Genomic DNA, 130,830 nt, shown 5'->3' with positions numbered 1-130,830 from the left:
TATGAAAAGTCACACACAATTACGAGATTTTGTGAAGAAATTAATGATTTGTTTTTGGTTTTTTTTTTTAAATTTGTCTGTCACTTATATGTGGCCAACAATTGAAAGTATGAAAGTGTATATATATATATATATATATATATATATATATATATATATATATATATATATATATATATATATATATATATATATATTTATCTTTGCCGTCTCCAAAAATGCCATGTTCAAAATTATTCATATCCCTTACAGTCTTTCAACATAAATGTGCCAAATGTGGTAATTTTGTTGAAAGATTGTCAGTCATTTTTGGGCACACCAGAAATAAATATTTTTTGTCATTCTTTCAATTGTTGGCCACATATAACTGACACACAAATTTGAAAAAAAAAATCACAAGTATTATCAAGGTTATGAATAATTTTGAGGACGAGTGTATATATATATATATATATATATATATATATATATATATATATATATATATATATATATATATATATATATATATATATACTGAGAGCGTTTGCTGTTTTTTCCTGCCAGAATTCGAAATTGCGAGTGCAATGTAATACACACGAACTATCACCAGGAGTCAGTAAAGACAAAGGAAACACAACGTGAACACATCGACCTTGACAATAGTAATTCAGAATCAGCTTTATTGAGGTCAGTGAGGAGCCCACCAACTAGCAAGACATTGTAACCCGCCATTTAAATGTAACAGTTTGAAAATGTCTGTTTCAAAATCACATGTGAATCGGCTGTCCTGTAAATTAAGTAATTTTGAATATAGTGCGGAAAACCAGGAGCCAAATTTGAGATTGTTATTGGACACGTGATGTACAACACCTGGGAATGACTTCCGTTACTGAAATGTCATAATATTACTTCAGCTCGGAGCCGGACTCAATCGCAGGGAGAGGTTTCGACAGGAAGTCATGAAGCACGGTAAAGGCTTCTTTCACGCTTTGTTAGCACCAAAAGAGGGGGAGACATGGAGTAAATAGTTCGATGCTAGAGAGTCAAGTTTTCTCAGACTGGATTCCTAACAGATGTGCGATGAAAAAAGTGAAGTTGGGACCGGTCATTGAAAAGAAACTAATGCTTAGAGGAGTCACAGTCAAACCTGGTCAACACTAAGAGCGACTCGAGTCCACACTGCTGGTTCTCACTCTTTTACAAAGTCACAGTCCAATGACGACTTCTGAAATAAATGAAGAATTGGTTATATTCTGGGAAGGACTCGTGAAATCTAGTCACTGACTCGGTTTTAAACAAACAAATTGGTCATCCTCTGTAAAAAACAGTGAAATATAGTTACAAGAAACAAAGAGATCACAGTCCAGGATGTGGTCTGAGGGAGTATTCACAGGGAAGACATCTAATATAGTCATTGTTATTCAGTCGAAAGCTCAGAACCTGAGCAGAGGGAGGAAGCGGTGGAAGGCAGGATGCACACTTGGCATGATACACCTCACTGGACCACTTTCCCAGGACATCGCCTTCACAAAACACATGTGGACGAGATGGTCCTCGACGTGTAAAGACCTGTTGTATTTACTTCTCACCCAGGTCTTCTCTCTCACCAGCCAGATCACCAGGAAGCAGCAGGTAAACACGCTCAATCACCAGGATTCATGTATGTGTTAATATTCCTCCTGCGCACGACCTGCAGGCGTTACAGTGACGTTCCTGTTTCGGGGATGAAAGTGGCCCAGAATGAAAACCAGTCGTCGGTTTGGGTGGTCCGCGAGTCAGAAAGCAACAGATGCTGTCACAGCAATTTGAAGCAGACGTGGGGAGGCTGAGAAGGCTCAGTGGAGCTGGGTTTGGACAGCTCGTGGGTCCCATCATCTGTTTCTCTGGAGCGTCGGTTAGATTTGTTGTTATTTGCAACTCTGACAAACGCCACTTTATTCCCCCAAAAAGGCCGCCACGGCGCACAGCTGCGTCTCACTTCTGTGATTCCCATCCGACAGGAGAAGAAGCTGAAGCGCAGAGGACGTGATGTCAATATTGCCTTCACTGCTGCACCGCCCAGGGAAGTCCAGACTCACTCATGTTGCTGTCAGAGAGAGTTTTATCGCCGCAACAGCTCCACTTTCTTCTCTTCTCAGATCCAATTTGAGTCTCAACGGCAGCTGACAGATCTGCCTTTAGTTCTCTGACGACTCCAACATCTGAAGTGAAAGTACGTCTTACAATATTTGCAGCTCCGACAGTGAGTCAGAGCTTTTGGTTTTATCAGAGGAGATTGTTACCACTTCTCCTGGTGGATCTGCTGACGTGACCTCACTGCATACTGTGGCTGATGTGAGGAGCCGTCAAGCAAAATAAGTGTTGAAATATAGTGTAATTATTATATGAAAACTGTTGTCGATATAAATGATAAAAGATAATTGTGGAATGACTTTTCTGTTTCAGATTTTTTCACCGGAGAATATCTTGAGAATTGTAAAAATGTTCTTTCACTCTCCAGACAGACTGAAAGTACATAATAAAATTTACCATGAAACATAAATCTGATAAGCTTTGTAGACTGGCCCACAAAATTGAAACTAAAAATAAAATGTATAGTCCGGCATTGAACATTTTCTCTTAAGAAGTGTTGTAGTACAGTGAAAACAGTGAAAAAAAAAACGTGCCTGTGTGTCTGTTTGACCTGAGCCAGATACTTTTGTGTCTCCTTGTCCACATGTGTGTTTTGAGCACATCTGAACTATGTTCATGGGTTACTGTGTGTGAATGCCTGGGAGGTGAGTGACTCCCCATGACTTGTGCTCCACACCGCTTTCCTCGGAAGTCCGAGATGGCAACAGCATCAGAGTCAAGCTCAGTGTGTTCCAGGTCTCAAGGTCGGAAAAGAAGATGGCGAAGTCCACAAAAGCTATTCTCAAGTCCAAATATAAGGAACTTCTTGACACATATTCGGTTTGCAAGAAAACCCACAGGAGCAAGAGGAAATCACATGGTACATGGTAACAACAACAAACAAGGTAACCATGGTATTATGAAATTTTAATCTTCTTCTCAAGGTAAATAAATTTATTTGTCTCTGGTCATCTGATTGATCTCCTTTATGGACTTGCGTGACCTTGCCAAACATTTTATTCCCTGGGTTGAAACTCCGCAGGTGCGAGCCTGTCTCTCAACTTCAGTCTTAATACACGCGTCGTTGCTTGCTTCACATGTTCCTGTCTATAATCCTGCTCAATGCTTCTTCGTTTCGAAGGGCCTCTCCACCCATGTGCCAGTCTTAATCCATATCGCAGTGCGAGCCCAATGCATCATCTCAGGAGATGTTGCATTGGCAAACAGCTGACATCCCAGCATGAATGAGCTCCTGAACTGTTTCATCCCTTGCATCTTCTATTTCCCTGCACACGCCGCGGTGCTCTGTGACGCCTGAACGTCATCACATGGCAGCTCAGATGTTGGTTTGTGGGATTCTACACTGCTTCGTGCTGCATATGTCGGTTACAGAGTTGGCCTCCCATCAGTGACAACACTTGTGTATCTCAAATATTGATGGAGGAGATGAGAAAGACGCTGCACCACCATCCTTCACCTCCAGCCACGAGCACCGTCCCACCGAATTCACACCCTCAGACCAAAACATAAAGGACAGATCATCATTAAGTCTGCACTCGGCCCCCTGGAGCGGATCTGGGCCTGAGTGTGGACCTGGTCGGCGCCCCGCTGCGCCCGCGGCTGTGGCGTGTAGGGTCAGTCCGAGCCTTTGAACTGTGTTAATTGCACACACGTGAGCTGCCAGTGAACATGGGCCACATCGTGTGAAGCTCCATGTGGAAACAGAAAAGAACGTTGCTGGTATTTTCATGATGAGATTTGAATCATTGCAGCTCGATGCAGATGTGTGTGATGTTTCCTCACATCCCTTAGATGCCCAAAGAGCTCAACTTGAAATGTCCACTGACCTTATTTTCAACATCCTACTCCTTCAGGTATTCCAGAAGTTTTTGTTTCATAATCAGTTCCATATTTGAGGTTAAACCTGGTCAACAGTTAGAGCGAGTCATTTCCTTGTCCGTTTCCAAAAAGAGTCTTGGTTCTAGAACTAAAGGGACTCACTTAGATTCCCTCAACTATCTGACTTCACCGACCCTGAACAGTACTGTAACTTTTGAGGTTCTGAAAGACAATTTGTCTCCGTAGATGTCCAGTGAGTTTTTCAAATAGTCGGCTTCTAGATTATTGCAGTGCAGATTAAGGAATATATAAGGAACATTTCTAGTCGGACTGAAACCAACACATGAAACCTGAGGTCTTGACTAGAGAGCTAAGGCAGAGGCGACAAACTTGTTGTTACTACGACTCTACAGTACAATCCCTAAACCTGGCTGGGAACCAACCTACATCCCAGCAAAGTAGCAATACCAGAAGCTAACTTCAGTAAAACCGTTCTATTCATCCAGCTCTTCCGCCAGAGAGTCCAGTCACTCGTAGAATACAACAAACAGCGCCACCTGAACACAGCTGGTGGAGAAGAGGGCATGTTTGATTCTCCACATCCCATTTTTGACATGGGAGAAGGCGAAAGTGAGTCACTGCTGAGGAACAAGACACTGGAAATGGTGATCAGAAGGAGTACGAAAGTGAGACTGGAGAATGTCTTCAGGTTATGAAGAGAAAATCCCTGGCTGTGTCGAAAACATGATCCTTTTAATGACATCATTTTGTCAGCTGTGCTGCTGCCTGACAGGGAGAGGCATCGACGGTGTCACTGCAGACCCACAGCACTCTGCTGTCTGCATCTCGATAAATCTGTGGATGTCTTCCCTGAGTTCTTGCAAGGTTTCTGTGAAATCCTGCAGCAAATGGTGCAAGTGATGACCCCTGTGGTGCCCCGCTTTCTAAATGTAACTTGCATCTCTCCATTTCCCGTACTGAGTGTTGGTCGCCTGTTATCATTTTGCTGCCTCACTCTGTTGAACTTCTCCTTTTGTACTTTGAGCTCTTTCATTTAGAGTTGTTCTGGGAAAAGTGAGCAAAGTTGGCAAACTACATTTCAGTTGACATACTACAGACAGAACAAGCAAAAGAAAGAGATTCTGAAGGAGGCAGAAGCAGCTTCCCCCACCAAACACTGGCAGTTGGCACTGTTACACGGCACACCACATCTGAATATTATATGTGGATGGTGTTAGTTTCGACTGACTCACTCACAGTATTTTGGACAGACCTGTTCTTCAAACATGACCTTTAACTTCAGCCAATTGTTCCGCACCTTGCTGAAAAGCAAGCACGGTTAGTTTTCACACACACAGACATATATATATATATATATATATATATATATATATATATATATATATATATGAAGTGGACCTACCATGTGGATGAGGAGTTTCGTTGGGGCCTTGAGGAGGACGACATCAGACCTCAGATCTGCTTTTCCCATGTTAATAAAAAATCATTTTTTTTACTTTTCCTGAAAATGAAGCGCACCTCCCTAAACGACCCTGGTGTCAGCAGCCATATCGAGCCCGCTCTGACAAAAAGAACCCAGGACAGCAGCAGAATACAATTACCTGAGAAGCCATTTGCTGCAACATCCCTCTGGGACATCCCATTATCTGCTCTGTCAAGATATAGGCAGCTGGGACTGCACCATTACTCTCTCTGCCATGACAGCCACACACAGCAGAAGATCAGTGTGGGAGTTACACTTTAAACCTGCAGTTAGCTCTTTATGTTTGTTCATGATGTCAGTTCTTGTTCAGACAGATTTGTGAAGGTCCCTGTTTGCTTGGGCTAATGGTTGTTGTTTTTTGTGTGTGTTTTTACTGAGATTACTGAAAGGGTCATGAACTCTGTCGATTCAAAATAGGTTATGGCGAATCAGGTGACTGCTAACACCAGGGATCGCTGTCCAAACTGCTGGAATATGGATTTATTGACCAGTCAAAATGTCTCTGTTCTAATTATGTGAGGCTCATTTAAACGTAGAACATCTCTGACACGTAGGCTCCCATCTCTCGTAAAAGTCCCGTCCACCTTGAGTTTCAGAATTCATTGTCCTTATCGATGCCATTTCTAATGTATTTGTTGCACCTCTACTACTTGGCCCAGAAAATGCCATCTCACCCTCAGGGCAGGCTGAAACAGCTATATGAAGAGACTTTTGAGTTTTTATGCTTGTCACTTTGGATGTTCACGAGGTTGGCGGTTCGTGACTGGAGCACGTTTTTTATGCATTGATTTTCAGTTTACATTCATGTGTTATACCGTCAACCATAGGCTAATAAATAAAAGGTCAATTTACAGTGTTTTCAACAATCCAAAAAGATCCACATACTGTGATGTCGACTGCCAGCCGTTCCTCCGTTTTGCTCCGTTTATATGTAAACCCGCCACCAGAGATCTCCACTGTGGCCATAGTTTATGAAAAGCATCTTTTCCAGAGGCAAATTTTCAGTTTGCGTGTTAGCGCAAAGGTGTTTCTTTGTTTCTAAATCTCTAAATATAGGGCGAGTGGAGTCTTTTCTGGCGGAGCTGTTCATTCATCAGCAGAATAACTCAATTTGAAATTGGCTAGGGTTAGGGTCAGGGGAGGAGCGGGATTCTAGCCATTGGAAGCGAGGAAGGTGCTACCTTCCCCTATCATCCTACGTTTTGCAAAGTCTCCCCTAGGGCTTGAGTTTCACACTCTTCTTTTTCACCACTCATACTGCCATGATCTGCTTATATTTTGTCCCACAATTCCTGTTTTGTGTTTCCCACTTTCCTTCCTGTTTTGGGGCACGGCTGGAGTTCATTATCCACTCATCGTCTGAGCATAAAAACACCTGGACTCCAGCAATGTGTGCCCGATCGACTTCAGTTGTATCCTATGGTAAACTGGCTCTCCTCGGATGCCCTTGTTCCTTCGCTCATTTATCCGTTCGTTGACTTACTTTTGATCACTCTTTCTGAAACACTGGTGTTCAGAGTTTGTATTTTGTCGACCACTGTAGTTAAATTTGTGTTTAAGTGTTCATTGTGTTTCTTCTCTCTATTTACAGACTCCACTTTCATTCATTCTCCCGGTTCGGTGACGCTTTTTGTTGGACATTATTCCATTGTGGACTCAGGCCGGTTCACTGACGTTTTGGATTTTGGACTTCAGTTTATTTCTTCTGGTTCGGTGATGCTTTTTGTTGTATTTTTGTATAATTGTAATTACACTATTGTATTCTACCCGCTGTCTGCCTCCTCTGACTCTTTCATCACTGCTCACTGCATCACTTAAACACAACACAAATGGCACAAACTCAAGGTCATTGTAGTATCAATGGCTATATATAAAACAAAAAAACATAACCAAACAGATTTTTCTTTCATGAAATTGACAAGGAAATCGCCGACAGATCTCATCACCGAGCTCCTTCAGTCAGCAACAGCGTCATTTCTCTTCACACCCCCTGCTGGCTGCACACGTCAGACAGATGACTTGTGCGATGTGGATGTCGTGGAGATTGCCTCCATCAGGGTGTAATTGTCGTCTGGCTATTGACTCCTAAGGTGCTGTGATGCGATGTGCGAGAGATCTGACAGCACAACAGCTCCATGACTCAACCGCCCGGCTCTTAACCAAATTGGGACGTGCAGTTTCATAAATTGAAACTGAAATTTAGTCAATTTCCATTACAGTCGGAGTATTTTTGGAAGGATTCTGTGCGTCAGAGTTTAATTGTGGGCTATTGCTGGTCTGGAGGTGTTCTCTGCCACATCCAGGCAGACACCAGCTCCAGCACGGTCCAACTGAAAACGCTTTTTCAACTGTCACAGTACTACCGTCATATCCACGACATGGTGGATTCAAATAAGCAGTGAAGACAAAGGAGATGAGGGAGAAAGAATGAGAGGGAGGAGAAGGAAGAGTGAGGACTTTGAAATGAATGGAGGACAGTCACTGCCATGGTGTGCAGTATGTCTGATGTCATATGTCAGAATGAGAATCAGCTATATTGCCAAGGCCAGTGAGGATCCTACCAACTAGGAAAGTGCTTTGGTACGCCGGGCAATAATGAACAAAACTAAAGAAGGAGAAGAAGAAGAATTAGAAGAATGGAAACTGCAAACAGTCCGACAACAGAGGGAAAAACGCGGGAGGTTCTGGTCTGAAATGACAAACAGTCCATGACCAGGGTGAGAAGGGTCAGCACTGACCTCCACATTTCTGGGTCCTGGAGACATACAGGTCATGAAGAGGTGGTCTGAGTCTCAGGAGTCAGAGATGCGGATGCTGAGGTCGTCATTTGGAGCATATCAGAGTTACAAGCTTGGAGACAAAGTTGGCAAGGCCCGATGGTGTGGATTCATGGAGAGGAGAGACAGTGTTGGACCAAGAATGTTGGACATGGAAGACGTTGAAGGGTGGATATATGGCCGTCGGCGATGGCGATAATTCAAGAGTCTAAAACCCAGAGTGCAGTTCATGGCTGCTCCTCAACATGGACTCTCCTGGGTATGTCTCCCGTGAGTTGGCGACTAATGCAGCCATCACTTTTAATTCTGCCCTTGTTACGTGAGCAATGAGACGAGGAAGTGCTCCTAATGAGATCGACCACAAACACAAGCCGACAGGATCCAAGTTGTTCATTAACTCACTGTCATTCAGATTTCACACAGTGTTTCACAAATCTCTCCTAATGCCTTTCCCAGTCTGGAGCTGTTGGAGCCATTAACAGTTCTGGCTGGTAATCCACCACTGCTCACCTCAGGCGCCCCTGAAGAAGCAACAGGACCCTGCTTTGAAGCCATTTCACTGCGCACTGTAGCAACAAGTTTTCACTGGAGTTGTGGCCTTCAGCTGTGGACATCGATTATCTGGGGTAGCGATCGCCGCCTCCCACTTAACTGAATTGCTTTACAACCCTGGAGTCTTGACGGAAGAGAACCCTTGTGTTGCATCTCCAAAAGGAGACAGTTGACCATAAAACATAGGAGTCATGTTGTCTTCTTTCTTTGTCAACACTCCCTGGCTTGGGCCCCAGTACTACTTTTTCTGTTTTATGGGAAGCTGTCTTGTCTCTCAGTCCTAGTCCAATGATCCAATTCTTTTTTGGGGGCTTCATCTGTCAAGTTCTCCTGTAAGAAAGTCATATTTTCCGCCTACTGGTTTATGACTTTTGTGTGTTTTGCATTCTATCCTGACAAGATGCGCAATGGCTTCAGTCATGAAGAAGAAGAAGCTCCATCGGTGCGATGCTGAGATCGTAGGTTTGATGTGGTCCATTATTTGACTTCAGTGTGGCACATTTTACGGTAGTTTGACCAGTCTTTACTGCTCCTTTGAATGCTGCGAGTCCCAGTCTTTCCTCTTCAGATTCAATCATTGTCCTGGTTAGCGTTGACAAGCTTGCACCCTCAGGAGATTACATGCTTGTTACATGGAGGTGAAGGGTGTTGGAGGTTTGCAGTCAGAGACCTTCATACTCTCCATAAACACGAACATATAAAAGCATTATTGACAAAAAACTGAAGTATTGTGGCATCAAACATAGCAATATTTTAGTGCACCAATATTTTCCTAGACTCCTAGAGGTCCTCAGTTTTCTCTGCCTGGACTCTATCTTGGAGAGAAAAGCTCAGTCATCCAGGAGGAACTATGTGGAGAGCTGCTATTCCTCCTAGGGGAGGCACTCAGATGGAGGGGACCCTAGGGCAGACCCAGTCTCTGTACTATTTTGGGACAAAAACATCGTCCTTGTTGTGCTTTGACTGAAGACCAGTTGACTTGGTTTGTCCTTGTCTTTGTCAAACCACGAGCACAACACAACATGGTGTGTTACGTTCTCCTGTTGTTTATCAGCCCCTGGTTGTTGCTCACTTTATTCCGTGGAAACATAATAGGATATACAAGTGAGCTGGTCTGCGGTCTCTCTCAGTGAACAGCCGAGACGTGGAAGAACCATCAGCAACAGGTCGAGTTGGAAAGTTCAGCTGCTTTAGTAGGTTATTTATTGTAATGTTTGTGTTGTAGTATTAGCTATATAACTATGTATCTGATGCAATCGTGACTCACCATATTGGTCGTAGGAATATTGAAGTTTCAGACCCGATATAATAGACTACTGAGGGTTTCTCGTGATGGTCCCCACCAGACCACTGCTTCCAGTGCCAGGCCAGATCCAGAAGTTTATTTGTGTTAGAAGATTTGATTTGTGTGCAACTGAGCTTCCACTCCAAAGCTTCGCACACCTTCACCACCCACACGCAGGCGTCCCGAAATGCCACCCGACCGACCAACCTCGCACTTGACTGGCTCTCACTTTTATATTTGAGTCTCCACCGCGGCTTCCTCGCCATTGTTCCGACCGATCAGACCTTAAATGTCAGACAAGCGCAGAGCAATCATGTTTTCCATCGCTCCAGAACCATCCACCCCGAATCAGAGCAATGGGAGACGAGTGAAAATCAATTTGGCCGGAACGAAATTAAAAGAATTGGCTGCTGAGGAAAATGGATTATCAATCTAAGATCAATTGTTGGATCGTGGAGGAGGTCATTACATGACTCGTTCTTTCAGTTTTCAGACCTGAACAAACCTTAGTCAGTGGCGATGTTGTGATCGCAACTATCAACACAGTTCCAACCAATCCCTTTGAGTTCGGTGAAGCGCAGGAATGTTCTCCGACTACCACGACTTTCCCGCCAATCCCACCAATCACTTTAGTCTCCTTTCACCTTCCCCTATACGCGGCATGTGCGGCATCATATTCCCTCCCTCCTTGTTGAGATGAAGTCATATGCGACGCTTTGCACACAAATATTGCAGCCAATTGTCGTGACTCGGACGTCAACGATTCTGAATCCATTCATAAATATCCAAATTCTTATGATTTAAATGTAGAATAGATGCAACTAAAAAGCGGAACTGACTAGCAAAGCGTCACCAGAACACTATACGGGGCGCACGTAAACAAACATGGCTGACCGCCAGATCCATCTCCATCGTTTCTGACACTATGGAGGGACTGGTTAGTAATGTCTAAGATGACAGCCACATCAAACTTTGAGCCGCTTGGATGATGATTTTCTCATTTTATGAAGTTAAATATTCATGAAAGAATACACAATAAAAAAACCGCAGTGCAGTCATCCTCAAAATCCGAATTCCGAATTAGTGAAGGCAAATGTCAAAGCTGAAAGCGGACTGGTTTTTCTTCTGCTTCCTCTTGCTGGGTTTAATGATGTGATTTAATCCAGTCTGCCATCATCATGAATAAACAAGTTGTTTGTTCATCCAGTACAAGCACTTATATTTGCTACTCTCAACACTTTCGGTCCCAGTATCCTTGTCGGTCCACTCGCAGACTTTCTAATTTTCCTCTCCGCTACACCCTCCAGAGTCCACTGGCCCTCGGCCTTCAGCGCTCCTCTCCTGCCACTTCTGGATTAAAGTATAATCTCCAGACTCTGGTTTTAATATGTCAGCCTCGACACTGAACCGGTCCAATATCCTCCTTCTTATGCAGCCGTGAAGGTCTCAGCTGCAGTCCGGAGGGAGCTCTTGGTACCTGCTAGGTCATGGTGGTTTTCAGACCGGACCACTGATGTGTGGGTTTCTAATCCAAGCAGTGGCTGGAAGTCGTAAATCAGAATCAGTCCGTCGACGGTGCGGGTGCAAGGTGATCCAGAAATGAGGTGCTCGAGGGCAGCAAGGCTGGCGAGGCCGGGACGTTCTAATTCATACCAGGACCCGGTAGAGTGTTCTCCTCATCACCGCTGAAGCTGAGGTCAAAATGGCTGTTCGGAAACACGATTTTCACTTCGATGAACTGAAGTTGGTTGACAGGTGCAGTTCTCAGATTCATGATTCATTATTGGAGCCTCGGGGGCTGGGTTTGTCCCAGCTACTCAGGGCGAGACGTGGGTACATCACAGCCTCTTAGTAAAAATGGACAACTTTGAACCGTCAGTTAGCATCTGAATGCTTGTTGAATGTGGGAGGAATGTGGATGACAAACGGAATTTATTGAATTTATTTTGTTACCTTTGCTGTCATAAAAAAACAAACAAAAAAAAACCCTCAAACAGTGAAGGCGTTACCTTCTTTGACACTTCAATCTGTTTTTTGTTTTTTTTTTTAACATGAAAACACCTCTGTCAAAATAAATACTGAAATGTTCTGATGATTTGATGTTCTTCAGTCCGTATCCACACATTCATGCCATGAGCTCAGACACGAGGGGCAGAAAATTAGAAGGTACATTTGTGGGTGTCAGCTTTGTTGGTTGCTAACTATTAGCAATTGACGTCACGGGAGATAAAAAAATAAAAAAAATTCTGTAAATTGAACATGAATATGGAACATTTGATCGAGAACATGAACACTGCAGCAACACTGACGGCTAGCGTGACGCGCCAGTGTTAGCGCTTCATGTAAAAGACGCTGTTGAGTAAAGACAAAGCGGTTTAGCGGTTTTAGCACTACCACAATAATGGACCAAAACCTGAAACTCCAACTGTGATGGGAAGCTCTACCTTCTTCGTACCCAGCAGGTGAGGACAATAGCTGGTGTCCAGCGCCGATCTGGACCAGGAGGATAAGACGCACCGGCCTGTCATGCCGGGCGATGACGCCTGTGGAGAATCAATATCTGAGCGGTGATTATCTACAATTAAAATCTACTCACTTTAATCGCCTCCATCCGTCGACGGTATTAGAGCTCTGATGACTGGAACTGTCTTTCAGCTGGAGCAGACGGAGATTAATTAAAAGATTACGAGGAAGACACGTCGTGCGAATTTCCAAATTCTCCAAAGCCTTCTCCATCATTTGACAATGATTCCTTTATTTTAGAGGATCCATTTCCCTTTCAGAGTCCGCTCGCCTGCAGCCGTCGCTTCATTGAAGCTGAGACATACAGTGATCCCTCGACCGCCAGGCTTGGTGCCAGACCTGCGGGGAAATAACCACACCTGCTGGATTCAGCCAGTCAAACGATCTGGCTTAAAACACACAATGAACCTGGCCATTCACTTCAAGTGGTTCATCCATTACTGTGATCTGATATGTATATTATTTATTTATTTTGGTGGAAAAAAAAACAAATAAATAAAAAAACAATTTTCAGTGCTTGTGTCAAATAGCAGTATTTTAGGCAACCCTCACTTTACACGAATAGTCAAAAAGAAAATGTATTACTCATGGATGGATTTATAATAGAAATTATTATTATATTTGATCAATTATTTAACTTTTTTTCTTTGTTGTCTGTTGCATTTCGGTCACTCATATTAAATTGCGTGTATATAACTAATATAAATAATATATGCGTATATATAAATAATAATAAATTTGTATAATCTTTCACAGTCTCCAGAATGAGATGGTTTATATATATATAAATATATATATTTATTCTAAATGTATTTGAATAATTTCTCCCACAGTCTCGATGAAGATATGGTTTTTGACAATGATGTAATTTATGAAAGATGAATATAAATATATATTAAAAATATAAGGCAATTTATTGTAAATAGCTGAATGATCATGTCATTCAAATCATATTACTATCTAATTACGCCATTCTGTACTTTATTCTATTTTCATAGAATATTATGTTATTCCTATTGTTTTGAATGAAATAAAAACCACAAATATTCAATGGTCTGGTGATCATAATGTGTAAGTCCATTTTTTTCAATGCTAATATTTGGTAAAACTTCTCAAATTTCAACACTTATTGCGTTGTTTTCAGGTTGTTTTTCTGATCTCATTTGATAGTTACGAGATGTAGCCGAGATCAAGGTGAAGCTTGTGTGTCCAACCGTGGACGAGAGGATGTTGACCATGAACTGTTAATGATCTCTCCGAATTCCCTTCCTGCACTTTTGCATCAAGTGTCATTTGATTTGGGAGCACCTGATCTGACTCTCCTGGTGTGTTGTGTGTAGCAGACTGTTCCTAAAGCCTGCCGTGAGCTGGAATTCTCCAAACAGACAGAAAGCACTGAAGATCAGAGATGGACGATTGTCTCCGACACGTTTCATCGCCTCATCTGAGCTGGGATCCACCAGCTATCACCAGTTTAATGGGTGCTCTTTCTCGAGTCACTGTGAGGTGCTAATGAATGGCGCGCCACCAGAGCCCAGGCTTTGACTTTCACTATCACTTGATCTGAAGAAAGAGGCTGCTGAATATTCATGTCTCATGTCAACCATGGCCACCAGAGGTTCTGATAGAGCCATTCATCACGCCACGTATGAGGACGATATGGTTCCCCATGAGAGCGCTGGCTTTATCGGAGAGTCGCTAACACTGACCTGTCAACACTCCAGAGGCCATGTGAAAGTTATTGCTCCTGAAAAAGCTTCCGCTGCCATGTTTGTTTTAGAGTTTTAGTGCTGACAGTGCTACGTCTTGCGGAGCATTCGGTCGCCCGGGACAGAATCAGAATCATCTGAGAGCGTCCCGGAATGGACCAACCCAACTTCTCATGCAAAAGTGACCTTAGTTCAGTCATAGGACGGCATCACTCTCAAAAATAAACTCAACACTAACAACCCGTGAGGCTCATGGCCAGTTCTGTTGTGGCAACTGTTTCACATTTTCCAAAGCAGCAATGACGCTTTTGAAAAAAGCCCCCCAAAATTTTTGAAATAACGTAAACCATGTTTATGTGAGGAAAAAGTGTCTTCTTTCTTCACCACTTGGGCCCACTGTGCTGGAGCATTCTCTCGCAAGCTAGTCACTCTACCACGTCCAGATCTCCGTGGAATTGCAGGACAGCAACAGACCTCCTAGCTCTTCCAGATTCCAATTTAAAACCACTGTCATCATCTGTGGTGTTTCTTTGACAACGTGCAGCAGATGAGAGTAAAGATGAGTGTGAAGCGACCTGGTAGCATGCCAGGTGTTGGTGAGTCACCTCAATAAACCCGCCCGCCAGCGTTGCACCGACAGCACTTCCGAGCCACCGCTTCCATGTACACAGCCTTTGTTCAAGATGTTGAAGGTCCATGCTTCTACGCTATTGAACACAAGATTTCATTTCCCTCTGGATGGGGAACGTCTCCGGCCCATTCAGCCGTATGGAGCGCGGGAGGAAGGAGGAGGCTGCACCCAAGGATATAGCTGTTGTTTGGCGAGTGAGCAACATAAGCAGATGCAGCATTTAACTTGGATTAGAACGGAAAAATAAGCATTGCAAATTTGGGAAAATTAGCATCACAAAACAATGTAATCCTCTTGTGAAATTACCCGACGGGTGTTTGTCTTTATCGCGCTTCTTTTGTTTGCTTCATCTCCACGTAATCTTCTCAAGAGACACCGAGTCACCTCCACACGGAGGAGCGAAGCTCAGCGTGGAAGTCGGACGCGCTTGTCCACTCAAAAGAAAGTCAAGAGCAGGATTATCAACGTGATTTTAATGAGCCTTTTTCATCCAAACTGTCACATAGCAACAGAAAACTTACCATGTTTTTCTTTTCTTTTTTTTTTTTTACATGAAAATACCTCTGTCAAAATAAATACTGAAATGTTTTACAAAAGATTTTCTTCAGTCCGTATCTACACATTCAGTCCATGAGCTCAGAAACGAAGTGTTAGCGATCGACGTCTCAGGAGACAGTTTTTTTTGGATTATTTTTCTGTAAATTGAGGACCAAAATATGAAACATTTGATGAACAACGTGAACAACACAGCAACACCGAGGGCCAGCTTTACACTCCAGTGTTAGTGTTTCATGTAGAAGACGCAGTTGAGTAAAGACAACGTGGTTGCTAGCGTTTAGCTAGTGTTCATTTCATCACCGATTTCCGGACTCTCAAATGTTTGATCCCGAGACATTCCCGATCCAGAGTGGAAGCATATTATCGTAAGAGTTGGACAGGTGGATCATCTTCTGATGCTCTACTCCGAGTCTCCAGATGACCAGGGATGAATTTACACCTCAGACAGTTTTGTTTGATGTTGACATTCTTGGTTGAATTTGTCAGCCTAGATGAACAACTTCTCAAAAGTAGCCATTTGTTATTTGTTACAGTTATCTAGTTCCTAAAATCTCAGCTTTGGACCCGTATGGGGTCAGTGAAGAGACTCACCATTTGATTGTTCTGTTCAGCTCCAGGGACTCTGAAGACATCGAGGTGGTTCACCTGAGAGCCTTTTAATGTAATCCACTTAACCTGGATCACAGCCATGAAGGGACGGGAATCTGATTTGGGAGTGTCTGAGGGTGACTCGGCTGCAGGTCACTGATAACCTGGCAACAGATCGGGAGCTACAGACAGAGACGACCATGTGACGGCAGTGAACAAACTGAATCAAACATTTTCAGGAATGAGGTTCACTCAAACGTCAACAGTTTGATCTGCTCTAACACGGAGAGACATGGACTTCAGAGGGAAGATCAGAACGTTGCCGCGAGAGTCGGGTGGCTTTCATCACTACCCGCCGCTAATCTACCTGAAGAAACGCTCAAGCTCTCGGATGACTTCACTTTCCAGCAGATTGATTTCTTTCAGGAACCTTGCGATGCGGCTGGTACGTCTCCAGCTTGGTTCATTAAATTCATGAGGGTTTTTCGGCTTCAATGGTTGCCGTGGTAACGGCAGGCACATATTGACATGAGCAAGAATGGATCCATAACTCCAACAAGCCACGCCCTTATTGATATATTGTTTCCTTATAGAGGAAACTTACACTAAAATTTAAAACATGTTTACTAGCATTACGTTTGGCTATTTTGTATTAAAACTAAAGACACTAAAGACAGGAGCAGTTTGTTGCTGGCCTTCATAACCAACTTCAAATGTTGGATTATTGATCTTGTTTCACTAATTCCTCCTCCAAGTGAAGCAAGTCGAGGCAGCTGAGGCATCTCCTCAGGATGTCAACAGGGGGAGGCAGACATCACTGGTGAGCTGGGAACACCTCACTGCAGGTTCAGGGTCTTTTTAAACTTTCTTATTTGATCATATCATCGTAGCAAGAGCAGTTCTAAACTTCAGAGCTTGATGAAATGGAAGGTGACAAACTACCCCCTACCGCTTGTGGAGGACATTTCTCAACGTCACACCGCAGACAGATGAGGTCAAAAATGAATTTTAATTTCAGGAGTCTTCCCGCAGACGCATCTGCCAAAACACTTTGAGATCAGTTCTGGTGTTTCAGCTTGCATAGCATGATCACCAACAGCCAATAAACACCAGCAGTGGGGTGGAATGTGACTCAAAAGACACACATAAATACAATTTTTGCTTCAGAGCCAATCACCATGGAAACACATATTGCACCAGCATCATCACAATTACCTGCTGAATCATTCATGAGCAGCTTTTTATTCATCGAGGTCCACTTATGCGGCATGCTTATTGCATGGAGTAAACAAAAAAAGAGAACAACAACTCATTCGTAATGCACTTTTTAATGCAGCCTTGTGACCACATTTTAGCTTAGTGGGGATTTGGAAAGCTGGAAGGGTCTGACCCGGGAGACAAACATCCTGCGAGCTCGCGGGCAAATCTTCCCAAAGGCCCAGTTTTTAAATTCATATTTAATCTCTTTAATAAATAAAACCGATGCTCGGGAGTTTGTTTTTTGGCAACCTCGATGTTGCGCCAGACTCGCGCAACACACGCGCAAAACCCTCATGTTTCATGAAATAAAAGTCTTGTTGCCGCTCACGTTGGCAGGACTCTACGTTTCCACAGCTTTGGTCTGCACAGTGGGCAATGCTGCGTTCAAGGCGGCAGGAAAATACTTAGACATTACTCATTTGGGTGTTAGATGGCTATAGAATTGTTCTGTTCCAGAACCATTAAGGATGCTTGATGTTTAGGGGACAGGATTGACTGTCACGCTCCATACTAACCGTGGCTAAATGTCAGTGTTTTGCCCATTAAATTGACCTGAATTAGTCGATTAAACAAACCGGGACTCACACTTTGCTTGTGATGAGGTTTTATATATACAGTGGTACCTCGGTTCTCAACCACAATCCGTTCCAGACGGCCGTTCGAGAAGCGATTTGTTCGAAATCTGAATCGATTTTTCCCATTACAATGAATGGAAAAAGAAATAATGCGTTCCAAGCCTTAAAACAGGCTTTTGTAGGAGTGAATGTAGAGTGTCTGCTGCAGGTGCGCTGTTCCTCTATGTGTGTGGCCGCTGCATGTGGGAGGGGTTGCCGAGTGAGTGACGTCTCTACAGAAGTGAAGAGGTGCCCGGTGCGTGTCCAGCTCTGAATGTGCGCTTCTGTGCAGTTTGGCTGTGACAAAGTCATAAACTAAGTAATGCTCTGTCCCAGACTCGCCTCATCCCTGTCGGAGGTGTGGAGAGCGAGCACCTCCCCTGTGACTCTACCACGGTCCAGTGTGGAGACAGTTTTACACCTCATTATGAAGAAAAATATCAGTCAGTAAATGTAGCTAATGGGACACGTCTGCATACAGAGGCTGCGTTATGCACAATAACAAAGCCTGTCGTGGGTCAGCTGATCGGTCCGCGCATGTTTTTTTTTTTTCCGGCTTTTTACGGGGGTGTCCGAGTTCTGGATTTTCGTTTGAAATCCGAAGCAAAAAAATCTCTTTTTGTTTGTTTTTTGAATTCCGAGACGTTACAAAACCGAGGTACCACTGTCCTCCAGGGAGTGTCTTTCATGCAAACATTCTGATAACCAGATCCACTATTGGAGTCACACCCCTGAGTGAGTCCTTGTCCTCGGACCCCTAACTGCAGGATGGTTTAACTTATCGACAGATTCTGTCCCACACAGGTGAATCAGGTGAATCCTACACATCCGAGTGAGTCATTTTAGGACAGAAGCGAGAAAGCTGCTACCAAACATAGCGTAGGTGACCAAGAGCTAGCTTCAGATTAGCATAGCATTTAGTGTTGAGACATTGGGTGGCACAATTTGGACCCCACGCTGTGAGATTGATGCGTGTGGTTCACACTGACTCTTATGAATGAAACCTATGTCTGATGACTTGGATGAATTCTTTCAGTGCTAAGACTTCCTGTGCCTTGAACGCAGCACGAGCTCATGACCCGGTTCATCCATGAGTGGAAAAAGATCATTTGCGAAAAGAAATTGGGTCAAAAATGTGGGAGCAGATTTAATCAGTTCCACGAGCAGAAACACGTTTGGCACAACGACTCGAGTGAGACACGAGACAGCCGCCCCTGCATGTGATATCGGATAGCTTTGGCAACATAGTTAGCTGCTGAACCTTCCCAAAGCAGTGATAATCCCCCGCCCACAGCGAGTCCCACTTCATGGGGTCGACGCCCTCTCCGGACCAGCACCACGGACATCTGCGAAGGCTTTGAGTGCACCAGTGGAGAGTTGATGTCCCATCTGACCGGGTTGCGCCTCTCCCAGCAGACAGTGGCGCCGAGGCGGCGGGAGCCCGCCGCAGAGTCCACCAAAGAGCCGTCGCCGGTCACAAGCAGGACTCGTGGGACTCTATGTCGGAGTGCAGAGACTTCTTCTCCAGCTCTGCGTGGAGCCCGTTGTGAAGGACTGTGTATCTGCCAGAAGAACAGAGAGACCACCTCAGAATTGTTTTGTTTATTTTCAAGATTAATGTCACATAACGCAACACACACACACACACACACACACACACACACACACACACACACACACACACACAAAAACAGCGAGCTCCAAACTCCAGATCAGAGGTGTAGAAAAACAAATGAACCAGCAGTTGGATCAATGTTATCTCGCCGCAAACCGACGCCTACACTACAAAAAATGGCAGAAATTCCTGCATAAATGATGGAATATTAAGATGTTAAAAACTCCTCAACACCTACAAAAAAATGATCATGTGGGTGTCAGAGAGTTGTAGACAGCAATGTTGAATAATGACCCACAAGAGAAATGTCTTCTCTACTATTATTAAACTGGTCTTACCTTAATAGCAACACAAACAGGTGGAAAATTAGGAACTAGTGTCAGAGTCCACAGCCTCTCCCCCCAAAACACATGGCTCACCTGAACCACTCTGAACCAAACTGGAATCCAGTTATATTGTAGTCTTCATCCTCAAATTCAAGCTAAACCTTGTGTGGTCCAGCCAAATGTCCCCACAAAGTCAAACGGTCCTCACAAGGACAGTGTGTTGACACAAAGTAGGATAAACAAACCCACACAGGCAAACAAAAAAATATAAAAACAACAGGATCACTTATTTTAAAAAATAAAATGGGCAAAAAAAAAGAAAAATGAAGTCACAAAAGTGATCTTTCCTCAGTTTCCCCCTCAGTTTTCTACACAACGTCTACTTTCTCTAAACTTTTAAAACAAAAGTTCCCATTAATGGATTTGCGAGAAGTGAAGACAGGGATGTAAGAAGTTTTCTTTGCCCTGCTCCTCTTCATAGAACGCACATGTGTACAAAGGTCTGAGGTATTAGATGAGATACGTTTTTCTTCATTATTAATGCCATCTTTTTGTGACTAACAGTATTTTTAAAATCATACATGGTCCACGACTGTTTTGTCTAGTAAATTTTAGTAGTTTTTGGATTATTTTCAAAGCATAACTTTTTAAAATATGCTTATTTTCCCATGATCTACTCGACCTCCTCCACACCATCATCATCCTCACACCTCTACACTTCATCACCACATCCATCAACCTTGTCCCCCTCTTCTCTATCTCCACTATTCACAGTCCAACTCTGTCTCTCCTCTCCTCCTGTCTAAACGCTCCATCCTCCCTTTGTCTCCAAACTTCTCCACACGTCCCTCTGATGGACTCATTTCTCGTCGTCTCTCTCAATGACTCAACATTTAAGTACAAAGATAAAAATCCTGACGCACACAGCGCATTTTTATTTGAATGTAAAGATCCTTCATAAAACTACTGAGGACAATATTCCAAGTGAGCCACATGGGCATTACTCCAGTTTGTATTGAGGCGTCAGTGAAGTGTGTTTCCAGCTGGAGCTTTTACTGTCCCATAAAGAAGCCCCTCCACTGTAAACGCTGTCAGCTTCTATCTGCCGCCATCCCTGGCGTTCCGGCCGCACTGGGACTTTTCCAGGAAGCAAAAGAGGTACGTCGTCGAGAAGCGACTTTGGTTTGGTATGAAGAATGTTATGAGCCTATTAGCAAGAGAAACGTCCCCTCCAGAGGTCATAACGCTGAAGCTAGTGGACATGAGGGAGGGAACGGAAGCCTCATGTGTCAATGTGTCCCGGACTTTAGTGACTATCCGTCCTGTTATTACTGGACTAAATAGTCGGTGATGTTCTGATGAGGGAGGAGGCCTCGGGACGGACGCAGGATGCCTCAGTTTTCCACTTACATTGAGGTTGTATTTGACCCGTGTGGGAGCCTCAGATGTCACGTTAGGTCGTGGTGTCTCGCTCATGTGCGTTGGCCACATTGCTGCTCGCATCATGAAGAAATGTTTAGTCTGTGTTTAATCCCAGCCTTCTGTCTCTGTCCTCTGGCCTCATTAAACAAATCTCCATCCTGCGTCCCGCTCTGTGGGCTCAGCTGTGTACAAACAAAGCTCCACATAAACACAGGACGGGTCCAGTCACATGTAGCGCCCCCATTAGCATTCGTGTGATCCAAGTGTGAGGGAGAGAAGGGCTGTGGAAATGAGTCAAACGTCGACGGCTGCAAGAAAATTATTTTGCCGTTTAATCTCCAGTTGACTGAAGAAGAGAAAAAATGGCGTGTCAGCAAATTGGAAGACGACAGCGGCGCTCGGCCAGATGATCAAATGTGGCAGCAATTTGGGTTCCACTCCGGTGGGAATCGAAAGCCTGTTTACTCTTGAAAATCCCTGAAAGTCGGAATGGCCAGAGAGGGGAATTTCACGGGCAGTTTGGCAGCAGGAAGCGACTCATGTCGGGGTGTTGGAGACTTATTTCTGGGGCTGCTTCACTTTGTTTGGGGTCCAGCTTGAAGTTGTTGCCTTTGTTTTGTGAGATGGTGTCCACTAGAGGGCACCTGAGTGGACTGAAGGGTAAAGTAACATATGCTGCGTTACAGTGTCCTCGGAACTGGGACGTCGGAGCTGGGAATGACATCACAGCCCAGTAAGCGCCTCGGTCAAAAGCTGTTCTTTTAGTGTAAATCACTGATTCAAAACACGTACTTCCTGTTTATGTTTGAGGAAGCCTACTGGGATTCAGGCTGGTGAGGACTTTCGGATCTTCCTGGTGACGTCACCAGAGGGTGGAACTGTCTCGCTCATTCATGGAGGTCGACTCAGATGCAGGAGACCAGGTGAAAGCTCAGAGATTTAACAAGAAGAGTTTCGACCAAAGGAATCTTGAGCGATACAAAATACAGTTCAACTAACACACAACACAAAGCATACTGACGATACCAGGGCTTAACTAGACTTGACTTGACTCGGACTAGAAGACGCGTGGCGGCAAACAGAGCTGAGGAACAGACAGGCAGATAAGGGGACCAAAGCAAGGGCCCAACGGCAGTAGGGGGACACGAGAGAGACAAGTGCAGACTGCACCAACCACTATCAAAATAAAACAGGAAGTAACACATGAATATAACTTTAACACAACTTGCGACACGTGGCAGTACCTGGGAATTTCCTTGTTCCAAACACAACTGGCAGGTGCCCAGAATCCTCACCACAACATCATCATTTTGCTGTTGCTAGCTTCAAATCCCTCGCCCGACTGGTTCAGCTTTTGATTCCTTGATAAATCAGGCAGGATGTTCCACCAAAACTTTTTTGCACAAATCAAGTTGATCTGATGTGAGATGTATATTTTTTACATTCTCATTTACATCTGTAATAACTCACATAAATATATATTACTTGACTATTTTTTATTATAATTTGGTTGCTGTAATCTAATCTGTCTTTTCAGTGCCAATAGCAGGATGTAATTCAGAAGTTTTGCAGTTCCCTGAACTTGAAAATAAAAGTTGTCACCGTTGACCATCGATTCTGAAGAGTAACTCCATATGGCACATGATCTGGAGCTGTTGTCTGGACTCATTCAAAACTAGGCATCATGAGTAGCTATCATCTATTGCAGTGATTCTTAGCCATAGGGCCGGGGCCCATGTTTGGGCCGCGTGCGCCCCCCCTCCAGAGGGCTGCTAAAAGTTTGAGTGTGAGGGCCGCAAGACGCTCAGCTTTAATACATTAGCCTCATATGGTGGCTGTAGTGTGTCACTGAATTGACTGGACAGCTGGACAACAGCTGTGATAGTTACCAGATGTTCCTGAAAAGAAAAAAAATGATAACAAAAGTAATCCGGCCCCCAACAGTAAAAACTGTTCGTGAAAGCACCTGTTGAAGCGGTTTTGAAAATTAATCAGAACATTATATGACGATACTTTTATTTGCACTTCATTTATATATTCTTTGGGGTTTAAATAAAATATACTATTTTTAATTTATGATTTTAGACATGGCTTTATTACATTAATTTTGTTCAGAATTGTATTCAGTTTTTCCAACAGTTTGAATCGAGAATATTTTTTTTCTTTAGTAAATTTGATGAATATGACTTTTATGGTTTTGCTGCTGGTTGGACTTTTCAATGACAAATACATATTGTTGCAGTGACCACATGGTCTCATCCAGGGTTTCACAAGGTTTTGGTCTGTTTACGTGTAAGTAGATTAAATATGGTTATTGATAGCGAATAAAATCAAGAGTAATGAATGAGTTCTATAACTTGAATGGGCTCCGGGCCCATTTGTTCTGGGGTTGTTGTGTAGCCTGTTGACTAGCTTACTGTTCTTATAACATGCAGCATAGATATGACGGATGGAAAAATCTACAGTTCCACCCTGTCGATCACTGGATCAGATTGTAGAGCACGGATCGAGGGAGACAAGCACAATGACGATGGTGCGAAGGTCACAGAGGAAAGCGCCAGCAGGAGGCCTGGAGAGGTGTCTGAAGTTGAAGGCAGCTAGCTGTGACCTTGGGTGTCACACCAAAGTCTCCAGCTGACGTCTCTCCTCCAGCTCAAACTGATATTAGACACATTTTAGCAGCCAGTTCTGGGCAGGCGTCCGTGCTTCGAGTGACTGACCCGCCACGCCTCGGCGCGCCACGTCTCCGCTCTAATATCCACTCTCGCCCTCTAATCACCGGCGCTCACGTCGCCTCTTCAGAAGATGGTTCCACTCACTCGTCTGGAGAGAGCGTCCCTCGCGCATCACTTCACTCCACCCCACCCTGGTCCACGCCGAGCCATGCACATTAAGACGTTCAACAGATGACGTCAAGTTGATGAGATGAAAACAAAAGACCTGCATTTGAATCGATGGAGATTAGGCGGCGCGGACAAGACGGCAATCAGAAGATGAGGATGAAAATGACTCGCCCACAGAAGGACGTCAGCACATCGGTGCAGGATCATAATCAGCCTCGGGGAATTGGACAAACGCTCGGAATAAACAAATAATGAGGCCAGTTTTGGACTTCAGACAGAGCTGGTGACCACAGGACGGAGCAATGCTCCACTGGTGAGGGGAGAGCTTTGTCTTCTGGCTCAGCTCTGTCTTCCTAAAGATGCTCCAGCTAACCAAGACCAAGCATCACACCAGACTAGGTCAGACTTGGGTCGCCCGCACCCCTGGCTGCAGTCAGGTGCGGTCCAACTGTTGTTGATAGATAGGGTTCTGGTACCAGTCCAGGGCAGTGGTCCTGATGCTCCAGCTTCCAGACCTTGTTAAACCTTTTCATACTGTAGACTCCTATTTGGTTACAAAATGAACTGAAATCAAGTTGGAATTCGCTTGAGGTCATGTTCTGCTTTTTGTTTTACTCTCTCACAGTCTCATTGACACCTGTATTTCAATCCTTGTGGGGACATTGTAAGGTTTCTCAATGCCATAACCCTCTCCCCAGCCTCTAAACCTAATCATCCAAAACACATGGCTCACCTTCCAGACTCTGAACCACACTGGAACCCAGTTATACTGACCCAGTTATTGTGAAGTTTCCATCCTCAAATTGAGGCTTATCCTCCTGGGGTCCAGCCAATGGTCCCCACAAAGTCATACTCTCCTCACAAACCCAGAGACACATTATGTGTTTGCCAACTCATTGCTGTGGAAGAACACAGCGGGGTGCAGGCTAATCCCCGCCACGTTCTTCTGCTCTCCCTGGTTTGTCAGACAGAAACAGAAGCTCTGGTAAATTGCACGGACCCGAGAACAGGCAGGGACCCGTCTGCAGAACTGGCGAACAAGATTCCATCCTGACAGTCTAATTAGGTGTGGGATTGAACAAGGAACACACACAAGACCCTGCTCACTGCTGACCACAGGATGTGGATGGAGTTTAACACGGTTTTACTGTGGAATGAAAGTCTTACAGTGGTAGGTGACCAGCAGAGAGGTGTTTGACAACCTGTGGTTGTCGAGGGAGGGACGAGTCACGCCTGGAGTGAATGATTTGTTTTGTCCGACTGAGACAGACACACGAGGAACTATCACTGGTTCTCGTCTGACATCCCTCATTAGGATCTAATGGCCGCCGGATCCCCTGCGGAGCCTGGTGGGATTTGGTGGCCCCAAAACTTCCTCCCCCTTTTCCGAGCCGCCGTGATACCATCTGCAGTTCTCTGCTCAAAGACGGACTGGGATCAGGGGAGGTGACTCGGCAGGGGGCTCCCCTGGCCCTGACTCGCCTGGGACATGAAGATGGACACTTTGATTCAGCTCATTTTATTTTAAACTTCCCTGATAAGAGGCTTTAAGCTTCAATCACACTTGGGTCCTGAACTGTGAAATTCGCAGCGCAGCCGGGGTAATGGAGCGACGGTTAATCAAGATGGAGGTTTTAGTCCCCATTTTTGGCTCAAAGGAAAATCCATTTTTGGAAACACTTTTCTGGAAACCTTCTTTTACATTGACTGGTGGATTTAGAAGAAAGAAGCAGGCTGGCCAAGGCAGACGTTGGAACGTCGCTGCTGTTATTCGCTCACGCCTGGAAGTTCTCGGTTTGTATCCGCTTCAGAGCGTTGACGCAAGAACAGCCTTTTTCAACCGGGGCACTAGTGTGCCGTGAGAGACTGTCAGGTGTGCCCTGGGAAAATGATCCAATTTCACCTCATTTGTCCGGAGATTGAGGTGGGCGCTATGCGCGTCGCTCCTCTTTCCACGCACACTCGCAGTGAAGATGCCGTTTGTAAACCTGATGCGCCTCTAACTTGACCACACACCTTCACCACAGAACCACGGAGGGAGGGAGTGATCCTTGTTGGACCCGCGACGCCAAAGACTATCTGCACCACTGCGCCAACAGAGCTAATGGCTAACGGCTAACGTGACGTGTCTCACTTCAAAACTTTATTGATATTTGTGGACTATCAAAGTTTGCTTTGTGGTTTAGACAAACTAAATGCACAACAAACTAAATGCACAACAAAATAAATGCGCTCCAAAATGTGAAGAGAGAAAGAATCATTGTTTTTATGAAGCAAGCTCGGGATTTGTCTGGAAAATCAAAACTACAATAAAATCATGCAAAACAGGCGTCATCAAATCCAAACAGTTATTTAAAGTAAGCAAATACATAAATAAATCCTGATATATTTTGTCATATTGCCCGTCCCTTTCTGGACACATTTGACACAAATACATTTTCTGCCATTTGTTTCTGCAAATATCCTGGCAAAATAACAAGCGAGTGTCAGTAGCTTCAGTGTTTCACAAATGAATAGGGATTTTCTATCGGACTTTAAGCACAAGTGCGCTTTGGCCGAGGTTCCTTTGGTGGTGAGCCCCGGGATTTTTTCAATGAACCTAGGGTGCTGTGACTTCGTTGGAAAAACACTGCGCAAGAAAACCACTTTTTAACCTATTGTGCCTATTCTCATGTTGTAAGTGTGCTAGCGTTCAAGACAAGAGTGTACCTCAGTGACCTATGGCCTCTGTTATGGAACTCCACAATTGGAAACATCCTGTGGTCAGCTGGGTTCAATAGCAGATCAAACCCCTCAGGGACGCGTAACTGCACTCTACGTTGTTCGTGTTCCAGCTCACAATTCCTTCCTCCACAGATGGTGGACGCCACCCGCCACACAGTGGATTGACAGAGGTTTTAATGCAGGCAACAAATCTGGCTGGTGAGAAGACCCTCATGCTGTTCACCTCCCCTTCATCCTCCTGTCAGTGTGTCTGCACTAATTCACACATTTTCCAAGGAAGAAGAAGTACATCCACATTTTTCATGCTTCGTGGCCAAACTTTCAGTCTCATGAAAGACTCTGTCAGGGGGTGAGGCAGCCCCACAAGTATCCTCTATAGTAGTGACGGGTAGGTGAGGTTTCATGAAACAGAGTCCTAATTTTCAGAGGCTACTAGATGGCGCACTTGGTTTAGAAATGATGTGAGGTGTCATTGATTTAGTCACTCATGTCCCAACATTTCACTGCACACAATGCCATCTGGTGGCCTCTGAAAATCAGGACACCCCCAGTACACACCTGTTCCCAGGTGACCCAGATAGAGCCAAAGATCAGATGAGTGTTAGCAGCCAAGAGAACATTAGTTCCTCACAGACACATTTTGATGCAGCGATCTCACTGCACAACTGACCGGCGGCAGTGAGATGAGCCACCCTGAGCATGGAAACACTGAAGTCCACTCCATCGTGGTGTGAGCATGAGAGTGGGTCTCTGCCCGGGCACTGACGCATGAAGAACTCTGAGTCCGGCGAGGCTGCCCGGCAGCTCACACACACACAAGCACGCTGGCTGGGCAGCACATGAGTAAGTGATCTGAGAGCTTAAACAAAACACTCTTCTATAAATACACACTCGGAGCAGCAAGTGTCGGAGCAGTCGGGGAGTGTTTGGGACGGAGCAGAGATCACAGAAGCGTTTAGGTCTGAAAGTCATGAGTTACATTCCTGCTCTATTACTGACACGGCTGCAGCGGAAATGTAAAAACTGAGGCCATAAAAGAGTCAAAACGCAGGATTAAAATGAAGAGGGAGACTACTGTCGCTGGTCAACAGAACATTCAGGATGACTGGTTGGTTAATTCATTGTGTCGATAATATTATTGTTTTTTTCAAAGCAGCAAATTTGTATGATAATATTCTTTTTAACTCACTCAAAAAAGAGTTAAGGTTTTTATGCAACATACATTTCTTGTAAATTATTGTAATTATCAAACAAAAAATTGTCTTCATCATGCTAATAATACCATTGTCTAATAGCGGCATATTCATAACATAACATAACACGTCTGTCAACAAGTGGATTTCTGTCTCAGGAAGTATCTAAACGTTCCTCCACCAGAACATCTCCTGCAGCAGCCAGATCAGTGCCCACACTGGACCTGTGGAGAAGCCTGCTGCTTTATTTCCAGTGGCAGATCTGTCGGCCCACCTCAGCCACCACGGCACCCTCAAGAGTGCCCCCATATTCTCACGACATAATGAACGACAATACCAGTGTGACCTTCTGAAGCCTGTCCTCTGATGCTGCGGAAAAGACGTTCCTGCCAGACAGTGTCGCGTTCCGAACTTGGCCAAGAGAAAATAAATAGCCTCCTCATCTGTGGGCGTAGACGCAGCTGAAATAAAGCTCAGAAGAAATCGCATTTTCCAGGTAGCTATGCTCAAAATGGTTTCAGAATATTTGAGGAATCTGCTGAATGATGCCTCTGAGAGAAACACGATGTTCCAGCTTTCTACAGATGATCCCACCAAAAATGTGCAACAAACAACGTACGTTTGCTCAGAGTCGTATATTTCAATGTTTTCTAAACGTTTCTCCAAGATCAGGCCAAAAAAACATCCAGGGCAAAAGGTGTTAAAGAACAGTACCTGATAGAGCAGGCAGCTCAAAACTGCATCATGAAGCATCATGAACCATCTATTGTTTCACTGATGCCCCTCAAAGTCGGGGTGTGTTACAGACTGGAGCTAAAATATCCATTACCTCTTTCTCAACTTCAACATGGAGATCATTGCTGACTTCAGACGCTCCAGTGACCATCAACAGCACAACACAGGACACGGACAGGACACTTGTCTCATCTACACTGTGCAGGATGAGAAGGAGCCTCATTCTCCAAGGTCCAACATGGACAGCTGTAGACCTCCGCGTGGTCCACCAGAAGGACCGCCATCCTGGCTTGACTGACCTGGACGACCCGACCAGAGCTCAGTCCGATCCTCGCCTCTTGGTTATGTTCTCTGCAGGTTTGCAGACTGAACCACACACCTGTGACAAAGGTGTGACGAAGTCTCTGCAGTGACTACACAGCGACGTCTCAGCGGCTTGTTGTCGCCGGTGTTTGTTTTGGTGCCAGTGAGGTCAGCGAACGTGAACCAATGCTGTGATTTGACAGCATCACTGACGGGTCCGTGTCATTGAGTGACCTGCTGTGAAACGTCTTTGATAAAATAAAGTTACAGCTGGAGACCTGTGACAGATGATGGATGGTGTTGGCAGTGAGGCGCGAGCTCATCTTCATAAAACACTGGGAGCTCGCAAAGCGTCCATCACTGCGCCGACAATACGGTGTCTCCTCTCAGTCGCAGTGTCACAGCAGAGACGGGAGTTTGGGACGATAAACACGTCACTGGATTGGATGGTGAGTCACACACACCTTGACTCTAATTGCTTCACAGACGAGTCTCACTCGCACATATCTGAGGGAGCCGCAATAACTCGGTCTGCCAGGCATGAAATGGTTCTGTTTCATCCCTGAGTCACACATGAACAAGTTCCAGTGACTTGTTTGTGAAAGGAACTGATTGTGATTGGTTTGCTGAATTTCATACAGCTGAGTAAGTCCAGCTAAATTCACACAGATCTGTGCGAGTCCCGCAATATTCCGAGTTACTTACTCATTGAATCCCACACATTTGAGCAAGTCCCACTATATTCTGACTCACATACTTACTGAATCCCACACATTTGAGTCCAGCTAAATTCTGACTTGCTGAATCCCACCTACCTCAGCGAGTCCGGATATTTTCATACTCACTTACTCATTGAATCCCACACATCTGAGTGAGTCCTGCTATAATTCCGACTCACTTACTCACTGAATCCCACACATCTGAGCGAGTCCCGCAATATTCCGAGTTACTTACTCATTGAATCCCACACATTTGAGTCCAGCTAAATTCTGACTTGCTGAATCCCACATATCTCAGCGAGTCCGGATATTTTCATGCTCACTTACTCATTGAATCCCACACATCTGAGTGAGTCCCGCTATAATTCCGACTCACTTACTCACTGAATCCCACACATCTAAGCGAGGTATATTTTCTGACTTACATAGTCACTGAATCCCACACATTTGAGTCCAGCTAAATTCTGACTCATTGAATCCCACACATCTGAGCGAGTCCCGCAATATTCCGAGTTACTTACTCATTGAATCCCACACATTTGAGTGCAGCTAAATTCTGACTCGCTGAATCCCACACATCTTAGCCAGTGCCGCTATATTCCGACTCACTTACTCATTGAATACAAGACATCTGAGCGAGTCCAGCTACATTCCGACTCACTCACTGAATCCCACACATTTGAGTCCAGCTAAATTCAGACAATCACTGAATCACATGCATAACTCCCTGAGTGATAAACAGGAAATGGTTCTGTTTCATTCCTGTGTCACACGTGACTTTGAAATGATTGTAAGTGGTTTGCAAAATTTCACACATCTGAGTAAGTGGAGCTAAATTTTGACTCACTTAAACACAGAATCCCACACATCTAAGCACTCCATCAGTGATTTCCACACATCTGAGTCCAGCGAAATTCAGAGCAAATCACCGAATTCGACACAAGAGTCCAGATGAATTTAGACTGAATCCATGAATCCCACACATCTGAATGTGTCCAGCTAGATTTTGACTCATTTAATTCGACACATCTGACTGAGTCCCACTAAATTTGACTCACTCACTGAATCCCAGACACCTGAGCGAGTACCGCCAAATTCGGACTCACTTACTCACTGCATCGCTCACATGTCCAGCTAGATTCAGACTCACTTAATCCCGCACTTCTGAGTGAGTCCCGCTGAATTCGACTCACACATCTGAGTCCAGCTAAAGTCAGACTCAATCACAGAATCCCACAAAGCTGAGTGTGTCCAAGTAAATTCAACTCTCTTCATGACTGAATCACATGAATAAATCCCTGAGTGCTAAACAGGAAATGATTCTGACTCAATTCACACTCAAGTTGCTTCGGTTTGCTTTGGAGACAGGAAATGATTCTGAGGCCATGAAGCAGTGAGTCCCACTGTCTTGAACAGGGAATGACTCTCTTGATCAGTCACTGATCTCACACGCCAGTGCATGTTCCTGTGACCCGAGTCGCTGGAAAGCGACTGCTGATGAGTCATTGAGGGCCATCCAAGTGAGGCGTAATGACTTGAGCATCCAGACAGGAAATAGTTTTGATTTGTTTAGTCGCATAATTATTCACAGTTTACTGAGTCTCTTTGGCACAAACATACAGGGAATGGCTTCATCTAAGTGACTGCTGAGGCTCATATAGAGAGCGAGTCCTTCAGAGGCGTGCGGTCGCTCCAACTGTTGACCGGGTTTAACTTCCTCAGGCACAAAGATTCAACCTCAAGTTTCTTATAAGCTCCAGCAGGGAGTCACGCAGCGTGAGATGAAGCGTTGCGTCGCTGACTGTCTACCGCAGTACCATTTAAAGAGCTATAACTCGCTTCAACTCACTTATAGCTCTGAAAATGGCGCTTTGGTCGGCAGCCACTTCGGATCAGCACAGAAGCTCGTGCTAAAGTACATTATTTCTTAGATGAATTAACTTCATGTCAACAAAAACTTTTTGTCTTCTCCACAATGGACATAGAAAATAGAAAAATATTTCCGGCAAAAGTTTGACCTCAGATTATAAACATTAATTCAGGTTGACTTATGAAAAATAAAAATAAACAGGTTTGTAAATTAAATTTAGAACATATATATAGGGTATTTTCTAAGTAAAATTGGTTTTCAGAAAGGTTATGAGATGAATACGAATAATTTACGCAGACATAGAACCAAGGAGACATCAATTTAGTTCTCAAAATACATTTCAATTGTTAATATTTTAAAATACAATTTATATATACAATTCATTCCATGCAAATTCTCGTTTTCGAATTCACATGGACTGTCTTTACAGTGAAGGACTTGACTGGCATTGGAGTGTCTGTTGAACTGGACCAGCAGGTCGTACTGGGCAGAGCTTACATGGATGAGCAGACAGTTCAGTTGCTGAGCTGCGGACCAACAGACAGATCAGCTGGAACTGAAGACGTTTCAGTTCATAGCGGACGTGATAATAATGTCTTTATGACGGGCAATGGCTGATAACATGACAGACGGTTCTCATCAGCTGCGCTGCTCAGATAAATCTCCGATGCTTCTGTTCCAGCATTGTTTATTCCCCTAAATTATATCTGAAACTCTTTTAAGAGGAGATTATGGTTCAATTGTGAGATTGGCTGCGGCGTAATCGCTCGAGCGTGTGTTATGTAAAAGTTTGTCAGACGTCCTCGTTGAACTCCGTTGACAGCGCTGAACCTCTTCTGCTGAAGAAGAAGCGCGGCCGGAGCGTCTCGGGCCTCTGCCTGTGTCGCATGTGATGCGACGCCCAGAGCACGATGACGCCTCTCTGGATCTGTGGACCATTAAACTCATTTCAAAAAATCTTCAGAGTCCACTTCCAATGATGCGCAGAATTCAGCAACAACATATGATGTATGTGCTGATGATGATAAAATTAATACGTTTGTTCACAATTTTTTTCAATTGTCTAAAAGAGCTCCATATTTTGAATTTTACAGTGACTAATCTTAAAAAATCCTATTGATTGGGCTTTTATTTGCAAAAATAAGTGCCATTTGTTGAAGACAAATATTTGCTCAAGTTGCTGTTTTGCTCGAGTTTAATGAATCACTCATCTCTTCTGGATGAGTGAGAGTAAGCTCTGTTATTAAACATGATAGAGGAGAAACTAAGAAAGTGGCATGTTGAAGGTCTGAGCAGCCTGAGTCCAAATCAGGGAATCTGACTCACTGACTGACTCTAACTCAATGAAGGCCGATTCTCAACTGACTTCTCTCCAACATCCACACACATCATTCAGATGCAAACACAAATCATCACTTGCTGTTCTGGCTCTGGGCTGTAAATTATGAATCCAACTGAGTGGAAAGTTACGACTCTACGATGAACTCTACGAAACTACGATGTTTTAGTGGGTTATATCCAGTAACAGAACAGAACACTGCACCGTTTGAGACATTATCGAACCTTGAATTAGGGAGGAAATTTCACACACCAATCCCTTGGCAGTTATTCAGTCGCATGACAGGTCACAAAAGGTCACTTTCACAATGCGCCGTGACAGTTCAACACAAGTGTGCTGAGTGAGCACGGGCCAGGAAGTGGACTGCTCGGGTGTGACGCACCCTCGATGAGATGCAGATGACCACTTCTGTTTTCAGACTTCCATGTGTGTTCAGTGTGACCTCCCTCGCCTGGGAGGAGCTGTCAGTGGCATGGTATCGCCCGTCCTCTTCTGTCACGCTTGGCGTGCACGGAAGAGGAACATCTTTGGTCGCACATCTCCACCCCAAGGACTCGTCTCCCTTCAGGGCTGTTCTGAAACACTCTCCTCTGAGATGAACGCCAGGAGCTCTTTGTCACCATCTAGTGGTCATAGAATGACATAGCCCTGGTTGACAACAGCGTAAGTGTTGGCTCAGTAATATACTTGGTTGCTTGTTTGAGTGAAAGCAAAAAAAAAAAAAAAAAAAAAAAAATAGAAGTACACACAAGAAATGTCTCTACATTTAAATATGTAAAAAATAAAAATACAGTCTGGAATATAACTGTTTCAATTATTGACCACCATCTGTTTTTCCATTTTTAAACGTTTATATATATATATATATATATATATATATATATATTTTTTTTTTTTTTTTAAAGTCTCAAGACTCATTGTAGGTTCTTTGACAGTTGCCTCTCGAAAACCTTCAGCTAACCAAACAGTATTGAGTCACGATTCAGTTTTCTGAGTGAACTAATATTTGAGGAAACATTTAACACAGACGACTCTTGTGTGATTCCCGTGACCTCTGAGTAGATATAAGATGGAGTTGATGATGAGGCAGTGGAGGTGTCCAAACAGCAGATGGGAACGGGGTCAAATCGTCTGAGCTGGCAGCACAGATGTGTTGAGCCCGGAATGAGACAGAAGGTGACGGCACATGAACGTGAGTGGGTGAGACAGGAGACTCACTTGAAAGACGCCATAGACAGACAGCAGCTAGACAGGCACTGGCCTGGTGTTGCAGAACCAGAGCAGCAGCTTGGAGGCAGAGGAGCAGCCGCTGGAGGGACGAGGGGGATGAAGACCGAAGAGAGGTGGAGGAGGGTTTGAACGAGTGGAGAAGAGAAGGAGGTGATCAACGAGAGAGTTATAGAGGGAGGGGAGGGAGAGGGAGGAGAGAAGGAGAAACAAGGTTAGTTTTCATCCAGGTGACACATGAATGGGTGAGGAACACAAATTCAACGTCGGGTTAAATGAAGTTTAGTGTCGAGACTGAGACAGGACTCGACTGTTCCCTCTCATGAACCTCATCATCACACGGCTCCATCAGATTCTCACTATTGTCTTGTGTTTAGCGCTGCTAGTGTAACATCTTCAACTGTACATTATTCCATTGTAACCTTTGTGTCTTAAACTGACGACAAAAGCAGCCGAGAGATTTAGAACCAAAAACTGAAACTGCCTTTATGAATCAAAAATTGAAAGGCCGTCGTCACAAAAGAAGCGAAAGCTGCACAGCTGCAAATAGGGAAACAACTGAACAGTGTACGACAACAAAAGCTAAACCGGGGAGGAAATGTTCCAAAATTGGGAAACAATGTAAAACCAATTCCTACTTCAGAAAGAGTCATGAGCAGAGAGCCAGTAGTCACATGTTGCATGATGGTTCTGACTCGGTGCCAAAGAGGAGTCAAAAGATGCCGGAGATAATTGGTGCGAATCTAAATTAGGGGGTTTTAATGACAAAAATCCTCCTTGACCTTTCAGCCTCCCAGCTGAAATTAATGAGCCCCGCAATATGGCATCTAAAGGAGGGCGCTAAAGGTCAGGCCGTGAAGAGACGAACTTCCGTTCGCATGTTCTGCCCTCCAGAAGCGTTGGCAGGTTAACTCCCCTCACCTGGGCTGACAACAGGCGCAGCAGGAACCTGAAAAATGGATGGAGTTTTTGGCTCGATGATTCTATTCTACACAGTGATGGATGTGGGAGTCGGATGTGACGTGGTGTGGCTGCTTAATATTCATCGCCGTGCGTGAGAAAAAAAACACGCTGACGGAGAAATGTGATCCACGACAAACAAAGATAAACGCAGGAGCGCACTCGACAGGTCGGAGTAAAGACAAAGGGTGATCATAAACCATAAAAGAGGAGCGTTGCTATGAATTTTCACAGCTCACGCTGCATGTTCCTCTGGACATATCTCACACCATGTCAACAACAATAAAAGAAGCATCTATTTCAGGGAGAAACACACATCCTTCAGTCGAGGTTCCTGATTCTTTAAATCCATGTGGTCCCAGTTTAAAGTCCCCGCACCCTTTAATCTACACCTGAAGGGACGACGGCGCCAGAATCAACTTTTTCTTCAAGTTAAAATGTCATCATTTCTTCAAGTCAAAAATATTAAATCACATTTCAATGAATCTTTCACGTGTTCAGGATTCAGGAAGTCTTGGTCAGTGTCTTTGTGAGGGCACTGGAGAAAGTTTTTTTGTGGGGAGAGGGTCCTACAGGGCTGACTGCGCTCTGTGAGGGCATTTCAAGTCAAACCGTTTGGAGGGACGACCACAGACGTCTCAGTGGGATCAAGTGACCTGTCGTTGATGCATTCAGGTGTTGTCAGAAGAAGACAAGGCTCCCACAACTATGTCAGGTGACTCGCACCATTTTTAAACCAAGAGCGCCATCTGGTGGGCTGTGAAAATAAGGACACCGTTTCATGACGCCGCGACAGCCCATCACTAGTGGTGACTGCCATGAGGTTAAGAGACTCAGGATTCAGCGTCAGAAGAGTCAGAGATGAAGGTGAGACGTTTGGAGACAGAGTTACACAGAGAGGAGTGACAGAGTTGGACCAAGAATGCTGGAGATTCATGATGAAGGAGGACGTGAAGATTTGACTGGTGGGTGATGATGGTGAAGGTGGAGGCCCTGCTGTTGGAATCAGAAAGATAAAGCGGGTAGCAGAGAAGACACAGAACATTCCGACTCAATCGCATCTTGCATCTTAGCATGAACAGCAGTCCACTTCCGTCAGTCTCAGCTGTGTCGTGGTACTCACCACTGTCCACCACGAGAACTTAAGTGAACATGAACAAGTCAAGAGGGAAGAGATTTGCCTGATAATTCAAACTAACATCAATGAACACGATGGAAACGAAACCCTAGACACAGTGTTGTCTTCATTATCCCTCCCTTCTGAAGTCACTCTGAATTACGTCTCCCACTTCCTCCCCCAGCGATCCTTCCCTCCCTTCGTTCTCTTTCCGAATCTTTTCAAGTTTATGTCGCTGTATCTTTTAAAATTGTGTCTTTGTCTCCTCATTACTGGAGCTGCTCCCCACGTCTCTCCCTCCAGTGAATGATGGCTTGTTTAATGCACTTTGTTTGCTCTGCTTCTGATGTATGGCTCCAGTGCAGACGATAAACTTTACAGTCGGGGTGTCTTCGCAAAAATGGATGTTGTTAATATCCTATTGGGGAAAACGGTCGTGTTCAATGTCAGGGTTTTTGTTGGCAGCAGCAAACCGGCTCGTAGATCACAGCAGACCTGCTACAGGGGCGAGTGGAGGCTGGCGGTGCCCACGCCTGTTTCTCCTGCCTCATTATGTCTCTGTTGTGCTGCGGTAGCATCAATGGAAGGATGGTGTTTCTCCTGTCACGGCTGAGCCGGCATCTCAAGGCGGAGCCCTCGGAATACAGTGAGGTGTTCGGGTGGGTGGAGCCCACGGTGCAGAGCCAGGACTCTCCCAAGGGTGGGGGTCTAAACAGTAGTAGGTCTGGACTTCATTACTATGACTGCTGCCCCCGCGACCTGACCTCAGAGGAGAGGAAGAAAATGGAGGTAACATTGTTTCATTTATACCAAATATGATTGTGTCATTAAATAAATTAAAAAAAGCAAAAGACACGGCATACACAAAATAATCTTAAAATATAACGTATTCTTCTAAAATATTTTTTAATAATTTTTTTTACAGCACTATAAAAGGAATTTTTAAAATGACACTTTTTTTTTGATACATATGAGGCTAGCATGTATTGTATAAAAATCTGAGTAAAAATTGAAAATGAAAATGAAAAAAAATGTATGTGAATTGAAGAATATTAATTTGTTAAAAACACTCCCCTTTGGTTTCCAATAAAAAAAAAAAAAAGAGAATCGAGAGCAGGTGTATTGAGTTCTTACTTGAGAAAACTAGAGAAAAATATTGATTCAATACCTGAGTTCAGGCAGGAGAACTATTAAACCACTAACTAAACTCCATCGTCTGAATGTCTCTGTTCATCCACTACAGTAAATACTTCTCCAGGACCAGAGCACGAGGAGTAGGAAGGGTTTATTCCTGTTTTAAACACACATTATGACTCAGACCGTCATTAATATCGTGGCAGTTCTCGCTCGTGTGTGTCTGCTGCAAATGTAACGCTTGAAAGCGTCTCATTGCATTCGGCCACGTGGGAGCGGACGCCTTGGTTATTCACGCACAGCACACGCACCAGAGAACAGGTTGAAAGGTCACCGCAATATCTGATGATCTCGGCATGTCTCCTTAGTCAACGCTGAGGCGCCATAAAGGTTGTTTATAAGTGTTTTGTTTTCACCAAAACTACAATTAACATGACTACCAGGGGTCCTGTATGATATTACGAGCACTGCCCGGTCTATGAAAGTGTATCCAGTTAGACAGTTACACCGGGGCCCCTGGTCACTATCTTCACTGGGGCCCAGAATTCCTCGCGAGGTGAAACCTTCTATTTAAAGATTGTTAAGAGGGAGAGAAGGTGAGGCTTCACACTCAGTCAGTGTCCATCCATCAAAGGTTCACAACATGGGTCATGGGACCGGTCCACCGCTCCCCCCTCCCCCCAGCTGTAGCCACCTTGCCTTCAGTTTTATGGTTTAACTAAGATACACTCGAATGCATTAAGCTCTTAGTGCGTCATTATTAGAAACATCGTACAACACACGCAGAATCAGAGGAATGTTATTTTTTGTATTGCAAAATAAAAAGAGCCAGCTCTGCAATTATGTTAGAAACTGATGACATCAAACAATCCATTTTCCTCAAGATCTGGGAACCGCGTCAGCAGGAATGTACTTTTCACTTCCGTACGAACAAATCCGACTTGTTTACAGCCACTTTATGGCGTCTTGTGTTGCAGCCCTCAGCGTTCAGTCATCAACAGCTACATCGAGAAGACAAGTGGATGATGGATGGAGACTCCTCATCAGGAAATGAGCTCCTTCGTCACCTCCTGTACAAGAGGCGATAACAAACGCCATTGAAGACGGGACCTGCAGTGAGGAAGGATTGGAGCTAAACCAGAGCCGGGATTCCATCCGTCACATGAGTCACTCAGACAGTTGAAACAGGAAGTAGATGAGTAATCACATTCTGCTGATCAGCTGGTCCAGTTTTGGGGACAACTGGTTCTGTTTGTATCATTGGTGAAGAGGGACCTTGGTGAGTGTAATGTAGGTTGTAGACCAGGACCAGAACCTCATTTACACAGTGCCTCCTGAAGCTTCTCAACCTCTAAACCATTTATTAACACTGTTCCACTGCATACATCAGAGACCTCATTCTCTTATGACTCCATGCCAGACCTGCCCCCCGGTCTTCTCTGTCTGAAGAGCCGGGGCACAAACCTCCACACCTTGGTGAGACAACTGAATGTAGAAACTGGCCATCCACAAAGTGTACATTCCAAAATGAGACAGTCAACATGCCACCTTCCTGTCTGACACTCGTGGTCGCTCCACGGTCTACAGTCCACAACCATGACACTGTTGCAGTCTCCGGCTCTTTCTCCCAGTTCCAGGATGTTCCAGGCAAACCCTGCCCACTCTTTCAGCAACTTTCTCAACTGTCTAGTGAGATCATCTTTGCCCTGCATCGACTGGCTTCCAGCCTGCACGATCCACGAGCTGAGGCAGATCATCCACGGAGCCAAGCCGCAACGCTCCTGTGGCACGTCTGTTCCTTCATGGTGCTCTATCTCTCCACCTACATCCCCACTGCCCCTCGTGCATTACGTGAGGCCGCACTCCGTTACGTCATTAATAATCAATGGTCATTTGTCAAAGTCAAACCGACGAACGTAGCTACCATTATCTCAGCAAATGCAGCTCCTGAGGCCGCTGGCATTCAGCGGAAGGTCCTGACTTATTACTCCCCCGACCCATTACTACTTCTAAACATAGAGCACATGTTTAGCCCGATAAGAGCCTGACATTAACTTTGTTCTTCAGGAGCGAGCCACTCACAGTTTCATCTTCCTTTCCCTCCCATCTCCCGCCCTTCCAGCGATTACATCAGTGCAATGAAGACAAATGGAGGGCGGCTGGCTTATCGTCCCTGGATCTTTGTTCCGACACAAGAGGCTGTTTAAAAGATGAAAATATTGGTTTCTATTGTTCAGGTTTTCTTCTCCTGACCACAGCTACAAACCCGGGCCGGATCATTATTTGGGACGGCAACAGAAACCTTTCCAAAAAGGCACCCCGTACAAGTCACCAGTTCAAGTTGGACTTGAAACCTCTCGACATAATGTGCTGCACAAACCACTAGGATATGGAATTTGTCTTCACTTACTTGAGTACATGTGTAGAGCCGTTGATCTGCGTCGTCGTACATGCAGCTCCGGTTCCGAGTATGGACGGCCTGCGGTACCGTTTCCTCCCACAGCACAGGATGATGAGGAAGGCACGACGGAAGGACTTGTTGAGGAAGGCGTAAAGGATGGGGTTGAGCATGGAGTTAATGTAGCCGAGCCAGAGGCAGGCGGCCCACAGCTTGTCCGGCACTGTGTAGTCTATAAACGGGTCCACCACGTTCGTGACAAAGAAGGGCGCCCAGCAGAGGCAGAAACAGCCCATAATAATACACAGCGTCTTTGCCGCTTTGGTTTCAGTCCTCATCCTATGATTCCTCTGATGGTCGGCGGAGTCCGGCGCCGCCACAAGTCCAGAGGTGCCGGGCGCACTGGAGCTGGCGCCACCTGCCCGCTGCAGCATGCTGATTTGAAGGGCGTGCGCTCGCGCGGTGATGTAGATCCTCTGGTAGGCCAGCACCATGAGGACCAGGGGGATGTAGAAGGCCACCACTGAGCAGGTGAGGGCGTACGGCTTGTTGACCATGAAGACGCAGGAGGTGGAGTTGCTGCCTTCCATGTTTCGTCTCTGCTCGATCTGGAGAATGAGACAACATTAGCGTTTCATCTGCGGCGCGCCAGTTAGCTTGTGTGGCAACACAGTTTCTGATTCTGCAGGAGGTTCGGCGACCAAAAGCCACGAGTGAGACGCCACTTCACCATTGTGGCTCCATTCAGGTCAGAGCTTTTGAAACAACGCGGTGTGTAAGGAGTTCAGATAGGAGTTCATGTAAAACAAACCCAGTGGAAAATCAATCCAAAAATTCAACTAGTATGAATAAATAAAATCAGTTGCATGCTTTTAAAAAAGTAGGTCCCATACATCGCAAATCAATAGAGTAAGTTAGATTACATCGGAATATATCCGATTACATATTATATTACATCATATTACATTGTACTAGATTACATTAGACGGCCGTTATTCTTCCGACAATGGGGAGATTTGGGTTGTTACGGGTTGTACGGCATCATACAAACATTAAAAATATAGAAAAAGCAACAGTTAAAAATGCAAAAAACCCATTAAATTCACTTGTCAAAAAAGGCAGGTAAAAAACAAGACAGATAAAAAGGGCAGTGGACGGTCCGACTCAAACAATATGACTTGTATTACTTGGATTCAATTCTTTTTGAAGGAATTTCAGTGACAGTGGGTTCATTTGTTGTGGATGACCAATAGACTTGTTTCCCGTCGAATATGTGACTTGCCAATATGCGTCATGTAGTCGCGTTCTCAACGGTTGCAGACGCCATGGATACACAACAAACACATCTTTGGATTTGGGAGTCGAGAGCAGTGACTCACAGGTTACTGTGTGGATGTGTGTAGCTAACCGCCTCACCAAGATGCTCATAAACACCAGCATCTCTACATAGAAGCATCAAATGAGTTTCCATTCCATTGATGTCCGTCACGAAATGAAAGAATATATGTGATTCCGTCTGACCAGCCCAGTGGTCGTCTTCGCTAACCCGAGCACCTGCACGTATTGATCGACTTAAAGGCTTCGCAACATGAAATGCATGCAGACTTAAAACTGGCCACTTAAAAATCTCCCGCCGTCTCAGCCGCAGTGCAAGGTGCGCTGCTTTCTGAGGCGGAACAAGCCGCTCCGTGTCGCCATTAATCATAGTCGAGTCCCACTCTCCCTTATTTTCCCTCTGATTTCATCTCATCTCAGCGGGAAACTTCAGCACCGAGCCACAAGATGAATAAGGGAGGGATCAAACCAAACGAGGACGAAGCGCCCCTCTGTGCGGAAATCTGAGGCTGACACTGAGCGTCCGACCACTGACTGCTGAAGTGAAACATCTGCCTGCCCCTGGGAACATCATGGCCCACACTAATTTGGTTTATTTTAAGCTGGAGAAGGTCCAGGTTTGGAATTTCCACCAGACGAATCACACAGTCTAGTGGCTTCATGTTCTATTTTGCCCGAGCCTGCAAAGAATGTTGAGTGTTGGATTGATAATGTGGGTCCGTGGATGTGGTGAATGAGGACCAGACGGTGAGTCAGGAGGAAGATCAAGGTTAAGAGACGACATGCAGCTGCCCCTGGTTGAAAATGACACCAGTAGAAGGAGCAAGAGTGGACAAGGGGGAGACTTTAAAAATCACTTACTGAATGGTGCCCCACATCCTCTGGATGAAGTGCAAAATCTCACAGTTGTGGAAAGCACCTTGTTTCTACCCCTACTGCAGGAGTGGCAGATCCCCATCCCCGAGTCCCCTTCCCTACTGTAAGACCCCCCCCTACCATACCCCTACTGCGAGCTCTTCCCTCACTGCAAGTCTGACTCACAGCCGAGCAAATGTAACTGGCACTTTGGGTCTTCACCAATGAACTCTGTGCTGGTCTCTTGAGGCACAGAAAGAGCTGACAATGACTGACAAAACCAGGGTTTGAGTCAGTTTCCTCTGGCCTGAGATCTTAGCCTTCAGCTCCATGGGATCTGTGCAGTGGGAAGTCTCTGCCGGGAAGGCAACCCCATGACACAACCTCACCATCCAGGAGACCAACCATGGATTTCAGTTAAATGTGATGAAACCTCAAACGGTACGAAAGAACCCTGTCAGCTTCAATGGTGGCTCTGAACAAAGAGTAACAACTAAAGCGTGAATTTTGTATAATAGCAGACTTTAGAATATCGTGGAGCGTTCAATTTGTTGCAGCAAAACATCGACTTCTTTCCTCTCATTTTCTCCCACATGAGCAATTATTCCTTTGATTCGTGAAGAGAAGATTGGCAGTCACCCGCAGGACTGTGCCTTGAACAACAGGTCTTTGTCACCGGGGGAGACGCAAACAGACCGGAGTAGTGGGAGTTATGTTTTGAAAAAATATTATTGACAAGAGGGACATTTAGAAGGCACCTTTTCGCCGTTTATGGATTTGACTTCTTGTAAAAGAGGCAACATTTTAAAGACAATGTTTAGAAATGACACAATTATTTGGAATGTTTTACAGACGTACTGATGATAGCAACAGGCTACATGCCAGATGATAGTGCCTCCTTCTTCTGCAGCCACAGCTCATCCGAAACAGTATTTTATATATTCGATTAGAAGTAGTTTTACATATTTAGATCATTAAAGGGTGACATAACTGCGATGCTGTGTACATAGCTAAACCCAGACTCACTACTGTGCCATTAGTCCTGTAGCATCAATGGTCACATCTCCTCATGTAGGCAGGTTATTCCATTCAAATTTGAGACTTTATTCAGTTTAAGTCAGACTTGGTTGGCTTTCCTTTAGTACTAGTGCCATCTCAATGTTTGGGGGTTAGAGGCTGGAACAAAAGCGTGCAGTTGTTGGAATGAACAGCACCAACATGTGTCAACGCTGGACCCTGAGGTGACGATTTAGTGACCCCACTTTCTAGGTAGGTGCTGTGTATTCACTGACAGAGTTTTACTTTATCACGACTCACTTCAGCTCAGTGATATAACTCAGAGCAGGTCGATTCACCACTGGAAAAGTCCATAAAGAACAAAGCAACTTCACGGAACATTAGGTTGGGCTTCAGTGGTTCTATGAACGCAACAACTCAACAGGGACTAGCTGTACGTGCACACCATACACGACTAGGCAACACTGGCACCTGCATGGTCGCTGGTGTCCAGTCTCCAAAGCAACTTCCCCTCACTCAAGTCGCATTCGAAAAGTAGGTCAATCTTCAGGGAGCGGGACTGAAGTCACTGGAGAACAGGTTTCTAGCCTGGATTTTCAAACAGGGCGTCCCAATGTTCACCGACTAGGGGGGCATCCTATCAATAACGGTCCTCTTCCATGCTGTGTCGCAAGATGTGGATAACTGCAAGATTTCACCCCAAAACAAACATGGCACCCACAATAGCAAAGCCTTGCATCTATGAAGGCATGAGAATTTAGATCTAATTCCCAGGGTGAAACACCCATTTCTCGGAAACCGGTACGATGCCACCATGACTAGAAATTTAGGGCGACGCCCCTCTAGCTACCAGTTGACTGGAGAGTCAACATGGTGGATCAGAGAGGCAGAATTGTAGCCCTTGAGCTACTGTGGAAGAATATTAAAGCAACAAAGGACTTGGACGCCTCCATGTCTGGGTCCATCAGAGCCTTCAGAGGAGCTACCAGTGCCGCGATTCCTGAATGTTTGCAACCGCTACCATCAGCCCTTCCTCCATTGCTCTTCTTTTCGTCACTGTCGACCCAAACATGTTGGATCACTCCCATATTATGGCGCAGCAGTTTGTATGTAGTAGAGAAACAAAGGAGTTTGTTAGCATCCTAAATAATGTTATCGCTTTGAGAGAAAGTCAAGTATTCCGCATCCAAACACGACAGTCGGTATTCCGTCACGATGAGTGAATAGCAATTAAGAACAACAACCAGCTGGGATTTTTTTTTTTTTTTTGGCACCCAGGTGCAGTTTTTGGCAGAAGCCACCAACTTTGCAGGATAATCAAGCGCTCTAATTAGATCCACGGAGGAAAACTGTCGCGGTGACTCACAAGCTTAAGCTCTGCGTCGCATGACAGTCACACAATTACAGCAGAAGATGAGTTTCCAAGCACAAAGCTACAGCCGCAGGCTCTGGTTTTTAGTGATTGTGAGACGTCGGTTTTGTCGTGAGTGCTATGTTAGCAGGTGGTAACTCTAAAGATTCGTCGTCCAGGCTGTGGGGAAACATTGACATCTGCGACTTGTGGGGCGTATGCTAGCAACTAACTAGCTTGTTTGGACGCCCTGTCGGACACTGTAACCAGATCAGAGACAACTTGAAAGGGAAACCTCACTCACCACGTGGTCAATGCCGATACTGTTCCACCCCTGCATTATGGGCAGGAAGGAGATGAAGGTGGGAATACACCAGCAGCCTCCGATCATCAACGTGACTCTCATCGGCGTCATTTTGTTGCGGTAGACCAGAGGCTGACAGCAGATGGCGTAGTACCTGCGAAAAGAGGGCGGTCATGAGTTTCTTCAGGTTGAGGGTTACAGGCAAGGTTCCAAGTGAGTCAAAATGTTTCACTGAAGTCGTCACATTTAACCACCAGAGATCCACCGTGCTAAGGAGTCGGGCTTGAGTCACTTGACTTCCGTCCTCTGTACTGCTGTTTCAACCCTCTTGGCATATTTCAGCCACTCGCTGTTATCTTGAATCTGTTTCATTCTTGTGTTTATAGTCGGGGCCATTATTCTGACACAAGCACCAGTCTCCGCCGGCGCATACGACTCCCAGCCATCTGCCCGGACGTGCCATCATCTGTGGTGACATCCTCATTTGCTCTGGACTGCATGAATGAATTTGCATCAGAGGTGGAGAAAATGTGTGAGAAGAGGAGAGGAAGAGGAAGAAGGGAGGACGAAGGGCCGCGAGCAGGAAGCGGTGAATTCAATCTTTCCCAAATACCAGTCTGTGTGTTGAGCAGTTTACTGTGAAGCTGTGTAGCACAGTGTCTGTCATACTGCCATGATAACACATGTTTTTAATGGTAGTGTTAGGTAGCATTAAGACAAGTAGCATTAGTTTGGAAACAACCTTTGGGTGGAACAGTGTATACAGTATAAAAACAATTTTATGGTATAGTGAGTATCCTATGGTTGCATGTGGCCACTGAAATGTAGTTTTGCAAAGTGTAGTTTTTGCAGTTTACTTGGTTATTACAGTACATGAGGTAAAGTGCGTAGTGCATTAAGGTTTGAGGAGTAGTACTAGTATGGTGCAACCTGGATGGGTCTTAAAGGGTGGGGGCAGAATGGAATTCATAATACAGTTCCATGGTACTGCAGCGTGTCTGGTGATGTATAGTGTTGGTTAGGTTGTATTCAGATGCATATCTTGGGTTGTGTAGTTTCAGATTTTTGTAATCCTCTTCAGTAGCACTGTAGTGCAGAACCTATGGTGCAGTATAATAAAGTCAGACCCGATCATGGTACAGTACTGACCGTGGGTGTTACGCTCCCCAACCATAACATGTGGAGGAGTGTCCCTGACTCTGCGCCAGTCACCGTTATATCTTCCTCTGTCACTTCAGAGTCAGGACCCTTTGAAGACGTGCAACATTAACATGTCCTCGCAGGGCTTCTAACTGACTTTACACACAAACACCGTGTGCAGAGTGGAACTCAGCAAACCCTGAATGGTGAGAGCGATCTCTCCCATTAACAGCCTGCCACCAGATCTAAAAATAAAATAAAATAAAATACCAGCAGCATCTGAGTGCAGGAAGCATCTTTTACACATACTCACAAGACAAATCTGCAGTGTAGAGAGTCTGTATCTATCACTACATCTGGCCATATAGTCAGACAAGATATGATACAATTTAGTTTGGTCATATTTATATATTTTATTTATTATTTATTTATAGGGTAGTAAAGCAATATACAGTGTGTGCAGTCATATGGGGTCTGGTTTGGGAAGTACTATCTGGAAGTACAGGTACTTTGGTGTATAGTTTAGTACTGTGTGAAGTTCAGGCAGTACAGTCGAGTGTGGTAAAGTTAGTTTTCCCATGGTTCAGCTCCGGTGAATCAGACAATGGGAGGACCAACTGCTAAGAAGGGCTTTTTCTGAACCAAATACATTGTTTGGCTTTGAAACAAAAGTGAGGGAGGCAGGATTTAGCATCTTTACTGCCGACTCGTCAGCACTCGTCTTCCTCATTCATTTCCCTGCTGTTCTTTTCACGTTCCCAGTTCCAGTACATGAATAGCCAGCCTCCTCTCGCAGCTGTTTTCGCAGTCACTTTTCGCTCTCGATTTCCTTTTCCCGATTGCTTTTCTATCGCTTCCTCCATCAGGCACGCGAGCCGGCGTTGACTGGCAGCCAAGATCCCGGTGCAGAAATACTTCACAGGCAACAGATGCCGCTTTTATTGCCGCAGGATCAATACGGTTCTGCAGAGCTGCCAAAACCCCCTAAATATTTGATCTGCAGTCAGCGGTCGGGACCTTGGACTATAGCGTTCCGCCTGAAGTTTTAGGTTTTATCATTTCCCACCTACGAATGAATATGTTTTCATGCAAGTAACAGTGAACTGAAACATTGATATAATAATAGTGATTATTATTTATTATTCAAAAGTAAATAATTTAAATGAAAAAGGGTCAGAAGCATTTCATTTCATTATTTTATTCTATAAATTCAGTTGATCCTGTTTTGACAGTCGTCTTACGAATGGGGATTTCTTACTTGAACAGTTATTGCTTACACAACATTATATGCCTTTCAGATATTGTTTTTCTGAAAAGAGCTTACAACCTGTTTAAAAATATGAAACAAACAAAAAATGACACAATGAAGGGAATAAAGTTCTACTTGGATTCAGACTGAACTCCCTGCTACTGCGGCTCGGTGTTCTGTCAGCAGCAGCAGGCCAGACCTCATGATGTTGCAGCTAGTGGAGCAGTAAAACAGGAGGTGTTTCTAATAGAATGTTGGAAGTGGAGAAGCAGAAGATGATGAAGCTGGACATGATGGAGTGAGGTGAGGAGGACGAAGACAGGACGCAGTGGAGGACGTGGGCAACAACAGAAAAAGAAGTAGAAGCTATAAAACAAACAGCTTGTGATGCTTGACTCCAGAAGACCTGGGAGCTCAGACTCCAGCTTCCGCTCCGGTCTGATCAAAAATGAACGCAGAAGTCAACACACTTGATAACGTCAGCTGAGATTTATTTCTCAGCTTGTGGGAAACTGACAAGAAGCAGGTTTCATCAATCACTCGTGTGTGTTCTCTGCGTGCAAATGAAGCTTTTTCTTAAACCCTCGGAGCGACTTTTGGTCACAGTTGGTTGAACTTGATTATTGTGCCGTGTTACACCAGGAGGTTTGAAAAAGCCACTTCTGAAGACACCAAGCGCCAAGATGCTGGTCAGAGCAGAGACAGAACTGCTGGGGATCTTCCTCTGAGACAGCAGTTCACATCATGAACTCAAAACCTCCAGCTACAAGACAGGAAGCTGTGGAAGCGATTCAAATATGTGAACAAGATTTTCTCGAGGAAAAAAACAATGCAACTAAAATGTAAATGATAATAATAATAATTTTCAATGTGCAAATGAGAAGGTGGTAAAACCTTGGACTTTCAACTTCATGCCCAGGTCTGCAGCTACTCTTTTAATTTAAATCCAATTTTCAACTTTAATCTCATAAAACTTTCCAATACTTCACTTTTTCAAAAGACCAGAATCGTGGATCTCCTTCTCAAAAGGATCAATATCTAGTTCAAATTTCAGATGATTATTTTTTTAAATTCACTTTTTGACTTTTTAACTCAAAAAAAAAAAAAAAACCACTTAATGTGTTTAGTGTTTTAAAAGCATTTTCATATCTCACACTTTTAAAACCTTAAACTTATGAATTTGGCCAAAGAATTCTTTTTTTTTCTTCTTTTGTTTCTAGTATTTCAAATGTAACGTTATCACTGTGATTTTTAAGGCCATAATGTCATACTGAATTTCATTGAGGAAAATCGTTTTACTTACAAAATGTTCAATACTAGTATTTTCTATGTTTATATGATATTTGATTTTATATTTTTTATACAAAACACGTGAATTTCTCGAATAATTTCAGTTTTTTCTTTTAATTAAATACAATTACACAGTACATATAATAAATAATTGTAGCTTTTGTATAATAAATGATCATGAATTCTACCTTTTGTTTCATTAAACAGAATTAAGGCTTTTTATCACCTGTTGTTCATTTTAATCTCATCATGGGGATTTTGTCCCATTTTGTAATTTGGATTTTGTAATTTTATTTTTTTTTCACTGAAAAGATTCACCATATTGCTATGAATGATGGATTATTATTGTGGGAAAAGAGACGTCCTCAAAAAAGGATGGGTGTCTCAGGATACGTGTGGCATCCTTGGCGTGGACTGAAGAACGCTCCGTCTCATGTCATGGACAGCGACACGCGCCGCTGCCTTCTCCGGACGAAGCCGGCGGCAGTGGTCCTCCCACAAGGTGCCCTCACCCGCGGAGCCAGGCCGGTGCTGCTGCAACAGTTCTGCTCTCATTAGTGGGTTTGTCTTGAGTCCTGCCTCTGGGGCAGAACAGCCTCTCACGGGACGAATCATCTCTCTTTCATTAGGCCGGCAGACCGTCCATGACCTCCGCACCACCACAGGGAGGCTCTGGGACTTGTGGGTCCGGGGACTCTTAAATACAAATTAAATAACGCGGCATGTTAACAGATAGAGTCTGACACTCACAAGGGCACAAACATCCTCCGGCTCCCAAGACACTATACTCATCCTGCCACTTCTCTCTCACCCTGTGTAGCTGGGACAGCCTGCATGGCCCCAGATGACTTTACTTAACTGTTTGAATGGATCCATGGAAGCGACTTTCTGTCAAGTCTGTCTCTCTGAATGCCTAATTCTTGGTTTGTGTGTCACAGAGATAGCTTTTATCTCCGCCCAGCAGACGACTGGATCGACTGAGAGGAAGTTTCTCCTCCAACAGACTTAACAAACATCCAAAAGTCTCTTTGTTTTCACACGTTTGTGATCAGCCGTCCAGCAGACAAGATTCTGGATCAGACACCGACCCAAATAAACAAAAGAGACAAAAGAGATGGATGGTTGAGCAAGAGTCGTGCCAGACTGAGTCGTGCCTCTGCTCTGGTCCAATGGTGTCTGTCAGGGGAGAGGGACTTGTTCAAGCACTTCTGGGACTTCCTGTCTCAGACTATGGACCCGTCTGGCTTCAACTCCGGTCTCCGTCCCTGAACCCTGGCGACGGACCTCGTCTACCGTTCCAGTCACTGAGACAAGCACCGCCGCTCATGTCTCCTCGCACCTCTGGAATTCCGCCCGCCCCTGACTGTGTTTCAGTCTCGTAACCCTTCACCCAGAGCCATTTCCAGTCTGCTCTTTCCAGGGAATGCTTGAGAACAAATGCGACAGAAAAAAGATCCGATGTGCCACTGAGCTGGGTGAGTCGCTAACTGAGTTGCTAATCGACCCCATGGAACACAACAGGCAAAAGGAATGGTTGAAGAACAAAGGACGCTACCGACAAGATGAAGTCAGTGGAGGATCAAACCTCAGGGAGGTTTGCTGAGATAAGAAAGGGGGCCTTGGGGTCTCGCGTGGAACGTGCTCCTCTGGTGTCCACGAACACAAAAGCTCCGCCAGACAGATAATTGAATGAAGAGAAATTCTTCTGTCGCTGCTGCTGAGCTCGGCACTTTTGCTTTTGTTCAATTTAGTCTGGTTCTGGCCCCAATAAGAGTTAAGATAAACATGAGAGTGTAATTGACCTCACTTCAGAGGAATAACAATGGCCGCCGGGCAGTTACTCTGCATGTAAACTGCCTCAGCAGGACACGCATATTAAAAACCAGATTAAATAAAACAACCCTGCTCTGTGGTAGAGTTTAAATGGGTCACAGTACAATAGGTCCAGGACCGCTTCCGAGGTTCGGTGCCTTTCAGTATGGTAGACTCGTGGAGACAATGGAATTTTAAACCTTGTATTTAACCACTGTATTTAACAAAAAGTTACAGGAAAGTTCAGTGACGGAGAAAATGTACTGTGAGAAAAAAAGCTGTATTTGTGGAAAAACATGAAAAGAATTAGTTGATGACAAAGAAAAAGTAAAATACAGTGGTACCTCGGTTTTCGATCGTCCCGGACTTTGAACAAATCGAGTTCAAACAAAAATTTAGATTTTTTTGCTTCGAATTTCGAACGAAAATCCACAACTCGAACGCCCCCAAATAAGCCGAAAAACGTGCGCGTCCTCCTCCTAGTTGAACACCTCACTAGTTCAGGACAAGATCCTGAAGGAGCAGAGGTTCTACTCCGAGTCTCTGATGATGTAGTATAAGAACGAATAAGTGTGACACTGAGAAAGGAAGCGTTGTGTGAGTTGAATCTGTTCAGCCTCCTCTCCAGCCTAACGCTGCACACAGAACAAAGCTCACAATCAGCTCTCTCTTCCACTAGACCACGACACGAGGTGTGAGATCTGGCCAGGGGGGACGATGTCACGCAGCATCAGCCCTCTAAGTCCCTGCAGATGTTAACAGGCAGCGCAGGCGCAGCAGAAAGAAGTGTTCTTCTCACTCGTGGAGGAGCTGCCTTCATCACAAACCAACAGATGGAATCTCAGCACTCAGGCCGGTTGTTGGAGGCCTACCTGTCCAGGGCGATGCAGCACAGGTGGAGGATGGACGCGGTGGTCAGCAGGACGTCCAGAGATGTTCGGACCAGACAGAAGGTCTCGCCGTAGATCCAGTGCTGGTGCACCAGCTCGATGGCACCGAACGGCATCACCAGCACCGACACCAGCAAGTCGGCGAACGCCAGAGACACGATGAAGTAGTTGGTCTTGATTTTCCTGAGGAGGACAAAAAGTTGCAGTTTTAATTTCAATTATTTTTTAAATATCCACGTGGAATTTTGGTGTTTTAATACTGAAAACCTTCTGAGTTTGTCAAGCTGCATCAAAAAACAGGTAGAATTATGTGTTCAATATATATGACAAAATACTGTAAAAATGTTGGACTTTTTTGAGGGTTGAGGTAAAGAAGTAAATAATGATCAGTTTTCTAGAATGACTGAAAAAAAAAATTAATATTTCCATAAAAATATGGTATGGATTTTTTTAAACCCAGAAATAAACATATGGAAGGATAAACTCAAGTGTGTGAATGAACGAGTCTCTAGTCTGTTAGCATGCAATGCTAGCTGCTAATCGACAAATCCGCCGCAGTGCAGTCGGTAAAGACTGGTTTGTGTAACGCATGGAGGATTTTCCAGTTTAATGGTGGCGGTCAGATTAGAGGGCCGTCACTCCGGCCGTGTTTGCGCAGCTCGGATTAGTGATGAAGAGAGGAGCAAATTAATTATACCTGCTAAATAAAACAAAAGCTTCATTAGCATTCATCAAACGCTGCTGGCGTTTTGGCGCCTCTTCAGAGCCGCGCTGCTCATTAAAGGCGTGAGGAGGATCCAAGTCGCAGGCTTGAAGAGTTTGAACTGAGCGGGGAGTCGAACCCTAACGCTGAGGCCTGCAGCACTCCAGCGCCCCCAGATGACGCGACGCGGCGAGCGTCTTCATCATGTCACATTAAGTGACATTTACAGAAGGTTACGGACGACTGCGCTTCAAAAAAAAAGGATTTTGATAGACGCAAACAAAGAGATGTGGAGGAGCTGCGGAGAAGAAGACCGGGACGGTGCGAGAAGGTCAGGAGCTGCACGTTTGTGTCTGGTGGGACTTGGGTTTTGATGCCCAAGTGTTCCCACTGTGATGAGCTCAGAAAGAATTTCACACTTTCCTTCTTCAATAAACTTTTTCAGAAGTTCCCTCCACTAAGAACCTCAGTCTTTCTGGTGTTCCTGACATCATCTCTTCTCGGTCTTCCCCATGGCCTCCTCCCATCCTCACAACACCCAGCTATACCAGCTTCTCCTCCGAGTCTCTCCTGGATGTCTGAGCTTCTCTCTCTCTCCCAGTGAGTCCAGTCAGAGAAACCCTCTGGGTCACTCCAAAGATGGCGACCACAGGTGATAGGAGATGCCCAGTGAACAGTGGAGAGCTCTGTCTTCTGGCTCAGCTCTCTCTTCACCAGGGTACAGAGTACTCGCGATTGAACACACTTATCTCCATCCTTCCTTCACTCATGAACAAAATAACAGACACTTTCTTCTCTCTTCTTCTCCCAGGAAGCCTTTCATTTTCTACTTTGATTTTGAAAAAACTTTTTTCCTTGTATTTCATCCAAACTACACTACTGTACTTGAAACTTAACTATTCATATACAGCATATAAAAAACTCACTTTGATGCCAGACGTCCTTCAAACGTTCATATTGTCTATTTTATTTACTTTGTCCTTCACTTTCAATGGTTCTATCCTGTCACCTCCATCTGCTCTGTGGAGATCACAGAGGGCTGAAACAGGACATCTGCATCACCTTCTGTGGCATAACTCATAACTCCAGATCTGAGGACCAGGACCCACATGAGACGGTTCAGCTGATCCTCCTCCTTAGACTAAAGCTCAGGTCAGTTTCTATCTTCCTGGAAAAGCTCCAGTTCAGAAATGATGTAGACATTTCTCCTGAATCGAGCATCTTGTTTGATCCCACCATCCAACCACAGCGAGTCAAGGCTCTTCAGCAGCTGAATCCTGATGCACTTAGGTCCACTATTTCTGAAAAACATGTTTTATAATTGTGTAAAAAAATCGTATTAATTCTAAGATAAATAATTATGTTCATTTTACCAACACAAATATATTCAACACTATTTTTTTCCAGAATTATTGTGACTTTTTAGTCCTATAATTGAATGTATGTGTCGCAAAAACCTGAGTTGGGTTTTTTATTTATAATGAATCTAATGATTAAATTCTCTCCACCAACCTGGAGAGAGCAAACCACCGTGTTCCGGTCGAGAACCATGGCCTCAGACTTGGAGGTGCTGATCCTCATCCCGGCCGCTTCACACTCGGCTGCAAACCGCCCCAGCGCATGCTGAAGGTCCCGGTCCGATGAGGCCAGCAGAACAACATCGTCCGCAAATAGCAGAGATGAAATTCTGTGGTTCCCGAACTGGATCCCCTCCGCCCCCTGGCTACGCCTAGAAATTCTGTCCATAAAAGTGATGAACAGAACCGGTGACAAAGGGCAGCCCTGGCGGAGACCAACATGCACCGGGAACAGGTCTGATTTCCTGCCGGCAATGCGAACCATGCTCCTGCTCCGGTCATACAAGGAGCGGACAGCCCCGAGCAGAGGGTCCCGCACCCCATATTCCCGGAGCACCCCCCACAGGACATCGCGAGGGACACGGTCGAACGCCTTCTCCAAATCCACAAAGCACATGTGGACTGGTTGGGCGAACTCCCATGAACCCTCGAGCACCCGGTGGAGGGTATAGAGCTGGTCCAGTGTTCCACGACCGGGACGAAAACCACACTGTTCCTCCTGGATCTGAGGTTTGACTATTGGCCGAAGTCTCCTCTCTAGTACCCTGGAATAGACCTTTCCAGGGAGGCTGAGGAGTGTGATCCCCCTATAGTTGGAACACACCCTCCGGTCCCCTTTCTTAAACAGGGGGACCACCACCCCGGTCTGCCAATCCAGAGGCACTGTCCTCGACTGCCACGCGATGTTGCAGAGACGTGTCAGCCACGACAGCCCTACAACATCCAGGGATTTCAGATACTCTGGACGGATCTCATCCACTCCCGGGGCCCTACCACTGAGGAGCTTACGAACAACCTCGGTGACTTCGGCCCGGGTGATGAGAGAGCCATCCGAGTCCTCAGTCCCCGCTTCCCGAGTGGAAGACGTGACGACGGGATTGAGGAGACCCTCGAAGTATTCTTTCCACCGCCCGACAACATCACCACCACCAGGTTGGTGGAGAGTTCTTGCCTCAAGTGGCGGAGTTTAAGTATCTCGGGGTCTTGATCTCGAGTGAGGGAAAAAGGGAGCGTGAGATTGATAGACAGGTTGGTGCAGCGGCGGCAGTGATGCGGTCGCTGTATCGGACCGTCGTGGTGAAGAGAGAGCTGAGTCACAAGACGAAGCTCTGGATTTACCGATCGATCTACGTTCCCACCCTCACCTATGGTCACGAGCTTTGGGTAGTGACCGAAAGGATGAGATCGCGGATACAAGCGGCTGAGATGAGTTTCCTCCGCAGGGTGGCTGGGCGCACCCTTAGAGATAGGGTGAGGAGTTCGGTCATCCGGGAGGAGCTCGGGGTGGAGCCGCTGCTCCTCCACATCGAGAGGAACCAGCTGAGGTGGCTCGGGCATCTGATCCGGATGCCCCCTGGACGCCTCCCTGGGGAGGTGTTCCGGGCATGTCCTACCGGGAGGAGACCCCGGGGAAGACCCAGGACTCGCTGGAGAGATTATGTCTCCGGTCTGGCCTGGGAACGCCTCGGGATCCCCCGGGAGGAGCTGGAGGAGGTTTGTGCGGACCGGGAAGTTTGGGCTTCCTTGCTCCGAATGCTGCCTCCGCGACCCGACCCCGGATAAGCGGCAGAAGAAGGTGAAGGTGAAGGTGAATGATTAAATTATTTTCTTTACTTTTTCCTGTGGTATTTTTAAGTACTCTAATCTGTATCTTCATCGTATAATTCGCCACATGTCACTACTTTATTTTATTGATTTTCACCATTAATCCTTTAACTCAGGGATTCCTCTTCAACATATCCTGAAATTCAAACGTCACCTCTCATATTAACATGATGAACTTCGCCCCTCTTGTCCTCTTGGCGCCACCTCACTCGCCCTGCATGTCTCGTCCAGCGCACGTCGCCTCGCTGAAGATAAGCTTCTATTAATAACCGAGTGTTTAGTGACCATCTTCCCACCAGTCGGAGTCAGTTATGCAGTTAGTGCCTGGTGAAGCAGCTCCGCTTCAGTCGAGACAGTGGTGTTTACTTCAACCAGCGGAGCTCCTGCGACCTTCAAGCAAATAGGGTCAGTTACCATGAACAGCGTCGACACTGGCAGAGCATCTGTGTGTGTGCGCGCGAGGCTGTTCGCACCTTTGGCAAAGTGAGAAAAACAGGCTCCCGTCGTAGCAGTGACTGTGTTTGCGTGTGACTATTATTGATGAGTCGTTTAGCTCCTCTCTATCACCTTCTGGTCAAGTGTGTGTGTACAGATATAGCTGTACATGTGGGGACATGTTTGCAGGTAAAAACTTAATTGAGTTTCAGTTTGGTTCAGAGTCCAGGTTGAGGTGAGCCAAACGTGTGTGTGTGTGTGTGTTGAGCAGTGTAATTAGACTATTGATCAGCTTCATTGATGTCCTGCACAGTTGATTAGCAAGGTTCGACGCAGCGGAGGCTCATGTTGTTTTCAAATCATCGAATGAATAAAGTGAAGAATTAGCCACTAAACAGAAACATGAATGCTCGTCCAACCATTCGGGAACACTGCAGGGTCCCAGAGCGCGGAGTCACATTACCTCACCAGATGAACCGGACTCTGAGGGTGAACTTTGCTTCTTTACATTGACACTGTCATGATCATGGCTACATTCGAAAAGAAGCAGGGCATTTATTGTATGAACTCTGTTTTCATCCCACAGTCAGTGAGATTGTTGTAATGATAGGCTTTTATTTTGTAGTTGTTCTCCTTCCCTCCTCCTGCGTTTAAACTCCACAGGTCCAATGCTTTACGCCCTCGTGGTCCCTTCAGTACACCAGCTTTCCTTAGTTACTTTTCCTCAGTGTTTGTTGACCCCTGTGTGAACCTGTTCTCTGCTTCGATTCTGTCTTTCTACCTCCTGTACGCATCATTCAATTCAATTATTTTAGTTCATGTATTAATGAAGTTTTGCTTTGCATTGTTGACCACACCCAACTGTCATATATAATATAATCTGGGTTTTCGGGAAGCGCAGATTTAAAAAGTACTGTGGTCAGAAAGAGGAAGACAGCTGTGAAAAGTGAGAGTAAACCATGTGGGGTACGTTAAAGTTGTTTAGTTTGAGAAGATAAAAATAAGTTGACAGGCCATTTAGTAAACACAAACATCAGATGGTCATAAAAGGACCACTTAAGTGTTGTGTTATGACTGTGAGAAATATGGGACAAACACATATAATAACTGAAAACAAGGCAAACTGAAGCAGAAGTGCAGCACGTGTTGGGAGCCTGGCGCTGACCTCCCGATGCTCCGCTCTCCACCCAGCGTCATGCGAGGCGTCAGAGTGGAAACAGAAGTCTCATTTGGAGTCATTATCTTATTGCAATAACCTGATTATCCAGACAGAGATTAATAATAATTACGGGTGGATTTGATTAGCGTCTGGCGAGGCCACGCAGATGAACGGCAGGAACAATGGAAGCGGCGAAGCTCACATCGAAGTTCAGTCTCGTACGCGTCTGTCTTCTGTTGCTTCTGCAAGCGCTGCAGGAGACCAGCGTCTCCAAAATCCCCCGACGGAACAGGAAAAGAGCGAATGTTGTTTTCTCCTTCGTGGAAACTTTCACATTGTTTTGATGTTGAGAGACGCATCCCTCGTGATTTTAGAACGAGGACGTTGTTGATGTTGATCTTCAGTGTTTCCAGGTTTGTGAAGAGGTGTTGCAGTGCATTGTGGGAAGAATAGTGCCTACGTAAGGCTTTCTAATCATAAGTTACTCTCATGAAATGAGCAGCACAGAGTAAACATGGCGGCGCCTCAAACTCACGGACACGTGTTTCTCACCTGAGTTGTCGGTCCTTGCAGACGGCCACCATGACCAGCAGGTTTCCCAGGATGCTCATCAGCATGACCAGAGACAGGAAGCAGATGAGAGCCATCCGCTTGGGCATGGTGTTGCTACGGAGACGACAAAAGAACACAAGACATGAGGTCGGAGCGACACGGGAGATTCCATCACTAATGCAGGCAAACACTGAGGTCACATGTGCGTCGGCTGAGGCCAGCTCACTGTGACAAAACCGTCTTCCGTCTAGTTTTTTTTTTTTTATAGGGAGCCGGGGAAGATGAATGAGGGTGAGGGCGATGGTGTCGGACGGCAGGTTGTGTTCTCTCACTCAGAACTACACAAACTCCACACAAATCTCCAGCACGTTCACTATCAGTTTCCATTACAGAGAGTAGATTTTCAGCCCCTGACAGAGAAGTGACGGGGAGCAGATGTGCCGCCGCAGCCGCCGCCGCCTCACCTGATATATGTCTGAACGTAAAATCGCAGAAGCAGCACTTTGTGATAATGGAAGGTGGGCGTAGCGGCGACGGCGGCGCAGGCCTGAGTAAACTCCGAGTGGCACGTGAGAGTAAGAGCTCTGTTTAATCTCCCTTTGACATCACAGTCGCCCCTCCGAGGACTGGAGCATCTTCCTCTCGCAGCCAGGAGAGACATTCCTCCTTGTTGTTTTTATGTTCAGTGAAATATGTTAATGACTGTAATTCACTCTGCAGAGCAGCGGGAAAAACCCATCTGACAGTTTCCTCTCCACATCAGAAGTTCAAAGACAAAGTGCGGAAATGAGTTTTGTTCTTTGATCAGCACTGAAAGCAGATGAGGCGGAGACGTCACCATCACTGCGAGTGTTTGTTACACTGAACTAGTTTTTATTTTTAGCCAGGAGTAATGCGAGACTCTGTGTGTTGTACTTGGAAAAGTGCAGTGTAGTTTTGGAACTGCACAAAAAGTCAAAGTGTCAGAGACACACTTGACGTCGTCAGTCACTGGGAAACTTCCCATCACCCACCGCTATATTCACCTGTGGCGTCCCACAGGGCTCTATGATAGGTCCCGCCTTAGTTTCTATCTACGTGCAACCAGGTGTTACTGCTGTACCTGCATGTCTTGATGATGTCACCAAGGTGGATAGCACTTTTGTCCCTCACTAAACGTCTCCAATAGCAGCCTCCTTGTAGGGGGTAAACATCTAAAATGCCAGGTTGCATTGCTCACTGGACTATCCCTGGTGGCTCGCCTGCTTGGTGGAAACCAAGTCAAGGGGACTGAAACCCCTGGACTTGAGTCTACTCAGGGAAGTGGATTTCCTCCCAAGGTACTCCATCAAGTGCATAGTGTGTTTGAAAGTTCCAGATGCAGGAATTATGACCAGCAACAACTCACTAAAATACATACAAATATCGGTCCTACCACACCCTGCTGGCCAGAGTGGGTACTGAAAAATGGGATATGGGCCGAGGAGTGAAGTGGCACAGCAGGAGGGCGACTCGCATGTGGGCCTACTGCAATGATCTGCCGTGTGAAAGCCCCCTGACACTCTCCTCCTCCACGGCATCAACAAGAACTCACCACTCGCCTCTAACTGGTTCAGAACTCGGCGATGAGGCGTCAAACTGGCTCGAAGAGAAGACAAGCATCACCCCAGTGTTAGAGTCCTGTGGGCGACTGAGCCTTCTCTGTCAGGGCGCCTGCCCGAGGAGCTCCGAAACACAACTAGTAACTTCAAATACTCTTCAAGAAGAGTGTTTGCCTGACATCCTCATTATTATCATGTGTGCAGCGTGAATGATGGCAGAGCTACGGTCATTATAATGAAGTGGTTAACCAGGACGGAGAGGAGCGCACGCAAGAATGTGGTAACAGAACCTAGCGGAGGAGGCTTTGCCTCTGTCGACACTCAATACACACGACCTTTGACCCGCAGCTTCAGCGCAATCAGCGAGTAGCAGCCTCAATTAGCCGTCCGGAGCGAAATGTGGGTCGACCCGAAAATTCCTCCCAACCTACAGCTCTGGCACTGGGACAGTCTTCACAGTCTGGATTGTGAAGACCGGCTTTGGTTTGCTGCCAGATCAGGTAGCGACCCTGAGTCTCAGCCACTGAGTGCCAGACGCTGATTCGATCTAAAGAGATGTGTCCGTCAGGAATGTTGGTGGGCGAACCACAAGGACTCGCCGCGTCCTCACAGCTGGACAAATCACCTGGCAGCCAACGTGACTCACTTAAACTGCCCAGTTGAGTTGAGGTCAAGTTCTCTGGAGTCTTTATGAGCATCAGGCAGTGATATAACATATTGACGTTTAAGAGAACAAGACATTTAAGGCCACATTTCCACAGTCTTTCCTTCTTTCTCTCTATTCGCTTCAGCTTCTCCTTCAGATTTTTCTTGTTGTCTTCATAATATCACAGACTGTTCTTTCAGTTGGATTTGGCGGTTACATTGAGTGTGTGCTTATATTTAATAAGACCGATGTCTGTGGCAGTTGTGAAGAGGCCTCACCTCTCTGGCATTACTTGGATCTGCTCGAGGGCGTCCTATCATTTGAACATCTTACTAAGATGTACCTCATCTTTGCTTTTGCCTCAGCTCTTTCCACAGACCATGTGACTGAAGAGGCTGTACCCATCGATCTCCCTCCTTCCATCGCTCCTGGATTAAGAGCATGGAGTGGTACATCCACAACAGTCCTCCGCCACGGTCTACCTTAGAAGGCGGAGTCAGCTTAGGGGGTCAAACTCCCCTGGAGCTGAGACCTCAACAACCTTTAACCTCCTCCATCTGGGAAAGAACCATACCAGGACATTTAAGCCTTTTCCAGGTGAGAACCAAGGTCACAGATCTGAGGACTGGATCCTCATCCAAACTTTCTACACCAGAGATGCCACGACAACAGTGAATTCAGAAGCTAAAAAAAAGTCTATCAGAGTACGATCTTGTTCAGTTCCTTGTCCAGAAAATGTTCCTCCTAAAAAAAAAAACCAGGTCAGACAAAACGCTCTGCTTCTGTGTCAGCGCGGAAAGAATGTCTCTGTGGGCTCCTTGTTCAATAATTAATTTGCGGCTACCCCAAAGTGGTATCATCAAACATTCATTCATCTAAAATAAAGGCCTGAACCCTCCGCAACCTCCATCAGCAGAGTCTTCATGCAGGTCCATTATTAAAAAACAACATTCGGGCCACCCTCTGCTGGGAATACATTGTTGGAGACAATGGCCGGTCTGGATGCCGCCGCACCCCCTCGGGGGGCAAAGACAACACTGCCATTATGCGGCCTGGCACCAGCCGCAGTGGTCCACGTCCCAACTGGTGTCGAGTGTTGATTCCTGGAGTGTTAAACCGTGTCAAGGCGGTGGATTGGGTCGTGACGGACTCTCCTGTTAAACCATGATAGAGGAAAGGCTGAGGGCAGGGAACAATTGCACACAAATGGAAATAAAGAAAGCAGGTGGTCTGTTCCATCTGAAGACCAAAGAGCTTCTTTTGCTGCTGGCCCCATAGAGGAGACCAAAATGGGAGCAATTTAACCTGAATTTTACAGGACGGAACATGAAAGACTGAGGCGGTTGACTTCTCAGTGACGCTCGCCTGCGTCTGCCCACCTGCACCTGATTGAGAGCTTAACCTCGGCGCCTCAAACAAGTCTCCATTTCAACCAGCCCGCAGTGTAAAGCACGTCAATCACCTTCTGACGCCGTGTTTTAGTCGCACACCTCCTGAGATAAGTGAGCCGTGTTTCTTCCCCCCGCGCCGATGATTTGTTTCTTCTGCTTTGAAAAGGGCTCTCAGAAGAAAACCATGGCTGAGTTTCGGGTGCTGCGCCGAGGCGGCAGGTCAGAGTGGAGTTGTGTTATCTTAACCCGCCTCACAGGTTGTGCAGCGAGAAACGCATCACACTTTATTTAGCAGGCGCTTTTTATCCACAGAGAGCTACAATGGAGCCCAGCAGGAACCTCGCCAAAGGGCTGGATTCCTTGCTGGGATTCAACCTGTGACCATTACCATCAGAGCTGCAAGAGGAACCCGAACATTGTGGTGGAACCATCTCTGCCTTCAGGTCAACACATAGCGCTGTAGAAAAAGGCTCATTCATCTATTCACATTAGATCTTCCTGTTAAGTCCTCTGGTCCTGGTCTACAGCAGAGCTGTTGATTTCTCCAGGCCAAACTGCGTCACCAAGCGTGAGAGTTCTGCCCACATGGAGCAGCTACTTTCCTTCCATTCCAACACCCTTCCCAGGAAGCCATATTGAAGACTGATTCAGAGGAGATAGGTGACATTGTGAACCACGTTTCCACCCAGTCAGAGAGTAGGAGGAGAACTCTGAAACTGGCTCATCAAACAAGGTGCAACACTTTCACAACACGTGCTCCTCACACCTGACGGACATCAAGAGGACCTTTCACCGACGTGGAAGTCAGCCTTCTGTTGATACACAAGGCCTTCAATTGGATCCCATGCTCCCCCTGCACTGTCGGCAGCGCTCTATAGACCCACAGACCATGAGCTGGACTCGTGGTGCTACGTTTCCGGCTCTCTGAGTGGTGAGGAAAGGTACGACATAAACTAAGTAGCATCAAGAGAACGCCCCTTCATCTTGAGTTTTGAACGTCCATAGCCAGGTGGTTTTGGCTCCCAGGCCTGGAGCGTGTGGACAGATCCATCAGAAGGAGGAGTCACGCCTCCGACCCCCAAATCCACTTTCATTCCCTGAAAACATGTTTCCACAGCTCTATCTTGGGTCATCTCTGTGGACAGGCCCAGTTGCGTGTGATGTTGTAAAGCTCGCTCTGCAGCTCTTCTCTCATGACCTTTCACCACTCACCAGATTGGTTTGCATCTAAAGCGGCCGGGATTAAAATCAACACCTCTTTAATCTCAGGCTTAATCTCAGCAGGGAAGGCTTTAATTAACTGAGCTAAACATGGAGTTTGAGCAACAAAGACGCCCCCTGATCTCTGGGCTTTTACAGGGAGAAAAATATCTGCCAGTGAATTCCTTTCTTTAAAGCAGTGTAGACAGAGTAGTGCAGAGGAGGATATGGACCTTGGCATCTACTGCTGCCATGCTCTAATGGAATGGATGTTTCAGCAGGCGACAGGAGATATACACGAAACACTGCTTTCATTCAGGCAAGACCTTCCGTGTCAAGAATTCCAGACACTTGGTTCAACCGTCGCTTCAGGTGCACAGCTTCATCTAGCGTGCAGGTGCTGCCTGGGAGCCTCATGTGGCCCTTGGCCTGTGCTTATGGGGCTCTAAACTGTGGAACTCAACTGAACTAAAAACTATGAAATCATCATTCATTGCTAATTCTGAACATAGTTTTTACATGTGTTTTTAGGCCTCAATTGAATAAATAAATAAATAACCTCTGATGCTCAAATAAAAATACCACATCATTTACAGCCTTTATTCTGTTCAGTTCTGTCAACACGATATTCACCACATAAAAACATCTTCCCATATTTATCATTCACATTGAGAATGATAAACAAAATGTGCATAACAATAAAATACATATAACAAAACAGTAATTTTACGTATATACTATAATAGCCGTGTGAAATTGCATTTTTAAACCTTTTTTTAACATTTGAGAAATACAGTGAATGCGACAGTGAGTGGAGGGGAAGTGAGTGCATTTATGCAAATTATATATTAGACTGTTCATTTGTTGGTTTTTGCCAACTTCCCCTGTAGATGAAGGAGTCTGTTCGTAGCATCTGTTCTGACAACATGGCGTCACTAGCTCACATTTATTTTATTTTATTTGCTTAGCTGTTAACAAGTGTTTGATATATATTTTCTACATTAGCTGAGAGAAGATTCTACCAATATTGATGACATTTTGAAGATGAAACTAGCCTTGTTACTTTAAGGCTGACACTAGATTAAAATGTTTAATCTCACGATCCTCTTCGTTGCCTTCAGTGTGTTTGTCACAGTATCTGCTCTGATGGGCTGTTGGAGTTTACAGATGTTTGCATGAAGAAAGCATTATTGGCCACTGGTGTTACAGAACAGATACAAAATGTTTTCCATTCTCCATTAATGGCGAGCTAACTCAATGAACTGCGGTGAAAATGTTTCATCGATTGACAGCACTGGTTTACAATAACATTATAACTCATTGCAAATGCTTACAAAACATGGCAAATCTGGCATTTAAGACACAATATATTTTAAAGATAAATATAATAAATGAAGAAAATCTGATCAAATGACATGGAAAAAATGAATCTTTTTTTTTTTTCCATATTTTTTTCATCCTGTGATGGGCAGGTCTGTCCAGGGCGTCCCCTGCCTCTCTGGCGCCCCTCATGGCATGCAAAATCAATCACCAACATACCAAATCCTAATATACAGTGCCAGATTTGACCTTCAGCTTCAGCACCTCTAATGTGCCCGCAGAAGCCTGACAGTAATCCTGAGCGTGTTCCACCACCCACCGGCGTGACGCTGACAAAAGCACCCACGGCACAGACGCTGTGCTCGAAAACAGCATCGATCGGAGTTTACAGCCGCACGCTGAGAAAAGAACACAACCTGCGCGGCCCTTCAGTCGTGATGTACCAGAGCAACTACACAAAAGGAATCATACAGAGGAACTTCGAAGAGCAAGAGAGCAGAGCACAGTGGAGCTTTCCTGCAACTTTCTTTGCATGCAGACTCCTACTTTCACTTCCAACAGCCATTTCTTTCACAACAAAACAATAAAAAACTTCCTAGGTTTTTTATAATGATGCAAAGTGACTGCAGGTGTTTTACATAAACAAGTTAGGGAAAACACATTTAAAATCAAGGTTTACTAAGGGTCTTTTGAGAGATGATGGTGGAACGTACAAGCAGGCAGAAACTGCATTCTGTTTACCTCCAACACAAGCTCAGCTCGCCTCCAGTCACCTCCACATGGAAATGTGGTCGGGGAGTTTATGCCGAGGGACTTTTCTGAGCTTTATTCATGAGGCCATGTCTCCAAAAAGCACGGAGAAAGATGTAGATGAATGTAAATCAAGTCCTTAGCAACGTTCAACTGAGGCCGTGATTTTCAGCTCAACAGTCACCTAGGAAGGTTTGAGCAAACAATTCAGCCTGGAATCCTTCAGCCGGAGAAGACAAGTGAGCAGTGGCTTGAAGTTCACAACATCAAACTCATGTCATTTCTGGTTTGGACGGATGTCAACATGGTGAACGCAGGCACCACAACCTGTTCATCTCTGCCACAGCAGGACGCACGGTGTTTGGACCAGCAGCTTCATAGCTAAAACCTCTGAGGGCATCATCAGAATAAGCGAGGACTAAGTGCTCTTCCCTCCATCGATACAAGATCAATACCCGCTCCAGACACTTCCGGACTCTCTCTCAGAACCTTTGCCGTGTTTTCAAACAGCCATGAAAAGATAAACAACTCCAAATTGAACAGAGCTGGAATCTTCGATTTACATTTTGACTGGAGACGAAATCATCTCCCGAGAGAGGAGACGACCAGCGCTTTGGGTTGCCTGGCAACAGGTTGACTGAGGCCAAAATGGTTTTCTTGATTCCTCATGTTTGACACGTTGAAAGCACAATCAGAAATTCCAGCTCAATTTGTACCAAAGAGCTGCAGACCTTTTTCTCAAGATGAATAACAAACCAAGTAGAGAGCGAAATGTACGTATCTTGGGAATGGACTGAGGACAAAGACAATATTTTGTCAGGACTGTTTGGTTCAGTCGTCTCTCTCTTCTTCACTTCATGCTCAGGGTTTTCAAATGAGCTTCAACCTGAGGTGGCGCTCCAGTGTCACCAGGAGAACCAGACCTCTCTGAAGCTTTCCGACACTTTGAAACACTTAAACAAACCCATCAGGACGATGCTGATCTGTGGAATGCCGTGAGCTCTCAGTCAGAAAGGACCTTTTATCTGAGCCTGCTTCAACTGCTCCTGAATGAAATTGAAAATCAAGGCTGGGATTTTAAGGGTCTCACCTCATCTCTGAGTATTTAAGAGCCGCAGCAGTTGCGCGTGTGTTTACTCTGACTGGAGATGGCTCGGGGGAGGAACGTCTGCCGAAGCCGTTTAAAGTGCAATATCGAGTCGAGAATACACCTGAAGGGATTCTGTGGCGTGAGGAGAGGAATAATTTTGTTGTGATGCCGAGGGTGAAGAGTTGAAGAAGGTGCTGAGAGATCAGCTTCACAGCTTAGAAGATAAAATGATGGTGTGACGGCAGCTGCAACTGCAGCCTGTGGTTCGCCATTTATGATGCAAGAGAAGGACAGATAAGCATAACTAGGATGTGGAACATTGCCAGGGACGAGGAGAAGAGGGGGTCAACCAGACCTCACCGGTGAGGAGGAGGAGGATGATGATGATGATGATGAAGGCAGGTTCAGGCGGAGGAGGCTGACATTTCAGATTACAATCTGTAATACTCATTTTCTGTCCACCAAAGTTGGGATTGTTTCTGCGGCAGGAGTGGAGGTTGCTTCCTCCAGCAGGGTGATTTTGCGCTCGGTTGCCAGGTTACTGGGTTTCATCGCTGGAGGCCGGAAAGCCGGGGAGTGTGATGGCATTCAAGTGACCCGTCAAATGATTCCATGGTATTTGTTTCCAGCATCCGTGCTGGAGGAGTCGGAATTTAGATGGCAGGAAATATAGTACGTCTCTGAATTCTTTCTCTGCTGTTAGAAAAGATAAAAGCAAGCGCTTCTCCAACCGTCAAGCACTAATAGCAGATGCAGCCAGATCCAATAAATAAATAAAAATGATGAAAAATGCATCTTGAATTAGCAGTTTCTGTTTGAACCAAAGTGCTGGCAGTTTGGGATCCTGATCCATGGAATCCACAGTTTCATGTCAAGCAGGAGCAGGTGACCTTCACGGACCCTGACACCTAAACTCTGAAACTCAATCCACCCTAAATGCGCCCACGTGACGCGGCACCAACAGGAAATCCTCACTCGCTCTTCAGCCATATTCAGAAGCATGTTCCTGCTTGCTCATCAGCACTACAGCACTGACTCGTACACAGTGAGGGACCCGGCAGCTGTCAGTCCCCAGACCACCAACGTCAGCCTGCAGCCGCAGCTTCAATCCACAAGTTTTCACCAACTCTGCCGCTGCAGGGGAAAATCATGAATGAATGTCTCTGAAAACTACAGCACCTCTTGCTCGTGTTTCCAAGAGACGCCAGTGGTGTGTGGTAACTGATGCATATTCCTCAGAGCAGCTGCGATTCTCTCCACACAGACACGTCTCTGCTACTGTGATCAGCTCAGTGGAGAAAGTCAAGAACTTGAACCACAAACCCCAAACAAACACTGGCGTTTCCCCAAGTCCACCACCACATCATTAAAAGGCACTTCGCAGCTGCGGCTGCGGTGATGGAGTGCAGCGTTGCGCGCGTGTCAAAGAAGACTAAAGGCTCGTGTGTGCGTGGGTAATGGAGGTCGGACTTTGGCTCAGAGGAACTTGTCAGCACAGATTAACTAATTGTTCTCCACTTAGGCAGGAAATACGGTGCATAGACTTCAGCTGTGGATGAAGTTCTCCCCGTCGTGTCCTCAGAGAACTCGGCTTACAAACGTCTGGAGGAACTTTGGGACACAGTGTCGCAGGAACGTTTGTAGCATACACCACTGAAAACACCATGAAAACTAGCAGAATATTTCCTGTATGTAGTTAGCTAGAAATATTAAGTACCTTTCCATTTTACTCTTTCTGCCGAAGAAAAGAGGTCCAGGTATCCCTTTCCAGACACCTCAGGTGTAGCCAAATCAACTGAGAGGCGATTCTGGGGTCTGTCCTGGGGCCTCACAAGGGATGCGCCCAGGAGAAAAGCTTGGAGGTTGACGTTTTTGTGGTAAGGAAAAGAGTGCAGGTGGAGACATCGGGCAGTGCCTTGAGGCATGTTTGGAGACTCAGGAGAGTGAGAGATGACTGAGTTGACTGGAAAAGACAGGATCTGAAGTCTATCAGAGAGACAGTTGGGGGAGGACAGATGGTGTGGACGCGTGGAGAGGAGAGACAGAGTTGGACCAAGAGAAGAGGAGGAGGAAGACAACTGCTGAGCTTCATCATAAAGGAGTGACCAGAGGAGGACGATGAAGAGGACTCGCTGATGCCCAAAGAGGGAAGAAGAAATGCACCCAGGACTTTGTCCTGTGTTTGTGTGGGCCATGGAATTTACTGAGGAAAAAGTGGAAACAACTTCACAGTGGTTGAAATTCCACTCAAAGTTCAAGTATCTCCAATAAAGTGAGGGAACAAACGGTGAAAGACTTGAATCTGATGTTTCTATCACGGATTACACAAGAGTGTTTCTAATAAAATGAGCCAAAAACTAAAGTTTCAGTTTTAGGCATCTCTTGTGTGGAAGTCTCTTTAACCAGGTGCCACTCGTGACAATGACCTGCACCTGACAGCAGCGATGGTGCGGTGTGGTCCTGACCCGCTTTGGCTTTCAGCTTTGACTTAGTTTCATGAACGGTGATGACATAAGCAGTGAATGAATAATTTAGCCGGTCGCAGAGAGAAAAAAAAACGTGTGTGCTCCGTGCCAGGTCTGCACTCTGCAGTTATGAATGGCAGCGAATTTAAACTTCAATAAACAGCATGCGAGGAAGCCAGCGCTGGATCCAGTTGCTGACACGGCTGCAGTGCCAGATCGATAACGTCGGCGCAGGTGAGCTCGGCTGATGGATGGTCGGGGGATCTAATCTCCCCAGCGGTGTTTAATTTTCCGCAGTATGAATGTGGAGGTGTGAATGTTTCAGCTGCAGTTGGGGTACAGTGGGTGAGGGAGTCCCAGACCAATGTGAGAACTTCAGTCTCTCAAAACAGATGCACTTCAACTGCTGTTCCTCTGCTTCAAAGTACAGATGAGAAACGGTGATTTTTCTGACAGTTTGAACCCCAAAAAATCATTTACTTTTTTATACTAAAGCTTCCCCGCAGACCCTTCATCCATCATGAACCTGTCTGTAGTCCTCCTCTTCTCCAACACCATCATCCTTGGTCCATCGCAGCATCCTCCTGTCCGAACCATCTGTCCCCCCTAACTTTGTCTCCAAACTTCTGTCTCATTTCTGACCTTGTCCTTTCTAGTCACCCCCAAAGGCAACCTCGGTATCCTTCATGTCTTTTGACTCTGACTCCTGAGTCTCTGAAAATCTTTTACAATGAAGGATTCTTGGTAACACATCCCATTTATCGACGGTTCAGTGATGATTCAACATAAACTATTCTTCTTTGCCTCTATAATTCAAATTATTCCACTCATATTTGTGTGTTCTGTAACTGATGTGTAGGTTCATAACATGGATTTGGAGAGCCAAACACGGCAAGGCAGCTATGAAAGAAGGTTTTCGTTGTGCCACCGTCCATGAGAAATATTTAATCACAAAAGTAGTTGGAATGTTTTTGCAGAGCTTAATGGAGAAATAGATCTTCTGCTGCATATCTGGAACTGGGTCGCGGGGGCATCAGTCTCAACAGGGAAACCCAGAGAGCCCTCCGCACCAGCCACTTCCACCAGCTACTACGGTAGGATTTTAGGGCACCTTGAGATACACTCACTCCAACGTGTCCTGGGTCTGCCCTGTGGCCTCCTCCCAGATGGACTGAGGAGCCACAGACCCTCATATTAATAGAGAAATATATTTATTTATTAGATTTTTGTACAGGCTGCATGACCTCCTCTCCGCGCGGCGACCGTGATGTACAGAGGGAGCTCCATAACATGCTGCCATCTGCTGTCCAATGGAGCTCATTGAATTTCAACTGCTTTAATGTACTCAAACTGAATAGATAAATACATATAGGTCAATAATATCAAGCAGAAAATCAGAACTGAGGAGGAAATGAGAAGCATGGTGGAGGTTGGCGCTCTCTTGAGCGCCTTTCTCGTTGGAAAGGTAATAAGTCGAATAGCAATACATGCAGTCTTTTCTTCTCATATATCACAAGTATTTGGTTCAAAATAAAGTACAGGTGTGTGAGATGATGCTTCCCCAAATGAGTGTTTGTTCCTGCATTTGCCCTGAAATGGACGGATCGATGAACAAACCAGAGAACAGCAGCAACACACGGCGGCAGGCGGATCATGTTTCACGGTCGCTCCGTTTAATTATACCACTGAACACAATCACCTGCGCAGTGGCCACATGACACCTGAGGTGGCGAGGCGAAGCTTCCGAACAGGTCAGCAGGGAAAGCCGACTCTCGCCAACATCCGACGGCTTCACTGAAACGCCTCATTGATTAACGGCTCTGAGAGTCCTTGACCTCTTTGCAGAAAGTGAGCGACGGCGTCGCGGGGTTTGTTTGACGTGGAAGGGAAAGGTGAGGTTTCCGACACGCCGGCGTTATTTAGTGGAACGATAGCTCACCCTGACACGAGCCGGCGGCCTCTCCCAAGGACAGCGTGGAGGCTTCTATGACTGCACATTATCGCAAAAACATTTGAGTCCTTGAAAAACCCATCCATCCCAAGTTACTTCCGCCTCATGAGCGACTGAAACAATAAAACATTTTAACTGGGATGCAGCTTCACCTGGAGGTGCCATCAAACATTTCACAGGGCTGAAAACACTGACTTCATCCCCCTTATGAAAACAGACTGGAATATGATCCACATCTAGGCAGACGTTTTGTAGCAATTCAGGCAAAACCACCGACTTTGCTCTGTCCTTCAGAGTCCAGAACGGTTCATACATCAATGAAGAAAAATAATATCTATAAGTTCGATAAGATTCAAGTTCTCCCATTGTGACCCCTCAACAGCATTATCGGGGTCTACTTCTAACCAATTCTGTGACCCGAGGGTCAGCTCAAGCATCCCGGAGTTTGGCCCCCTCACAGTGTACATGACCCCCCTCGCAGGCGACAAGAGTACCTCTCAACTCATAGCCTGCATCCAGCTCCAGTTTGGTTCCAAAGCCTTCATGCAAGTAGTTTGAGTGACTCGTGTTTGGGACTAGCAGCCAGGGACACAATTTTCCTGGCATCATCGCACCTTGGATCACTGGGATTCTCAAACCACTCGAAGGGTAAGGTGGTGATTCGTGGAAGGACAGAAGACTCTCCAGTTGCTCCATGGTCTTGGCCCCGGACTGGAGTCTGTCTGTGGTAGGGAGGCAAAATCTCAGAGCCGGAGAGAACCTTGCACGGTGATGGGACTCTACCATAGAGATAAGGGAAGACGCTGGCCATCAGGGAGAGACACAAGAGTAAAAGTACAGCACCCTGTACCAAGACAAGCCAGTTAAAGTGACTCTGATCAGGATGTCTCCTTGAAGACTCCTGAATGAGGAATAGGAGGAGGCCCTGAGGCACACCATGAAGGTCGAGGGAGGATCAGGTCTTTCAGTTGCCCTGCAAGGACCTCGGTATTTCCCTGGAACAGCTGGTTTCTGCAGGAAAGTCTGGGCCTTTACCCTTCGACTGACCCCGGTTAAGTAGACAATGATGGATGGATGGAAGAAAACCGATAATTACTAACCACATTTTAGTTTTTTATTTTCCAGCTGAGTAATAAACCTCCAGTTTCTGTCAAAATTTCTTCCAGGGAAAATAAGACCTTTACTAGGTCAAACAGCGGCTGGCTAACACCGCGACATACGGAGAGCCGGCACATGGTCCATGTTCGTCAGCCCAAACCAGCCGATTACCGAGGGCCGGATGTTCGCTGCTGCGACGTGCATATGGTGCTGTGTACTTGTGAACGGCTGGTGACAAATGTTCACGCAGCCGTTCATCTGTGAGATGAATCAGAATTGTCTCCCATTATCATTGCAGCCATCTGCACAGACAATTCCCACCATAATGCGCCATGACATGTTTGTCAAGCAACATATCAAGAGGAGAGAGCAAATGGAGATTTGTTGGAGAAAGAAGGCGGTCGATCCTGGCAAGCATGGTGGCAACTCAATTGTTCTTTTTCAAGGGTCGATGCTGACATTGGAAGGAACAATAATCTCGTCCTCATCACGTTGGTTCACACTACTTCCGTAGATTTGGACCCCCTCAATGTAAAAGGCTCAAGGTGAAGTGAGCCAGCTAAAAGATGGAGGACATGTGACACCAGCGGTACATTTTGTAGGGCGTCGCGTGGGCTTGTGTGAGGTTGTATCATAAATCTTTCATGCTAGCAGAAGCAATCTCCAAATATCAAGGCTATTCAAGGCGACGCCAGGATGTGTTATAGCGCACCAGCAAAATAGGTCACGAGCTCAAATGGCACACATGCAAGTGCAGGTTTTTTCATCTTGATTTGTATCGCTGTTGACCACAGAGTCACCGATCGTGAAGCTTTAATGGTGAAGAATAAAACAGGTGCTGTCAACCAACTTGACTGGATTCATCCGCTAGCTACAAAGTCTCAGGTAGGAATGGAAGGGAAAAACACCCAGCATGTGACCCGTGACCCCCAGATCCAAGAGTGCTTCATAGGGCCACCATGAGTTCACTGAGTTCCACCAGCCAGATAAAGATCATTGATGGCGGGATTTATGAGGCTCTTCACCTTACTGAAGCGAACACCAATGAAGTCTACACAACCCTGATCCCAACCTCCGTCATTCACACCAAGAGAAGAAAGTTACTGGTAAGAACGTCTCCTCGAGCAGGGCCTAGGGCAGACCCGGGACTCAATGGAAGGGTTGGGTTTTTCAGTTGTCCTGGAAAGACCTTGGCATTCCAGCGGAACAGCTGTTTTTTTGAGGAAAGTCTAGGTTCCGACTGTCCTTGGATAAGTGGACTACGATGGATGAACGGATGATCCTATGACTACGAGTCCACTTGAACGTAGTCGCTATTTGACGCCTTGGAGATGAGTGTTCACTGGTGCACAGCTCAACGCAGCTCCAGTGTGAGAGGATGTAGAGGGCACCCGGCTCCCCTCAAAAGCAAACCTCCAGAGAGGGAAATATTTAAGTGGGCCACACCGTCTTCAACTTGTCTTCTTGGGAACAATCGGTGTTAATATGGGCAGTGAGGTGTCATGCGAGGAAGCGAAACTGGTGTGTAGCGTTTAGCTGACAGGCTAACGGAACACAGCTGGGACAGTTGGTGGGAAATAACGGTCAGAAGAGCACAGACTTCAGTTCTCCTATCGGTGCCTCAGAAGTGTGACTCATCCTCACAGCACCCTGTGTTGCCGACACCCACGAGAAAAACGGTTTTGTAGTTTTCATTGTCGTGTGAGCAATGACTGTCAAAGAAATGAGTCAAAGCTACCTGACCTGAACACTATTCCGTGGAAGCAGAGTCATGAACGACTCCCAATGCTTACCTCCCAGCACTTGCTTCTCTGGATATTGAAACTGAATATTGTCGGCTTGGAAAATCGACAATCCATTTCAACCTGCTGAGTCCACGATCAGATGCAGCGAAGGGTCAGCTCTTTGCTGCTGCAGGTTCGTGTGGTCAACAGATCAAAACGGGCTGTTGGAAAGTATTTGAGGGAAATGTTTGTTTGTAGAAACTTTGAAGGACATGACCACACACACTTCACCCTCCCACACCAACAGCTCCACAGCACAGTCAGGCATCAATGAACCGCCGGCCGCTTGGTCGTGCACACCGTTCCTTGTGTTAGTTATGAAAGTCAAGAACTGACTCCTCACCTCTCACTGACAGGCTTCTCCATCACCGGCATCTGGCCTGCAGCGCTGGCGCTCATGTAACCATAAATGCAGACAGTTCCTGTGGGCACAAACACACCATGAACACCCTGGAAATAACCATCGCGAGACACCGTCAACGGCACGACAACACAAGCACAGTCAAGAGTGGAGCGCGGTTGGGATCCTGAGATCACATTAGCATATCTAAGTGAATCGCAATCATGCTAATGTAGCATTTAGAGCTTCGCTGCTGAACGAGGCTGAGCCGCTTAATGCAGACTCATTAAGTCATTTAGGAGGTAATTGAAGACGTCTGCTTGTCATTCAGTCATCCACGTCACAGAATGTTTCATGGCTCTTCCAAGGTTGAATTGGCGTGCATTTCGTCACCATCTTCGTCACCATCTTCGTCACCACCTTCGTCACCGTCTTCGTCACCGTCTTCGCCTTCATTTCCGAAGCACAGGACGGTAGGGGAAGGTCGGTATGGGAAGGTTTCATTTGGCCATGAAAACGTCATCTCACGTTCAGGGCAGGAACAGCTGAGGTTAGCAGCTGAGCAGAGGAATATCGGTTTAACATTCATGAGCTAAGTAACTCAGTTTCAGATGGGTCAGGTTATGGTTAGTTTGCTTAGTTTTTACTCCCAAATTTTACGCCACTCTGAATAATATCTGACATCATTGAACTGGCTTGTTTCCCTGCCTTTTTTTAGACGTTATTTCCACAGTGTTTATGTTGCCTTGTTCATAGCTCTCTGTCAGGTTCACTTTCACTTTCCGCAACCACTTCCCGCTCACCTCACTCAACCTCAACAAAGACAACAAATCAATTGCGTCAGTCTTCAACTGGATTAATGTTGCTCCACTGTGCCATTAATATTCGGCGAAGCCTTAGACAAGCCTTGGCACGGGATTCCTGGCTGTCCTTGCGTTTAAAAGATGAATTCGTCCGCCCTCTCTGCTGAGAGATGAATGCAAATGTCTGCGGCGGCGCAGGTGCAAGGAAAACCAAGGCTGGGAGGAACGAAAGGTCAGAAAACAAGTTGAACAAACGAGACGACCATCAGCGGCAAGGACGGACGGCGAAGACGAACACAGTCGGGGGCTGAAATAAGTCGGTCTCTTGAGGATTTGCATGAATGAGTGCGTAATCTCCTCACTAGTTGGACAATCTCAACACACAATCATGTCAATGGGGACTCATGTTACATCACCTAGATTAACGGGAAACATATGGCATGCCATCAAGACGCGCGGCGGACCAGCAGGACAGACTCATCCCAACCTTCATGGCTCTGCAGGCAAGTGGAACAGTGGAACACGCTTCGTGCACAAGATTACACCACTGAAGCTCGACAAGAATGGAGCAAAGAAAAGAGGGAAAAAAGGAACGAGAAAACAAGTCTGTAAAAAAAAAAAAAATACAAACAATGGGGTTTTATTTCCCTCATCTGCAGTGCAGTGCAGTCTCTGCAAAGCGCTTCCTGATTTATCACCTGTTTTTGTCTGCCAAGTCACCCTAGTCTTTTCTGGCTTCACAGTCAGCAAGTTAATAAGGGACTTCCAAGTCTACCCAATATCTTGCACCTCCGGCTTTAACTCGTACAGTTCATTATTCCTAGTAAAACAAGTCCTTTTCTGAATTTCTACTTTACCATGTCTAAGAGGAACTTCCCTAACCACCAAGTCTTTTTCAGACTTGCAGTGCTCCAAAATACACTGCATCCTTCCTTGTTTACCAAGTCTATTCAAGAGTTGTTTCGTTTTCAGACAACTCCTCCTCCAGGTCTTTTTCAGACTTCCTTGTTCACCAAGTTTGTTTTAGTCACATGGATGCCAATATTTTTTTGATACTTTTTTACTTATAATTTAACAAGTCTATTTCTGACATCACACGCTTGTCCTAGTCTTTTGTTTGCATACTGCATAAATAAGTTCATTTTGGCATCTATTCATTTGAAAACAGTCAAGTTCAAAAAGTTTATTTTTGAAGTTCACCCCATTGTTTTCACGTTCCCGAGGTTATCAAGTCTATTTTGATCTTCTCAGTTTGATGAGTCATTTTCAGACCTCACAGTGAACCAAGTCTTTCCTCCTGGTTCACCATTTTCATTTTTAATCTTTTGCGGTTGATCCAGCCTTGCAACTTTGCACTCCTAGGTCCAGACTTCTCAGTTTACCAAGTCTACTCCTGGACATTATACTGTTATTCTTTGTCAACCAAGTTTTTTCAGCATCTAGTCAAGTCAATTCTTGTACTTGACTTGGACTACACAACCAAGATGACTTCTTACATTCTTCATCACAGTCTGTTCAATAACCCCCAGAGTTCTGACTCTGTTTTGCACTTTATCCATTAGGAACTGAATTTTTAATGTCTGTTTTGGACTGAAAGGGATTTTTGAACATAGAAACTCTTGAGCCTGTAACTTAAAGAGCCAAGTCATGAAGGACTCCAGCATTACAGGTCAGACCAATTTTAACCGATCTGAGGGGCAGATTAGTCCCAGTGAAGACTGTGATGGAATCCCAGAAAGTGATTTCTCTGCTGCTGGATAAGGTCAGTTGACGGCTCGCAGGGTCAGCCGCAGAAGATTGATCTGATCCTGTTCAATAAACTAGTTGGAGCCATCACAAATGTCAGGGAATTGGTTGGACTGCTGCTCCTGCCAATCAAACTTTGATGCCTGAGACTCGGTAACGGAACATTCATGTTCCTCTCAAGGCAGTTGTTAATACTGTATCCTCATAACAACAGCAGCAACTGAGATGTTCCGTGGGCTATCTTGAGTTTTACAGCATGTGTACAGCAGGCTGTGAGACCCGAGTCAGCAGCTGCACGTCCGAGTCGGGGAGCATTATCTTTACATATAATATTATATACGTTCTTGTCAGGAGGGTTTATCTTCAAACATATAGAACGTGACCTTAATCTTGTGCAGCACAGGTACAAATCTGTGCGCTTCCTTGCCAGCGTACGTCGCCTCCTATGGGATCACACCGGGAAGCAGGTTTAATCCACTCGCCGAAGAATGGGGCTCAGATTATCCTGAGATTATAATTCATATCAACCTAAATAAGAAATCAGGACACGTGACTAAACTTGAACAAGGATTTGGAGCGAGACATGACTTTTATTGTCACTCGCAAAGCAAAAATTGCTTCCTGTTTCAAGCATCCTGAAATGTGATTCTATGAGAGAACATCTTCATGAAAAATAAAAATATATTTTGTGTGAGAAGAAGCAGGAAGCTGTGTTCCAGCCAACTTCCTCGGCCACCTGAGAGCGCAGAATTGGACTTGTCATCGAGTCATTTGAGGGTCGTCTCCCGCAATTTTTGCCCCTATCACACACAAATCCTGCAAGCCATTGTACCCGTTGTTTTCCGTAGTATAGAAAATTCCGACACTCCTGAACGCACCACGTACCGTACAAGCTGAGATTCAATACCGACAACAAAGGCATGTGACCGCTTTTCATGACTAAATACTTCAAATTATTCCACAAATTGTGCACATTGTTATTCATGAGACGTTGGTTCTGCATGAACAAACACCGCATCCATCTTGTTCCATCTGGAAACACGAAGCTTCAATCGCCGCGGTCAGACATGTTAATTAATAATTCCATCTACGGCCGAGAAGTCAATACGTTTATGCCTGTACAGCCAAAAAAACTGCCACACTGAGCGAAAGATGATCCATGAAACCACAGACTGGATCAATCCCGTGGGCCGCGATCGTCACGCGGCGTGGAAGCATCGATCCCATTCTCATATTCGTCACACATCACTTCATGCGTTTGCTTTTCTAATCTAATGTGGTCGATTCATTAAGCAACTGCAGCCGTCGTCCATCTGGTTCCCCTCCACAGGGTTGGATGAAGTCCCAGTTATTATTGAGGCATGAATCACTTCAGACGTGTTATTGTAACTTCATCCCAGTCACTGGTTCACTTTAGCATGAATTTGATCCTGAAAGAGCTTTTTATGGTGAGAAGGAAATGTCATTTTCACCGTTCAGAAGAAGATTTGCTTTCCATTTCAGTGCTGTTACCAAAGTGTGTCTACCCTCATATCAAACTGAGTGACTCGTGTATGAAACTCAACCAGCGAAGCTCAAACCTAACTAGATCTGTGTAACTCGGCCGTCAAATACCACTCTGTTCTCTACAATACAATTCTCATGTTCACATATAAAAGTGTGGCTCACACATCACACACGCCAACTCATACTTGACAAATGAGGTTGAGGCTCCATGGATGATGATGTTTGCTGATGACACAGTGATTTGCAGCTAGCGGAAGGAGAAGGTGGAGGAAAGAGAAATGACTGAATGAGCAGGAGGATGATGGAGGGACGATGGGGTGAAAACAATTCTAGTATTTGGGGTCAGTCATTCAGAAGGACAGGCAGAGGTGAAGGAGGTGAGGAGGAGAGTGCAGGCAGGGTGGAGTCCACGGTGACACCAGAGCAGCAGCATGAGTGAAAGACTAGATTTACAGGACAGTCAGGGTCATCAGTGAGAAATCTGTTCGCGACGCTGGGTCTTTGTCTCGAAGCCATTGAGCTGGAATCTGGTTCTATTTATTTTGCCAAGACCACAGTTGCTTTCAATTTTTAAATAACAAACAAGAGATCTAGTGTTGTATTCGAGACCACACCAACCGAGACCAAGACATTATCGAGCCTGGAGAGTGTTGAGACCGAGACTAGACCAAGTCAGCATATATATAGAGTCTCAAGCGGATCCGCAAACAAGCCGCAGTGGCTGCAGGTTTGAAACAATGATGCAAGGACACATGCTGGAACAAGCAGCACCAGTCTTCACACAGCTTATTGGTGTTTGTATGTCCTCCTGACCCCTGATAAATATCAAAGAAAAACCATAACAAAACTGAACAAAAAGCCAGATTCTTTCTTCCAGCAATTATATATCTATTTTCAGCGAGGTTTTGAATGATGTTCATCGGCTATGCATCGGTGGCATGGTACCTCGAGCGTGTGGCACCAGGAAGGCCGCGGCCGTATTCTTGTGTTCTCAGTCGGTTATAGAAATCCTGAGTCCACCCAGTCCCAGATCGACACCAGCCTGAGTAAAAATGCATTTGACAGCAAGACCGATCTCGAGCGCTGCGGCACTAGTGAAATCCTTCGGTCAAATGCAACCGAATAAGCCTTAGTAAATAGTCACCTGACTGCGACCAATGTGCTCATTAATACTGCACGTCCACTCTCATACAGAACCTCATTCAGGTCCCTGTGCAGAGGGCAAAGGAAGATGCACCACTGCAACATTAATGCCGTAAATGCTGACCTTTATTTCCCCAGTCTGTCTGTGTTCTGGAACATGTAAGTTCTCCTGTGTTATTGAACATTTCATCATGTGAGGAATGAAAACGTTTTTCCAGATCATAAGACCTCACCGCTCATGAACAACTTCCATGAAATGACAATAGATTCTATGGTATTCTAAAGAATAAATACTTCTGTGTTCTGTAACTAGATTGGCCTCAGTCAAGGACTTGGTCTCGGGTTAGGTCATGTAGACAGGGACGCTCCTGGACATAGTCATGATGCATGCTGAGAGACTCAAGTGAGAAGAGTCAGAGATGGAGATACTGATGGTATCATTGGGAGAAGACCAAAAATGGGTTTATCAGAGGGACATGAGGAGAAGCTTGAAGCTGGGGAGGAGAGACAGTGTTGGATGTTGGAGAAGAAGACAAAGACAACTCACAATGGAGACCAGTCAGACCAGACACTTGGAGGAGAGCCTCTTTCCTAGTTTAATGAAAATAGAATTCTTTTTTGATGTGTGACAGAATTATCATGGTGTTTGCATTTTCACCTCTAGTTTCACTTTCAAGAATTGCTGCTCCATTACAAATGTTAACTGACATCAGAGGCAGTCGCAGGCCAGATCGTCTCCACCTTCTGTTCTGGATTTCAAGGTGTAAAGAACAAGCTTAAATTTGGATGAAACACAGTGTCTGACCTTCCTCAGAGCCATCAAGATCATGGCAGCCACAATTCCCTCTCGCTGTCAGGTCGTCGCCGGTGGCCTGTAGTTCCCTGCGAATATATTCAGGTTGTCTGATAGACGCTGGAGCCGAGGTGAGGAGACTTGAACGCATGACGGAGCTAATGGGCGCCGAGAGGCTGAGAGGCTTTACTGGAGTCTGTCAGCTCTCATCGAGTCACGGGACGGGAGTAGCAGCGGTGTAAGAAACTTTCAGAGCAAAGAGGCACATACTTTAAAGAAAAAGTTGCTGAATTATTAAAGCAGGAAGGATTATGCAATGATGACGCCACGGGATTCCAGGAGCCGGGAAACCCTCGAGAAGGTTTCTTCTTGAGTGAAGAGATATCAATCACAGAGGTTGGAGACTTGCAACTCAAAGGGGATCAATACACACTAATGAAAAATAATTATTAAAGTGTCGAAGAGGAAATTCACTATCGATTTGCTGTCCATACCCTCGGGGGCAGCAGCTGAAATAAAGGCTTCCAGGAACCTTCTGGAGAAGGTCAAGTGAGGGACTTGAGGCTCCTCTGGTCTGTCACTTAGTTGGACACCTCACAAGGGCAGCGTCCAGGAGACGGTGAAGAAAGAATCTTTCCTAATCCTGTTGTTCTATAGCCACGCGTGGCACAGATTCTTCTTCACACGTCCTCAAACACATCAGCAGCGTGTCTGTCGCAACACGAAAAAGAAAAAGCCTAAATTCCTTGGCGCAAGACCTCGACACTATCAGTCCACTGCCGGGTTACATCACAGGGTTGAATCGTGCAGCGTATCTGGGCCAGCTGAGGTTCAGCCAAAGGTCTTCTGGACAGACAACAAAGAGGAAACCAACACAATCCACAACCCTCACTCATATATTTATTTACAACTGCCAACTAGCTGTTGACCTAGTCTGTTATGTTGTGCTCACTGTTGAAATAAAAGCGTCATCTAGCCAGATGATGACTGAGATGTTTGAGTATTGACTGAATGAGACTCATCATTCTGTAAAGTATCTGTCTGTTCCTGAACCATTGGGTGCTGTTGCAGTAGCCGAAGAGAGTTAAATCCCCTGAGTCTCACTGAGAGCCAACGCTTTCATCAACTAGAACTGTTCCACACTTCGATCACTAGATGGTGGAAAACAGCGCTCCACACTTAGTCACCCTGAGAGCCACGTGTGCGTCCTGAACTGCGCCCACACAGGAAGTGGGTGAAGAAGAGCTCGAAAGTTATTAAACATGAGACAATAAATCTGGGTCAAGTTTCACATGATCAGCTTGCTACCACGTCATACACATCCGCCACCGTCTCTCACTTGTAATGGGTCTGTTGAGGTCGTTGCAGTGCTTAATGAGAACTTGTGTCTCACACAGTTCCAGCTGAGGACTTGATGATGACCTGTGCATCCAAAGCACCCCCAGTTCAACCTCATCACCAACACAGAGGGGCTGGATTTTACAAGCATGACCGCCAAAAGTCCACTCCTGTTCACATGGATCTTATTTTAGAATGTAGGGCGACAACTCTGATAACACCTCGCAGTACTTGAGTAGCTGTGGGGTCGATAACTTGGTCAGCTTCGCCCTGCCACTCAAGTCGTGCTAGATGAAGTCTGATAAAATCTGTTGAGGGCGGGGCTAAAGTTAGATGGTGTGACAGAGAGGCAGAATTGTAGCCATTTATCTACTGTAGAAGTCTATCAATGAAGATAATATTTTGAGTGTTGATCCATGAGTTGTGAACTTTGGCAGCCGCTATAACCCACTTCTCTTTCATTTCACTTCTTGTTAATGAATTTTCCCTCTCAGCGTACTTCTTGTTGCCGGAGTTTTTCACCTTCTGCGTTTGACACGGCAAAAATCGACCCTCATTGCAGTGCAGCAGATAGTGCTGGGGCTAAATCACTTACTTTAATAGCTTAAAATGTTTTTCTTTTGAAAGACTATTAACGTAGTGCGGAGGAAGGACTGGACTGAAAATTGGAAAATGTTTACGCCGCCGGGACAGTCTCTCATCGAAGTGGTCCAAGGCATTCGTGAACACAGCTTATAAATCAGACAGAATTGGACGCACTTGTCCAATTCGGTCTGACCTCCCAATCAATGGGCAGCTCTTTAAACCGCCCTCCATCTTGCTCAAACAGTTTTGTTACACTTGATCCGAAGCGTGACGCACTCTTAACTCAACTTGAATCCAAACACCACGTCCCCCATGAGCTGAATACCAGAGGTCGTAATGTTTGGCCGAACATTTATGAGCACCTCAGATGTGTTTCGCTGCCAAATTATACTTGAAAAAAGGCACCTGCTCCGACAAAGGTAGTCGACATTTCGGAGTAAACCTCCTCCTCGCCGGACAGCAATTTGTTTACTGGGCTATAAATGATGAGAAATAAAAGCCGGGGAACTAATGGATGTACCAGGAAACAGATGGTATCATGCCAGGCTGTTTGTGTGCACATGTAATCGAGCAAAGAGGTTCACGCCCGCCGGGTCGCTCAGGTTCGGGCCCTGACTCCAGCAGACATTTGAAACGGCGGTTGAGGCTTAAAAACAAATGATGGCGAGCCATGGTTATGTCAGCTCGAGTGCAGCGGAATACGCTCGCTGATCCGCCGACCGAAAAAACACACATGATGAATTGAGAGCGAAAACTTTCGGTCCCCTCTCAAGTCTTCAGGCAATTACATACATGACAGATGGACTGGAACTAATTTGCAGACGATGTAAGGACAGACCTCACACAGAGCCAGTTTCTACTCCCACGAAGACTCAGTGAGCCTTTACACTCCGAACGAAAGAATGCAGAAATGCATTCATGGAGACTTACTTGACGTCTGAATATATTAGAAGGGGCTGGAATTTTGGTCTCCAGACTCAAGGTGAGTGAGTTAGACGGAAAAATGTGTATGAGACCAGAGTCACATTCACTCTGGAATCTGAAAAATCTAGTCAATGAGGAGATGAGCTTCTTAGAGGAGTTCAATTATCTTTGGGTCTCACAAGGGACGGATTCAGGGCCAGATGAAAAACCAAATCATCACAGTGAAGAAAGAGCTGAGCCAAAAGGTCCAGGTCAAGCTGCTGTCTCCTCTGTGACCAGGAAAATTATGGACTGGATTCCAGCAGAGAAAGTAGAACAAGATCAAAAGACGTCAGTGGGATGTCAAAGGTCCACATGTTGAGGTGCCTTGTGCTAACTGGGAGGAGGCACCGGGACAAACCCAGGATACAAGGAAGGTCTCTTTTTTTGAGTGTAATGCAAGAAGCCAAGATCCACACACCACTGTTTAGGGCTCCCACATTGTTTATAGAAGGACAGACTCGTAAAAAAGTGGTGTGTGACTCACAGGTTAAATGAGTGAGTCCAGAATAAAAATAGAGTTTCCTCTCACACAACAGCCTGAGGACATCACTAACACAGTCGTGATTAAGAACAGCAAAGGTCTTCACAGACTCCTCAATATTTAATTGTTGCCCCACAGGGAGTTTCGGCAGCCAGTTGGTTCTCTAAATGTAACGACCCGCAGACGCTCACCAACCGTGTGTGTGTTAATTAGTCCTATATATGCAGAGACCAGGAGCACGTGTGTGTTTGTGTGTGCGTTTGCTTTATTTATGTGTCCATTCATGACAGCTTCAGGGTGCTGTGGTCGCCAGCGCGACAGGTTCGGATCTCACTTTACACGGTTAATTGGCTCTACTTAGGGCCACGTATCCTCGCAGACCAGCTGAAGAAGATGCAGATGAACCTCATATTCTTGTTGGAGCCGATAATTAACAACTATAAAACATAATTACAAGCAGTGCTGTCTTCAAGACTGTTCCGAGACCAGGTCCAATGGGAGCTCATAAGTGTTTCAATCGTAGATAGTGTTTCAGTTCTACATTTTTATGAAAACAGTTTTTTGGCGCCAAGTAATAAATGTGTGTGTGTGGCTCTGGCTAGGTCTCACCCCCGTCATTGGTCCCTGTGTCTGAATGCGCTGGTCTTGACTCCAACACAACACTGAAGTTCAGGAATAAGAAACCATCCAGTGAATACATATTGAAGCACCATGGACCTGCAGCGATATACTGTATTTAATCCTGCTTTACCAACTACAGTGAACTAAACATTCGTGTTTTTCGGAGTTGAGGAAAGAGTGGGTGGAGCTAAGCTTTCCAGCAGCAGAGTGCAGCAAGCGTTTGTGACTGGTGGGTTGTCCTCTGTATCCATCTACGACACAGGATCTCCTCAGGGGTGTGTCCTGTCACGCTTCCCGTTCATACTGCATACGGACAACTGCACTGAGGAAAATGGTCAACAGTTTTTGGATGACACAGTTCAGGTGTCCCTACTCTCCGGGCCTGATAATAATCATGGCCCCACACTGAAGAGGTTTGTTCAGTGGTGTGGCAATAACCACCTCAACTTAAATGTCTCAAAAAAAAAAAAACGCTATAGATGCGCCACATCACCAGCATCCTCCAAAATAAGCAGTGTCATCCAAGGGAAGTGGCTGAAGGTGTGGAGAAACACCAATAACTTGCCACTTGGCTCGACAGCAAATTACCACGGCCTCCATTGATAAACGTGGTTGGCAAGGAAACCAAACTCTTTTTAACGTTAATTCTTAGCTGTTTTTATTGATGTTTTGCAGAGAGTCTACCTTTCTCCTTTATCTGTTGGTTCATTGCTTCGTCTGTGAAAGATGAAAACTAACTGCACAGCATTGTCAGAACTTGTGACAAAATCATTGGAGTCAAACAAAGAGACTTGGTCTCCCTGTGGGAAGAACAGGTTCTCACTGATGCCCTCTGGGCGCCGCTTTGATGTGCCCTCAAGGAAAATCGTTTTTCAAATTCATTTGTCCCATCTGCCACCAGATTGTTACATCTGGACGTGAGCGTTTTCCATAAGTGGGTCTTTGTCGTGGTGCTTAGTGATGTGAGCTGCTGCAGGTTTCTCTGGCGGTAAGAACTGACGCAGAGTTTGCTGTATGTGAGTGGGAAAAGCTCCATAGTGTTGCTACAAATGAATTGTCTTTCGGGATCAGTCAAGTTTTCTGAATTTCATCAGAGGCTAGGATGAGTTCTTGCACATGTTCGGGTACTTCAAGCTTCATTGGGAATGGCACAACGTCCGCGTCATCAACCCAGTCTCACTCCCAGGGCGTCATATATTGACTTTAGGAAAGTGGACTTTTGCGTCGTATAGTGACGAAAAAGGCAGCCTTCAGTGTAGATTGTTACGCGCAGGTGTTTCAATGGACTAAAAGAACGGTTTCTTTCCATGGCGGGTCACATGGCGCATCATGTGCGAGGGGAGAGGAAAAATGAAAACACATTTTACTTCCATATAACTTTGAGTGGGGGGTGGATCGCACGTTGCGGAGCGCGAGTAGCACCACATGCTGTTATATTCATCGTCTGCTGCGAACAAAATAAGCAGCAATGACAATGACTGTGGCCTGTCAAGGGCCATTGATCCCCATCAGGTTTCGTGATTCCGAGCTCTGAACTGGTGCCTCTGCAGAGAGGCAGAGTTGACTGGACATGAATCAGTTATGCAGCAGAACAAGCACAAAAGTGGTCTGTCAGACGGAGAATACGCTGGAGAATGTCTTCACACAACACAATGATCTCCTATACACAACAAAAAATCAATGAAATGCTAAATATGTCCCATACTCTCAGGGGGAAGCAGTTATGGGAGCATCCTTTGTGGTCTGAATGAGGGCGAACACTAGTCTGCTGGGTGCTGGTGCCCATCCTTCAACCTAGGAGGGAGTGGCTCAGGCGAGCTCACAACCAGCCATGCCACACTCCTGACACCCTTCTCTTGAACACCCATGCCACGTCACGACGCCAAGCCGGTCAGTGGGGCTGTGAAACCCGCCTACACCCGAAGCTCTCGCCTCTTTATCACCACCAGTGGAAGGCTTTTTCACACCAGACACGGTCAGGAGGTTGAAGTCCTGACCCTGTCAGTTTAGCAGCAGCTGTCGTCCTCACTCCTGTTCCTCCCTGCTGCCTTGATTCTCGCCAATTATCCTGCCGCTCGTGTGTTCCCAGGCGGCGGCCACGTCATCCACAACCTCATTATTCATGAATTTGGTGTTTGAAGGGTCAGCTGGAAACACCCTTTGGACATCCAGAGCGACCCGCTCTGGAAATCTTCCTCCCAATTCACAAATACACACGACTGTTTGGCTTGACAGCAGTAATTAAATGGAGCCTGCATATGCTGTCGAGGGGCGTCGCAGCTGCCGGCGCGCCAGGAACCCTTCGTGGTGACGCAGCGGAGCTCTGGTGGTCGACGGTCGTTTCGGGACAGTTATCCAGACGACATCCTGGCAGGTAGGAGTCTGCACACACATGGCAAGAACGTGTACTTCTGTTCACCATAATGAGTTTCTCCAATTTAATTTAAATGCTAATTTGAGTTTGATGGGTATTTGGCGGTTTTTTCAGGCTCTCAGCAGCACCGTGGAATGTCCCTCTGTAGAGTGTGTTTTCTGCAGATTAATAATTATGGACAGTCAGGAATTACACGCCGAGGTTTGTGTTGTTAATTGTAGCATATGTTTGTGTTTGCATCTCGAGCGTTGGGCCAGTGGAAGTGTCATGGACTCCGCACGCTTCGGCTGTGTGTAAATGATTTTTTTCAGAGAAAAGTCTTGACACTTCACGACTTTACTGACCGACTCTTCAATATTTACATTGTTGTATCATACAGTTAGTATGCAAATTAACACTGAACGATTCTGGGGAAAAACAAGTGAATGATCGATTTCACTGCTATTTATCAGAAACATGGATCCACATTCTACAGAGCTGAGCCAAACAGCAAGGCCATTCCAGGGAACCTGGCTGAGCTAGGTGCATTTTTGGACATGAATTCCCCAACTGTGCTTCCAGTCCAGCTGAAGCCTCTTCAGAAATAGAGCAACAACTGCAGAGAGTCTGTGCACCACAAAGCGGAATGCAATACAGTATAGTAGGGTCTTGGATCTTGAAATGCATTTTGGGGCACAGTTACTATTTTCACTCTTTTTGTTTACATCTGAGATTAAAACAGTGCAGCAGGAGACCGAGGTCAAACAGATTGAGATATTAAACGCACAGAAAACAAAACTGTCTTGTTTGAAATCTTTGGAATATGATAAAACGTTCCCTAGATAGCAGCTGGGTCCAGCGTCAATTTTGCAGATCTGCATAGGAATCAGAAGTGCTAGTTGCCACCCCACCAGACGGACATCCGGTATGGAGTCGACTGCTATCTGGAATCTGACGCTCATATTTTGCCCAGAACTGGGCTGGATGTGGCGCGAATCTTTTCCAGATCTGAGGTGTACAATATCTTAATAATCCATCTCAGATGCATTTCCAGGTGAGGCCGATTGTTGGGACAGCATGTGGCCCTGATGCGGAATGGATCCCAGAATACATCTGGGCCAGATACATTTTGCTATCAGGGTCAGCCAAACTGCAAATGCAAGTTCACTCAGGCTGTTACACCATGAATACAAATGATAAAAGCTCTCTTACAGTCACTTTATGTTAAAATGTCTGCAGCAGACAAGCAAGAAGCCCTCTCTTTTCTGGACATTTCCTCTTAGTGAGAGGCAAAAAAACAAAACAAAATATCCAGGGGATGTGAAAACAGTAAACCGAGATAGTGCTGCATGTTGTGGATGGAATTTGATACCAAGAACATAATAGTGTGATTGTCGATCTCTTGTGTGGTGAGAACTGAGTGGATACCAGAACGCACCAAGAGCAGGACTAATAGGCGAAACGCCAGTTCACTTATCTAAACCCTCTACGGAGCAGCTCGATGGATCGAAGCAGAGACAAAGCAATAAAGTGAATATTTGACAAGAGATGGACGGGAGGATCATCGACCTCAGCAGACAGAACACAAGCGAACAGAAGTAGACGCCATCACAAACCAGCCTTCCAATAACAACTGCCTCGTGAGTCTGTCCTCCTTCACCTCTCACGCCACGCCTCATCTCCGACGCCGTCCACACGCACTCCGACACAAACACACAGAGAGAAATTGGTGCATAATGGGAGGTTTGCAGACGGCGAGGTCAGACGATAATTTAATAGAGACTCCTGAAAGGCTCTCCTCAGTGTCCTTGAATGGCTACACTTAGAGCTGTTGGGAACGTGCTGCCGGCGCGGACTGGACCAGCGCTTCAATTATATTGAGCCGTGAAACCGCCTTTTCATTTCCTGTTGCATTGCTAATAGCGCAGGCTTGTTAGTTGCAACAGTTGAGCGAAACAAGATGACCTCAAGGATTGTACCTGTTTTAATAAAGAGTTAATCCCTGCAGCATTTTCAGGCCATTAAACTCCGCTCACTGTAGGTCGTTTGTCTTGGACACAATCTCCTCATCTCGGGCCGAAAACACTGTTCCCCAGAGCGCTGTCATAAATCGGCCTCCACAGATCGTCTTTCAAAGCTTTGTCTCCTCAAATTTGACGTCCAAATGAAGGTTCCCGCGCAGATAAATGAGCCTGATGAAGTTTTGTCTGCATGTCATCGGCTTCATTCATCCAACTCTTCAGCAGACAGACTCAGATCTCACAACCCTGTGAGGTCTTTCTGTCCATACCAGCCATCCTCAACAGCTCAGAGGCTAATTATGGCCGCCGTGACAGACATTGATTTCAAGTCGATGCTCTTCTTGTTTGCTCTTTTGCTTGTAATTGCATTTCAGCTTTTACAGGAAAAGTTCAACGAAGCGCTGGCGCTGCTGAGAGACCAAAAGATATGGAGAAAGAAAATGGTCTCACATTTTTATCTGTGAAGTGTCACAATCGCAGCACGCGGCGTTATCGCTGCTTGGAGACGGCTTTTGTCTCTGCTTCTGTCCCCAGCGAGTGTCAGTCTCAGCTTCAGACCAAACTTAGACAGGAAGCGCATGTCTCTCCACCTCAGAGCTGGTTCTACACATGTTCATAAAAACAGACGGTGACACATCATCCATTGTGTTCGGTCGCAGTCCCAGGACAGAGACTCAGACTTGTGACCTTGGGGAAAACTTTCCAGCTCCCCGCATGACAGAGGTATTAACTTCATGAATGTTCGCTAGTAGCACAAATGAGCAACAGCATTTAAAAGCCTCCATCTGTCATGGAAACACACAGGGGAAAAGGTAGCAGGCTATTAGGTACAGTGGTGGTATCCAAGCATCACTGCTTCTGAATCAAAGACCATAAAGACAAAACAGTAGTTGACATGGGAGATAAAGGGAACAAGACCAGTCTGTTCCAGACCCCCACAAAATATACGGTTGACATCAGTTAATAACAGACTATATTCCAGAACCGCCATGTAGAGAGACATTGTGGAAGAGCAGGACACAGAGAGGGTGACCGGGATAAGGAGCTGGATGGAAGACAGAGGACAGCAAACGTGGAACCTTCTGTCCATCTTACAGATACGGGCAAAACGGAGCAGTACCACCGGAAACCGCCGAGGGCAGATACGTAGAAGATTGGCGGAAATTCTCTGTCCAACAGTTGCAATATATTTAAGCTGCCTCTGTTTCCCTCCTTAGTGCAAGAGGTACATGATCGATACTTCTTACACAGTCTCCATGTTGGTTTTGGAGTTTGTCGCTGTCATAAACTGTTGACTCTGGGCTGCTCCCCTGGTGGACATATTGGTGAACAGCCACATAAAGAAGGCATGGATATGATCAGCGACTGAAACATCGTTTGGGATGGGTATATTTTTGTACATAAAGGGAGCATGAATGGGCCATAGCACCTGATACAAGGTGGGCGAGGGCGACTGGAGCAACCAAATAAATAACCATCGGGATAAACAAACAAAAGGAAATAGATGCATGCTAGCAGCAAAAGGAACACAACAGCACCACATATTGTCTGAAACACACAAGGGCCCGCATCACCAATGAAGAAGAGGGGACAGACAACCAGCAGACTGTCCAAAGGACAAAGGACTGGCAACTGTCCTCATCCAGATAAGTCATCTTCTTAGTAGATTTATATGTTGCCCTTTGTCCAGAACCACAAGTGGAAGGACGGTGACAAGCATTGTTGAGAAAGAAAAATTGGACCTCAATTGAACCTGCCTGAAAACACTCTACCGATTTCTGATAATCATTTCTTTAGAATCTTGACCTTTCCTTTTTCATTTCACAATTCCCAGGCCAATAAAAAGATGCTATCCTTCGATCTCGGCCTCTCGCCAACCTTCAGTCTCCTTTCAAGCATCAAAAACCTGGTGACATTCTGACAGAAGGAATTTTCCTGTTTTTGCATGTTATGTTGAGGGACAGGTCGGACGCTCCGAGGAAGGCGATGATGCTCCCACAGAGACACCACGGTGCTAAGAATAGCCCGCCTTGCGTCAGCGTACAGACCGGGACAGTCATTAATGAGACATCACTCAGCGTCTCCCATCAAATGGACCTTAAGCAGTGACACAAAAACCTGCCCCTGACCTGTAATTGCCACCATCACTTTATCTTTCAGACCCCAATTTCTGACCCCAAAGAGCTGAAGCTAGCGAGGTAGAACGCTCACAAAAGCTTGCTCATTCAACTCCAGGGTGTCAGCATGAGCGAAACATCACCACAAGATCCTCAAGCAGTGTTTTGTTCAGCACATTTCAGGAATGCGACGCTCGTTCGGCAACATCTCAGAAGGAATAATGTTTTTGCCTGAAAAAGAACTTAAGCGAGTTCAGATCCACGTTGCTCATAGGTTACACATTTAATTTGGAATCGTAGTTCACGTCTGCCCTTGAAGTCGTTTCATGTTCCTTCAAACATCTGAAGCACATTTGAATAATGCGGCTCCACATCTTCATCTCCACTTCACGGTCATAAATAACTGGTGGTGATGGTGGACCAGGTTGAGAGGGATCTAGGGGTTTAGATGCGAGCTGAATTTACCACACATCTCTCTCTGGGTTTCGAAGCCCGTGACCCCTGCGACAGTTTACTGGTCGTCCCTCCTTGGACCACTTGCGGCAGGTACTGACCGCTCTGCTGTTTCAAGGAGACAAAGAGACTATTTCAGGCAAATTCCCGTCACTGGGCTGACTTTTATGCGCTGGGAGATGTGACGGATGGCGGCTGGCAGATGTTGTTAGTGTCACTCATGCTGAGGAAATGACATCTGTTTATAATGAGTATGTGTCCTCTCAGAAGCAGGGACGGGATTCAGACCGGCGTTTACAAGCCATTAGCTGGATTTGAGGAATTCAGGGTGAAGTCTGGGTGGATCATCGAAAAAATCTGTTTGTCCTAAAAATAATACTCAAGACAGAGCGAGACTCATCCCTTGACTTCCCTAAATTACTGTGCGCTGGAACATCAGTCCACACTGGTCCAGAAAGGTCACTACATTTCCGAGCAATACTCAAGTCACAGACTTGGAATTTAAAATGGACTAAAGTGACATGCAATTTTTAGTACATTGCACAATGGCAATCACGTCCCCCTGTGCTGCACTGCAAAAGGAAGTGGCTGGGTGAAGACAAAGCACTTATGTGAGATTATGTTTGTCACTTTCCCACCATCCAAGCAAAACTATGCAGTTTGAGGTCATCCATCCCACAGAGAAATACTTTTGTCACCTGTCACCCCAAGGGGCTTCTCCATGTCATTCTGTACCTTACAACCGCATTAGCTTAAAAACAGAGAGCAGGTCTTCAGGGTCAGGACAGATCAGGAAACACGCCTGAGGAGGAAACTGTTGAGCAGGGTCAGCGAGCGGGAACAAACCCAGTGTTCATTCAAGCGAGTCTGCTCCTCCAAGGCAAGAAAAGCACATTTGTATCTTGTCAAACTGCAATGAAAGGCATTCACAGAGGAAGGAGTATTAATTCTGAAATTAATATGGATCTTGTATTGACCAGAATCATTTGGTAGATGTTGAAGAAAACTAATAGCTGAACACGTTTTACCAAGCTCAGGAAAAAACTGTCCTGTCTTCCAAGAAGCTGTAGCCTCAGTTGCACAGGGCGAACAGTAGAGCTGCCTGGTGTCACGAAGGACGTTTCCAGTAACTCTTACAGTATTCAAATCTGCTTTTTCTCCCCAAACTGCAGCATCCCAGGCAGTCACTTATCTGGTCCTGCGGGGCGGCCAATCGCTAGCTCTGGGAGGCTTTGGTAAAATCCACCCCAGTCTGTGTCATTCCTCTGCCAGCTCTGTCTTTCCCTGCCTCTCACGGCGCTCTCTCTTCCCAGGCTGCCGTTAGCTCAAGCTTGACCACCTACTCAGATACTTCAGTGAAAAACACAACATCTGGCCTCAGGCTAGTTTCTGTAATGGGTTCTGAAAACCCGAGTTGTTTTCCCAGAATCATCGCCATTGTCCAGCCACGTGTCGTTCCCAGAGGGCCCCGCTACGGTCCCCGATTGGGGCATGGGACTTTTCTCCACAAACATTTGTCTCATTTGATCATTCTCCGCAAATCCTTGGGCTCTACTGATGGCTATTGTTGAATATGCCCAAGTGACCGTGCTGCAAAGCTTCGATGGCCGTCTTCAGCACGTATGTCACTCCTATCTGCGTGAAACCTGTGCCAGCTGGGCGCACTATCCTCTTCTGTTGTCTCTTCCCAAGCCAGCATTAGCTCCGTCACCTACTGAGGTTTTTCAGAGAGCAGTCTATTGTCTGTTCTGTTTCCTTCAATTCATACCCCATTGTTCAGCCACGTGCCTCTTAAGAGTGGCAAATTCTGATATCAGGGTCCCGTGACTGCTTGTCTTTTGCAAGCTTCACTGATAACTGCGACAATGAAAAGTGACCTGCCTGCAAAGCCTCTATGCCCTTCTTCAAAAGGCACTTTTCCCCTCTCTGTGTCAATCATCCAGCTCCTCACATTCCCCTTTCTCTCGCCTCCTCTATCTGCTTATATTTTACCCAGAACAACATTATGCCCAGCTGGAGCCTTGTTTTTGTAATGGCTTCTGGAGTAGATTTCCTAGAGTCAACCCCACTGTCCAGCAATACCCAAGGGCCCTTTCAAAGGGTACCACGTATAGTATCCCATGGGTGAAGAGTTAACTGTGTTAGCAATGGTGAAAGGATTATATTGCTTTAGATGAAAAACTGGGCCCTTTCTCCCGTCAAGCTCATTTTGCGGTGCAGTTGTTTCAAATGAACATGGTGCTTTGGCTCAATGGTAGAGGTGTTTTCATGTTGGTGGCACAAAGGATGGTTTCACACTGTGTTGAGACAAAGCTCTTTCAGCTCAGAAGCCCGAGATGTGAACACAAGCGAGTCGGGTTTTGGCTGCGGACCTGCACTTTCTCTCAGGAAACGGGGTATGAGCTTCTCACCTCAGGCGACTCACTAGATGCCGGAAACTATGTGTACAGCGGAACTCCGCACAAAGATGATGCCGGGCAGTAAAGGGTCTGATCGCAACTTTGTAAACTCGAGCGTGAATCAATCCAGGCGCTCTGCATTACGCAGCTTGTGTCCGCCATTTCCTTGTAAAACACACATGACGACACTCCTCCATGTTTAGTTTTGGCTGTGATACGGCACATTCTGTTACAGCCGTGGCGGAGCTCCGTCATCAGTTCGTATCTCAAGTGAGGACGACTCATAATGCTAAGAACTGACAGAGAAATAAGGAGGTCAAGCCGGTGGTGGTAAATAGGCTGTTGCGCGGCTGATGACGACTTCCTTGAGACGTGCTTCATCGTGGGTCACAAACCAGCTATTTTGCGCCGCCAGCTAAGGAGAAAAAGGACGTCACCAGAGGCGCAGAGGTGCGAGGCTGCACAGCAGGGGGCGCATCAGACTTGGGCCACCCGAGACAGAACCCACAGTGTGAAACCGCCCTAAGGGGCTTTCACACTTCCCGGTGGCCCAAGTCTGATTACCCCCCCGCTGAGCCACATCATGCCTCTTGCTGTTACTTCCATAGTTGGACTCCACTTTTTCGCTTATGGTAATTCGGGACTATTTCCGTTGGCCACGCCATTTCCGGCATCTTAAACCGCGTTTCCTCAGGCAAAATTTCACACCGCCACTATGTATCTGGCACTGAACAGAATTGACGTCTCAAAGCAGAATCAGAACCAGGGCCAAAGGCCAGTTCTCTTCTGTTTGCAGCTCAGATTTTTGTGCAAAACAGTCTTTGTCCCGAGACATCCGTAGAGTGAAATCCTCCCAAAGCCTTTTACTGGAACCCCTTCAAGTGAATGGTGAAGCCCTGGATGCTGCATATTCCAGTCCCACACAACTTACTCCCATCTACTCCATACTGCTTCAGTCCAAGCATCAGTTTTTCAGGCTCAACCTCATCTCTCACTACCATCTACACCTGCTTTCTACACCATTCAATGTTAGCATCGAACCATGACCTAAGCTATGCAAGCTTCATTCTCAAGTGTGGCATTTCCCTTTCTAACCAGCGGAAACCAATACTCTGCCACCAACCAACCTTAATTCTCCTCCCACTTGTCCCTGATCTACTAAATTTGCAAGCCAGCAGAGTTCTGGGTTACAAATCTCCCACTCTTAAATCACCGGAGAGAACCAGGAAGCGGTACGTTAGCGGAGGACAGTTTGCTCTCAGAGGGAAAAGTGTCTGATGGGAACCATGTTCTCTTAAATCAACTTGCATCAGGGCGGCGCTAAAAATAAGCCCCTCGGCTCAATCCGGTTGATGCACAGCTGGATACGGGCGAGGCCTGCTGCGAGGGAGTGAGATCATTAAAGATTAACTGCTGAAAAATGTAGTGCGCTATATTGACACACTTAAATTTGTTTTCACTGGACGTTCCAGCGATTGTGGGTTAACCTGAGATAAATGTGGGTTACAAGAAACTGCCCCTGGCTGGATGGTTCTGGGCTTTCACTGGATGTTTAGGTGGCCAACGGACATACTCAGTAAGGAAGGGAGAAAACTGTTGGAGCCGCTGCTCTCGGACAAAGATTCCTGGATCCAAATGGTGGTTAGCATCACCACCATTTAATCATTCATTCCTTGTCCCATTTTTCGGAAAACTACGAGTCAGACAGATTATATATGTTTAGAATAGGGTTGCAACTATTTTGATAGTCGACGAGTCACCCACTACCTTCACAATTATGAATGACTGCCATTGTGGCAGGCTGCCTCGCTGTCTGTGGCAGGCATAAATGCCCATATCGGCGCCGATAAATGGGCCAGCCGATCGATTGGTGCCACCCTACTCAAAACGTGGTGTGAAAGAAGAAAATGGTTACATACGTGTGCAGTGGTCCTGCAGACTTTGTGCAAAGAGAGCAATGACGTCACGCTAGTCGACTCCATAATAGTCAACTAAGTTGACGAGTCATTGTGGCCCGAAGTTAGACCGAATGACACTTGTAAACAAAGGCATTACAGAAAGTCAGCCTTCTTTTTTCCAACAGTGGCTCGCTAGAAAAGCTATCAAAATAAACAAGAGCTAACAAGTCGTAAGAGGAAGCCAGAGGGCGATGAAAGTGAAGAAGAGGAACAATGATCAGGTTATAAGAATCTGGTGAGGAATGTATCAATGACGTGAAGCATCACGCAGTCTCGCTTCAAGTCCCGACTGATTTAACAGAGCTTCTGACACTGAGCTACAGTTTGTGTTTTGTACCTCTTCAGGGCATTTCTCGGAAGAGTTCAGACGTCACATTTTAAAAGGAAGTTGCCTGATGCATTTCAAAGATCATCCACGCTGCTCTAACACACTGATCTGCTCTCACATCTTCCCTCTGCTGGAAAACTATGTCCCGAGGCATGACGAGTCTGAAATCGCACCCCTGAGAGCAGCAGCGCTGGCAAGTCCGAGGTCTCCCGGAGTATTTACCTTTGGCTTGTTAGGACAGCGAGAGCTCCTCAGTTTATGCTGGCGGTGATTTAAGCAGACTGCGATGGCACCACGAAGACTCCTCACACCAAAATATCAACACAGTCTCTGACACGGCAGCATATTTATAGCTGGTCGTGTTTACGGAGAGCTGAAAGTTGCACAGCGAAATTCAGATCTCTGATAAGCGAGAAAAGGATTTTGAGGTTTTTATAGAAACCAACACGATCGTCACATTTGATGGGAGTTCTCCTGCGGCGCTGCCTGAATCTGCATTCATCTCTCCACAAATCCATTTACTGGGATCAAGATCCCAACACTTGTTCGTTCTATAGCCGTTTAAACATCTCAAGACAATGTAGACACCTCAGAACGCCTTTTGTATTTGTGGCCTCAGGTTCCTGATGATGTGAAGCTGCCTCTAGCCCCGGGTGTGAAGCAACTAGGATGAAGGTAAGCCCCTCCAAAACAAAGAAGATGATGGAACACTGAAAGTTGGAATGGAGGTCTTGAAAGAAAGAGCTGAGCCTGAAGCTCTCCACTGAGCGCTGGGTTTCTCCACTCACCTGTGGCCACCAGCTTCGGAGTGACCAAAGAACAAGAGGACTTTCTGAGAGAGAAGCTCAGTTATCCAGAAAATCCAGAAAAGGTTAATGATAAGAGAGAAGTCTGGGCTTCTTCACTGAGGGACAGTGCTGCTGCAGATGCTAAAAGCAGCTAACTTAGAATCGTCCTTCAAAAACCTTTGTTGAAAACCCTGAGCTTTTCAACATGAATTTGACATTCAACGTATATAAGTCAGAAGTTATGTCATAAAAAAAGGCTCAGAAGAGAAGAGCAAGACAGTTGAGGTGATTCAGGCTAGTGGGCTGGGAGGAGGCCCCGGGGCAGACCCGGGACAGGCTGGTCGTCTCGTCTCTTTGGTGAGGAACGTCTGGGCTTCTTATTACAGGACGATGCTTGTCACCTAACCGGAACAGTGAAACCACTCATAAATGTTGTACGCAGTTCTACCTTAGTGGCTTCAGATCAAATTGCTCTCAAACACTTTCAGCACAGACTGAACATCTCAACTGAACTGTAAATTGGGTTCATCAACAGAAAATGTCGTTTACATTCTCAATTGTTACACAAGTGATCCTAATAAAAGCTGCCCTCGCACACAAGCTCAGTGTTTACACGCGAATGAACGGCTTTTTATGTTGCAACGCACATTTTTGCGAGGATGCAACACCCAGATTTTCCGAACAAACCTCGACATTCCCTTGCAGCCGAAGAAGCTGTAGCCACAAATCATAGAAACGCACACCGAATGGCATTTCAGTGATAAAATATTAGAGTCGCAGCCTCAGCTGTGTTTGCAACCACTTCTCATATCTCTCGCCTTTTTCCATTCCTTTGGTTCCATCTTCACACAGGCGCGGGAAAACAAACACTTGGACAGGATGTCTGGATGGAGCCGAGACGCTGCCGCCTGGTCGACCGGAGGGTTGGCACGAGTGACCAGAGGGTTGCAGCTGTGGCCCTCACCAGCAGACTCACATCTAAGCTTAATAAAATTGTTTCGCTCCTCCTGAGATTTCTTATTGTCCCTTTGCTTATCCTTATCAGCTCACCGAGCAGAGGTCTTCTCAACTAACACCTCATCCATGTTCTCGGAAGGAATGGCAAAGCATCTACCCAAGCATGCCCTGGGTCTGCCCCGTGGCCTCCTCCCGACTGAACACCTCGCAAGGGAGGCATCCAGGAGATATCGTAAATCATCTTTGGATTTCTCAACCTCTGATTCATCCTCTGGTTCTCAGCAGGAAAAAACAGGCTGAGGCTCTGTTGAGAAAAGACAGGTGTCCAAAGTCTTCCCTGGAGGCTCCTCCTCCACCACTTCTGTGAGGAGGGCTGCAGCGACTCTCGCTTCTTTGTATAGCTCTCTTCTCCAGCTTCTGTTTCCTGGACAACTGAGAGACGTTATCCCTCGAGTCAGTCCCCCCTCAGCTGTGGTGTAATGTTGAGAGTCCACCTCGCTCACTGCAGCACCAGCTAGAATCTTAGATGATGAGAGAAACTTTTTGCAAGTTCTTGCAAGGTCTTTTTTTAGGACACCATCCTTGTAGTAATGGAGAGGCAAACCCAGGAAATGCTCACTGGTCGGGCGTAGCTCCGGTTCTGTGGAGCCGAACTCAGCTGTCAGAAACTCCCCACAGACCGAGATTTCGGCAGCTGAAGAGTGTTGCACTAAACCAGCTGCTGATTGTCTCCAGTCATGATGGAGATCCCGACCATTAAAGCGACCTGCAGGACGTCACATCGAAACTTGGCTCGGACAAACGTATCGGCGATCGGCAGACAAGACCAAATTCAGAATCTGTGTTCGAGCAGCTTATCAGAGACGCAGCAGCTGCGGTCGCAACAAAAGAGCAGTTAATAAAGTTCACTGATGTCTGATAACAGCGCCGACGCAGAAACCCGTCACACACCGACACACACTACTTGTTGACTCCCCTGAAAATCTCAGTTGTTCATCACACAGGTGGAGAGTTAAGTCAATTCAAGTATAAGCCAAAAACAACTTCATCTGACTGACCATTTCTGTCATGTCATACAGTCCAACCATTTTCTTTCGCTCACCAGAGGGCAGGTTGTGGGGGCAGCAGAGGTCCAGACTCTTCCCAGAAACCTACTCAAGCCTTTCCAAGAGAATTCTGAACTGAGGTTCACATAAGGTGACTGAGCTTCTACCACTAAGTCTGGTTCAGCTGGATGCATCATAACACATTGAACTAGCTTTCACACAGGAGGTGAGGCTGAAGATACAAAAGTAGCTCAGGCTGAGCAAGAAGACCTCAAGATGAGAGTGAGTCCAGGTATATTCTTCGTTTAACAGCAAGTCCTCCACCTTCACCTGTCTTCCTTCTGTCACACCTTCATGCCGTCCTTCATCACGAACCTCACATCTGCAGCCCTCCTGGTCCAACTCTGTCATGTCCAAACCATCTGTCCAACTTGGTCTCCAGGCTTCCCCTCATTTCTGGTCTTCTGCTCGTCCCTGCTACTGACAACTTCAGTATCTCCACCTCTGACTCCTCTGACTCTGCCTCCTTCTCAATATTGCGAATGATTTATTTTTCCGAATAAATTGACGTTTAGATCTGAGTCAGCTGAGACATGAAGCACCTTACGGCTTGACAATGGTTACCATAGTAACCTAGCATGAGCAAACAGGTTGAGGATTAGCAGCTATCGAATAGCTAAAGCAGCAATATCCTGTGCTTCAGCGTCACTTAAACTCAAGAGATTAGCTGAAGGATCCTGATGAAGCTCGATGGATTATGAATGAAGCGTGGAATCAATTTTTAACAACCTCATAACGTGAAACGGGGCCAGAATGGAAACTCTCTCACTCACAGTCTCACTGTTCGAATTTTAAATGTGTACTCTGGTCGGGCCGGGTCGAGCAGTGAAAGCTGATACATATCAGATAACATGACTTTTAACTCCGGCGGTGAAGGGTCATGTTTGCTCTTCATTCATGTTTGACGGCACCAAAAGAAAACCCTCCGCCGCTGAGTGTCACCAAACCCAGGTCATATTAAACACCAGGACCATACACCTTTGTCCAGCGGTAAAAACAAATGTTTTTTGTGAAAAAGCTGCAGATCTACTGCACTTCCACAGCACACTTGTTTAACATTTGACTCTGGTCCTGTTCACGAATGAGTGGAGAATGATCAGATCCCCATTCACAAGTCTGACTCACAGACTTTACATTCATTACCTCTATATTCAAAAGTGTTTCTACACGACAGTGGAATTAAACACAGTGACTTGAAGTGTCCTTCAACTATCCGAGGAAAAGAGTTGTGCCAAGCTGGATGCCTGCCACCACTCATAGCGGTGGAATTTTGGCGGCAACTGCGTCGCAAAACAATCACCTCGAATTGAAGCCGTCGCTCCGAGTAAATATTTACACACCAATTACCGTGTGTTGAGATGAAGAGCAAACGGTGGACGTTCCTCCGCGGGTTTCTGCCTGAGCAGAGTGAGGCTGATGGAAGGTGGCGGCACGACTCTAGCAGCCTCCAGTCTGCATGCTTAAGCATCCACTATGTGCTGTGTCTCTCTCAGATTTGGGCGGTTACTGTTACGACCTTGGGGAAGTGTGCAGGAGGGATTTAACTTCAACTTCAACCATGAGAAGAATGGAGGCTTGAAGTGAAAAGACAAAGACTGAGTCATGAGTGGGTCTTGTTCCAGAGTGAGGGGAGGATGGAGACGGACAGCTCAGTGCAGTTGAGCAGTTGTGATAAGAGGATCGACTCCAGCCATGTTTCAATCCATTCCCTCCAGGATCTTAGAGACTTTTCTTTTTTTAAATTGTTGCGGCCAAAAATACCAGATTTTTCAGAAGATTATTTTTAAATTGCGATGAAAATAGTGTTCTGGAAGAACATGATGGGAAATAAAGACCTTTGCAAATGAGCTCATTAACAAATAGTGTCAGTTTTAAGCCTAAAAAAACCTCCAGGCTGCAATCATTTGAACCAAATATGCTTTATTTCATATTTCTAGTGGAAAGAACACACACACACAATAAATAAATAAATGTACATAGTACAAAATAACTGATGATAAAACAAGTCCTCCTTTCATGATGATGTTCCGTGAGTATAGACAGCTATGTTTTGTTCCAGCGCTCCTCACAAGGGCGGAGACTGATAGAGGTTTGGATGGGTGGAGTCAGAGAAGTAAAAGTGGGGAATGTTTGTGTTTCTGTGGGACTGGAGTTGTACAGCCAGTTAAAACAGTAACTGCTGATATGTCCCACAGGGTCGGAGTGTCTGATTTAGCCAGGAGAGAGATGGATCTGCCTTGTTTGTTTACGTCCGCGGGTGAAAATGTGTTTGGTGTTGCGCATGACTTCATCCCAATAAGGAGGGAGGGAATACGGTGCTGAACATAGAGAGGTGGGCAAAAGCACAATAGGCGGGAAACAATGTCCATGTCCTATGATCTTGGAGTCAAGACAAAACAATTCAATGTGAGATTAAAGACCCTTCATAACACAAACTCCACACGTTTTCATGCGCATTCATGGACCTCGGCCTCTCTTTTAACCCTGAAAAATATTCATAAACATGTCCTCATAATCTTGTATTTTTCAAAGCGAAAGAAGGGACATCACAGCGGAAGCCTCTTTCGGATTATAATTCTAATCCCGACGTATGAAAAACTACGAGATGCCTGCACGACATCAGAACAGAGTCACAGTAATTGGCACAGCTCACATGTGAGGATGCATTTGGCAAATCGTCTGAGCCTCGGGACCAAAACATCATCCCACGTTGAGTCGTAAGCACAGTTGAGAAAATTGAATTCTCCTTCCGGCTGCTGGTGTTTTGTTCTTTTTTCTAACCATTTCACGAGGTCCGGCTTTCTGGAGTGGCTTTGTTCGTCTGGTTTGGCGCCTAAAGACGTTGTTCCGCTTTGATTTACAAGAGAACATGCTCATGCAGCGCCAGAGGTAAGCATCCCATTAATCTGCATCTGAAGTTAATTTGCCATCCTAAATCTGCTGACGCGCTCGGCCGGCGCAGGAGCAGATGATGTTGAAGCTTTAAAACGGATTACATCATAAAAGCATCCACAACAAACGTTCTGCTCCAATGAAACTATTAGGACGGAGGAAGGGTTTTACTGGAACAGATGTTAGTTGTCACACCTCTTTCTCACCTTTCCTCTGGTCGTGTCCTCCATCTTTACCTGTCTTCATCACCCTCCAGCCACACATTTTCATGACCCTCACTGCTGTCCTCCTCATCTTCATGTCCAACCTTCTGGGTCCAACACTGTTGCTCCTCTCCATGAGTCCAAACCACCTTTTACGCTCTCACTATATCATCAGCAAACATCATGGCCCACAGCCACCTCACTGTCATCATACACCTTCTGCTCAACCCTCACACGACTGCCTCATACATGACCTCCGCTCTAGGAACTCAATCACAGACCTTCTCAGTGCTTTTCCATCATCATCCTCAAGACAAATACGTGGCACAGACACCTACAGAGCCCCATGATCTAATGAAACACCTGCAATACAATTTTATCCACATACAGAAGGAAAATTCACCATGAACACCTACGTAGGCTCCTCCTCTCATCCAAACTTTCCAGCTCTGGACATTCTGGGTAACATCTGGGCCTGTTCTGTTTGTACGCAGCTGGTAGAAGACATCCATGAAACTGGAATGAACATGAATTAGTCATGGAAGACTCGGTTCTGAGGTCCAGTGTTGCTGAAACAGCTTTGGTCAAACCTGGGGAAATTCACGGTCAAACACATGCCATGTGAGTCGAGGCTCTGATATGAAGAACGCTCGAGCGCTGAAACTGATGAACTTCATTGTCTGGGACAAAGCTGCTGAGACGTTGGCTCCTTCCTTCAACTTCAGGTTCTTGTGAGACAACATGAACAAACGCAGCTGCTTCTGAGGAGTCTTTTAAAGATGAAAACATCTTTCCACTTGGAGATCCATCAGACCCGGAGACCTCATGCAACTGACTGCTCATCTTATTTAGAAGTCATCTGCACTCACACAGAATCTGTCTGCCTGAGGGTGAAGAGCAAAAACAAGCAGCTCTTCCTAACTCCATTCTGGGGTTCCCTTTTCGCCATGCATCCTTCTCATGCTCAAACTGGTACTCACCCACCTTCTGTTTTCAAGTTCCTTTCTCTCATTGGAGGAAGTTGATCATTCTAATATACATTGTATCCATTCATCGGGGAGGCAGCAACTTGAGGAAAGAGACCTGGATTCTCTCCCAATCCAAGCCTCCCATCCTGTCCAGATTCCAGAATGTTCTCCATCTGCTCCTTTCAGTTGGCTGCTCTCTGACATTCAACTCAAGTGGCTTCTCCTGATGTGGAGGTGCCTACTCGACCAGGAGTCTCCTCAACTGTCCTTTCCTGGAGGAGCAGAGGTTCTCCTCCGACTCTCCACTGGATGGGTTTCTCTCTCTCAGAGAGCCCAGACCGAGAAGCTCTTGTTCTTGGGTCACACCAAAGCTGGTGGAGAGCTTTTCCATCTGGCTCAGCTCTTGAGAGTCCTCATGACTAGAGATGCACATACTCCAGAGATACTTGAGTTTGTCCACCAAGAGAAGGACCTCATTTCTACCTGGACCAACTGAGATCCTGAGATGCATTAAATAAGCTCGCTGAGAGGTGAGAGAGCAATGTAGACCCCCTAGTTACTGTAGGATCCAGACCCAGAGTGATTCACCAACACCTTGCAGTGAAGAGGCGCCTGCTCTTCTCAAGAAGGGAACTGCGTGTGCCTCACTAGTGGCCGTCCACGACCACTCGCAGGAGGCGCGCGGCCTCATTAAAGCTGACTAATATTTTAAGAGCAAAGCTCTGTTTTTGGAAATGCCCCGTTACATAACAAGCGCCAGAGTACACCCACGAGCCTCTGGAGAAAGTGAAGAGAAACAAAGAAACTCCAGTCTGAACATCACTTGCGGTTTTTAACTTGAACACAAATAATTCATATCACGGCGCGTGTTGCCACGGAACACTGCAGACAGAAACCCAGAAGCCACTTCACAGAAGACACATGTGAGTGATGTAATCGCTTCAGAACCGCTGGCACACGGCCACAGGAGCACGAGACCTTCAACTTTGGATTGTTTTTATTCTACATTTGCATTTTCCTTAAAGGCATTTTATGTCTTATACTACTCTGTTCTACAGACCTTACTGTGTTTCAAACTAGGGCGGCGCATCGGCAGGTATCATATGATGTGATGTGTGTCCCGATACTGCTGTGGCGATACATTCCGATACCGTAAGCTCAGGAAAATATTAGATTTCGAGCCATCATTTAAAGGGGGGAAATCAGACAATGCAATACAATATTATGTGCATGAAAACATTGCTCCCGTAACCAGCAATATAACTCGAAATGTTAGAAGATTGAAACATCCAAGTATCTATGCATGACATATATGGCCACTTTAAATGTGAAGACAACATCTAGTATTGCTATATTTGAGCATATTGATATTTTCTTACAGCCCCACTTCAAACAGGTCTGGAGTGTATAGAAATTATATTAATAGCTTAGACATGTGGGAGGAAGTTCCCTCGTGTTGAGCCACATATTTGCCAAGGAAAAAGCACAGAACACTACCACTATCTTGCTACTCTCCGACCTCATGTTAGTTTTGGCAACAACAGCTGTATAACCAGCCGAAAATTAATCTAAATTACAACTTTATTTTCCTCATAAATAAATCAAATTAAACATGTTAAACTTTAAAGTATAATAGGGCTGATTTTTTTTTTTAATTTATTTTCATGAATTGTGATTTTAAAACTGTATTTTCAGGACCTTACTCACCTTTCAGTTTTCAATAATAGAATCATTTTAAGATATAAAATTCAAATTCCATCTGATGCCGACTAAGACAGCAGTATAAACACTGTAGAACATAACAGAGTACTAACAATAGTCAGTAGCCGTTGACAGTGGGGCATGGATCACTGCTTGAAGCATCACAGCTACGTTTCCAACATAAAACTGTGTGGAAAATCACTCCTGTAAAATCATCTCCACAGATGTTGCCAAACAAAAAGCTCCTCAGTTATTGCCATGCAGAAACTGTTGTGTGATGTTCGCAGCTCTGTCTGAGACGGACTTGAGCAGAAATGAGATGTCATCATCAACATGTTATTTTCTGCCGGATCTTCTCTGGTGTCCTGTGAAGCGTAGAAGAACTCTGGCAGCTCAAATGACACCTGACTGTATTCAGAAGTGCTTCTCCGGATGAGAGATTTGTTTTCATGAATCACAGGTGTAAGATAAAAACACTTGGGCTCTGGTGTTCTTTTTTTTCCGGCTCGGGAATACACTAATTCCTCCCACTCCAGCAGCGTCACCGCTCGGAATGCCGGCGAGATATGAGTGCGTGTTTAGCCGACTCTGCCTTCACAGCCTCCTCTGACAGCGAGGCTTGTCACAGACCTGGAGTAATTGCCGCTACTCAGCCGCCCGCTGCAGACGACAGGCTGAGAGCGGGGCTGAGATTTTCATCTCGTTGCAGCGCTGCGGAGAAGAAATATGCAAATCACATTTCAGCATCACAAAAACACGTGTCGGAATACGTCGCTCAGTGAGTGTGTTGAAGACGGCCGGACCGTTAATGATCGCATTAGAGCTATTTCAGTCTGCAGGACAACAATGGCCGCCCCAAATCTCTCTTTATGACCGTCAGCGAGTGTGGCTGGAAGACTTCAGCCAAACCAACAGGAGCATCGTTCTCCTCAGGGAGAGAGAGACAGAGACAGATCACTCCTCCAACATCTTCACCTTCTCCTCAATGCTTTTCAGTGTGAACAGCTTCACAGAGCATCTTCCACCACACACCAGAGCAGATTACACAAAAGGAGTCTGCATCTCCAGTCAAGAGCTGAGCCAGAAGACCAAGCTTTCTCCTCTAACCTGTGGGCACCAGCTTTGGCGTGACACAGAGACCAAGCATCTGGAAGATCAGTCATCCAGGAGAGAATTGGAGGAGAACAGTGGAGGTGTCTCCTGGTCTCGTGGGGTGTTCAACTAGGTGGAGGCTCCGGGACAGACCCCGAACACTCTGTGTGAGGGAAGTCTGGACCTCTTCACACCAGCTGCTGCCGCCTCGACTCAACAGATAAGTGAATTAGAGTGGTGGATGGAGTCAAGACTCATGGGTCAATAAGCAGAGCTTCATTGTGACACATCTCAAGGCAACAAGCAAGGAGGCTCCTCAGCCTCTCAGTCCTCCGCAGGTGTGGCACAGTCACCACTCACTTCATTAGCACAGTCCTCCATTTAGAATCACTGTTTTGGCATCATCATCTCCCACAGACTGATGTTTGGGGAGCTTTTCTAAGCTTCAGTGAGCAGCGGATCAGGAGCACACAGTGATGAGGGACAAAACCTTCACCAGCAAACAGCACTGGTGCTGAGCCAGGCTTCAGATCCTGATAGACCTGAGACACTCAACACCCAGTCGTGACTTAAGGAACCTGAAACTTCTATGAAGCTATGATATCGACGTTCTCGGGTGCTTTTACATAATATACTGCCATAAAGTTTCAGCATGAACACGATGAGAGGTTTACCAGTCCCACCTGGCATTCTTAGAACCTATAGAACCATTTTTGTGTATGGAGTGGAATGAAAAAGAAAACAAAAAAGATTCTAAAACAATAATAATACATAAATAAATAAACAAATAAAAATACATAGATGAGATAAAATAAGTTTAATCAAAATATAGTAAGTTTCAAAATTTTATATTTTTGGTATAATGCAATATTTCAGTTTCAAAGCTTCAATTGACTAGTTTTTCTCCACCTCTTGAAGTCTGCAGAAACCTCCCATGTGGAGTATGTTTCTTTCTCTCCCTGTGCTCTCATTGTGCCACTCCATGTACTCCAGTTTCCTCCCAAAATCCGAGGGGAACAAGCGACTTCAAATTGTTATGATTTTTATTGTGATAATCCCTCATTTCTGCAACGGTCTTCTGACCTGTTACAATGGAATCTACGGGAGCTGAGCATCAACAGTGCTACCTATCCAAGAATGATCTGAAATTTTAAAACTACTGAGTAGTTATAATAAGGCTGGACACGAAGGATGTATCAAACATTCAGGGGTTCAGGGATGAGAGTTCATCATTGGAGGCTAGTTTTCGCATCAGGCTTCTGTGGTTTCCACCTCAACACTGGGTTGGTTTCAATGAGCCAAACATCTTTCAGGGTTCCAGAGTCACCAGAGATGATGGTGGAGCTACAGCACGAATCTGTGTGAGTCGCAACACTGACATCTATGGGAGGTGTTCTAGTGAGTGCTGCATATTCCAGTTCTGTAGGACAGTATGAAGTGACCTGCGGGGCCTGATTTGGCCCCTGGGCCCTGGGTTTAACACGTGTCATGAGCAGAATTAAAATAGTCTGAGAATGTTGACTGATATTTATGGGTCACTTACAGCGCTGAAACTGACCTCACAGCTTCAAAGTCCGCATTTGAATATTCCTCTTTCAGACGTGAACTTTGGGGACGAACATGGACCTTTTGCTCAACACTGGAGATAACCGTGATGTAATAGTTACACAGCTGCTTCTGGAAACCCTCAGAGACCCGCTTGCTAAATCGTACTGATCCGTCGAGCCGATGAACCGAGCACACAGGTCCAAGTGGAGCTGGGGAGCAACATGAAACATTATGAGAGCCTGAGCCAAAATGACTGACAGTTCAGAGGTGTGATCTTATCTGGCAGAAATCATTCGGCTCTGCTACTTCCTGCTCATGTTCAACAATGACCCCGCCACTTCCTCTGCAGCATGTGTGTGGGGCTCTCAGTTTGTTTGCTCTTTCCCATCTCTTTGTGATGCACTTTGCTCTGGGTTTACATGTTCTGTGAGTGTGAGCTTGAATAAGATTAATGGGAACCCTCTGCTCGCCGAAACATTCATGCAGATGAATCCAGAATTAGCTCTGTGTGTATCACACACACAGAGCGAGGTTTAAAATATTAGTATCAGACGTGTTTGTCCATTCAGCAGGACAAACGTGTCACAAAAAAGGATGAAAAGCAAACCTCAATAGCGCGTGCAATAATGCTAGCTATGAGCTTCACTTGCTTTCGGGCTTTTTTTTAACCCCATTTCTTTTATACTACATGTCCTGTAGGTGGAACCAGGGTGGGGGTGTGTATTACGTCCTAAAAACCCACCCTACACTCCCACTTCCGTTACGTGTCGAGGAGTTTCACCGCCACTATGCTAGTAAGCATCTAGCTCTGGCGCTTAGCATCACCGTCACAACCCTGAGAAGACTCATCCTGAGGCTAGAAACAAACTCTCAACTTTAAACCCAACACAGCAGTGACAGATCGTGTTCAGCCGATCTCACCAGGAAGCTACAACAGGCTAAGTCAATCAGAGCTTAGGATATTGAACGGCATGGTCTGACGTCAGCCAGTAGCGTGCCAGGAAATCCAACAAGTCTGACACCTGTTGGACACAGAGTGTCACGACAAGGGAAAATCTTAAGCTGCAAAAAGTGAGCTGAGATGTTTGACAACAGCACAAATTCTCAGCTAAATGAGCTACTTCTCAACCAGCCAGCGCCAAAACAACGGACATGGTGGCTATGATTCTACATGAGCTGCCGAGACGGTCCCCACGCTTGTGGCCTTCTGGGCACAATAGGCAATCTGTGCACAATATATGATCTACCCTCCCGGTTCCTCACATTGAGCACCTCAAGCAGAGCACTTGTTATCCCAGTTAAAGGTGCTGGCGTCAGCATGTTAGCACAGCGCTACCGTGAGCGACGTGGGTATGAATCCATGATGACACCCCATGTCCACGCTTTTGACCAACACCAGTCCTTTTTGGACCACTAAACACCTTTTTCTGGAGTCTATGTTGCTTTGCGTGATGAGCTCAAACACCGATCATCTCCGAGATACAACAAGATTAGATTTGAAATAGTTGTGCAGAGAGAGTGGACGTCTCTGCATCTGCTGACCTCCACTGACGCCCAGCATCTGAGGGCGATTTGAAGAGGAACGAGAGTAGGAACTATGAGACTGTCTCAATGACAAGACCTCAAAGTCAAAATAAAAATTTAAACAAATATTCGAAAGGCATAAAAATTGAATGAAACGTTTTTGCCATTTGCCTTTGATGCATTTCATTGTACTTATATTGATAAAACGCTAAATATAATACTACTATTTTGCTTTTAAACTATTCTTCTCACAAACTTCCTCCTCACTTGAAGACAGACGCTTAATTTGAAGCGAGGCTCACAGCATACTTAAATGAATTCAGACTATTTTGATTGAGTGTTTTACATCTAATTTGTAGTCAGTGATTTTGAAATCACTAAATCAATGGCCAAAAGTCAATTGACTCATCGATCGCTGATAGCAGGGTAAGTGGCACACAAGTGCAGCTGCCGTTCGCATCGAACACGTGGAAAGTGAAAGGAAACTTCTCTCAGCGAAAGCCTTTTTAAAAAAAACCCAGGAAGGTGCAGACACTGAAGGCATTCCCGCAGAGGTGACGCTGCTCGCAGAGGTCACGCAGCTCGTCCAACCTTCGCACCGAACCGGAGAGGAAGCGCGCGCCACTCACCATTTCTCTGTGGAGACACCAGACTCCGAGCATGTCACGACACTAATCCCCTCATCAAATAAACATCACATCGGTCCCGAACAGACACTTCAGGTCGGGCCAGCAACGCACCGACTCCGGGCAGCGGCGCGGGCTCCGCGCGTAAAAAGGACTCCGGCGCTCCGGTGCGCAGCAGCGGAGGAGTGAAGCGCTCCGTGGACGGTGGAGAGCACTCGCTGAGGTCCTCGCAGATGCTGCAGGAGATGTGCTCCGGTGAAGTCCCTCCTCTTCATCTCCTCCAACACATGCTCTCTCTCGACTCGGACCTGCTCGGGTCTGGAGTCAAGCGAGACAAGGACGCGCCTCTCAGCCGAGCTCGAATGAGGAAACAAAAGAGTCCACAGAACACACTTCCTTTTTCGATGAATGAAGTGTCTGAGCTGCTGCAACTGACCCACCGATGCGTCCAGGCGCGTTAAATAACTTGTATAGGATTTTTGGGGAGTCCTTAAAAGGGGAATTGGCTACTTGTGAAGGCCCCGCCCCTCACAAAATCTGATGCATTATGTCCTGCGCGCTTTTCATTGGACTGGAAAATCCTTCAGCTGAGCTCACAGTAGCATTTGTCTCTAAATGTATGTGATAGTTGATGGTGACTTTGCAAAAGATTTTCTCAGCAGTTTACAGGTGACCCGGCAAGCCAGGGTGCAGGGTGCGTCACTCTTCAAAAAAAAAACAAAACATTCTAATGGTGCTGAATGAATCCTCCCCATCTCTTCCACCCAGCCTGCACTCTCTTCTTAGCCCAATAAATAAAGCCCAAATTCAGTCTCAGCATCCAACTCCATCCGCCCAAACGTGAGGGGCGCATGCAAGCCATGCCAACTCAAACGCACAGCCCACATCACCCCACAATGTCCACCACCATTTTTAACCCTCTTTTGACCAGCTTTTATTTGAAATTTTCTATGCACCCTTTGTTCACTTCTTTCTTTCACCTGAAAACATATTAGATTCTGAACATTCTCTTTTTATCTCCTTTGGAGTTGTGAAAGAAGTCCAAGTGCATGGGATTGTGGGAGCATAAATAAAATGATAAGAAATACTAAAATACTGCTGGCACTTTTATTGTCATTTTCTTTCTTTTTAATAACCTGTTTGTTACATTTCTAGTGATGTTGCTTGTGACTCCAATAACTTAAACATAAAACAGGTTTTAAATAAGACCAACGGAAAAGAATTCTGGATTTCAAAGTATCAGAAATATTGTTATTTAAAGAAAGAAATAGAGTGCAACAAAATGTTGACACTGTTTCCTTCTCGCACTTCCCTTAGTTATTATGAGAGGAAGGCTACCTTTTGAAAAGATAATTTCCCAGTAGGCAACATCCTCATACAATAGAAAAGAAAATCTTCATTGGCTCGAATCTTCAGCTGGCTCCAGCTGCCCGCCACGCTTGGGTCCCTCAGACGCTTCCAACCTCTGGAACTTCCCAAAGAGCCTCATCTGGAGGAAAAGGCATCAAAGATGGCGGCAGGAGCTGAGCAGCAGCATCAAGAGAGATTATCGTCAGCCGCGCTCAAGCTGGACCCTCCATTATTTCTGGTTCAAGTCAGTGTGGTGGATTTCTGCAGGGCTCTGTGGCAGCAGAGACGCTGCAGTGCGCACAAGAGCCGCTAGAGGGAGGCAGCCGCGGTGGTTGTATTGTTCGCAGTTCAACAGAGATCAGACTGAAGATTTTTTTCAATTTATTTTAAATGGTTTACATACTGTAATGTAAAAACGTTATTATATTAATAACATACATCAACCAAAGCGACCTATTAAATGATGAGGATTGCAAACTTCCTGGGGGTCTAATAACTGATTTGTTTTTGTAGAATTGTAGTATTTATTTATTGCAGTTCAGTAGAAGTACTGGTCATTGTTTGTGGTAAAAGAAGTCAGATCACTGAGTCCATTTGAGTAAGAGCTGCGGTTGAAAAAGAAGATACACGTCTACATCAGTAGTACGCTTGAGGCAGTTGCGGCACTACCTGTAACTGCCTGTCCTTGTACTTCACACTATGCAGTCAATACTATCAACAGTAGTAGTAGCAGCATAAGCAGAGGTACAAGTTAAAATAGAGTTACTTTGTGTCTGTGGCAGTGTTGTTTGCAGTCCAGGAGACATATCTGATTATTTTCCCACAGAAGCAGCTGCAGTGGAAGTAAAACTATTAGTACTATTGGGATACTTGGGATGGGAAAGAAGTTGCATTGCAGTAGCGTTAAAGCTCGCAGTATTAGAAGTAGGAGCAGAAGTATTTGTGTTGTAGACTGCAAGTAGTTGCCTGTAACTTCTACTGTTGTCTTTGTAATACTATTTATTAGTACTAGTGGTCTCTGAAACACAAAATGTGTAGTAGTAGGACTAGAGGTAGTAGTTTTACTAGTGGTAGCAGTGATGGGATGAAGAGTGGATGATGAAGAAGAGGAAGTAACACAAGTTGTAAAAGTTGTAGTTAAGCATTACCTCAATGTTAGCCGCTGTGTTCGCAGCTGGCATTATTACTATCAGAGTCTGTGGTCAGAAGTCTACAAGTTATTTCGCTATTATTTGTCATAGTGAACTCAGCTGTTGCAGTAGTACCTACTCCTCAATAGTTTTTCGAATGTGAAGTCAAGGTAGAATCAGCACTCGATCAGAAGCAGCAGTGGAGCAGGACCTTGACCCAGGGCTCTGTCACCTGCAGTCACCTGAGAGCCGAGGGCTTGACCCTGGACCTGAACGTCATTGCTCACTGGTTCAGGATCTCTGGAAGAGCTTTGGCTGGAACACAGACACAGGTCGAGACAGTGAAGCTCACACATGAAGCGAACTCAATCAATGACCACAGTAGGACTCAGACTACGGTTCACTGCCAAAGATGGGAGCGTTAATCGCCCCAAAAAAGGTTCTGCTGGCTGGAGCCAGAGAAGCCCTTTGAAGAGCGGTCGGGGCCGCTCTCTCCATCTTCCAGGAGATCAGAGGAGGTCCTCCAGGGATGCAGTGGAGCGACCCTCAGCCAGGTCAGTCCATGCCAGTTATTAGGAACATACTGATCCAGGTCAGCCTGAAGCACTTCCACGGAGGTTGTTCACATTATAAGCATTTATTATAGAGTAACAGTTACAGACTCTTCAACTCTCAACCTTCATCCAAGAACTTGATTCCAAGTCACTTGAGACTCTAACTTCCTGCTGTGAACCTTGCCGTTTACTTTGATGGGAAAGTAGATGGCAAGACAGATGGGAATGAGTCGCTTTTTCAAGATCTCCAGGCGAGAGACAGCTCAACTGTCTTCTCACAAGGACTGGAGGTTCTTCTCTCCGTCTGGTCTGGAGACAGAGCGTGTAGAGAGTCGTTCTCTAAGTCACTCCGAAGCTGGTGGGGCGAGGAGGAATCCACCAGGTCAGTCTTCTGGCTCAGCTCTTCACTGAAGATGCCGCACAGATCCGTCCATCGCTCACTCATGAACAATACCCTGAGATACTCCTCCACCAGAGATTGATCGCATTTCATCTCTCTTTCTGGCGGATAACCACAGTCTCCGAGGCAGATGCTCATCCCGGCACCATAGATAAAGCCCCTCAGAACTTGAAGGAAACAACCTGTGATTCAGTAGGAAACCATGTGACTTCTCCCGATGAATCGTTGGTGTGATGCAGCAGAGCCATTCGTCCATCACTAACTAGTTATTCTTGAGTTTATTATCCCATGGAGCTGCACAAACACTTTTTTCCATTTCCACCGACACATGTGAGTCTGAGGCCCGAGCGTCGCCTGGTTTGTCCAACTGAAGTAACAGATTCTAAGACAGCACCTGTGATGAAAAGACTAATGGCCAATTATTTCTGTCACGGCCGACTGGAGCCGAGCGGCGAGGTCGCCAAGATAAAGCCCAAATCCATTCGGCTCGCTCGTCCTTCCTATCAAACTCCATCTAGGCGCTGGCTAAAAAGCTTCTGCAACATCCAGGAAAAGCAATTCCAGGTTTCTTTTGGGGCGCCGTGATTCAATAATTCCTCCTGGACTGGACGCCATAAAAACACGCCGCCTGCAGCCCAGAAGTATGTTCTGGTTTTGAACATTCTACATCAAATTTCCCTGAACAATACGACCTCCCGAAGCCTATCCATCCATCCTCATCTGTTTATGTGTTGCTGGGTCACACGGGCAGCAGCTTCAAAAGGTACGCCGCTCCAGCAGCTCTACACCAAGTCTCTACCATGTGACAGAACTCCCCACCTTATCTCTAAGGAAGACGCTCGCCACCCTTCAGAGAAAACTCATTTCAGATGGATGTATCTGGGATCTCATTTGGTCGAAGCCCAGTCCGAGTACGCCTCGATCTGGAAGCTCTTGGTAAGGTGTGGTGCTGGTGTGGGGCACTCCAGTTTCCTCCCACAGAGGTTAACTTATGGCTCTAAATTTTTGCAGTGAGTGGTCTGTGCAATGTGGTGATCTGCAGGGCTGTCCAGGATGTCCTTTGCTTTCACCCCATGCAGCTGGCATTGACTACAGATTAGCACAACGAAATATATGAAAAAATATAAAAAATATACACAAAAATGTTTTAATAAGTATTCTATGCAGGGTTTTCACTCATTAAACCACAGTGTTGTATGTAAATGCAACGACAACATTAAATACATAAAATATTTTATTATAAAATATATATATATATATAAAAATATATTATTAATATCTTTTAAGTGGAGAATATTTTGGTGACATAACAATGGGTCAAAAATAAGGGAATAAATTAACAAAGGTACTTCAAGATCTTTTTTAAATGAGTTTTATTCATTTATATTGCGGGACAAAAAAACTCACTCATGTCACTCATTAAATAAATGTATTTTAAGATTGCAACATAGCTGAGAATAGCTCTGGGGGAGGGAGGGAGAATATAAAGACGAAAAGTGAATTAAATTTAGAACATGTCATGATTGACGACGCAATAGCTTTTTTAGATGGGTACTTTCACTCTGACCTCATGAGGGCCGTGAAAATGCAGGCCAAGGGCTGCATGTAACACCGGGGCCCACTCTTCTCAAGTCTGTTTTAGAAGTTCCTTAAGAACGAGAAACGAAGCGTGTGAATTCCCTGCTCCCCACTGACCACGGTTGTTGGCAAATACAGTGGAACCTCGGTTTTCGAACATCCCGGTCTTCGAACAAAAATTTCGAGATTTTTTTGCTTCGGATTTTGAACGAAAATCCAGAACTCAAACGCCCCCGTAAAAGAACGGATAAAATGGATAAAACGGACCGATCAGCTGACCCACGACGCGCTTTGTTATTGTGTATAACGCAGCCTCTGTATGCAGACGTGTCCTGTTAGCTACATTTACTGACTGTTTTTTCTTCATATTGAGGTGTAAAACTGTCTCCACACTGGACCGTGGTAGAGCGTCACAGGGGAGGTGCTCGCTCTCCGCACCAGGGATGAGGCGAGTCTGGGACAGAGCGTTACTTGGTTTATGACTTTGTCACAGCCAAACTGCACAGAAACGCACATTCAGAGCTGGACACGCACCGGGCACCTCTTCACTTCTGGAGAGACGTCACTCACTCGGCAACCCCTCCCACATGCAGCGGCCACACACATAGAGGAACAGCGCACCTGCAGCAGACACTCTACATTCACTCCTACAAAAGACTATTTTAAGGCCTGGAACGCATCATTTCTTTTTCCATTCATTGTAATGGGAAAAATCGATTCAGATTTCGAAGAAATCGCTTCTCGAACGGCCGTCTGGAACGGATTGTGGTCGAGAACCGAGGTACCACTGTATTTGTCTTCTGGTGTCAGGTGTGCACAAAATCCTTTCCTCGAGCTTGATGAAATGTAGGTGGCAGAGCAGGAACTTTGGGCCACGACAAACAGAAATCTCGCAAGCCGTCATTGTGCTCCTGCCGTCTGCGTCATCCAGCGACACAAAGAGGTTGTGCAAAGAAACGCAGATTAGAGACAAAGAGCGCAGCTCCTGATAACACCAGTCTTCGTTGGCCAATAAGTGTGATAGATGTTTTGCTGAGACTTCTCGCAGTGAGACGCTCTGGATGAAGCCCTGGCTTTCTAAAGGAGTAATTGTCACGATCCTGAGCCAGCCGTGCGTGTGCTCTGTGTTGGGCGGTGGTGTGAGCGAGGCCGGCGGGCCCGGCTGTGGAGGCGGCTCTGAGATAATGGCAGCAGCTGATTGTGGCGCTTTCCTCCAGCTTCCCTGCCGCTCCTGCAGCAGTTCTCTTTATCTGCACTGCCAGGGTCGGAACCGTGGCTGCGTTTCCTCTTACGCAGTGTGTTTCCATGGAAGCCCAGGTACACGTTTATATACATGCAGCGGGTGATGTGGAAGAGCGCGCCTCAGAGGATCAGGGCGAACCAGAGGATCGTTTTGAATTAAACCTGCTTGAAAAATCAAAGAGCATAATCCACCTGGTCGGATGAAGGGATTTGCGGAGACCTACGGCGCTGTGTTCGGGGAAGAGCAGCGGGGGTCAAGTGTGTGTTTGATATGCGGCATCAACAACTGAAACATCCAGCGCGGTGTGCAAACTGGAGCAGCTAATTCAGCTTCGGCTTTCACACAAGACATCTTGTTTTCATGTCCACGCTAAGCATAGGAAGTACATCAACATGGCAAACCGTCTGCTGAAGATGTTTTCGTTTGAAGTAGATCATCACGGACTGCTTCATTACTTCACTCATCTCTGGCTCTTAATCTCTTTAAAGTTCCACAAGGCCAGAAGGGGCGTGTCAGTGATACAAACGGACGAGATTTAAGCAACGAAAACCTCTGTATGTAGAGGAGATCACGTGTGACAAAACTGTCGGGCTACAAAATGGGAGCAGGGAGGCGACATGTTTGTTGGGAAATTGTCTCCCTTTTCAAAGGACATATTTCAGGCTGAGGTCAAAAGCTCTGAACTCCAGTGACAAGTAGTGGCATGTAATGGTGCTGTGTATGTGAATTGGACGAGAAGCAGATTTTAGCAGTGGTTAACATTCATGAAGCTTTGACTCAAGGTGCTCTCTGGCATAGAGAGGGTTCCCAATCCAACACTCCAGCACCTCCACCACAAAGTCGCGTTCCCTTCATGTCTTCCAGGAGAAGGTGCTGTGATGCGTTGAGGAGGACGCCCTTCTCAGTTTCTATCTCCTGACCATCCATGGTGATGGAGGCTGGAGAGCTTTGGCCAAACAAGTATCTGCCAACCGATTCACATCAGAATCTGGATTCAGGTGCGAGAGACTTACTCTCAAAGGGACTTTGGAGTTGAAAGTTCTCGTGATTCTGAGTTCAGCCCCAAATTCTATAGGTAAAAACCAAGAACACAACCACGGTAGCAGCAGTTTGTGGAACACAAACCATGCCGTCGGCACAGACAGTTTATTGTCCTCAAAACATGCATCAGAGGTCTGGACACCTTTCCAGGTCAGGTTCCAGTGACAGATGATGGCGCTCTTCCACAGCCAGACTTCCACACACCACTGTGCTGCAGACTGATGCCAAACCTGGGTTGCCTGATGCTGTTCCATCGTGTCTCCAGATGATTCCTAAATCTTCCCATTCCTAGTGTCACATGCTGAATCATCTGCACCATCTGAATCATCTGCACGACATGCGCAAAACTTCAAGTACAACTGAGAAGCAGTGACTCCGAGCTGGCGTCACATTGTTTGGCTAAAAGAAGCAGTGAAAAGGTCAGAAGGGACCCAAAACCTTTCACAATCAGATACCCTGCTGACGTCAGAAACACAGTTTCCGACCATTTCTATTTTTGTATTTTTTTGGGTTGACTGTTTGTTTTTGCAGAGAGAACTCAAATGCTGTCCTGCTGCTGCCAAGACGAAGCGCCTGGCGGGGAGAAAAGGTCAAACAGATCTCATCGATAACTAAAGTCTGGGGACAAAACATCAACCAAGAGGAGGAGGAGGGGACTCTGGAGGGCCGATGATGCACAACACCGCACAACAGTTGGATGGAGTCGGGAAGAAAAACATAGATCAGATGGTTTCAGTCACATTAATATTGGAAGAGTCGATGAGTTCTGACGCCTCGCTGAACCTACACAGAAGACAGATGTGGTGGTTAATGGGCGTCAATGCAAAAGAGGAGTCAATATCTCTCACTGATCAAGCTGAGTCTTTCGCACAACTGCAAATGAGAACAAGCTCCTAAGACTCATGGGGTCGTGGGTGGACACCATTGTTCCCACTGGAGATGATAAGCCATTCATGTTCGGGAAAAACAATGTGGCGTCCAAGCAGACGCCTTGACCAGCTCCCTTCCTCTGGGAGGCCACGGTGAGGATGTAACCCTCGATTTGTGAGGCGATAAATTAAAAATGAACCTGCGTCTTCTAGACTGCAGTTCCTCACCGGCTGCTGGTGGAGAGACATTACTGGATCATGAGTTCATCAGCTTGTCTACTGTAGATTTGAAGTCAGGATGGTGAATCTGACTCGACCTGTTTAATGGATCTTTAAAATCCATTTTCTCCAACATTTACGTGTAAGACAGGACGCTCTGTCTGAGCACTTAGGTCTCAAACAGAAGAAACTCCAACGTGTTTATACGTAGCAGTGTTTTTCAAAGGAAAATGGATTCGTCCTGTTTAATTCCCATCATCTGTCTTCATCCTCAAGTCACACCCCATGTCCTCCTTCATCATCAACCACTCTGGTCCAACTGTTGCTCCTCTTCACGGGTCCATTGTGTCCAAATTTCTGATCGTATTTGCCATCTGTCATAACAACATTGGACCTGTGAGCTCTGAAGTGAGTGGATTTGACCGATGTTGTGTGTCTGGAAGAGAATGAGAGACTCACTATCGTGAGAAAAATAAATCCTGGGGAGAACCCTGAAATAAATCCACAGCAACACCAAACTTTTCCTTTTCTTCTTTGCTGGTTGCCACACCAAACCTCCCTCCACAACACACTTCTGCCGACTTCTGCTAAATATTGTGTGTCTATTAAAAGCAGCTAAATGTCTCTGACCTCAATTACATCCGTCACAGTTATGGTCTGTGAGCTCCACTGGCGCAAACACAACAGCCCTTGTCTGTTCGTGGGCCAGCGAACACATCCTTATCTTGCTTTGTGCAGCTTCAGCCCCCGAAAGCAAAGCTAGTTGTTCGGCTCAGGCTGGAATAATCAAGAGGAGTGGCTTTAATCTCACAACGCATCAGATTGTAAACGTGAGAAAACACGGGTTTATGGCTCTGTACGGCAAGACTTTGCAATCTCACTGGGACGAGGATCAGCTCGGTCAGACACTGTGATTCTCCGTCAAAAACAGGTTGAACATAAGAGGCGTCCAAAGGAAAAGAAGTGTCTTGGGGTCTTGTTCATAAGTGAGGGAAGGATGGAGAAGACAAGAGGTTCTCTGTCAGGACTCTCTTTGAGAGACAGAGGTTACAGTAGGTGCTCAACTCCTGGAGAGCTGGAGGAGTTTGTATGAGATGAGGGAAGTTGGACCAAACTAGAAGACCACAAATCAGACGCAGTAAATAAATTCCAGTCACAAAAACAGAGGCTACAGTGAACTTTTTCTGAGCAGAAAATGAAACCTCTCTTCCTCATCCCCGTCTTTGCAGAACTTTTGTATGTAAAAATGAGCATAACTCTGAAAAATCTGCATCTATTCAAAGTGGAGGAGGGATCTCAACTAGTCCTGAGCTGCATTCAAATCTCCAGCTAGCTGGGATCACTTTACCAGCGCTAACATCGCTAAAAATAAAGGCTACGAAGCGAAGCCGATTATAAAGCTCTGAGCTGTGAATAAAGCCAGCATCCTGCCGGAGGCTTCCCGCTGCGTCTCACCGCGGCTGTATGTAAATCTGAGTCATCAGACGCCCCAATCATCTCCCTGAGTGAGGGATCGACTGTAGAAATGATAAACGCTGGAATCAATCTTCCCGCCTCTCGCCACCTACGTGGCACAGATGGTGTTTATCTGGCAATGCACTGACACAGCCGTTGGACTTCTCAAACTTCTGGATGAAAGTAGAGCCTGAGTTCAACTGCTGAACGAGTGGAAGTGTCCTCTTAAGGCCCATTTGTGCTCAGTGTTCCATATGGATCCAGATCCGGACGGAGCCTTCTGTCCGTGCTCTCTGTTCATTTCGTCCATATCCGAGTATGGATATGGGCCAAAGGGTAAAGGGTCTAACAGGAGACCTGAGGAGGGTGTAGTGCGTGTAATGGTAGATGATGGATGGGATTGGGCTGGATCACTGAAGAAAAAGTTTGGCCAAACCAGAGGAAGAAACTGCCAATGAAACAGTCGACCTTCACTTGAAGGTCAAGTGGGTTCTGTGGCGACGTCTTACTTGAACTGTCCTTGCAACCTGGTGTAAGCCTTGCTAGTCATTTCTATTCCTGAACAAAATCATTTGAATCCTCTGTTTAAGATCAACACAATCCTTGTTGTCTGTCCCGCTGAGATGAGTGAACTCTGAGCCGGGACGGAATTTATTAATACAATTTAATGACTATGTGACGACTGAAGGCTCGGAGGTCGATCAGCCTATTCACACCTGACCTCTCATGACGTCGCGCCAACTTTTTAACTGGCTGGCACCACGTCACTTTTCACCTCTCTGTTTTAATGAAAGTCAGCATTTGCCCCAGGGGGACCTCTGGTGGACACCTCTGTCTATAAGGGTTTACAAAAAACACAAAATCCTGTCTGACTCCAACGCTTAAATTTGGGTCAAAATCTGTGAATCAGGCTTCATCCAGTGTTCAATCTGGGTACTGACCATGGTAAAGAGGCTCAGACTGAGGGCCCAGGTTCCTTTGGTGGTGCGTCACAGGAACTGAGGGTGTCATGGCTAGAAAAAGGCTGAAAAACACTGCCATAGACAAGGAGACATTCTGGCAGCTGTCTTATCCTGGAGAAGCAGAGGATGTCCTCTGAGTCTCTGCTGGATGACTGAGCTTCTCTCTCCCAGGGAGTCCAGACAGACAAAGCCTGGTTGTCTGGGTCACTCCAATGCTGTTGACCACAGGTGAGAGGAGCAACACAGCGGTCAGTGGACATCTTTGTCTTCTGGCTCAGCTCTTTCAAGTTAATCTGTGAGCAATGACTGGATGAATAGAGGACTGTGGTGAATGTGTTGAGACTGCTGGAGAGTTTTCTGAAGTCTGTCTCAGTCGCCTTCTGATGGCGGCGCGAACACTGCTATCGCTCCGGTGCAGGGCCTGTGTCGGGAGACGATGGCGTTAGTGTTACTTTACAAGACAGCTGCAGTGAAAATGCTTCCTGTTTTTCAGCAGAAAGCCGACTTCCCCCCGCTGGGCCAATCTGGTGCATTATGGCAACGTTTAATTGACTACAAGCGGGCTGAGTGGAGTCAGCGCTCCGTCGAACAGAGTGAGAATTGTATTGCCACAGGAAAATGCTCATAATCAGCAAGAGCACAACTGCAGTCTTTCAACAGCTTATTCAAGACAGGTGTCACTAAAGTGTTTCTGGGCTGCTGTGAGGAGTGAAAGAGATCTAGATGTGGAAATAAATAAGGATAAATAAAAGTGGAACTTGAAATGTAAATATGTTTAAATGGAATTTCCAAGTTCCATTTCCAGGTTTTTCCACATGTATTTCCAAATTTCCTCTCTCCTGATATTCCACAGAAAACTACAAAAGACCAAAGAACTTTTGTTTATTGATCAACCCATGGATTTCTGAGTGAAAGTTGAATTCATCTTCCCTCCAGAAGGAGCACTTGCCAAAGTGTCTTTTATCCGCTCATGATTACACAGAGCATATAGAGGCTGGGGGCGGAGGAAAGAGCAGCAGGGTCGGGTCACCCACCGTTCATGTCCTGCAGCAACACTCATGCTGCCACACACAGAGGCGCTTCACTCAGTCCCCACCAATAATGCTGTCTCCCGGCCATCCACTCACCATCCACTCAACATTTATGGCTCCGCCGAAATGTCACCAGTGGAAGGTTAATGACATCATCCACTGACAGAGTAAACAGTCAGAGGGAAACCGTTCCTCTCTCGCTCTCACTTGCCTGGAGTAGCTTCTCTGTGCAGCACAAGTCTTCAGCTTGGTGACCTCAGGGGTCAAGGTCATTCGGCCGGCCGCCACCATCAGGTCTCGATGGAGTGAATGAAGAGGATCAGCTGCTCCAGTTTCAGTTGGAAATAGTGGCTTTCGAGAATAATAATATATCCTCCACACTGAAATTATATGTCTTGCACCGTCAGCTCCTTCAAATTTTATGAATTATTTTGAATAATTTATTTGATTAAATATAAAAGTAAATATCATTTTATAGCTGATTTAAATCTATAAAATGGCATATTCAAAGGCGCTGACATTGTTGTTTTTGTATTACTTTGTTGATGTTTTTGGAGAGATATGTCCCATCCTGAAGTGAAATTATTGTTTTTGCATTAAACTGTGGGAATAATTTCACATGTAACTTGATAAAGAGTGAATTCAAGCTTGATAAAAATCAGAGAAGCCAAAAGAGCTACTTCTCCTGAGAGAGTCAAAAGTCACGTCACTAGTTTAAAACGCGGATAAGTGCGAAGATTGATCTGGTTTTAGGAGCTACCACCGCCATCATCATCATCACAATTACAAGTGGTCAAAGACAAGAAAGATTAAAAAATATATATATATATTATTAATAACCTTTGACCCAATGAAGCTGTTGGGTCCAGACCAAAACACACACTTCAAAATTATCTAATACACACAACCAGTACACACAGAATACTGTCTCTATTTTTCCAGTCAGTTCAACTCTCACCTTTAATCCCAGTGGCACATCACCAAAAAATAAAAATAAAAATAAAAATAAAAATAAAAATAAAAATAAAAATAAAAATAAAAATAAAAATAAAAATAAAAATAAAAATAAAAACTTGTGTTTTATGCAAGCAAGCCCCGGAACGCTGCTGCCACCTGCTGTCCCACTGACCTCGTAGCCATCCATCTCACCCATCTGGGGTCAGATGTGATGACACAGAGGAACTGACTCATACTGTGTTACATTTATTCAGTCATGGCCGCGCAGCATGTAACGTCGGCTTCACGCTGCTGAAAACGGCTTGGGAATGCAGTTAATAACGCTGAGTAATCATTAGAGCACGAGCGGCACGCCGGGGTTCTAATGTTTCAGAAATGACATTCGAGAGTGGACTCGGACAGCTGTCACTCCCGCAGCGCTCCAGCGGTGCACGTCTCTACTGGCAGTCACAAGTCACTCGTTTAATATGTGCTGACACAGCAAAGTCAGGGGGACTTGCGCGTCTCCTTCAGTCCACCGTCAGCCTCCCTGCTGACACACGTTTTCATTATTCTGAGCCGACGTCGATTCAGATAATCCTCCTCCAAGTTCAAACCTTTCAGAGGACGGACATCTCATGCAGAATGAGACCTGTATGAGACTGTTTGGGAGAGACGGACCTCCATGACCAGCGTTATCTCCTGACCCGTGCTAGCCCTCCAAGGATTCGCCTGACTCTCTGAGACCACTGCGTCTCTGTTTGTCAGGTAGCAGAGGACTGAAGGCTTCAGGGAGTCACACAGTGGCGCCAGCTTATTATTTAGACCTAAACAAAACCGACAAACGTAAACCCATTTGGCTTTAGATGCGTCTGTATGGTAATGAGTTTTCAATTGCTTTTTTCCTCCTTTTTCCCAATGTTTGTGTCCATTGTCTTTACTGAACCATTAGAAAACTGTGGGTCTTTATCATCAAAACAAAAGAGGATATGTCATAGTGACCAAACAACAAGAGTCACGTCACCAACTAATCCAGTTTCATTCCATGTTTACAAAAATATTCAATAGAACTTGGTTCCCTCTAAAATCCATTGTGATTGTGACAAGGTTCTCATAGGTGGGTCCAACGCCGGCGCCATCTAGTGACATCACTGGAGACACCAAACACCAGTGAACTGAAATATCAATATCAACCAATAATGTGGGATTTGTGAGGGTTTTTTGAGGAAGAAGAGCAGGTTCATGTAAACGTCGCTGTGTGTGTGTGTCTCACTATTATGAGAGGATGAAGTGTCTGAACGGATCAGAGACGGACGGCAACATTGAAGGCTAATGTAAATGGACAGTAAAACTCCCTTTAGAAAGCTGAGCAGTACAAAGCCTGTCATGCGTTTGGATCAACAGTGGCACTGACCTGGTCTTCTACTGGCCGGTATTGAGGCCTCCTCACCCATGGTTTTTGTTAGATTCTCTTCTGTTTTGATAGCTTACTGTCTTTATAAGGTGGAAAACCCTGCATTTGAGGACAGTTTCAAAGCCAGATTGAGGCAAGCTTCTCCAGGTCGGAGTCACTCAGACCGTGGACGGGTTTAACTCCCTGGACAGCACCATGATTTGGGGAGTGTGGGTCACTCCCTCCTTCTTCAACATAAGAAAAGATAGATCTCATGAGATGAAGCTCTGCAAAGAACTTGACCCTTATTGTGAAACAACCACTGCTGAAACAGAAAGTAAAGCCAGCTCTTATGTAAACAAACACTGGAGTCCACACCTAGAAAAAGACCAACAAAGAAGACAGCAGGAAGTGAGGCATGTGAAATGAAATTGTCAAAAATGGACTCCAAATATTAACTGTGAAGATTTGAGTTTCGCATCTCTGTTTCCAGTGTACCATGTCCTGTAGATCAAGATTGGGAATTTTATTCTGGCACCTGAGCTGAAGCCTGTTCCTGGTGTGACTGAGGACAGGTTTCGATCTCATCGTCCGACAGAGTGGCGCGGCGCCCTCCTGCAGGCAAGCCCACGAAAAAAAAGGTCAAGCCTGAATATTGCGGCTGTTCCGGCCCACGGGTGCTGAGTCATGCAATATTCTAGTGTTGACCTTTGGAATGGGAGCGTGGCGCAGCCGGTGCGGCTTCCAATTGACCTGAACACCACCAAAATTGTGGTGTTGGCGCCTTGACTCGCTGTTTAACAGAAGTGAGTCAGTCGCAGCGACACTTCTCCGGGTTCAGACGTCAGTAACAGCGTGATCCGACAAAGCTTTGTCGAGCTGTGTCTTTATATTTACACACACGCACACACACGCTTCCCAAAAACCTTTCATCTCCTAAATGCCAAACAGAAACGCCTTGTTACAGCGCCGCGTTTCTGCAACCATCCAGCAAGATTAATGAGCCTGAAAGACTAATGGCTTCACCCCGAACGGGAGCGATTGTTAGAGAAGGAAAATACAGAGGAGAGAACACAGCGAACAGGAGCGAAGGCATGATTACGGGGAGCATCGATAATTGGGCATCAAGCCACGATGCAGAATCTTCTCTGGATAATCATACAGCAGCGTCTACCTGCTGTCCAGTCATCATCACAAACACTAAGATGCCACACAAAACATGACTCCATTCTGTCCCCTCTCTTCTTAGCGTCACGTGGAGCTGCTGCTTCATGAAACACACAGAGAAACTTCTGTTTTAAAGCATCCAGAGAAGTGGACGTGGTCCGTTCCAATTCATACGAAGCAGTTATATGCAGTGTGGACTTAATATATACAGTATATCTATCTATCTATCTATCTGTCTATCTATCTATCTATCTATCTATATATATATAGCTATATATGCATGTGTGAAATTTGTCTTTTTGAGTGACACTCAATATATATATATATATATATATAGAGAGAGAGAGAGAGAGAGAGTCGCTCAAAAAGACAAATTTCACACATGCATTTATATATATCTATATCTATCTATCTATCTATCTATCTATCTATCTATCCATCTATCTATGCATGTGTGAAATTTGTCTTTTTCAGTGACACTCAATATATATATGTGTATACATATATAGAGAGAGAGAGTCACTCAAAAAGACAAATTTCACACATGCATATATATATCTCTATCTATCTATCCATCTATCTATCTATCTATCTATCTATCTATCTATCTATCTATCTATCTATCTATCTATCTATCTGTCTGTCTGTCTGTCTGTCTGTCTATCTATCTATCTGTCTGTCTGTCTGTCTGTCTGTCTGTCTGTCTGTCTGTCTGTCTGTCTGTCTGTCTGTCTGTCTGTCTGTCTGTCTATCTGTCTGTCTGTCTGTCTGTCTGTCTATCTATCTATCTATCTATCTATCTATCTATCTATCTGTCTGTCTGTCTGTCTATCTATCTATCTATCTGTCTGTCTGTCTGTCTATCTATCTATCTATCTATCTATCTATCTATATATATATAGTGTCACTCATGAAGACAAATTTCACGTGCATTTTTGAAATTTGAAATTTGTCTTTTTGAGTGACAAAAAGCCAAATAAGATTTAAAGAAAACATTAAAGCCCTCAAAATGCGCTGTTTTCAGTGTGTCTGAAGTTCTGACACCACAGCCGGTCTCAGTAGCTGCTTCCCGTCTCCGGTCCTCTAGAAGATCGACCCTGTGTGCGGAGTTGCTGTGAAAACGCCACATTTTGAGCGCTTTTAGGTGAATAAAACGCTTGTCATTTCATTGGTTTGATGTGACGAGGCTCAATATTTTTGCAGCATGACGCGCTTTAGTCTGTAAAAGTCCATATATTACTCGCAGTCATTGTCACGGCACGGTTCAGACCTTGGTCTCCGGCTGCACATTGCGCACCTCTGTTCTGACACAATCTTCGACTGAATGAGTTTCAAACTCAGCCGGAGGGGAGATGTATAAGCAAGCAGGTCCTGCAGGTGCTGCAGCAAAAGTGGCCGTCTGGATTGGGGGAAAGCGGCAAACAGAAATGGGCCTGAGCAGGACTGGGCTGAGCACCGATGAACCCGATGTGAGGAAAGGAACGGAAGATCCCAGTGCAAGATGTGGTGACAGCAGTGGTTGAGGAGGTCCAGCAGGGAGGGCAGTGGGACTGAGACGGCATGGGAGTGAAGGCCACATCCTCTCCAGCCCATCAGGCTGGTGTTGCCCCAACGCCATCATCTGTCGGAGGAAACTCAGGCCCAAAAGCTCCGTGACATTGAGCGGCACACACTGTGAGGCCGACATGTTTTCCAACTCAGATGCTAATGGCTTTGGTTACGCTACTTGGCTTCACTTTGGATTGCAACATGAGCGGAGCTCTGCTGAACCTCTGCCAGGCTGAAATTATCGGACCACTCTGAACACAAAACAGCAGTCAGCATTTCTGCCAAAGAACTTCTGCAGGTCCGAGCACACCGAGTGCCGATGCCTGCTTTTTTTCCAGCCAGAATCATAGAGGGTGAGGACGTACCAGACCTCACTGAAGATGCCTCTCGGTCAGAGGACCTTCCCCTCTCCACCCCTCCAGTCTTTTTCTGTTCCCATAGTGATTCCGTATTTGAGAAGCTCTCATTAATCATGTGATTGACACCAACTCCAGAATCACCGTGTGGTGAAGCCAATTAGCTCGAGGAGAGCGAGTGAGTCAAACCCTCCTGATCGAGATCCAAGTTCTCCATCACTCAAAGTTCAGCCTTCGACAACGTGTCAGCGCTTAGCAACAGAGGCCTGCATGAGCTGGTGCACACATCTAAACACACGTTCAATCCAAACAGCTTCACTCCACAAACAGAACTTCTTAGCAGCAGGCAGACGCGACAATAAATAAATAAACAATATATAAATAAAACCAAACAAACAAGTTAATTCGACAGATATTTAATACGATGTTTAAAATGGACCCTGAATTTCATACAGTATTTTATTTAACTATGTTACATTTATTTTTGTGTAAAAAAAAAAAGATCTATTACCGTCTTAATCTTTCTTATTTCCACATTTATATACAATTGGGAATTTCAACCAAATATTTATTTCTCGTTCCTAATTAGCATTTATTTATTACCATGTTTACTTATTTCTTTAAGGTAATAACATATCTTACGTTTATTTATTACCCTTGCAATATTACATAATTATTATATTAAATGATTTAAAAGTATTTGATAATTAATTTATTTAAAATAATATAGTTTATATTTATACAACTTATAACACATTTCTATATATTTATTATTCAAAATTATATACTGTTATATATTTTAAATAATCCAAGGCAATAAATGTGTCAATCTTGACAAAATAAATAAATGTAACTGTAGAAATATATTCATGCTAATTTTATTTTATTTTTTAAGTGCATATATATATATAATTTAGCATTTAGCAGTTTGTGTTCCTGGTGGATTCCTCTAACCTTCCTCGTCCGATTGACCATCTCATCAAACAAGTTGCAGTAAACAAGAAGGAAACATTGTCAGCAGACGTAGGGAAGGAATTGTATAATTCCATAAAGTGCATAACATAACATGTCTGCTAAAGTTGTAGAAATTCTTGTCATCATGACTTTGAACGTTTGCTTTGTCGACTTCAATGAGAAACTTTTGGTGGCACGAAACCCTGATAGAATCTAACAAGCTTCTAATGTTCTGGTGAATGTGCAATTTGGGGAGTGTGGAGTGTGAAATTTGCTGCGAGGGCAGGACACGATGAAAGGAGACGGATCATTAAGGTAAATGGTTGAACCTACTGAGACAATCTAATGGGATAGTGACTTCCCAAGAGTCTGTCTGAGCGAGCGGCAAGTCCCGACTGAGGAAGACGTGTTGGAGGAAAGTGGAAGGTTTAACGCTGAGCCCATTTGTCGGAAAAAGGAGCAAGTCCAGCACGAAAGAAGGCTCGTCCTTCAAGTGTGGACACGCGAGAAAGTGGTCCTCACACTCAAGAATGGGTCACGTGAACACTTCCATAGTAAGGCGTCTGAAGATGCTGAGTGGGAGAGAGTGGGACATCAAGACAGATGGAGGATAAGCAGAGTGGTGGGCGATCAGTCACTGCCAAACTGGCAGGCCGAAAGTGGCCGGGCGGATATGGAACCGGAGAGGGCGGCGTGTGGTGGCAGGATACCGCCGAGGTAAACATGACTGGAGCAAGAAGGAATGATTCAAATAGCAAGTAAAATGAGTCACGTGAGCCACAATCAGCAGCTGTTCTGTCACGGATCACAGATTCCTTGAGTCACAGATGTGGGCTCCAGATGATTCCGACTGTTTCGAATAGACGTGAAGATATATGGTCACTTGTCCAGGGGGAAAATGACCACCATCTTTACACACTTGATTCACCTGAGACTCATATAACACCACTCAGACAGGAAAATCTGTTAGATCGGCTAAATTCACATTAAAAACATATCAAAACTAGAGTAACATGGAGCAATACGCAAGAGTGGCGTTAAAAAAAAAAAAGATTTATCTCATGAAATGAAATCCATCTGATGAAATATTGAAAACTGACACAAACATATTTTTCTCAGTCGGGAATCTTTTCAGAAAGAGTGTTTTTTTGCCATGTATATTAATACGATTTATGAATTATAAATGGCATATTTAAAGCTTTATAAGACCCATTTGCATTTTTATTACAGCTTTTCATGTCACATATTTATATTTAATTGTCTTTGCCTGATTGATGAAGCGATAGATGTGAGCTGACAGGGTTTTTCAACTAAGTTGGAGAGCGGACTCCATGCATCCTCTCGATGTCTCTCGCCCTCTGGCGAGGAATCGCTCTCCCTGATGAGCAGAGCTGCGGGACCAAAACAAAAGCCGTGACAAATGTCAGCTCAAATGTTTGGTTTCCTGGTGTATATCAGTGGGGTGTTTTGGGTTTGGGATCTGTGTGTTTCGCTGCTTTCAATTTTATTTTATGGCAGAAAAGTCGTTCTGAGTTGAAAACTGGAAATGTTTCACGCTTGTCATCCTGCTGACAATGTGATCTGAAGATCAAGTCCAGTCCAGTGGCGGAGGATTCTCGGCAGCGCGAAGTCTTGAATAGTACTTCTGCCCCCGCAACTTAATTTCGAAGCAGAAGAAAACTGACTGATGGATAAGAGTTGTGAGTCATGTTTGTTGTGTGTCGCTCCATGGTCTCCTCACCCCTGGCCTCAACTGTCTCCAAACACGTCCCATTTATTCCTGTCTTTTAACCTTTCTTCTCTCGTCTCTATCTCTCTGTCTCATCTCCACTCACAGTCTTGTCAAGCCGCCAAGTTTTGGACGCCTCTGATCTTCTGCGTATCGACCTCAAACTGATCAAACTGCTCTTCCCGACGAGCGGCTTCTCTAAAGCATTTAATTTCACCAAAGAGCCCTGCACTCAGAGCCGCAGTATATCACAGGACGTACCGTGGAGACTCAGTAAGTGCCCATCACCCAGGATGCTGAAGGAAGCACCAGTTATGGTGGACACAAAATACATTCTGGGCCGGCACAGCTTCAGCAACAACGTGAGATGCGGCACGGCTGGCATTTATTGTGGCACCAACAGCATGAGAAGAGGCCCAGACAGAATGAGGCATGGGATGGTAGGAGTTGTGATAGAGACAAAAGACATGTGCAGCATGAGATGGCAGGGACAGCATGAGGTACAGGAAGGATTTTACATTGCTCATCCCCACTGTCTGTGTCAGAGACATGGCAGGAATATCAAGAGCCGGAGAATAATGTGGCAGGGACAGCATGAGGTGCGGCATGACGTGGTGCATACGGAATAGGAAGCGACATCGATGGGTATCTAAACAAAGAAAAGTCTTAGATTCATTTAAAATACGGAAAGAAAATGTGCTGTGTGAGACGAAGGACTGGCTAGTAAGATGCCCTTCTCAGCAGGAAAGTTACCAAATTGGAATCAGGTTTTCTTGAGCTCATGATATGTCGGTTCTCAGACCAAAAAAACCTCCATCTATTATATTTCTATGATTATTTTTATGTAGACGCAGGGTGCTTCAGTCTCCCACAGCTACCAGGGGCAAGAGGCGGGTGCTTCTGTCACCAGTCCATCGCACAAACTCAGGCTACAGACAAGTCATAGTCATCACTTTGCACAAATGTTGGAGTGCTGAACTCCGATATCACCTTATAGTCAACAGCTCCTTGGGTCGTGGACACTGTCCATCAAAAACAGACCTATTCCTGACATGACCGACATCAAGACATTGCAAACACATTTTAGCAGAAAGATTGAGGGACTTCCACAGCATCGATCCAGGTCTAATAGCCTGACTAGTGGACTTTTTAACTGAAAGACCACAACGTGTGAGGGTCAATGGTGTTCTGTCAGACTCTCTCGTCTCCTCCACTGGATCACCTCAGCGTTCTCTCACCTTTATTGTTTGTTTTGTAGACGAGCGAGTGCCTTAGCCAACATGGGGGGCGTCCCATTCTGAAATCTGCAGATGACTCAGTTATCGTGTCCTTGCTGAGCAGTGACGACCCTGACCACAGCCCTGTCATGAGGGAATTCACAAACTGCTGTTCCTCATCTTTTATGTGCATCAATGGGTCAAAGACCAAAGAAATGGTGATAGACTTTCAGAAACAACTGTCAGCCACTCCTCCTCTTGTCATTGAGGATCAAGCCGTCAAGCTGCTCCAGAACTATAAATACCTTGGCACCAGCATTGACGACAAGCTGTCTTTTGACTTCCATGTCGATGTTGTTTCTAAGAAGGGAGTTTTAATGTTGACAGCACATTCCTGAAAATGTTTTATTCCTGTTTTATTGAGTCCGTTCTGACCTCTTCTTTCATTTGTTGGTACGGCCTTTCCCTCAAAAACAAAAACAGACTGCAGGGTACAGTCAGAGTGTGCAGCAAAATTGCAGGCATTGACCTCAGGGGCCTTTCCAACGCTTACAAGCTCAGGACCCTAAGTAAGGCCCGACCACAGCCACCCCTTGGTGAGTGAGTTTGTGCTGCTCCCATCAGGCCGCAGGTACATCCCACCAAGATGCAGGACTAAGAGACTCAAGTATTCTTTTGTCCCTGCTGCCATAGGTCTTCTCAACAAGTGATTGTAAATATGTTGTTGTTACTGTGAGTGTTGTTGACTGTTACTGCTGGCTGGAGAGGGATTTGCCCCACGGCGACAATAAACACTCCTTGAGCCTAGAACCCTGAAACACACAATGGTTAAGGCGGAAGAATCGAGCCACGCCATTGTGTTTGTCCTTCGTATTGACAAGCTCTTATTAAATACATCAAACATCCATGTGTTAGTTGTCCACTCATCCAACGCTCATCCTCACAGTGGCCCGGTTTTTACGTGATTCCAATGCTTCGATTAATGTGTTGCTTTAAGACCCATTTTGTTTCCAACTAATGCGATCAAACGCATAATTAGCTTCATTTGTGTTAGCGGCTAAACATCCCACGTTCTTATTCACCTCATTCAGAGCATGAAATTAACTTACACAGATAAAACGCCACCTGGTGAGTAAAAAGAGCTGCAAATCATTTGGAGCTGAGCTTTGTTTTTCAACGCCTTTTCAGTGGGTGGCGACGTAGGGGGGAACCTCGTCCCTGGCGTGACACTCTGTGGATTGGAACCGTCTGTGGGTGCCCTTATTTAAGTGTGAATTGGCTTTTACTGCCCAGATGGCGTCTCAGGAACTGACATAAATGGTAATGCAAAAAGAAAACTTGGAGACTCACACACACCTTTTCTCCTTCACTGTCCAACTTTGTCCTGTAGCCAGGTGTTTGAACGCATAGCGGGACGTACAGTTTAATCGGGAATAAATGAAGCGAAGTCAATAGGAGATGCTCAGATCCATGAAGAACCTCCATTCATGGGGAGGAAGGAAGACAGATGTGAATTGGTTCCAGACAATTAGGCAACACTAATTGGCAATCCCACCTCAGGACGTCGTCACTGAGGACCTTCTACTTTTGTCTTTGTGACCCAACTGCTATCGAAATGTTACTTCAGTCCCTCATAGGATTTGCCACCAAATTGAAAGTAGAAGTTTCTCCTTCAACCGGAGATACAGCAACAACACAAACTGAATTATTCTGTTCTATCACATCCTTTATCACGGACTGGCTTGTGGTGTGTGGCATGTGCGGCATGGCGTTTCATTTTCACTCTAAGGAAGTTGCATCATGAGAAGCGGCATGGGTGTGTGGCATAGAAGGAAGCAGCTGTGACAGCATCAAATGTGGTTGACACCGAATGGGTAGTGATAAAAGTGTGGCAGTTTGAGGTGTGGCATGGATGGCAGTGTGCCATTGACACT

General features: G+C 45.6%; 1 protein-coding gene across 6 annotated transcripts; it reads right to left on the bottom strand.

Annotated features, from left to right (window-relative positions):
- Nucleotides 1–15,480: 15,480 nt before the first annotated feature.
- Nucleotides 15,481–108,203, bottom strand: htr4 (5-hydroxytryptamine receptor 4). 6 transcript variants are annotated; one of them, XM_053879444.1, is made up of 8 exons: nt 107,768–108,203; nt 72,752–72,830; nt 57,134–57,247; nt 51,085–51,285; nt 44,722–44,875; nt 39,872–40,467; nt 34,242–34,332; nt 15,481–19,496 (listed from the first exon to the last, which is right to left on the bottom strand). In XM_053879444.1, exons 2-7 carry the CDS (start codon nt 72,805–72,807, stop codon nt 34,269–34,271), a joined length of 1,185 nt encoding a protein of 394 aa, XP_053735419.1. In that variant the 5' UTR covers nt 72,808–72,830; nt 107,768–108,203; the 3' UTR covers nt 15,481–19,496; nt 34,242–34,268. The 6 variants fall into 6 exon arrangements, with proteins under 6 accessions (XP_053735419.1, XP_053735415.1, XP_053735421.1 ...); XM_053879440.1 differs by lacking the exon at nt 34,242–34,332; XM_053879445.1 differs by lacking the exon at nt 15,481–19,496 and having other exon boundaries at nt 34,006–34,332.
- Between the last annotated feature and the right edge of the window lie 22,627 nt (nt 108,204–130,830).

The sequence above is a fragment of the Synchiropus splendidus genome, chromosome 11 (genome assembly GCF_027744825.2).
Source record: "Synchiropus splendidus isolate RoL2022-P1 chromosome 11, RoL_Sspl_1.0, whole genome shotgun sequence".
Classification (NCBI taxonomy): domain Eukaryota; kingdom Metazoa; phylum Chordata; class Actinopteri; order Syngnathiformes; family Callionymidae; genus Synchiropus; species Synchiropus splendidus.
Note: the sequence above shows the minus strand (reverse complement) of the source record. Positions and strands in the feature narration are given on the sequence as shown.

What these genes read in the sequence shown, in the direction of transcription:
- htr4 (XM_053879440.1), bottom strand. Translation starts at nt 72,807, where the DNA reads ATGAGCGCCAGCGCTGCAGGCCAGATGCCGGTGATGGAGAAGCCTGTC. An exon ending in TGCTGCATCGCCCTGGACAG is followed by an intron (nt 44,876 to 51,084) that starts GTAGGCCTCCAA and finishes CTCTTTTCGCAG; the next exon opens with GTACTACGCCATCTGCTGTC. An exon ending in GTATCGGCATTGACCACGTG is followed by an intron (nt 40,468 to 44,721) that starts GTGAGTGAGGTT and finishes CTCATTCTCCAG; the next exon opens with ATCGAGCAGAGACGAAACAT.